The sequence below is a fragment of the Hypomesus nipponensis genome, chromosome 6 (assembly GCF_054491055.1).
Source record: "Hypomesus nipponensis isolate SF chromosome 6, ASM5449105v1, whole genome shotgun sequence".
Lineage (NCBI taxonomy): Eukaryota > Metazoa > Chordata > Actinopteri > Osmeriformes > Osmeridae > Hypomesus > Hypomesus nipponensis.
In genome coordinates this window covers 10,030,852-10,140,000 of record NC_140366.1, presented here as the reverse complement: position 1 = coordinate 10,140,000, position 109,149 = coordinate 10,030,852, and the positions used below count along the sequence as shown (strand labels likewise).

At 48.5% G+C, this 109,149-nt stretch overlaps 4 protein-coding genes across 4 annotated transcripts in view; all 4 read right to left on the bottom strand.

Annotated features, from left to right (window-relative positions):
* The window catches only part of stxbp5a (syntaxin binding protein 5a (tomosyn)), a 67,123-nt gene extending 47,149 nt beyond the window's left edge, over nucleotides 1-19,974 (bottom strand). The window contains exons 1-2 of the mRNA XM_084700625.1: nucleotides 19,581-19,974; nucleotides 17,122-17,219 (exon numbers count right to left, since the gene is read on the bottom strand). Of these exons, the coding sequence (XP_084556751.1) occupies nucleotides 17,122-17,219; nucleotides 19,581-19,718 (236 nt within the window). The 5' untranslated portion in view covers nucleotides 19,719-19,974. The remainder of the gene's footprint in view (nucleotides 1-17,121; nucleotides 17,220-19,580) is intronic.
* Nucleotides 19,975-30,934: 10,960 nt separating this feature from the next.
* On the bottom strand, nucleotides 30,935-69,874 carry adgb (androglobin). The gene is made up of 36 exons (XM_084700489.1): nucleotides 69,604-69,874; nucleotides 68,742-68,901; nucleotides 68,255-68,347; nucleotides 67,000-67,071; nucleotides 66,661-66,858; nucleotides 64,141-64,280; nucleotides 62,453-62,539; nucleotides 60,850-61,031; nucleotides 60,367-60,468; nucleotides 58,063-58,157; nucleotides 57,213-57,387; nucleotides 57,035-57,119; nucleotides 55,434-55,584; nucleotides 52,036-52,078; nucleotides 50,862-51,057; nucleotides 50,390-50,453; nucleotides 50,105-50,209; nucleotides 49,236-49,344; nucleotides 48,777-48,912; nucleotides 47,332-47,446; nucleotides 46,186-46,359; nucleotides 45,883-46,027; nucleotides 45,599-45,721; nucleotides 43,036-43,129; nucleotides 41,866-41,997; nucleotides 41,469-41,622; nucleotides 41,114-41,301; nucleotides 40,697-40,863; nucleotides 39,216-39,382; nucleotides 38,169-38,280; nucleotides 34,921-35,078; nucleotides 34,190-34,345; nucleotides 33,884-33,974; nucleotides 33,552-33,669; nucleotides 31,438-31,621; nucleotides 30,935-31,294 (listed from the first exon to the last, which is right to left on the bottom strand). Exons 1-36 carry the CDS (start codon nucleotides 69,681-69,683, stop codon nucleotides 31,094-31,096), a joined length of 4,752 nt encoding a protein of 1,583 aa, XP_084556615.1. The 5' UTR covers nucleotides 69,684-69,874; the 3' UTR covers nucleotides 30,935-31,093.
* Nucleotides 69,875-70,936: 1,062 nt separating this feature from the next.
* Nucleotides 70,937-83,440, bottom strand: rab32a (RAB32a, member RAS oncogene family). Its single transcript, XM_084699936.1, has 3 exons — nucleotides 83,091-83,440; nucleotides 75,884-76,161; nucleotides 70,937-72,292 (listed from the first exon to the last, which is right to left on the bottom strand). Exons 1-3 carry the CDS (start codon nucleotides 83,302-83,304, stop codon nucleotides 72,143-72,145), a joined length of 642 nt encoding a protein of 213 aa, XP_084556062.1. The 5' UTR covers nucleotides 83,305-83,440; the 3' UTR covers nucleotides 70,937-72,142.
* A 2,178-nt stretch (nucleotides 83,441-85,618) lies between these two features.
* On the bottom strand, nucleotides 85,619-108,712 carry LOC146286977 (metabotropic glutamate receptor 1-like). The gene is made up of 9 exons (XM_084699935.1): nucleotides 107,986-108,712; nucleotides 104,673-104,922; nucleotides 94,745-94,980; nucleotides 92,933-93,179; nucleotides 91,854-92,019; nucleotides 90,881-91,007; nucleotides 88,301-88,667; nucleotides 87,607-88,170; nucleotides 85,619-86,441 (listed from the first exon to the last, which is right to left on the bottom strand). Exons 1-9 carry the CDS (start codon nucleotides 108,710-108,712, stop codon nucleotides 85,619-85,621), a joined length of 3,507 nt encoding a protein of 1,168 aa, XP_084556061.1.
* Between the last annotated feature and the right edge of the window lie 437 nt (nucleotides 108,713-109,149).

Here is a 109,149-nt window from a genome sequence, read left to right as displayed (position 1 = left end):
CATAGAGCCCTCTGTGCTGTTGTGTGCCAGAGGAGAGGAGAGAGTGAGAGAGGAGCGGAGCTACAGAGAGAAGGGGACACAGTGAAGAGACAGCAGTTCAAAGAAAAACAGCATTTTGCCTTTACAGACGGGGTGAGGGTTAAGCACAAAAGAAAGGAAGAGAGGAAGAGAGGGAGGAAGACACAGGGCCACGTAGGACTAAATGATTCTGACTGTCTCTTGAATAATGAATGTGGCAAGCTGGGAGTCGGCACACACATTTAGTTGGCTTCATATTTTACACTTTGGAAGCAGAGAGAGGGAGAGAGAACACCCTTTATCATGGTTGTACGTTAACCTTGAGATACAACAGTGTCACTACTCAGCTCCTCCTCTGACGCACAGTTGGCTGACCGACGGGCACGAACAAACACATGCAAAACACACACACACGCATGCATGCATGCATGTCGGTCTTATTCCAAGAACATGTATCTGTTTTCATGAATATTCATCACCGATTGCTGTTTTTTCTGTCTTTGTCTCACACAAACGTACACACATACACACCCACACACACACACCCAACCAAATATCACACTGAGCCATAGAAAGACAGAGAACAGCGGGAGGAACAGAGGGAGCTGGTAACTGAATGGAGTCTCTTGTCCACAACAACAGACAGCAGGACTGTGCCCCCCCCCCTCCCATCTCTCTGGCGTGGACATCAAACGCCCCCCTCATAGGTAGTGCCGCAGGAGGGGAGTGTGGCCACTGACCCAGAAGCCCTTGCAGCATGCCAGCTCAGTGCCTCTCGCTCAGGACACAGCTCCTGACTCCTGAGGAGTCAGCGACATCACCCAAAGCTCCGTACAGTAGGTGGGTGCGCGTGTGTGCGCGTGTGTGTGCGTGCCCGCGTGCGTGTGTTCATGCCATTCCAAACCTACCCCCGTCGGAAAACCGGAGGGATCGCAAAGGCTCTCATTGACAGAGAGACGAGGGCAGGTATTGTCGGTCATAGCAGAGTGGACCCCCGATCGACCGTCTACAAAGACTGCGTGTGTGTCTTATCAAGCGGAACACATTGGAAACCTTTGTGTGTCCCTCCTCTGAACACAAGAGGGCTTGTTCCCCTGTGTCTGGCCTTCCATCCCCCAGATCAAATGTAACAAAGACACAAAGACACAAGAACCACTCACACACACACATAGGAGGGAGAGCCTTAGGGCTCTGGAGAGTGTGTGTGTACGTGCCTGTGCGTGTGTGTGAACTACATAGGGGGTGTGAGTGTGGGTTAACTCAGGTGACGCATTAGAATGGATTAAGTGATTCCAAACTCCAAAGACGAAGTCATTCCATCTGAACGGGGGATTAATAAAAAGCACACCCGCACAGCACACACAAACCCACCCTCCGGATACACAATCATGCACACACAACCCCATCCTCCAGATACACAATCACACACACACACTGTACCCCCCCACCCCACCCTCTCCCCCCTACCGCCCTTGACACACACGCACATATACTGTACATGCACACACAGCTTAACTACACACATACACACACACACAGCGGCAGATATACAGGTATTAGGCAAATTCCATGAAGCAGATGCTATGACACACACGTCTAAAGCATGATCCGCCGGCACACACAAACCGTATATATCCCATGGAATTACAGACAGGGCATTAGTTACTTCACATTCAATATAGTACTCCTTAGCACTGAGCAGAAAGAGAGAGAGAGAGAGCGTGAGAGAGAAGATAAATCGAGAGAAAGCGGGAGAGAGAGAGAGCACGAGAGAATCTTTGATCCTTCATACGTACAGTAATGAGTGGCTGTGTGGTGTCATGATGCACAAGGCCTGAAATGTAAAAGCACTAAGTAGTAAGAGGTACTGTCGTCATACTGACACACACACACATACATGCACACGCGCAGATACTGTGACCACACTGGTGTTTCTGTTTCGGCACACGTGGGGCATTGCTCACAGTGGTTATGTAAGCCAAGAGGATTGTTCCTGTCTATTGTGTGTCTGCGTGTGTGCCTGCTTGACGAGGGCCTCAATCATGGGTAAAGAACCCCCCCGCACACGCATACACACTTTCAACCGTCTGTCAATCCCTTTCACCCCTGGTCTCTGCATTTATCTTACTCTCGATCTGTCTCTCTCCATTTCCTTCTAATATCTATCTTTTAATCTTTGTCTTTTATCTTTCTCCTGCCCCTTCTGGATTTGATCTCTCTCTTTCTATTTCTCACTCTCTTTCTCTCTGTCTCTACCTTGGCCCTGCTGTGACTAAGACCTTCTCCTGTGAGACGTTACCCACCAAGACAAACATGAGGGATTCTGGCCTGAATATATAAACATGTGTGTGTGTTTACATGATGCCTTTGTGTGTGTGCAAGTGTGTGTACTTGTACGTGTTTGTGTGATGTGTGTGTCGGGCCGTGCCCAACACATCTGCCCTCCCAGAATCCCCTTCTTTCCCTCCACCCTTGTCTAAAATTCCACTCTGACAGTTTGATTGGCTCATCTCTCCAGGGGAGGCGGTGAAACAGAAAGACAAAACCCTCCACTTAGGCGTTGTCGTGGGAACACAGCGGCCAATGGCAGCGTCCCAGAGGTAAAGTTGCATTCTGCATGATTCTCATCGAGCGTTCCGCCGTCCGAGCCTTCACATCGCGTTACCGTCGACATCACCGTTACCGGCAGGCTGAAGGGCGCTTACGGTTAGCCAGGAGAGCGACACAGTGTCCCAGGGAGAGGCCCACAACAAACGGCTTGTTCCCTTCCACTTGATCTACCCGGCGACGGGAACGGAGACATCCAATAACCCAGCCTGAGTTGTGCTCTCCGTGTGACAGTGACTGGGTTAGAGGGACGGGAGCCAACAGTGGAGGGCTGACCCTTCTGTTCCAGTGCTGTTGCTGTCCTTGAGGGGTGGACCACAAGGTTGTGCGCTTCTTTTGCCTTTGTCTCGTCTTGAAGAGTGTGGAAAACAAATGTGCACGCCCGCACGCACGCATGCCGCACACAGCTGCACAGCCCCCCTACAATGGCCTCGGCCATTAAAAATGCATGGCACTGCAGCAACAGTTTCTAAAAATGAGCCCCTAATCGTTACACACAGAGAACCGCCCGCTGACAGTCACACTCACACACTTGCTATGCTTACTTAAGTTGCTTACACATCCCAAATGTCAGCCCTTAACAGACAGACAGATGCATAAATAAATAGACAGACAGGCAGACAGACAGAGACAGTACAGCATACGTGTCCAGTACCTACACTGGGACCTGGTCGCTTGAAACCCTCCTGTTTCAACTCATACTGCAGCCAGGCAGAGACAGTGATGGTTACCTATACAAGGGTTCTGGGCCTAATCTGGCAGCCCTGCAGCTGGAGTGATGCTGTAAGGTTGCTGGCAGAGCCCCGTAGGTTTAATGTGTTGGACGTTTCAGCCCAGTCTCTGTTATCAGCTATCATTGCCACCACTCTTAATGTGAATGCAAGAGGAATTGCCAAGCGGCGGACAGGAAGAAGAATCAGGCCGATAGACCCCGATGGAGCCTTTAATAGTGTGTCCAGTTTGCCTGACGTAGCGGAGCACGAAGAAAGCCCTTCCCCACCCATTCCCACACGTCCTGTTCATCGCTCACTCGCTCTCTAATCACGATGGCGGGTGGGGCCGAGCGGGGGGGCTGAGTGAGGGTGTGACCAGGCCATCGACAGCCCCATTACCTGCTCTCATTGAGAAGGATGGAGGAGCGGTTGATGTCGCAAAATGCTAAGGTCTTTTATTGTTCCAGTTCTCACTGAGTGGGAGGAACTTGGGGTCGGAGGGGGTGGGGGGGGGGTAAGGTAGTCAGAAGGGGGCAGAGGTCGTATAGAACAGTACTCACCACGGTGTTGGACCGCACCGGGAAAAAACCCTTCCTGGTTTCACGACATAACGTTGTCGTTTCAGAGACTCGTGTGCTGGTCGGCACCGAGCATGTATTAAAAACGTATTTATTTGAATTCTAGTCTGTGTTCTGAAGACACATGAAGAAGGAAGGTGGGGGTGGGGGGGGGGGGGTGAGCTGCTCAGCCAAGCACACTGAGCTGGATATGAAGATGTGTGCCTCTACACACACACACACACACACACCCAGACCGCCCCGGGAGCCTCACCCTTATCTCTGCGCACTAAGTGGGAGCCCTGGGGGACACAGTGCCAGCGTGTGCGTGGGTGAGGTCTCTGACCTGGTCCGGGTTGGGTGGCATTTTGGACGAAGATTAGACGGGCAGCCAATAGATAACTCGCCAAAAAGATGAAAGCTCCGCCCACGCAACACCGGCCGTCTGACTCACCCAGCGTCTGGAGACGTTCAGGCCTCATGCCACTCTCACACGCTCACGCTGCTGCGCTTATCCTCCACTTCATCCCTCCTTTATTCATCCTTCTGTTGGCACCACAGGGACTCCCCTGAAAAACTCCCCTGGCTGTTGGAAACCTTGGTGCTTGGTTGGTTGACTGGAATGTTCTAAAACCACATCTGACTGACTGGACTTTTCTAGAATTCTATGTCTGTGTCTGGACCATGAAAGAACTCTTTGTCCGGTTGGCTGAACTGATTGGAGCCCTGCATCTGACAAGCTTAATGATTCTAAAACTGTGCTGGTTGGCCAGACTGTTCTAAAACTAGCAGGCTAGGCTATCCTGGGTCTGTGTCTGTCTGTCTGGACTGTTCTAGAATGCGGCGTCTGGATAGCTAGACAGTTCTAGAACACACTGTGTTTCCCTCCTGCAGAGATGGATCCCTCCCACTCAGAAGATGATACTAAAGCTAACATACACAGTGTTCCATCACCCCCTGCTTGCAAACACACATACAAGTACATTTTCCTTTGAAGCCCTCCCTTGTCCCCTCTCTCACTCACTCTCTCTCTCTCTCTCTCTCTCTCTCTCTCTCTCTCTCTCGCGATCTCTCTCTCTCCCATTCCACTCCTCTCTTTCAATCTGTTTTTCCAGCCTGCCCTCTTCTATCTCCTTCCCTTGATCCTGCTCGGTCGACTCCCTTGATCCTTTGCTCTCTTCCCTTGTCTCTTTCAGCCCCTGAAGCACATCTCTCTCTCTCTCTCTCTCTCTCTCTCTCTCTCTCTCTCTCTCTCTCTCTCTCTCTCTCTCTCTCTCTCTCTCTGTCTGTCTCTCTCTCTCTCTCTCTCTCTCTCTCTCTCTCTCTCTCTGTCTGTCTCTACCTCTCCATCCTCCTTCTTTCCTTCCATCCCCTCCGGTCCCCAGTAGTCTCCCGCCCCCTTTGCACCTCCCCCACTCCCGCATTTGACATCACAACATAATCCGCATTCTGGCTCAATCAGACGGAAAAGCACAAACAGACCCACGGCCGTCCACATTCCCACTCAGGTCCACCCATGAGGGGGGGGGGAGGGAGGGGGAGGGAGGGGGAGGGCGCTTTGCATGACAGCCATGTGGCGAGGCATTAAAGACTGAGTCATCTCGCCGTGCTACACGTGTGTGTGTTCTTGCCATGGGCGCCACATGTGATGTCACCGTGGCCTATGAAAGATGAGCAACAGGAGCAAAGCACAGCTGGGAGTGAAGACCCCATCCTGTCTGACGAAACAGCCGTGATGGAAATGACCCAGCCCTGGATCCTGAAGACAGTAGGACACCGTGTTTCAGTTGTAGAACGGTAACGCCATGTTTCTTGACCTATGATTGTAATTGCAGAGGGACAAGAATGTGATGCGGAACTATGTTGTTTCTGTGGGTCAAACACAGGACCAACATATAGGCCTGAGGGGCTTGGTGTGGGGTGCAGAAGCAAACATCAGCCACTCATGAGTTGTGATGGCATCAGGGTTAGGGTTAGGTTCTGACAGCATCCGGGTTAGGGTTAGGTTCTGACAGCATCAGGGTTAGGGTTAGGTTCTGACAGCATCAGGGTTAGGGTTAGGTTCTGACAGCATCAGGGTTAGGGTTAGGTTCAGACAGCATCAGAGTGTGCTCTCTGGCACACGTGGGCTGAGAACACGGGTCCCTCTTGGCGCCAACGTTTTTCAAGTTGCCGGACGGAGCGACACAGATGAGACTGTTTCACATTGAGAGAATCTGAATCCTCTCTTTTGATACAGAGCGCCGGCCACCAGAGGGACAGGCATTATGGAAATGCATAAGCCCCCTCCCCTCTCATTTTCCTAAGAAGTAACAGCACAAATAGACCTGACTTTTATCTGTTCTGGCTGCCGCTAGAAACAGGGTAACAGATTTAACGGGTTTAAAACAATCCCGAAACATCAATTCTGTCAGTGTCGCAATAACTTTCCATTTTCCAGTCTACCTTGTGCATTGGGCTTTACTTAGCTGGATGGAGGAAGGTATGAATCTCATAGAGACTCAGGCAGGGAGGGGTGGACTGAGAGACATAAAGAAAAAAAGAAAATAAAGAGTTAGAGGGACAGAGGGAGGGATGAAAAAGAGGGAGAGGGGGGGAGAGAACGGGGGAGAGACAGCGTGGAATCAAGAGAAAGAGGGAGACGGAAAAGGTTTCAGTTCAGAGCGCACATTTGCTTTTCGACACACACCGTGACGCCTCCAATGCTTCAAACAGGAAATGTTGAGCAGGTTCAGCCGTACCATACATGAAAGATGTACCTGAGAAACCCAGTAAACCTCACACACGCATCTTTACCACACCACATCACCATGGTCACCAGGTCAACTTCTATTATTAAACAAATGGAGTAATGTGACCATTTTTATATTTGATGATTTTACAGCAATACAAAGTATTTAATACAAATAATAGTTCCTAAATCTTGCCCATGAGGATCAGGTTGTGGTTTACCTATGGTTTAGTCATGGAAATTACAAAGGATGAGCTTGGTAAACTTCCTGACTAGGCCTATAGGTGGGCCTATCACCAAATATATTTAGTTTAGTGTTAAGTATTTGTATGTAAAGCCTATACAATGAATATAGGAATATACTTGGATGAAAGTAGAGATTCCTGTCTTAAAATAGTTTAGGCCAGTTTTGGAATGTTTTGCTCTTGATTTACTCAACCTACTTTAAGCAAGAGTATAAAGAATGTTTCCTGATTAAAGTTTAGTATTTTAGTGAGATGAACCCAGATCTTTGATTAAAGTTTAGTATTTTAGTGAGATGAACCCAGATCTTTGATTAAAGTATAGTATTTTAGTGAGATGAACCCAGATCTTTGATTAAAGTATAGTATTTTAGTGAGATGAACCCAGATCTTTGATTAAAGTTTAGTATTTTAGTGAGATGAACCCAGATCTTTGATTAAAGTTTAGTATTTTAGTGAGATGAACCCAGATCTTTGATTAAAGTATAGTATTTTAGTGAGATGAACCCAGATCTTTGATTAAAGTTTAGTATTTTAGTGAGATGAACCCAGATCTTTGATTAAAGTATAGTATTTTAGTGAGATGAACCCAGATCTTTGATTAAAGTATAGTATTTTTAGTGAGACGAACCCAGATCTTTGTTCTCAATTGGAGAACTGTGAAGCTACATGCCAACAGAAAAGTCTAAATACTATTTAGCATGTGTCGTTAATTTGACAAGTGCCTTTAAAAGTGTTAAGGAATCAATTATGACACCACACAGTGTACAACTACATGCTGTTTACAGTGGCTAGCTATAGAGTTGCTACAGCAAACAACCAGAGAAGCTAAGAGTAGCCTGCTTTTAAAGGCTCTCACCTGTTTTATATTTAGCTAGCTATAGCAGCTAGCAAAGCTAAGATGGCATTCTATAAATAGTCTGTGTAGGCTGTGGAGCAGGTGGCAGCAGTACAGTTGGACTTCATACACTGAAGTACACGTTAGAAGCAATGGTACAGACACAAAGAGTAACAAACTCACTGCTAAACCAGTGGTAGCTGACATCCAATGACATTTTAAACCCTGACCACACACATACACACACACAGATATCGCTGACAGGTTATCCTTAAAACCTGTGATGCTTGCATGCATTTGTGTGTGTGTGTCTGTGTTTGTTTGTGTGTCAGTGTGTGTGTGTGTCTGCGAGAAAGAGAAAATGCCATGGAGCCAATTCCAAGGTTTCAGCAGACAGAGATAGAGGAGGGTTTTACCGAGGTCATTGCCACACGTAATGTGGCCTCCAGATGTCTGGTTCACAACACACAGCCTACTTCTGCTAGGGGGTCTTTCATCTTTACACAGGCCCTTGAGTGGCAGGCTAGTTAACCTGCACAAAGTAAATATAGTTTATACAACAGCTATAAAGAGAGCAATATCTAATGTTTGCCATTTATCCATCTTGACTTTTCTGTTCCGAAGGTCTAAATCAATTACAGTAAACATGATATTGTCGTATTCTGTGTGGATGCAAGGATATCTAACAACAGGACAAGGCATTCCATCAAAGGCATGGTCAATTTACAGCCTATACGGCTGTTGACAGTAATAGTGTTCCAGACAGCTAGCCTGTAGCTAGGCACAGAAGAGCAGGCACAGTGACTTTCAAAGAACACTGGCGTGGGCGAAGAGCTGACTTCATTTGTACGAACCCAAAAGGCACACACACACACATACAGCTCTTGGGATATTAGTCGATGAACATGCCTCCACCCATAGCCTATACCCTGACCAACCTCGATAGCTTAAAAGCCAAAGACAGATAACAGTGATGAGAAAATACATATTATTTCATATCAAAGGGAACTAAAAAATGATTAAGCAACAAACAATGTCCAGGAATGGCAAAGGGTCCGTGTTAAGAAGCAGAGGGAGAGAGCGATGGAGAGAGCTAAAAGGAGAACAAGAGTGCAAAAGAGTAATTGATAGCTTTAACCCATCACAAATGGAGAGGGTGAGAGAGACAAAATGAGTAATAAGTAAGACAGACTGAGAGAGGGAGACATCTAAAGAGGAAGAGAGAGAGATAAGCTTCATCTAGAAGGGCCCTCAGAGAGCCTATGGAGGTCATATGAAGGGCACTGCATTAAGTGAGCGGACATGTGTTGACATTTACAACCACTCTCTCGGCCAATCCCCTTCCAGCGGCCCCCCAGAGAGACCGTGCCGACATATGCTCCTATGAGGACGGCGGCTGATGGGAGTGACAGCTGTGGCTAACCTGCACCACAGTCTGCCGGTGCACAGCTTCCACGGCGACGGCTCACCCGACGTCATTATGGGACGGCAATTGCCCACCGTGACATGGATCCTACATGACAGTGAGACCGCCGTACGAGGGGATTGCTGAAGGGAAACGTTAGAGGGACGGGTTCAACCATTTAGTCACGCGTCCGTCGCTCTGGGAAACCAAACCGACTGAGGAGTTTCACTTTTTAATATCAGTTCCATTTGTACGGCGTGATTCCCCCCTTAAGGGATGACTGATGAGGCAGTCACCATGTGACATGCTGTATTGGTTTCTCCCGGTGCCCACGCCTGCCTTCCCCAGACAGGAGATGACAGGGCGCGGCGGCGGGCAGAAGCTCTGTCATCAGAACCACCACCCTTGGGGGCTATTGACTAGCGACTAATATGATACAGTGTGGGTTGTTGGGGGGAGAGAATCGATAGCCCCGTGGACAAAACCACAGCGCCCCTCCGCATGCTGAGTCAGCAGGCCTGGAGAGACCGACGTTTCGTCACGGTGGACCTCCTGTCTCAGTGTCCCAGACTGCTTCAGGGAGACTAGATGCTGTATAATAGATCAGACCATGTCATCGTCCCCAGCCAGCTGCAACCTTCTGGGGCAGAACCCTAATGACGCCAGCAGCAGCCTTCTGAGAACTATATTGACTCGGAAGGGTTACGGTATGGGTTATGGTTATGGTTAGGGATATGGATAGGGTGACATCATGTGACACAAAAACTGACGTCATGGGGTTAGGGTTATGGTTAGAATTAGAGTTTGGTTTTGTGTTGTACTGACGCCATGGGCTACCTTCTGCGTCAAACTTCTTTGTTCTTTCCAGGTTCAAACAAGCGGTAATATATGATGCCTTGAGACTGAGACCAGGCTCACAGTAATACAGTCTTGATCTTCATTCCTCATTTTTAGCATCATCATTAATATCAGCGTCAATATTTATATTATCTCTTTTTCAAACTATTTCTATCCTCACCACCACTGCAGCACTTTCTGTTATTCTACAACTATTCACCACAAACCCTAACACAATACCCATCTGCCCCTGCTCTACTCCCTGTCCTCTCTCTCTGACTCTCTCTCGCTCTCTCTCTCTCGCTCTGTCAGGAACTAGCCTCCCCCCTCCAGCCGGGTCCACATGCATGGAGTCTGGTGTTAATTGGAGGGAGAGACCCTGGGATGAGTGCCCGCTAAGCAGGCCTGTGTTGGGGGGCTTCCATCCCCGGCACTGGCCCTGCAGGACTGTGTTTGAAGCCCGGGGGTGATGAGCAGGATCAACGGGCCAGGGACAGCCTTTGATGGAGATTCCCGCTGGCTGAATGACAGCTGCTCTGACAGCCAGCCTCCAGTAACTAGCCCCAGCCTCCCACCGACTGGTCGCCTCCTGTGGGGGTGCCTGTGTGTGTGGTTTTGTGAGAGAAAGAGAGAGAGAGAGAGAGAGAGAGAGAGAGAGAGAGAGAGAGAGAGAGAGAGAGAGAGAGAGAGAGAGAGAGCATGGGGTTTGAAAAGTGAGCCTAATGTAAGTGTGTGTTTTCTAGGGTGTGCATGTGTATGAGTTTGTGTGTGTGCGCGCATGTGTTCCTGAGCAGTGTGCGGCTACCTGTGTCTCACCACACTGCCTCTGTCTACACAGGGCCTGTGTTTACTGTGAGTCAGCCAGGCGTGCTCGGCCGTCTGTTGAGTGTAATTAGTGCACAGGTAGGCGACCTTGCAGGCATCACATAGACAGCGCTGCCTTCCCTCAGCCAGGGCAGTGCACTACGACCAAGCAGAGGCCTCACTTGCACCACACACAGGGGAGAGAGGCGGAGGAGGTAAGGGTGAGGATCAAGTGTGATCATAGACGGCACTCGACTCCATTTTTGTTTTCAAATGGAGATCTGCTTTTGAAAAACGTGACTCGTAAGTCACAACTTAAGGAACTCTCGATACAAATGCTTGTTGTTCTAACAAAAAAAATTGGATACCGTTCCATGTATGTCAATCCTCATGACAACATTATGTTCCAGACTGCAGGCCGATCCACTCCAAGGTTTACACGGTGTCTGGCTCCACTTTTTCTGTTATATTCTTCAGTTGAGCGTCTGTCTGTTAGCCTTCCGTCAGGTCATCAAGATTTGTTATCATCCAATAACGCTATTTCTGAGTTAATCGAGAAGACCTCTCTGCCTCTACCCCGTGATGACTCACTAGCAAAGATGGAGAAAACCGCTGAGTGAGTGTGTGTGCGTGCGTAGGGGTGTGTGTGCGCGTGCGTAAGGGTGTGTGTGCGCGTGGCGAACACTGAGCTTTTTTCTAAACCAAGACAATATTGAATCTCTAGCTTAGACTTTTCCATTAGTGAACTAGTGAATCAAAAGTGCCCTTTCTGAGTAGAATATCACATGCACACACTCATGCACACACACTCTAACTCACACACAAACACACATGCACAGCCATCATTCCTAGCAGAACAAGGGCTCACCAGAGATAAGAGACCGGGAGCCTGGAGAGTAATAGTCAGAGGTAATTGTACAGTAAATTATTTAACAGGATCCAAAAGGACATCATCCACCACAGACTTCTACGACAGGCCACTCTCATCACCGGGCTCCCCAGCTCCCATGTGGCGCTTGTCACTGCTGAAAGACTTCACTGTTGGCAAGGATGGAGAGGAAGAAGGTGGCTGATGTGGTGTGCCTGTCCAACCACACTCCACTGTGCCCACCTGGGCTGATTACAGACTGAGATGAGAGTGCTGTTGCTTCAATGTGTGCTAGTTGGGCCTGGTTCATTGGTGGCATCCAGTGAAGTTGGTCAATTGGCCTGACATTTTGTGAACTCACACACACACACACACACACGTGCACACACAGGTGAAGTTACATTAGTTACATTACATGCACACACACACAAAATACATACAAAAACCATACATGAAGCAGCCTTTTCGGAAGGGATCGTGAGGTCAGGATAGTGAGACAGGGATGAGAATACATAGAATAAGAGTGGGTCTTGAGTCTAACCAACAGGCCGCTGCTAAAAGACCTCACGACCTACCCAACAACATCACACACACAAGCACAAATACAGGTGAATCACGGAGCTCGGAACATGGAACTTTTCAACTTTTCCACACTTTTCCCTCCGTTCCCAATCCATGTCATAGTGGTCTGACTGTAATGAGGTTGTTAGGGGATGCGCTCTCTCATCCCCAAGGGGACACTGCTGTGCTACTTCCTGCCTGCTCCCTGCCTGGTGCACCCTCCCACCAGGAAATCCTGCCCGCCCACCCGCCCGGGTGCTAACGCTATACTGAGCTAGATGCACAGGAAGGAAATGGTTGAGTTTTTTTTTCCCCAGATAGATAGATACACTGTTATGACCAGGCCCACTTACACATGTGCCCTACAGACATGCTTAAATGCACATTTTTTCTACATTTACATCTGCAGTATGTTTGTATGTGTGGGTAAACACACAGCACACACACACAGAGCAGCCTGGCTCCTTCAGTGACTGTTGTCTGATCCAGCCTTCGGTGAGCTGAGCTCTGCCGCATTATGTAACCACACACACAAACACGCACACAAACACATGCACACACACATACACACAACCCCAGGCAAGGTCTGTACTGCGTAGCGACATCTAAAATTATTAGCTCACAACGAAGTAAGGGAGAGGCTTGGATACAGATTTGAATAGAAACTCAACAGCAAACAGAAACATAAAGTGGACTGGGGTGTTCTGGCTGGAAGAGCAGCAGTGTTTCTGTTCTGCCCTGCAGTTCACTGCTCTCCTTTGCCCACCCTAAACTTACCCACCCTAACCTTACCCACCCTAACCTTACCCACCCTGGCCTTACCCACCCTAACCTTACCCACCCTGGCCTTACCCACCCTAACCTTACCCACCCTAACCTTACCCACCCTAACCTTACCCACCCTGGCCTTACCCACCCTGGCCTTACCCACCCTAACCTTACCCACCCTAACCTTACCCATCCTAACCTTACCCACCCTGGCCTTACCCACCCTGGCCTTACCCACCCTAACCTTACCCACCCTAACCTTACCCACCCTAACCTTACCCACCCTGGCCTTACCCACCCTAACCTTACCCACCCTAACCTTACCCACCCTAACCTCACCCACCCTGGCCTTACCCAACCTAACCTTACCCACCCAGGCCTTACCCACCCTAACCTTACCCAGCCTAACCTTACCCAGCCCAGCCCTACTCAACCCAACCCAGCTTGGCCCTGCTCTGCCCAGCTCTACTAAGGAAGATGAAGGAAGATGGGTAATGGAGCATCCCTCCAGCAGACATGACTGAGCCTCAGAGAGAGGCCAGGCCAGGCCAGGCCAGGCAGCACTGGACAGCAGGGCAGCCAGGGACAGCCTGCTCCTTCTAGCACATCTATATACACACTGTGCAGCATCGGGAATGTGAACACGCAAACGGTGCAGATTCTATGGCAGCAAATGTCCACAAATGTGGGCAATTTTAATGTTTGTAAGCCTGTGTGTCAGTCAGTCGTGAATAGGCGTGTGTCTTTATGTGTGTGTGTGGGTGTGTGTGTGAGTGTGTTTGTGTGTGTGTGTGGGTGTGTGAGTGTGTTTGTGTGTGACCGGCACTTCACGCCTGGTGATGAGATAATCTGGTGGAGCGCCAAGCGACAATTTGAACCATTGATCTGCGTCTGACTGGCTGACTGGGACGGAAGGGTGTGTGTGTGTGTGTGTGTGTGTGTGTGTGTGTGTGTGTGTGTGTGTGTGTGTGTGTGTGGAGGATGGGGGGTGCTGAGTTATGGGGCTACCATCACATCAGCCACTGCAGTACAGCATCCCCTACAGGGTACCTACACACCACGCAGGAAAGGAAGCATGGAAGCATGCATGGAAGCATGCAAGGAAAGAAGGAAGGAAGGAAGGAAGGAAGGAAGGAAGGAAGGAAGGAAGGAAGGAAGGAAGGAAGGAAGGAAGGAAGGAAGGAAGGAAGGAAGGAAGGAAGGAAGGAAGGAAGGAAGGAAGGAAGGAAGGAAGTGATTTCCATCCTTTCATTACAAAACACACAAATGCTGTCCTATTCACATAAGCTGAACCCATAGGAAGCAGACTAACATGGCTGAAGTGCTGGCACAGCAAGACCTCTTTCAGTGGCTCAGGACATTATTCAGATTAAGGCAGGGAAAACCTTTGCATTGCAGTAAAGATATGTCTATCATGCAAATTGGTACAAAACAATTGAGAGTGTGTGTGCAGTTGTGCATATCTGCCTGAGTGGATTACAACACACAGATCAATATGGCTTCTATTCCTGTGCTGAGGAGCAGGAGCCAGGCCTCTCCTGTGCTGAGCTTGGATGCTCCGGTCCCTTCTCTCTGTCTCTTTCTTTCCTTCCATCCCTTTCTTTCTTTCTTCATCCTCCGCCCGCTTCCCCTGTTCCGTCTTCCGCTCTCTCCTCTCCCTCCTCCTCCTGCTCTTTTCTCTCCTTCCTCTCATTTGCCCATTATATCCCTGCTTCTATCGCTGTCCACACTCTCCCCCCTCTCCTCCCTCCCATTCAATCTCTCTCTGCCACCTCCTGTTCCTCTCCTTTCCATCACCTTCACTCTACCCCACCTATTTCCCCAACCATCGCCCCTATCGCTCTCCCTCCATTTTTTTCCTGCCTCCTCCTCCTCCACCCTCCACCCTCCCTCTCTTTCCGTCTCGTCCACAGACAGCACCAGAGGGGCTGTGATCTGCTTGGCCCTGGCCAGCATCAGAGACTGGACAGTTTTAGTGGATCACAGGGGCGATTCGCTTAAGGCTGTCAGATCAGCTGTCCCCCGTCTCTACCCCCTCCTCTCGTCCTCCCCCCTTTTTCTCCTCCTCCTCTTTCCATCTGCCTCTCCTTTGTCACCTGTCCTACTTGTCTTTTCCCTCTCCTCTCCTTTCCTCCATTCCCTTCCCCTTTTTCCTCCTCCTGTCCTTGCCCCTCTCTCCTCCTTCTCTCCTCCTCGTCTCCTCCTCCTGTTTTCCTCTCCTCCTTCCCCTCTACCCTGGCATGATTCTCAGGACCGTTCCTCCACGCTGCCAGGCTCAGGCCCTTGATCTGCCACTTCCTGTAATCCTCCACGGGGGGAGAGAGAGCGCAGCCAAAAGCCCCGGCACACAAACACACACAGAAACACCAACACACATACTAATAAGAGCTTGCAACTGTAATTGTGCAGCCCTGGCATTCACATATGGGAGAACACAACCCAGGCCACACAGTTTAGCTCAACCTAGGACACTACATCACCCAGTCACAGCTGAGAGTCCTCGCTGCAGCAGTGCTCGCTGGAGAGCTGCATTTATAAAAGCACTACAGGCCTACCCAACCTACCTACGCACGACCCCACTGAGAGAAAATCGATGTATTGCAACGCTCATTAGAAATGGCTTCCACTCAAACTCCTGCCTGGCTCACACTGTCTTGGTCCAAGACCGACTGCCTTATGTCATGGTGTGTACCCTGACAACTCTGTCTGTGCAAGGTGATTGGTCAACTGGCTGTCATTCATCAGGGGATGATGACATCACCTGCAGTCAGACAAAGAGGGTGACTGATAAACATGGCCCTCTGTTGTGGGCTCAGTATCAGGCATCGACCTCATCCGATTAGACAGGAGGAATGGGACCCCATCTCCTTCTGGAGGGCTGATCCCAGACAGAGCCCTGAGCAGGGGCGGACCTCCACATCCACTTCCATCTTCCCCAGGAGAGATTAGAACCCTATCTGATCCAGATCAGTCCCACAGGGCTAGGCAGGTCTGGATCCTCACTCATCTCACGTTGACAAAGTCCCCCACTGCACCAAGGAGGAAGTGACAACACGGATGACTGCGGTCTGATTGGTGAAGGAGGGTGGCCAATGATGCCTTTGCTTGGCTGAGAAGCACGGGGCAACATATCAAGAACCGCGCTGGTCTAAATGTGATTGATAAGGTAGTTAACCAATGGGAGCTGACAAGGGTAACAGGGAACCACTTCAACAGAACAAGGCACACTAAGTAAATACCTAAGGATTTCAATTTGAACTAGACTAGACTAACTCAGAGAAGCTTAACCCTTGGCAAACCTCAACATTGGTGTTCTAAAACACAAAACAGTCATTTCAAAGATGTTTACCGTCCACCACTTTTGCGGGTTCACTTTGGTCTACAGGAGAAACTTGATGTGCACGGAGAGACATACAGCAGAGGAGAGGCCTAGCCGGAGCCGGAGCTGCAACAGTATGTTCTAATGAGCTCCACGGAATGTTCTAGTGACAGTACACACAGGGAGAGGATGTGACGGAGGCCAGCTAGCGGGTGCTCTCTGTAGCTATGGGTTCCCCGCCGTGACGTCCCACCAGCCTGTGTTTCTCACCGCAAGCTGTTGTACAGGCCCGTTAACAAAGCGTTAACGCTTGCGGCTGCTAGCTTGTTGATAGGGGAGAGAGGGACGAGAGGTAGGGTATAAGGTATGGTCTTGTAACAGACATACAGTCACCATGTGTACTAAGCATTAGTAGTGTATTCCAGGGTATACAGAGGTTTATACAGTATACCAATACAATTTACAACAAATGGATACATATAGTAGTACAGTAGAAGTCATCAGTGTAGCCAACCTGGCAGAGGTGTAAACAGATTCACCTGCTCTACTGCAAAACCTCTTTATCCCAGTTCTGATAGCAACACACAGGTCTGTATCCTCAGGAACATCTTCTCCTACACCAATCCTTCTGGCAGAACCAGAAAAAGACCATCCTTATCAGCAGTCTGCATATGAAGGTAAAGAAGGAATGCAACCACTTACCTGCAGGCTGGGGTGGAGAAGGTGGAGAAGCCCCCCCCCGCCCATCGCCACCCCTATCCCCACCCCCACAGATACATACACCCTATTGAGGTAGTACACCATTAAGCCAACCGATAGGATCCCAAACAATAGATAAGCAGGGAAAGGATACAGTCTGAGAGCTCCACTCTGGGTTCCAATAGCCAGGATCTTCTGGACCGGGTCAAAGGCCATGGACGATGGCTGATAGGGGAAGCCATGACGGACAGTCTAGGACAGCCAATGAGAGGGTGGCAGGGACATACATTAAGGAAACAGCAGGAATAATTTGTGTTAGAAGGAATGCAATACTTGAAAGTCAACTGTTGTGGTTAGGGTTGTGGTATACATGATAAGGCGGAACAGATATATTCGAGCCAAAAAGTCAAACAATAGAAATGCCTCCAACATATTGAGTAGGCTTACAATACAGTTTATTTTGGAGACTCAAATTACGTGTGGTAAAATTGGAAATAATCTCTCTCTTTCTCTCTCTCTCTCACACACACACACCTCTCTCTCTCTCTCTCTCTCTCTCTCTCTCTCTCTCTCTCTCTCGCTCTCTCTCTCTCTCAGTCACACCTCTCTCTTACACACACACACACATTCCACTTTCTTTTCTTTCTCTCTCTCTCTCTCTCTCTCTCTCTCTCTCTCTCTCTCTCTCTCTCTCTCCATCTCTGCCGATTTGTAGAGATTGCATTAGGACTCCGGAAATAAAATACACCAATAAAAACATCGCTTTGGGGCGTTACCCCGGGTTCACCACAAAATGCACCGCTGTAGGCTATTGCATCAGTCTGTTGGCGGCCGGCAAGTTGTAGCTATTTGTTTGCTCTTGGCGGCAGAGCAGAGGGGCTAAATCGTATTACGTAAGGGGCGCTCTCAATTGCAGTCACCTGCTCTGCACGCAGTACCACAGTCCGAGAGCATTGCGGGTTAATTACGGTGCAACAAGCGTGGATCTTTGGGTGAATTCTCCCGCCATATGCGCCTGGAACTTGCATTGAGTCATTTAGCAGACGCTCTTATCCAGAATTTAAACCCAATTACGCACAGTCGCACACAGAGAGCTTGCCGCTCCAATTGAACGGCATCCAATGTTATTTTCACAAAAATAACAGAATCGGACTATTCTCGAAAATAGAACCCATCCAATACTTCTCTTGGCCAAGGCTACATCACTCACTCAAGTGCTTTTGGCATGTTGTAGGGTAGAACATATCAGCGGGTTACCGTCACAATTATACGCATGCACGTTCTAAGTGGATCCTTTAGCCACGAATATTTTCCTTATGTAATGACACAAATGGGACTTCATACAGGCGCGCAAATGTGTGCCACGTATAAGGGACCAGCATCCTTCAATACCGGACAATCGTCACCTCGTGGGACTTCCACCTGTCTGCGGCTATACCCTCAAGTGCCACGTTCAATTACTGTAATAGGGAGGTGATGTGAGTTTTGTCGTATGCAATTCAATAATGGTCACACTTTGTAACGTTTATGTTATTAAAGGGCACCGCATCAGACCAATAGGCTACGTTAACAAGACTAAAATAAGATGTGGAATGTGGAGTAAAGAGAGTATCACTGGCGCTGACAATGTAATGCCCAACCATAAATCAAAAGCATTAGGGAGCCAGAGACCCCATGTGTCAAATTTAAATTTGCAGCGGTCTTCCCAGGGAATGCATGCGTAGTTTTAAACAGGCTCTGCATGTTTCTCGGCCATGCTGCTGTCATGTCTCGTGCACAAAGGAGGGGAGGAAAGGCCTAATAATTTCGAGCACAGCCTCCCGCGGTGTACAAATCGATGAGGGGATAGGATGCATGAACTCGAAGGGGCATGTGTGTGTTAACGTGTGTGTGCAAGAGAGAGAGAGAGATTAAATGATGCCGCGCGAGAGAGAATCCCGTTGTGTGTGTATTGCGTGTGTGTGTGTGCATGTGTAAGGGTCTGATGGTAACTGTATCAACCAGCTACGGCCCCAGCCATTGACATGTTAATCCAAACCCAGCAGATTATGCAAGAACGTTGTTTAGCCCACCCCCTCGTATGGCAGTTCATGTGAAGTGCACATGAGAGATTCATTATAGAATTCCAACATTAGTAAAATCATATAGGACAATCCGATATCTGTACGTTTGAATGAATCAACGTCAAATTGAGATTTTGACTATATATCTGCATTGATATCTCCATAACGCACTCGCCATATGCGCATTTTACAGGCATGGTGCTTGCCTTGAACACATAATTGGAAAAGAGAAACAGCGCGGCATGTTTTGCCATTTTGTTGAATTAATAAAAAATACAGTAAGGCTAATGCACAAGCGCGTCACCAGGTGCCAAGAAAACGCAGTTAACGTCCAAAACGCTCATCTCCGACCACAACGGACCACAACTGAGAGGCGCATGCACTTGCACCTGTATCGAGATTGGAGACCGGGACCAATGCAGTGATAAATAGTGGAAGCACATATGCTACATACGCGCGCGCGCAATCACATACATAGGCACACGGACTGTCTGCTAAGAGACAGTTATGTTGAGTCGAGCGGCATAATAAAGCACTCTGACTCGCCCACCTTGCAAAGCTGAAAATGCTCGGACTGAAGAGTCTCCTGGATCAGATTGTTCTCTTGCGTCCCCGGTTGGGGAGATTGAGCGGATGAAGACGCCGCCGACAGTCCATCCAGAACCTTTCTGATGTTGAACTTCTTCATTTTCCCCCAGAAAACACGGCAGTTACGACGAAGGACCACAGATTGAGATCACCCGCAACAGATAAGGGGGGAAAGCCACTCTCGCTCTCTTCTGGTTTCCTCGGTAAATCTCACATTTTATAGCGTGTTTATACCGCAGTCTCCATGGTGAAAACGCTATGCCGCGAACCGCTTGGGTCGGGCTCGTTGAAGCCCAAAATTCGTATCAATTCCCTATTTATTTGTTGTATTGGTGTGGTGCGTCGGTGTAATTTTATCAGACTCTGTCCCACTGCGCCTCGGCTATTCGCTCTCTCTCTCTCCGTTTCCCTCCCCTCCCCTCTGCTCTCCGCTCAACCAACGCGGAAACGTAGCTGCAGCGGTGCTCCTGCGCATTCGGACCCGGATGTTTGATTGAAGCGCCACAGCTCCCGTTACTTTCGTCTCTCCCCTTCTCTACCCCTGCAACAGAGTATCTCTCTGTATCTTCTTTTTCTACCTTCTCTCACTCTCTATCCCTCTCTCTCACATTCCGCTCTCTCTTGCTCTCTCTGTCACACACACACACTCACACAAACTAACACTCACTCAAGCACATGATCCACACACACACACACACACACACTGAGAGCAGATTGAACCCGAGGCTCCGCTCCACTGCACCTGGAATATTGGGATTCAGCAGCATCAGAGTAGCAGGCATGTAGTGCCAGACAGCTAGTCAGCTTACCAACCTACCAGCTACAATGTCAGCTAGTCAACATACCAACTAACCAGCTTCGAAGCCAGCTTGTCAACCATCTGGTCAGCCTACCAACAAACCATCTACTAAGCCTCCCAGCCCGCTGCATTTTTTGACTGATCAGTGCATTGGCTGCACTGGTTGTCTCCTTCCCTGAAATGATATTTTGTGTGAATTCAGTACAGAGGATCCTTTATTTATATTTTATAACTGACCTTTTCTGCATGTTGTGTGGAGATCCTGTTATTGTTCCGTCCAGAAACAGACTGCAACGAAAGAACTGTTTATGGTGTCCGTGTAGAACACACACGTCTAATTGTGTGTACACGTAAGAGACACAGTGTTTGTGTTAAAGTATGTGTGTGTGTGTGTGTGTGTGTGTAAGGACAACTTGAGGTTGTCTACACCTGACTGGCATTGACATGGGCACCTGTGGGCTGTCTGCTGGCCCGCACAGACAAGGCGCTGGGTCGATTTATGGTGGCACAGAGGTGGAAGTGATGCATGTGTTTGTCCTCTGCCCACCTGAGACCCAGCCAGGTGTCCATCAGACCGGCAGGACACAGAGACAGGGTGGGCAGCTGGAAAGAACTGTACCTGGATGTCAGTGAGACAGGATACAGATCGACGGCTATAGAGAACCCAGCCTGTGCATCTGGAACGCACTCTCCCTACTGGGAGGGACAGAGGTTAGACGGCTACAGAGAATGGGTTTTTATTTGTTTTTCCATGGAAGCCATTCCTGCCACTTTCCCATCCTCCTCCCCTCCATTCCTTGTTCAATCCATCACTCCACTTCACACTCTTCTTACACTCGTTTTTTCTCTCACTCTCCATCTTGTCCCCGGAAACCATTTCCAGCATTTTGTCCATGTCTTCAACCTGCACTGTCCCTTGGGAAATTTGAAATCTGTGACCTCCATTTGCTCGATAACATTGTCATGATGTCATGATGACCAAAATGTGATATCGTCATAGCGTTGCAACAGTGGAGGAACACACTGCACAATCATTGCAATATGAGGAAAACATTCTTAAGGAACACGTGTTTATGGAAGACAGTGTGAGGTTCTGTGTGTGGTGGACAGTGTGAGGTACTGTGTGTGGTGGACAGTGTGAGGTACTGTGTGTGGTGGACAGTGTGAGGTACTGTGTGTCATGGACAGTGAAGAACTGTGTGTGGTGGACAGTGTGAGGTACTGTGTGTGGTGGACAGTGTGAGGTACTGTGTGTGGTGGACAGTGTGAGGTACTGTGTGTCATGGACAGTGAAGAACTGTGTGTGTGGTCTTTAGAAGACATAATACAGGTAAGCAGATTCAAAGCAGAGCTTGCAGAGAAACCCTGAGACAGTACCACTGTACTAAAAAGACAACGTGAGATGATGCTAGTGATTAATTCAGCAATCATTCCAAGGTGACCATTGAGGCATTGTTGGGATGATTCTGATTTGCATAATAAACTGATATTGACCGAATGCCCTCCTCCCCAAACACAGTCTATGATATCTGCCTATTCTGTTTGTAGAGCCAACCAATTCTGTTGGTAGAACCAAACAAAAAAGCCCTTATTTGGTAATCTCGCTGTGTGTGTGTGTTTGCATGTGTGTCAAACGTGATCTCGCCCGCCCACACACACACACAGGGCCACGGTGTGGGAGGGGGGGCCCTTGGTGATACTGACATCAGTGATTTAATTTACCTCCATTGTGTAGTGGCCTGGCCATTCATCTGCCTGCAGGAGGTGTGTGTGTCCACGCGCGCGTGTGTGTCTGTGTGTCCGTGTGTTGTGTTTAGAATCAGTCTGCTGTATTTGTGCTCCTTGATAAGGCCTTTCATTGAGGGAGCGCTACATTGTTCATTTAGAAAGGGTCAAAGTGCAAACCCAGGGAGAGATGGAAAGGGAGAGAACAGAAAGGGGAAGAGAGAGAGAAAAAGAAAGAGAATAGAATGGATGCTGATGAAGGTCTAAATCCAATCCTTAGGCAAGGTCATTTTTTAAAGGGATGAGCACATATTTTTTAAATGTTACCAAATGAAATGAGTAATGTGACAATCCTCGTCATAAACAAAGCATCTCGTCTCTTGCCGTTTATTACAGTGGGCTGTTGTTTATGACACTATAGACCTTGTATGGACCACTGACATTACATGAGTACATCAACCCACACCCACATGCACCCCTCCAGCACTAAATTACAACACACCAGAGTAACCCTGGGAGATATGCAAATGTACTACGTTATGATTGGATGTAGGGTTTATATATGTTAATGTTATGTATGTGAAAAGCTAATCCACGACTAATCCAGGGACAGGGGTGACGATAAAGGGGGCCAAACTCCAAGGACTTGGATTGGATCTTCTCATCACGTATTATAATGTTCAATGGATTGGACTTGACAAATGACTTCATCCTCATTTGAGATGCTTGACTTTGCTGCATCTTAGCCATGTACATCTCTCTTACATACATTACAGTAGACACTATTGTGAATTGTCAACTTAAAATTCCAACATGCAAGAATCTATAGACAATTTTCTATAGCTACAAACATACTGTTACCCATTTATACACCATCATATAATTCAATATACATTTGTATCTGTTGGTTTAGAGCCACAACTAAATGTACACCTACACACACGCACACAGAGATTTGCATATATTACATGGATATACCGTATGTTCATCAACACAGGACATGCTATTCAAGTTAGGAGGTACACACACCCACACATGCACATTAAAGAACATTGTAGACTAAACATTCTCTGAACACATCTGCTCTTGTCATGTTCAATCAAACATACCCACACAAACCTGAACACTTACACCACAACACACAAGCAAGTCTTTGTCCTTGATTCAGTCTACTTGACGAACAAACAGATTTCACCGACACACAAGCATTTCACGCATGCACGCACATGCACATACACAGACAACCCCACACACACACACACACACACACACACACACACACACACACACACACACACACACACACACACACACACACACAGAGCCAGATCCTTTCCCCCGGGGACAATTCCCCATCCTGTTTGACCCCACCATGACCTTGGCCCTGGGATGTCTTAGGCAGGTTGTTGCCATGTCCCAGGCCTGCAGGGTGAGGGCCTGGAAGGGAGGGCAGCTCCAGAGAGAGGCTCTCTCTCCTCCTCCACTGACAGCTGCACTTAGTCTGGCCCATCTAAACACACCTGAGCACTAACCTGTGTGGGGCCTTAGTAGCCCATAATTGTGTAAGTGTGACATCATAGTGTCTCCTAGGTGTGTGTGTGTGTGTGTGTGTGTGTGTGTGTGCAAGCAACACCCCACAGTGCAATGCGACTGTCACTAATGAAGGAGAGGACGGATTGCTTAAACATTCTCCCCTGAATCCACACAGGCATGCATATACACACTCAAACACAGACACACATACACCTTAATAGTCTTCCACTCTATACAGCCACGCCCAATCCCACACCAGGCCCCAGAGGGACTGGAGGCTAATGAGTCATGTCCTTGAGGGAATGTTCATTGTCTCTGCTGTGTGCTTAAACAGAGAGATGATCTCAATGTCCTCCTGTGTGTGTGTGTGTGTGTTTGCATTCATTCCTTTGTGTATGTTTGTGTGCAAACATGCATGCGTGTTGAATGTGCAGTTGTCTTCATGTGTTTGTGTGTGTGTGTGTGTGTGTGTGTGTGTGCCAGTGTCCTAAAGGCTGGGGAGACTTCCCTGTAACTGACACCCCCTATGGTCACAGAGCAGCTCATTAATATTGATAAAGGATATAAGAGATTAACTGATGGGGGTTTGTGATATTAAAAGCATCATGAAGGCCTCATCGCAGCCACGGCACATCTAATGAGAAACTCCACTTATATAAGCACCAGTGTATGAGCTCTCTGACAGGAGGAGAGGAGAGGGTGCGAGCGTGTGTGTGTATGGGGGGGGGGGGGTGTATGTGTGTGTGTGGGTGTGCTTGTCTGTGAGTGTGTGTGTGTGTGAGTGAGTGTCTGTTTGTGTGTGAGTGTCTATGTGTCTATGTGTGTGTGTGTGTGTGTGTGAGGCTTACACCGGGGCTCGGGGGGAGACGTGGCACATCGTGTAGTCTGCTCTCTGGACGGCACAGCTGGTATCACAGCCAATAATCAGCCAAGGCGATAAGATTCCAATCAACACACACACACAGAGATGAGGAGGCGGTGGTCACCATATTAAAGTAAAGGGCATGGCCAATGTCAGTAACACAGTGAGACATGGCCTCCAGGGGAGCAGGCTCTTTCGGAGAAACTGCCACCTCACCGAGCCAAGATGGAGGTTGAACCAAGAGTAGGACTGAGCCCTGTGGAGCCAAGATGGAGGTAGGACCAGGAGTAGGACTGAGCCCTGTGGAGCCAAGATGGAGGTAGAACCCGGAGTAGGACTGAGCCCTATGGAGCCAAGATGGAGGTAGGACCAGGCTACCACCAGAATGGCTGTTCAATAGTTGCATGAGCATGGTGAGGTGTGCAACTCCTTGGCTTGTTGACTTCTGTCCCTCCCTCCCTCCCTCCCTCCCTCCCTCCCTCCCTCCCTCCCTCCCTCCCTCCCTCCCTCCCTCCCTCCCTCCCTCCCTCCCTCCCTCCCTCCCTCCCTCCCTCCCTCCCTCTCCCTCTCCCTCTCCCTCTCCCTCTCCCTCTCCCTCTCCCTCTCCCTCTCCCTCTCCCTCTCCCTCTCCCTCTCCCTCTCTCTCTCTCTCTCTCTCTCTCTCTCTCTCTCTCTCTCTCTCTCTCTCTCTCTCTCTCTCTCTCTCTCTCTCTCTCTCTCTCTCTCTCTCTCTCTCTCTCTCTCTCTCTCTCTCTCTCTCTCTCTCTCTCTCTCTCTCTCTCTCTCTCTCTCTCTCTCTCTCTCTCTCTCTCTCTCTCTCTCTCTGCCTGTCAATAGTAACGATCAATGTTGTCCACATGACAGTTTGGCTATCGACAGCTCCTCAGAGATACACAAACCCCCTCCACAGGGTCCAATAGCACCAAAGAAATAGTTTGCTCATCAGTGTGACCATGGCTGTGTGTGGATCTGTGTGTGTGTGTGTGTGTATGTGTGTGTGTATGTGTGTGTGACTTGTGCAGAGAGAAATAAAAGATGGATGTTTCTGCAATTAACTATGCCAGAGGACTGTCCTACAGTCGACACTTGATTACTAACATGCACCTCGCAAGTCCTGTCCTTGTATGAGCACTGTCACACCCCACTAACCATGTTGACAGGAATTTAATGTAGGAAGCCTGGAAGCAATCATCTTAAACAGATGAATCCTGCAGTACCTTTCCTGGTGAGACAGAGAGCTGCATCTGGAGAGATTCCTACCTGTCTATCTGCCAACCTGCCTGTCTGCTTGCTGCCTGTCTGCCTGTTACCTGCCCACTGCCTATCTGCCTGCCTGCTAGCTCGCTGCCTGTCTGCTAGCTCGCTGCCTGTCTGCTAGCTCGCTGGCTGTCTGCTAGCTTGCTGCTTGTCTGCTAGCTCGCTGCCTGTCTGCTAGCTCGCTGGCTGTATGCTAGCTCGCTGCCTGTCTGCTAGCTCGCTGGCTGTCTGCTAGCTCACTGGCTGTATGCTAGCTCGCTGCCTGTCCGCTCGCTCGCTGCCTGTCTGCTAGCTTGCTACCTGCATGTTTGCTTTCTGCCTGCTCACTTGCTGCCTGCCTGAGATGAGTGTCATTAGGAGACCCACCCCTCCAGGAGGAGAGGCAGCCCACCGCTGTATTGGTGAGGTGACGCCTCTCAGCTCGAGTGGAAAACAAGGAGTGTCGCCATCAAACGCAATCAGCGTGAATGAGAGGCAATTACGTTATGAATTGAAACTGTTATGTGGAGAAAACCTGTCCATCCATCTGTCTGGTGTCCTCCATCTGGTTCCTCGTCCCTTCATCCATCTATCAAGGCAGTGGTAGGGGCGTCTTCCTTTGAAGTGGTCACATCAAATACAGCTTGATTAGTGCTCACACACGCGCGCACGCTCGCGCGCACACACACGCCGCACCACTCTTCTCAGGAACACACACTCGGAAAGATGTGGGAAAAAAAAGTCCCATTGGTATTGACAAGACGAGAGTCTGACCCTCCAGACTATGTCTCTAACACTGTCAGTCAGTCTGACGTGGGGAAAGGGGAGGGGGCAGACAGGTGGGGGCCAGACAGAGAAGAGAGGGCTTCATCAATGGTGTACGCTATCAAGACTACTTAGCATAACTGTCAGGGAGGCGGGAGGGTCTAGAGGGAGCCTCGGACACTGACATGACCTGGAGTGCTCTGAACACACACAAGCTTCAGGTCCCTGATCTACGATAGCTGTTTGTCCTTGCTCGGGACTTCCTGTCTGTGCTGTCACTTCCTTTTTGACCTCAGCAAGCAGCAGGACGGTGGACAGCACAGCGGGATCCGGCATATCCCTCCATTACACTGACTGCCCACATTACATCCACCAAACCTTCAAAAAGCCAAAACCAAATCATTCAAAAGTCAAAATGTTGAGGTTATTTCTGCCTTTGTTATAGTGACAGTGTAGAGAAACAGGGAATGTAAGGAGTCAGGGGATGGCTTGCAGCAAGGGCCTGGGGCCGTAATTTGAACCCAGGCCGCTGCAGTACGGCCTCAACTGATGTGGGACATGCACATATCCGGAAAGCCACCGGGGCACCCCCAGCAAATCATTCTACTGAACACACGCACAGGAGGGAGAAGAGATAAAGTCTAAGCTTAAAACATGGAAGTTGGACCAGATGCTTCATTTCCAGTCCTACAGTCAGCTGCTACTTTGTGAGGGTAGTTGTGGTGGGATGTACTGTGGGTTAGCTGGTCCTGACCTCATCACTGGCTTTTTGTTTGTTTAGTTTTTCTCTGATGGCGCCTCGATGTGGCTGACTCCCTCTGCTCTCGCCCTGCACCTCCTCTCCCCTCACCCACCGCCCTCATGACTGTTCTGGAACAAACGAGTGAGAAGAAAAGGGGGGGGGGAAGGATGAGGGGGGCGCTTTTTTCTATTTGTTGGAACACGAAAGAGCCAAAAGGTGTGTACCTGTGTGTGTGTACCTGTGTGTAAAAGAGAGAGAGAGAGATAGTGTGTGTAAAAAAAGGAAGATTGAGAGAGAGGGGAGGGCGACCCAGAGAGAAAGAGCGAGAGAGAGAGATAGAGAGGGTGAGTGAGGAGGTGTCAGATTACTGCAGTAAAATCCTCAGCCTGGATCGTGGCCCCTACCTGATCCTCTCTGGGGTGACTGTTCTGTCAACATCAAGGCTCTGGCACTCTGCCCCTCTTCATCAAAGCTGCCTGCAGTCACTGAGCTGGGTTTGCTCTCTGTAGTTTTCCCTGTGTTAGCGTAACCGGTGTGCCCTCCAAGACTGGCTCCCAAGAGGACTGCAAGTCTCAGAGGGCCCAGCTACAAGAACGACAAGTGCAGCTGAATGTTGGGCCAAAAGGCCAAATTGACCCTGTCTCACCTGACTGAACAAACAGGACAGGCATGTGTGTGTTAGAGAGGGACAGTGAATGGCACCGTGGTCATAATCATGCAGTTGGGTGGTTCTGCAGATAGTGAAACATGATGCACACGCACATGCATGCGATGACTACCAGCCATGTTATAGTGACGCAAGTCTATTTGAGTCAGCACACATAAGTTGGGCTGTGTGTATCTGTGTGTGTGTCTTCGCTTTCATCGGATTTCATCATCCCTCTACAAGTCTTCATTTAAGTCCAGTGGAGCTCTGGTTATTATGGAGTAATAAAAAAAAAAAAAACTTAAGCAAAACACAAAGCACTTCCTTCCTTCCTTCCTTCCGTTTAAGGTTAGTGCATGGCCATATTTCCCTCAAAATGTATTTGAATCGAACCACACAGCCAAGAACTGTGGATGATCAGACGCCTCTGATGAATGCGCACGCCGGAGCCTGTTAGCTGGTTGGACGGGGTCTCTCCACAGACGCAGCACCTGCCGCTGGGCTCCTTCATCACACTGCTGAGGGAAACTTAGCGCTCCACATTCAGCTGCTGTGCTAAACAAAGAGAGCACCTTGAGAGAGGCTCTGGACTCAGAGAGAGAGAGAGAGAGAGAGAGAGAGAGAGAGAGAGAGAGAGAGAGAGAGAGAGGGAGAGGGAGGAGTAAGAGAGGGAGGGAGGGAGAGGGAGGGGGAGGAGTGAGAGAGAGGGAGGGGGATGGAAAGAGGGAAAGGAAAATAGAAGGCGAGGGAGTAAGAAAGGAGAGAGAAAGAGAGATGGAGAGAGAAAGAAAAGAGAGACAGATGGAAATGAAATGCCAATGATGGAAAAAGGAAGTAGTCCAAGAGGAGCAAGGAGGGTGGAGAGGGAGGAGGGAGGGAGTTGAAAGATGGAGAGACAAGGGAGAGTTTGAGAGAGATGGAGAAATAGACATAAGGAGAGATGGAGAAAAAGAGAGCAAAGAAGTAAGTAAGAAAGGAAGGAAGAAAAGGAGAGAGTGAGGGAGAGCAGGGAATGCTGTGTTCTTGGAACAGGGCTTAGTGGATTAGCTCTGTCATGCGGCTACAGGGGAAATAAGGGCTGTGTTGGCTGGATGAGGCCTGACAGCCTCAACACACACACACACACACACACACACACACACACACCCTCATATATTTCACAAACAACAAATACTCCATACCTCTAATCACGATTACATAGGACATACACAAGCGAACATGAAAACACACACAAACACTGCGCAGAGACATAAGACACACAAACCTCAGTGGCAGCACATACATGTAAACACACTTGGTAACACGGTACTCACACACACACGAGTTACAAGGTCACAATGGGCTCGCTAGCCCAATGACTCTCACACGTGCACAGTGTGTGTAGCTAGCCCCAGAACATTGTGTTCCGTGTTGCTGTGGGCGGTGGATGAGATCTTCCAGTGTGGTGGGAGAGCTTTCAGATGAACACTGACACCTTACCGAATGATGACCTTGCTCTGCTGCTGCATGCTCCAAACCCATCCTTTCCTTTCACCATAAAACACTCACACACACATTTTCTCTATGACCCCCCCCCCCCCCCCCCATGCGCTTACACAGTAATGATCATTTCCCCAGTGCAGCCACACAAAATTGAACAATTCATTATCGTCAACCTTGAAAATAGCAGAGCATCCACGGGCCTGCAGATGAAGATAATAATGAGGATTTATTTCCTCCCTAACGCCACTAGATGGCACCATCCACCCTTTCATTTTTGATTTGCTTTCTCGTTTCTCAGCCGGTCAGCTGACTCACACACACTGTCCTCAAAATAGAGAGTCAACAGCCCCGCACACACACATGAACACACACATGCACACACAGGGGTGCGTATACACAGGCAAGGACACACACAGGCATGTACACAAAGACACACATACACACCCGTATTGTACACACACACACACACACACACACACCAGAGCCTGTGGAAACACCAGCTTCAGCTTGCGCCCAGTTTTGTTCATGCTTAACAAACAATGTCCTTCCACATTTCTCAGTGTCTGGTTACCTTAATACATGCTAATGAACATGACAAAAAAGACCAGAGCACTGCTTAACCATTGCCTGAGCGGCAGGGGGGTGGGGGCATTCCAGTCTCTAACGATCAGTCAGAAACATCAATCAGCCATCAGCTGGTCTTCAGAGGGTTTGGCCACACCCATTACTTATGGGGCCCTTTATTTATTGGTTGATAGAATCAGTCCAGTGACCTTCTGTCAAGCTTCATATACTGATTATCACTAGACCTCTACTTAAAGGGGAGGTAATAATGTGTAGACCTCATTGTTCTTGCCGTTCTCCAGAGAGGATGGCACATTAGTTATCTAGTACCTGTCACCCTTGATATATGCATGGCGCTTATTAACATTATTTATTCATATGTTTTTACCAGCTTTATTCACGAGGGGGCATATAAGACCAGTTGTTTCTCACCGATTGCAGGATCACAACATGACTGAAGGGACAGACTGTACTGTACAGCCGTGAATAAGAACATGTCCTTTCTACGTGTGAGAAGGTCTCTGCTCGGTGGACTGGGCCTCTACTGGGAGAACCCACTGGTGAGGAACCTGGGTTTGTACTGGGAGAACCCACTGGTGAGGAACCTGGGTCTGTACTGGGAGAACCCACTGGTGAGGAACCAGGGTCTGTACTGGGAGAACCCACTGGTGAGGAACCTGGGTTTGTACTGGGAGAACCCACTGGTGAGGAACCTGGGTCTGTACTGGGAGAACCCACTGGTGAGGAACCAGGGTCTGTACTGGGAGAACCCACTGGTGAGGAACCAGGGCCTCTACTGGGAGGACTGGGGTCAACGAGCTAACCTGCTAACTGTCAAGAGCTCCCAGGAGGCTTAGCGATACATCGATTTGAATGACAAGGCAGAACAAGGAAATGCTTAGCTCGTTTCTGCCGCAGCAAAATGCCTCATGGATGTGACAAAGAACTGTAGGAGAAATCTGTTCCTAGAAATAATTTATTTTGTGAAAGCATTATGGGAGCCATAAACAGGAGGTTGTTGCTTCCAGGTTGATCTATTTCAGAGAACTGAAAAGAACTGCAGTGGGAGCCGGAAAAGGGGGTGGGTGGGGGGGATTTCATGCCAGGAGCAGCGAATGGGATCACTTCTTCTTTCCGGCGCTCTTGACTTGCTTGGCGGCGGGGGGGGGCTGGGCGGCGGTCCTCTCCAGCTCCGCCTGCCTGGCCACCTCCAGGGCAGCCTCCTCCTCCTGCCGGCTGCTGAGGCGCTTGGCCTCCAGCAAGCGGCAGCGCAGAACCTCCCGGGTCTGCAGCACCTGCTGACGCTGCCGTGCCAACTCCACCTGGGGGGGGGATTCACACATCCTCTCTGAGTGTCACTCCTGCCCCAAAAGCTACAGTGAAGGATATTTTGTGCGAGTGATGATCGTTGAGTCTCTGGTCGTGTGTGACCCGGCCCCCCGACCCCCCCCCCCTCTTGTCTGACCTGCAGGCCGTCGTACGTCTCCAACTGGCGTCTCTTCAGCTCCCTCCTCTCCGCCGCTTCCTGTCTGCGGTGCTCCAGCACCGTCTCCCGGAGCAGGCGGAAGCCCTGGATGACCTCTGACCTCTCCCTGCGCTGGGCCTCCTCCAGAGAGGAGTCCTTCAGAACAGGCTGCTCCCTCTGTCTCCTGGAGGAGGGGTGAGGAGAGGAGGGGTGAGGAAAGGAGGGGTGAGGAGAGGAGGGGTGAGGTGAGGAAAGGAGAGGAGGGGTGAGGTGAGGAGAAGAGGGGTGAGGAGAGGAGGGGTGAGGTGAGGAGGGGTGAGGAGAGGAGGGGTGAGGTGAGGAGGGGTGAGGTGAGGAAAGGAGAGGAGGGGTGAGGAGGGGTGAGGAGAGGAGGGGTGAGGTGAGGAGGGGTGAGGTGAGGAAAGGAGAGGAGGGGTGAGGTGGGGTGAGGAGGGGTGAGGTGAGGAGAGGAAGGGTGAGGTGAGGAGAAGAAAGGTGAGGTGAGGAGAAGAAAGGTGTTTAGTTAGGAGGAGTGAGGAGAGGTAACCACTAGAGTGTACTCTTGACCAGCACAGTATCAGGTTGTTCAGCTAACATGCTGTACCTCTCTCAGAGACGAAAGTGTGTGTGTGTGTGTGTGCTTAGTATGACTTAGTGTCCCCTAGGGGGGCAAAGGGCGGGGGGAGTATTTAAAGAGAGATTAGATGGGGCTAAATGTGTTGGTCTATTTCCCATGGTGTGACCTTGACAAAGGGGGCCAGACAGGGCTGATAGAGTTGGCTGCTTAATGAACATAACACTATATGACCTTTCTGTGACACTGGAACTGTTTGACAGGCCAGTAAGTGTATGTGTGTGTGTGTGTGTGTGTGTGCATGTACGCGTCTGCATGTTTGTCAGAGGGACGGCATGTTATTATTAAGTGTGTGCAGGTCTTTAATTGTAGGTCTGGGATTGTAATAGTGTGTGTGTGTGTGTAATTGCAGACTAATCTTCTAAAAGACTGTCTGTACAGGCTCAAGTTGCAGGACAAAGTACCAACCCTCATTTCCCATGCACACACACGCACACACACATATGCGTGCAGGGTGAAAGGGGCAAGTCTCATCAGAGCACTGGGCTCATTGGAACCCAGAAATAGCTCTCTAATTAATAGACCCAAATATCATCTCATTTGTCATGTTGGAGAGAGGGATAGAGTAGTCGAGAGAGAGAGAGTGTGAGAGAGAGATAGAGAGAGAGAGAGAGAGAGAGAGAGAGAGAGAGAGAGAGAGAAAGAAAAGGAGAAGGATGCAGAAGAGAAAGCACAGAAGAGGGTGAGAGTGTGGTCGATGGAGGTGAAAAAGCTCTGTTGTTGATGGACATAAAGCCAGATTCCTCACTCTGAGGACTCTGCGGTGTCGGTGTGTGTGTGTACCTCCCCACCAAGTCCTGTATACAGTACCCTGACAAGACATCGAGGCAGTATTTAGACAGGAAGTCATTTCAGACCAAAGTCTGTTCTGCAAATGAGCCAATAATACAACACCACACACACATTCCTCCGCCCTCCCGGTCTGCCTGGCCAGCACTTCTGTACACGTCCTGAGAGTGAAACTGAAGTGCTGCACTTCCCTCAGACGGCTCCCCTTCATCATCTCCAGCCGGCTCCAGCAGCGGAGCAGGATGTGACAGTGTACTACAGCCCAGGACCCAGCTACAGATTGCTCTGGTTCACACCCAGACCCTCCACAACCCAGAGTCCAATACAGTTAAGATTCAGAAGCCCAATGCGCTAGCTGGGATTTGCAGGAGAAAGGGTGTAATAGGTTTTCTGTCCAAACTCACAGTGACCTAGAGTACAGTCTGCCAGAATGAGACAGAGAGTGTGTGTGTGAGTAAATTGACTGCAGCCTAGGCTGCTGACAGATGAAAATTGTGTGGTTGGACGGCAGGAAATGAGGGTGAGGCTGGGGTCTAGCATAAGGCATTACTGAGAGAGAGAGAGAGAGAGAGAGAGAGAGAGAGAGAGAGAGAGAGAGAGAGAGAGAGAGAGAGAGAGAGAGAGAGAGGAGGGAGAGAAAGCGAGAGGAAGAAAGAAAGAGAGAGATAGTAGAGATGGAGGAGGCCAGTACCTGATAAAAGGGGTGCAATCCATGGGAACATGGAGCTGTAAGGGATCAGGGTTGGCATGGAGGGACAGCTCCTGATTGGATGGACTGAGGAGTCCGTCAGGTGATTGGGAAGGGACAGCTGTGGAAGCCAATCAGAGAAGGACACTAACCCATGCAGTGTGTATGCCAGAGGTGAAACACGCTGGATCCAAATTCAACTGTAGTACTGCTCTACACAGTACACGAGTGGCTATGGTATGGCAAGTACATAGAAGAACTCGGCAAGTGTGGTTATGTGAATGTGTGTGTGCGTGTATGTATGCAAGTGTGTGTCTGTGTGTGTGTGTGTGTACCAGGCTCTCCGCTGTCGATGTCGTCCGTCGTGGTGTCCCCACGGCTTGTGTGCGGGTGCTTGTTGATGAACTTCTGACGAGACTGGAGTGCCTGACAACAGCACCAGAACATGAGGGAGGGAGCAGGGAAGAGCAGGAGAGAGAACGTGTGTGTGTGTGTGTGTGTGTGTGGGAGGGAGAGCCAGCGATAATACGCACGTATGTATGTGTGGGCGTGTTATCGAGAGAGAGGCTATGGACGCCTGTGTGCGAGATGAATGGTGTGTCTGTGCGTGAGTACAGGTGTGTAGTGTGTGTGTGTGTGACCTTGAGGGCGCGGCCCGGGTCAGCTGTCTCCCAGGCCTGCTTCATGGCTCGGATCTCCTCCAGTCTGTCTGTGTCCTTCCTCACCTCCACACACTCGGCGTCGCTCTGCTCACACACCACGCGCAGCGTCCAGTTGGGCTTGCTGTGGTCCAGGCTCTGTGCACGGGAACACACACACACACAGACATAATCCATTGTAATGTATTTCCGTCCAAGGTTGCCGGTGTCACAGTGAACAGTGACAGAGTGCGTGTCTGTCCTGTCTCCTGAGAGGGGCGGGACGGCAGTGGGGATCTCAGGCAGCATCCTCACACAGAGTGGAGGCTTGGACAGCTCTGCTCATTCAGAGGTCAAGGTTCATTCTCTCTCTCTCTCTCTCTCTCTCTCTCTCTCTCTCTCTCTCTCTCTCTCTCTCTCTCTCTCTCTCTCTCTTTATCTCTCTGTGTCTGACTGTCTCTGCGCAAAAACGGATTAAATGCAAATGTATTCAATGGGACCTTTAACTGAAAATCTGCCTTTCAAATGTCATTGTATTCTACTGATTCTAACAGATGGGGAGACTGAGAAGCTATGATGAGGGGTTATTGACAGAGCATGTCAACAGAATGCCAGAGTGTGGTTGTGTGTATGTGCATGTGATATGTGTGATACAAGTGTGTACACTTTGATTGTGTGTGTGTCGGCCTTGTGTAAGGGTGTGTGTGTGTGCATGTGACATGCATGTGTGCTACCGTCTCCATTCGGGAGCCAGGTTTGACAGCGCCCCCTGACTTGTCCTTTTCCCCCTTCCCCTTGCGGCTGGACTTGGGCGTGGCTGACTTCTGGCCCTCGCTGCTCTGGCCGTCGGCCCCGACGGGAGTGGCTGGTTCCTCCGCCTTCTCCCCTCCCACTGCAGGAAGTCACACAGGTAATCTGTATGTCAGTCAAACTCTAGACCAATCGATGAGACGGATCTATTTTGGCAGCGCTTCTTGATAATACATTATGCAGTATCCAAACTAACGGCAATGACAATGCAATAATAATCCTTTTGGTTCTTTCAACGCGATGAGCATTTCTAACTATTCATTACAGCAGAATTCATGTAAAAAAAAAAAAAATCAGTCTTGACGCCCAGTGATGTGAGTATATTCCCTGGTTGATGTTCCAGTCATGATATATGCCTTATTCACTGTTCACATATTAAATTCCCTTTCAGGAGAGATTACAAACCCATTCAACAGACACACAGCCTGAGGAGTAACAGTTGTGCACCATCATCATTCTAAACACATTTATGTGTTAAGAATACGACATGTATTTTTCCTGATTGCTTGAAATCCCCAAGTAAACGACGCGCAATTGTAATGCGGTTAAAAACCCTAGTGGAAATTGCATTTGAATGTAAACATATTCAGTCATTTGAATTACCCGTTCACACTTCACCGGGTGCAAACAAAGCACATCGTGGTGGGTGCTTGTGTGCGTGAGGGGAGCGCGAGCGAGAGGTGTGTTCGAGGGAGCGAATGTGCGTGCTAGATGGCACTGTTGCACTTCATACCGAGTCACTCCCCCCCCCCCCCCTAAAAAAAAAAAAAAAAAAAAAACTTCCCAGCCATGCCCAAACCCCGGCCTCGTCTCCAAATTCCCCAGCACAGGTAGAGACACAGTGAGGCAGCTTAATCCATCACTCAGCCTGACAGCCGGCCGGGCTGACCCACAGCCTGGGCTAAGCAGTCAGCGTACCTCGCATCACAACCCACACCTGCCCTCCGTCAGAAGGAAAACAATGAAGGCAGGCACACTTGTCTTGTCGACAAGCAGGGGGCAATCGTGTTGGGGTTGGAACAGGGTGCACTGAGGAAACCATGACGATGGCTGCCGATGCAAGACCCTGGCCCTTTAAACCGGGAAGAATACACCACAGAACACGTGCTGGCAGGTCTCTCTGTGTGTGCGTGAAAGTGTGTGTGTGTGTGTGTGAAAGTGTCGGTGTGTGTGCGTGTAGGTGTTAGTGTGTTTTCAAGCATGCCCATGCCTGGATAACAGCAAGGTGTTTGGTGTAGAGGCTTCACATGCCAGTGCTGCACTAAGAACATGCTCGTGATCAGGGCTGTGGTGCTAGCTAGCGCTGCACTGAGAACATGCTTGTGATCGGGGCTGTGGTGCTAGCTAGCGCTGCACTGAGAACATGCTCGTGATCAGGGCTGTGGTGCTAGCTAGTGCTGCACTGAGAACATGCTTGTGATCAGGGCTTTGGTGCTAGCTAGTGCTGCACTGAAAACATGCTTGTGATCAGGGCTTTGGTGCTAGCTAGTGCTGCACTGAGAACATGCTTGTGATCAGGGCTGTGGTGCTAGCTAGCGCTGCACTGAGAACATGCTCGTGATCAGGGCTGTGGTGCTAGCTAGCGCTGCACTGAGAACATGCTTGTGATCAGGGCTGTGGTGCTAGCTAGCGCTGCACTGAGAACATGCTTGTGATCAAGGCTGTGGTGCTAACTAGCGTTAGCCTACCGGGGCTATATGAGCTCGCTCTCCTGCACAGCTTGCTCCCAAGGAACGGGGGCATGCGCCAACTCCATTTGACTCTTCACTGGCTCCATTTGACCAGATTATTGTAAAACTGGATAGCGTGTGAGTTGACTGCACTCTTGAATGCACACACACATAATCAGATACACACACACACACAGTAAAATCTCATTAGTATTATATTCACACTACTGACCAGCCATAAGACATCCTGCGGATAAAATACTGCGGATATTACTCTCCCTTTCGAGTAAACACATGGATCTGTTTTTATGGATATTTTATTAGAGAACTGATTATATAAACACACACACGCGCTCCCTCAGATTCCATGCCATGCGAGCAGAACAAGCGGAGTCCGTGTTGTCATGAGCGACATATTGATAGAAGACAAAGGGATCCATAATGACTGCAGACCCAGTTCACGTCCCTGCGTTCAGCCACCTCATCGTCCATAACAAAAACCTCCTTTCATTCAGCCCTTCACTACTGCTTAGGGGGCTTCTGTTCAGTGTGTGCGGGGAGGTAAGGAGGGAGCGGGAGAAGGGAGGGATGGAGGGGAGGAGGGCTGGAGAGGTGAGGGCACTGGGCTATTGTCTCTTCTAATGGCAGGCGGGCGTCCAAACTCCCAGAGTTTGATCTGCTGGAGCAGCTGTATTCATTTGCCTATCATTACCTCAATCATTACCTCCATCATTAGGCATGTGGTTGCTGACCTCGAAATGGCAACAAACCTACGTGTCTGCCTGTCTGTCTGACGCCTGTCTCTGTGGCTGTCTGTCTTCCTTTCTCTTGATCTGTCTGTCTGAAGCCTGTCTCTGTGGCTGTCTGTCTTCCTTTCTCTTGATCTGTCTGTTCGACAGCCTGTCTCTGTGGCTGTCTGTCTTCCTTTCTCTCGATCTGTCTGCCTGTCTGTAAGACAGCCTGTCTCTGTGGCTGTCTGTGTTCCTTTCTCTCGATCTGTCTGCCTGTCTGTAAGACAGCCTGTCTCTGTGGCTGTCTGTCTTCCTTTTTCTAGATATGTCTGTCAGCCAGGCCGAGTTGAAGAGCTGGCTCATTCAGACAAGGGAGGGATTCAAATATAGAGAAGGAACAGGCTTGCCTCTGAATAACAAATACTGAAACTTATCAGAGATGCGATGGCTAATCTGGGTTCCGAGATAAGTGTCGGGGACATTTGAATGGTAATATGAAAACGACAATCCCCATTTAAATCCCATTCTCATCTCGCAACTTCAACGCCTCCCACGCTCATCTCTAATAACCGAGATCCCAGTTCCGTTCTGGGCCGTATCGACATCCACATCGACACACAGCACTCATCCTCCACTGAGGCCCCAGCCCATGACACAACATGGCTCGCCTGACACCTCCTCAAGCTGCTCATTGGACCCTGCTGTTTCCGGGGGGCAGGGGGGAGGGGTGTTGGGAGCAGCCGATTGGCTGGCGTGTGCGTGCGTGCGTACCTTTCATCTCGTTCCTCTCCAGGTCCCTGAGTGTGTGGACGAAGGCCATCTGAGCGTCGTCCAGGACCCAGCTCCTGTGGAGCACCTCAGCCTGCACCCTGTACTGATGCACCTGATGACACACAGGGAGAGGAGTGGGCAACACAGCACACACACAGCACTTTGTAGGCATACACACGCGCACACACACACACACACACACACACACCAAAGCAAAGCTGACTTTGGACGACAACACAACAGGCTGTTGTAACCACCAGCAACGGCAGCAGGTGAGAAGTCCTCTTTGTATGAACACAAAGATTGCCGGGACAGAATGTTCTTCCCAAACAGGTTCAATCACGTCACATGAAGTCAACCTTGTCTTTTCCTCCAGCAGAGTGGAAGTGTGTGCGTGCTGTGTGTGCGAGCATGCTGTGTGTGTGTGCGTGCATGCTGTGTGTGTGTGTGTGTGTGTGCGCTGTGTGGGTTCCTAACAGGGCCCTTGATCATTAACTGGAGCTGTAAACTATGTTAATCCTGATCGATAACCTGACCGGGCGCTACACTGAGGTGGCTGTCCTCACTGGGCGATCTCACCCTGCACCTTCACACACTCCTGTTGTATGTCGGTTGTGTGTCTGTGTTGTTTCGGCTGTGTGTGTGTGTGTGTGTGGGGGGGGGGGGGTGTGGGGGGACCATGCTATTCTTGCAATGCTACCTGGGGGAGGGAGTGACGTCGGTTGGCAAACAAACAACTCACTCGCACACACACACAGTCCTCATAAATCATGTGGAAATTGCAGTCCCACTGACAAGCCCAGATAGCAGCAGCCCCGATGACAACACAACAACTCCACCTGCCGCTGTCTCCTTTTCTCTATCTCCCTCTCTTTTTTCATTTGTCTGTCTTAGTGTGTGTATGTGTGTGACAGTCAACAAGAGAGTAAGAGATACAGAGAGCGAGTCCCAGGCAGAGATGTAAAAAAAGAAGGAGATAGCCCAATGTGTGTATGACAGCAGTAGCTGGATGGGGATGCCCGTCAGACGGCTGTCAGATGTTGATACCGTGGTGTCTGGAGGGGCCTGGTTCTGGGGCCGGCTGGACAGGGGTCCGGTCTCCCCGGCCAAGCCCTCCTGCCCCCCTTCTCCTCCTGCCACTCTGGCCCCCCGGCCGGGGCCCTCCGGGGTCTGTCTCCCGTCTGGGAGAGGGGGTCCGCAGCAGGGGGCTGTCGCTGTCAAAACACACAGGAGGAATGATGGAAGACTTTACCGGGCTGACAGAGTGATATCTGGTAGACTGTCAGCCCGGCGCTACTCCACTTGCTGACAGATGTGGACGTGGGTGGACAGACAGATCCAGATCTGAGAGAGACAGAGGGACATGGAGACGGATGGACAGACAGACAGAGAGAGAGAGAGAGTGAGAGAGAGAGAGAGAGAGAGAGAGAGAGAGATAGAGAGATAGAGAGATAGAGAGAGAGAGAGAGAGAGAGAGAGAGAGAGAGAGAGAGAGAGAGAGAGAGAGAGAGAGAGAGAGAGAGAGAGAGAGAGAGAGAGAGAGAGAGAGAGAGAGAGAGAGAGAGAGAGAGAGAGAGAAAGGCTGGCTGGCTGGCAGGCAGGCAGAGTGAGAGGCAGGCAGACAGACAAGGTTGGGTATGACTGACAGTTTGACTGCGGGCCTGCCTGATGCATTCAGGGCATGACTCCGGGCTGTCAGCTGACTCACTCTGGAGGACCAAGCTGCCCCTTGACTGGTGGTAGGAGGTGGAGGAAGAGAAGTGTGTGTGTGTGTGTTAACCCATCTGCTGGGAGCTGCTGGTGCCCCCCCCCCCCCCTCTCTCTCTCTCTTTATCTCTGTGAGAGGGACAGAGAGGCTGGCGAGGCCTCAGTGTGTGTGTTGTTTATCCAGTTCCAAACCAGACGTGACCCCCAGAGAGAGTGCCCTGCTAGACAGAGAGAGAGAGAGGCTGGCGTTGCCGGTCAGAGAGGGGCACTGCTGTGCCATGGCACGCTGAGGGTTGGACTAACAAAGCAGGGCCGCTCCATTCGTCACACAGTGTGACGCGGCGCTCAGCCTGCCGTCCTCAAACCGCCGCCTCAGTGTGTTCTTCGCACTGAGTCAGAGAGGGTTTCCTTAACCATTACATGCTTGAGTTCTAAATGTTTCCGACGCTTCCACCAGAGTGAGTTATTTTTTGAAAAACGGGAGCTAGCTAGCTTTAGTTAGCTTCTGTTACCTAGCAACCTAGCATAACACTCGTAGCAATGCTACTACCTGCAAGTGTTGCTTGTTAGCCTCCTAATTGTAAATTTTGAAGTCATACTATAGCGTTTGTCATATAGTTTTTGTCTATCGGAAAATAGTCGGTTGGAATGTTCAGAATCACACGCTACGCTGTGGGGCCCTGCTTTCGAACGATCACATATGTGCGACGTTATTCCTCAAGGAGTTAAAGGGCCTGGGCTCCTGTTTCTCCTTCCCCGTCCCTGGGAAGATGTGAAAGGAGACTCCCCCCCCCCCCCCCCTCCTCCTCCATGTGACTTACCCTGGTTGGACAGGAAGCAGAACACTGGGATGATGACATGACCCTTGCCGGTGTTGCTGGCCACCACCACCTCCTGGTCCAGGATGGACAGACGGATGTGGACGTGGGCCGTGGAGGTCTGGAACTGGACCGTGCCCACCAGGTCCGATGACACCTTCACAAAGTACCTGTGGAGATCACTGTTTATTAGAGTAGTCGTAAGACATTTTCCTTTTATTTGAAGATTACCATAGCACTTTACTGCAGTAATTATAAATGTCATGCAGCCTTACGGGTGTGCTTATTACATAAACTAGTACGTGTTAAAGCTGATCTACAGAGAAATCAAGAATAATATGCAATAATCAAACAATAATATTTAATCTAGACCGCAGAAAGTTGCAGGTATGGTGTGCCTCACTCATACAGTTAGAGTACCTGCATATCATGTTTTTGTCGTTGGGAATATAGTAGTCTCTGAATTCCTTCACGATAAAGTTGTTGATCGGAGCCTCGCGTGCCAGTTGTGGAAGTGGATCCCGGGAGCCAATCAGACGCATCCTCCACTTCCCCCCAACAGGGGGCGTGTCAGGGGTGTAGCCCTCTGCTAGGAAGGTGTAACCATGCTGCCGCAAAGACAACACAACCATACACACACACACACAACACTCACACACTTACCTGGTGAAAGCCTATTTACGGATCGTATTCATGTTATGTACACATAACATAAGTACTACATTTATGATGTTGTTTGGGTCCTGGTCACAGAGCGCTGGGGTGGAGGCCAGACCTGGTTGTGTTTGTAGACGTGGGGCTGGACTCTGTTGAAGACTCTGGGCAGCTCCTCTCCACGGTCGTTGTCGATGACGTGGAGCAGACAGGGGGAGATAGGGGAGTAGAACTTGGCCACCAGCAACATGTCTTTTGGCACCAGGAACACCTCCCTAGAACACACACACACACACAGCCATTACGGATCAGGACTAGGGGAATGGCTGGGGACCCTTGTAAGTGTGTGTGCCTTAAACCGGAACATGAAACAATGTCGAACGAACTTGCATCAGCCAGGACTAGTGACCTGCTTTGCTCAAATCTTCAGGGGATACTTACTTTAAACCTTGCAGTTATGGTTCGCAGAATAGGAGTATAGAGGTAAGTGTAGGGTTTGAGCTAGGCAGGGTCCCTACCTGAAGAGCAGTACCCAGGAGCCAGCCCCCTCAGGCAGGGCCACAGAGTAGTCTGTGAAGGTGATCCTGGACCACTCATCCTCATAACAGGGGTACACCTTGGCTGTCCTCTCAGAGTGACTGAATATGTACCTGGGATCATGAACACAGGATCATTACTGAACATAGACCAGGGATCATGAACACAGGATCATTACTGAGCATAGACCAGGGATCATGAACACAGGGTCATTACTGAGCATAGACCAGGGATCATGAACACAGGGTCATTACTGAGCATAGACCAGGGAACATGAACACAGGGTCATTACTGAGCATAGACCAGGGATCATGAACACAGGGTCATTACTGAGCATAGACCAGGGATCATGAACACAGGGTCATTACTGAGCATAGACCAGGGATCATGAACACAGGGTCATTACTGAACATGGACCAGGGATCAATAACGCAGAACTGCTGAACACACAAACAACGTATGTTGTGCCGACTAGACAGACACTCAAACCGTCGACACTAAGTATCGATCGATAAACAAACTTCATCGCATTGTTTCATGTGGTCGTTATATATCCCAGACGAACACGCTCGGTATCAAACTTGTCGAACTGCTTCTGAAGGCGTTGTTGGGGTTGAAAGGCCCCAGCCCTTCTCATCTGCAGCTTGAGTCAGACTGGGGGGAGTGGACACACTTCACAGCTCCCTGGCTCCACTGAGCTGCCAGGAGGATTGCATTGATCAGACATCTAAGTCATACACACACACCGTGCACACACACACACACACACATCCTCCACCCAACACACACACAGCCCACTTCCCCAGGCACCGGGTCATTCAGCAGACGCCGTGAGCCGTTTGGAGCAGAGAGGATAAACAGCAGATGGTACCACAGGGAGAGGATGGCACACAATGTGGAGGAGCCCTCCCAGACACACGGCCAGGACACACACATGAGACAGGGACAGGGTTTGGCCATGCAGGAAACCAGGCCAAATGCATGGCCATGCAATGGACATGGGTTGGCACAAGAAGGGGTAAATTGTGCCAAGTAAATTGTGAACGTATTAGGTGTCACAGCCTTTTTGCGGGTGGTATTGTGGTAGATAAACTCATTGTGCTACATTCAAAAGAGATCTGGATGTGTGTGTGTGTGTATAACTGACCTACCTTAGTAAGGACACAGCATGTTTCTCTGCATCTGATTCCACAGTGGCCCACATCTCAAGCAGTGTCTTGGAGGCACTGAGATTCTCCTTTGTGCCTAGATAACACGCACACACACACGCACACATGCTGAGTAACAGGCATTCATAAAAGATGAAAGACGTTCACCTTGAAGCCAAATACATGAAAACGTCATTATTACACTTGACCAACTTCGGGATGAAAAGGTGCACACACACACAGGCACTTTGATTCATGTGGTGACGGAACTGGAAAAGAATCACGTCCACACCTCCATCCCCTGGCAGCTCACCCCTCTCCAGGACTCTCTCAGTATTACACTATGCCGGCAATAAAACGATTCATGAAACATGTAATGAAGCTCCTTCTCAAGACTCACAGGTCTGTGTGTGTGTGTGTGTGTGTGGAGTCTGGGGACATCTCAATTACAGGTGTTTCTCATCAGCATCTGCCAATATCTCCAACCTCTCCGGATCGATAGAGCCATTATGGCCCACGGTGAGAAGACATGCTCACATCCTCTTTCAGAGAGATGACTATGGATGACTATGGATGACTATGGATGACTATGGATGACTATGGATGGCATGAAGTGATTTATGCATATTTCTGTGTGTGTGTGTTTGAAAAGAGTGTGCAATCGGAGAAATTGTCAGGCAGGATGGTGATGTCAGTCTGGAATTACTGGAGCCAATTCATTCATTTTGAATGGGTTTAGAAAAGTGAATGTGAAAGGCATTTGGGATAGTAACTGTAAGAACGGATTCCTATCTCAGAGACGGTAATATCAAAAATGCAATCAAAACGGTAACATCCTGCAGATGTGTTGATTGATGATGATGTTATAAATCTCTGTGTCTAGCTACGGTGTCTTTTGTTGTGTCTGATTCTGACTGTAATATTTCCTCTGCTGTATCAACTGTTCCTTATGTTGTGTCTGTTGTTCCTAATCTCGTGTCTGATGTCCCTGATGTTGTGTCTGATGTTCCTGATGTCGTGTCTGATGTTCCTGATGTTGTGTCTGATGTTCCTGATGTTGTGTCTGATGTTCCTAATCTCGTGTCTGATGTCCCTGATGTTGTGTCTGATGTTCCTGATGTCGTGTCTGATGTTCCTAATCTCGTGTCTGATGTTCCTGATGTCGTGTCTGATGTTCCTGATGTTGTGTCTGATGTTCCTGATGTCGTGTCTGATGTTCCTGATGTTGTGTCTGATGTTCCTGATGTTGTGTCTGATGTTCCTAATCTCGTGTCTGATGTCCCTGATGTTGTGTCTGATGTTCCTGATGTCGTGTCTGATGTTCCTAATCTCGTGTCTGATGTTCCTGATGTCGTGTCTGATGTTCCTGATGTTGTGTCTGATGTTCCTGATGTCGTGTCTGATGTTCCTGATGTTGTGTCTGATGTTCCTGATGTCGTGTCTGATGTTCCTGATGTTGTGTCTGATGTTCCTGATGTCGTGTCTGATGTTCCTGATGTCGTGTCTGATGTTCCTAATCTCGTGTCTGATGTTCCTGATGTCGTGTCTGATGTTCCTGAAGGTGTGTTGGATGTTGTTGCTGATCATTCTGTCCTAGCAATACACCGTAGCCGTCGAGCAACGCCTCCACATCGGCCACTTCTCGCCACGAGACCTCTCTCTTTCTCTATCTCTCATTCTGCCCTCCATTCTTTCTCTTCAGTGTTCACTAGCTGTGAAACTGTCACAACGTAGGATGGAGTGTGTGTGTGTGTGCATGTGTCTGTGTGTGGTGGTGTTTGAGTGTGTTGTCGTGTGTCCTCGCCCACTCCCCTGTCAGGCTGGATTAGTGAGAGTGGCAACATCATCGATAAGGCTCCCAGTCTCTCTGCCCAGGGGCCCTGAGACATGCCACAGCGAGTGTCTGTGTGTGTCTGTGTCCAGGGGAAAGGGGAATCTATTTCACCCCAGTGTGGGGGCCAATTTGCTATCTAGGCTTTCTGGGTAGGAGGCTATACTGACTGGCAGGCCAGATCAACAGGGCTCTCTCCCTAATGGGAGCCAATCGGTTACAATCACACACCAACAACTCACAGCCTCGTACACAACCACAGGCCGCCAACTAAAGGTCTGCTGTTAAAGGTGGGCTTTCACTCGATGCACAAGTGCAGAAAGAGGTTTTGTGTCTGAGTTGAAGCTTTTGTCATGCATTAGGGGGTCAGATGGCTGAGCGGTTAGGGAGTCAGGCTATTAATCAGAAGGTGGCCGGTTCAATTCCCGGCCATGCAAAATGACGTTGTGTCCTTGGGCAATGCACTTCATCCTACTTGCCTCGTGGGAATGTCCCTGTACTTACTGTAAGTCGCTCTGGATAAGAGTGTCTGCTAAATGACTAAATGTAAATGTAATGTAAATTACAGCGTGAACAAATGGTGGCGCAAATAACAGGTCTGGCAGGTCGCCGGTGATTGTCCTGCATCAGCAGTGTGGAGGAGCCCAGGCTTCCTGTTTCTATGACAGTAGTGGGGTACTGTAGAGCACTATGGGAATCTTTGAAATCAGGCTTCAAACATGGATTCCCCTGTACCTGGCTTGGCGGCTCGGAGGACCTCACGGACCAAGAGGCCCTTGAAGCCGGCCTGGAGGACTGTGGCTGCGCGGACCTCCTGCTCTGTGGCCTGCTGGGACTCTGAGCTCCCTGAGGGCTGGGCTGCACGGCACACACATACACACCCATAACCCCAAAGGCACACGCAGAAGGAGACACTTAATAGGGTAGACTTAATCCACCTAGACACAGTCTATGAGGTACAATCACAAGCACACACACACATACAAATACACAGGCCGAAACACGGATAGAGCACACACAAAGGTGGGGGAGGGTGGGGCCCCTGGCCCTGGTGCTGCTGAGGGAGTGGTCTCCGGTGAGGGCCTGGACAGCAAACAGCTCTGTGGCCGTCAGCCTCCTGTCAGCAGCCTGGCACATCATGACACACACCGCCTCATTAAACACCTGCACACACACCAGAGCAGACAGAAGGTCACAGGGGGCAGGAAAGGGTGTGCATCTGTGTGTGCGTCAGATAGTGTGTTTTGGTATGTGTGTGTGTGTGTACGTGTGTACAGGTGTATACTTGTAGGTGTGTGTGGGTGTGTGTGTGCGTGCCCTACCCTCTGGAGGTCCCGGAGCCCCCCAGGTGTCCTGGGGCTCAGGTCAGAGGGGCAGATGGCACATGCCAGGGCCCTGGAGGCTGCTGGGAACTCCTGCTCATCAGAGAAGGAGGAGACCAGCCTGGCCAGGGCCTGGTACATACTAGTGGCCTGCTCACAGAAACGCAAGCTCTCCTGGAGAGAGGGAGGGAGGCAGGGAGGGAGAGAGGGAGGCAGGGAGGGAGAGAGGGAGGCAGGGAGAGAGGGAAGCAGGGAGGGAGGGTGGGAGGCAGGCAGGCAGGGAGGGAGGCAGGGAGGCAGGGAGGGAGGGAGGGAGGGAGGGAGGGAGGGAGGGAGGGAGGGAGGGAGGGAGGGAGGGAGGGAGGGAGGGAGGGAGGGAGGGAGGGAGGGAGGGAGGGAGGGAGGGAGGCGTGCACAGAAGCCAGGATTACTAACCCAGATCTAGACATGTGGACAGACTATTATGTTGTAGATAGCTAGAGCTGACTAGATACTGCTGTCTGACTATTATGGCCTATCTCATTCTAACACAATGTGCCTGTGTATTTATTGTCTACCTAGGGTGACACAGCATTAAAGGCAGTTGATTTAGCTAATAATTATATATTTATTGTTCTTAGAGATTCCCTGTTGCCTGTGTATAAATATAATGATGGGCTCTCTCTCCCTCTCCTATCTCCCTCTCCTATCCCTCTCTCTACCTCTCCCTCTCTCTACCTCTCCATTTCTCTACCTCTACCTCTCTCCCTCTCTCTACCTATCCCTCTCTCTACCTCTCTCCCTCTCTCTACCTCTCCCTCTCTCTACCTCTCCCTCTCTCTACCTCTCCCTCTCTCTACCTCTCTCTCTCTACCTTTCCTCAGGCATGTGTATTGTGACCAACATTCTCCTTCTGTGACGGAGCGAGTGAGAGACAGAGAGGTGACAAGAGAAAGTGAATGCGAGCGGTAGAATGGATATCATTGGCCACAACAGGCGTGTGCTCGGCACTTCCTCCTCCTCCTGCCCCTCCTTCCCCTCCCATCTCTTTACAGCTCTCACTCCACTGAAGAGGAAGAGGACGAAGGAGAAGGAAGAGAAGGTGTGCACACACGGCGCTCAAGCGAATCCCCAAAGCGTGGCCCGGGCGGGCGACGCCTCACCCACCTCCTGCAGGTGGGGCATGACGGTGTCCTCGTCCCCGAACACGAAGGGTGCCATGCTGAAGAGGTGGACCTGGTAGCCCAGCGCCGCCCTCGTGTGGAGGCACAGGACATGACGGCTGGGGAAGGGAGGGGGGGGATACAGGTCTCATTAACTCTCTAATTACCATTCTGAGAACAGTATCGACATCTTCCTCATTTGGGGTGAAAGATTGGTATCTCTTCCGCCCAGGGCTGGGTCCGGGCCTTGGTTCAGAAAGAAAGGAGGTTGGGGTGTAGGGGTTGGGTTGGTTCAAGGCTCCGTACAGGCCTAACTGTCTGGAACTGGAGCTAGACACTAAGCCATTAGCTTTACATAATTTAGCAATCACAGCCAAACTAGATGGATAGCAACAGCCTGGGGCCTGGGCATGCAAGGGGAAAATAAGAGAGAGAGAGACAGACAGAGAGAGAGAGGGAGAGAGTGAGAGAGCGTGAACGACAAAGAGAAGAAGAGACAGAGACACACAGAGACAGTCAACAGAGTTTACAGGAAGTAAGACAACAAGTCAAGGGGGGAGGGAAAGAAAGAATGGAGGAAGAGAAAGCGAGGACGTCAACCCAAAAAAAAAAACAAAGACGACAGAGGCTGAGAGGAAGACAGCCAGAGGGAGGAGCTGAAGAGAGGGAGAGGAGGGAGAGAACGACCAACATGCCCCGGTGACGGCCCGGTGACGGCCCCGGTGACGGCCCGGTGACGGCCCCGGTGACGGCCCCGGTGACGGCCCCGGTGACAGCCCGTGTACTTTGCCGGTCTGCTCCGCGGGGCGCTGGGGGCGTAATAATAGGAGGCGTAAGCCGGTGTGTGGGATGAAGTCTCAGTGGTAATTGCGATGGCGTGTCCCTCCGCCTGACCCCGCTATCTAGGGCCCCGTGCTTCTAGGCCAGGCAGGAGCCATTAATAGACAGTAGGACAGCAGGGCTTTTTACAGCTGCCCTGCAGCTCCCAGCATCTCAGCCTGCTGGAGAAGATCCCTCCTCCTCCTCCTCCTCCTCTCTACAGCACCCTTCTCCTGGTGGACAGGATCAGGGCTTGGGCGTCAAGGTCAGGAGCTAACGGAGGAGCCAGAGTGGACAGATCGTTGACCTTCGGGAAGTGAAAGACAGGAGAGGGATGGCTGTTGGATTGAAAGTGAGCGAGTGTTTTGAGTGTTTTAGGAGTGCGCTGTTCGCCAAAGGTCAAGGATCATTGGGAAATGGTGTGTTTATCCATTACGTGACAAAATCGGAAATCAGGAAATTCGACCGTCTCTCTCTCTCTCTTACCCTGCCATACGGCCATCCAGGGCTGCCTTGACAAGCAGGGCAGCCTTGCAGGCAGCTTACCCTGGGGGCAGCAGCAGGGGGGCAGCCTTGCAGGCAGCTTACCCTGGGGGCAGCAGCAGGGGGGCAGCCTTGCAGGCAGCTTACCCTGGGGGCAGCAGCAGGGGGGCAGCCTTGCAGGCAGTGGTCTGGATGTGGAGGACAGGCAGCTGAAACTGTAGAGTCTTCCAGGAGTAGGGCTCTGCTAGCAGCACCCCTGCTCTGCACGCAGGGCTCTCCCTCCCTACGGGTCACACAAACACATACACACACACAAACAATTTGAGCCGGCTGTAAAAACAATCAGACACATACATGGGGGTGGACATATTGTGAGATGGATGAAACACATCTTCTCCCTTCACAACAAGCCCCAAGGGAGGGTGATGGAGGCGGGATGCATTCTAACATGATGCAACTGTGTATCTAAGACAGTGTGTGTGCGTGTGCATGTGCATGCATGTAGGTGTGTGCGTCCGTGAGCATGTGGCGTCCTTGTTTGTGTGTGTGTGCATGTGTGTGTGTGCGTGTGCGCCTGTGTGTGTGTGTGTGTGTGAGAGCTCTTACTCTCCTCTGCGGTGTCTCCCCAGTGCAGCAGAGCAGAGAAACTGATGAGGATCTGGGAGGGCTGCAGGCTGTCCACAAACAGGTAGTGAGAACCCTTCTCCTCGGGAACCTGGAGAACACACGGCACTACTGTTAGAGAGAGGGGGCAGACCGAGGGAGTGGGAGCGGAGGAGAGACCTAGAGAGAGAGAGAGACCTAGAGAGAGAGAGAGAGACATGTGAAAGGGAGCTGGAGAACGACTGAGAAAGAGAGATAGAGAGAGAGAGACATGATGCGATCCCTCAAGGCAGGAGAGGCAGATAGGAGAGAAGGAGCCATGCGTGAATGGAGGGGTAGTAGGATGACAAACCACAGATCCACAAACAGCACAAGCCAAAAAGACGGGTGAAGTGCTCACACGCGCTCGAGAGAGAGAGAACACAGACGTGCCCAGGATGAAAGGCACAGTCAAACACTGCTACAGAATACAGAATGCCACACACACACACACACACACAGGCAGGCAGGCTCTGAGCGGGTCTCAGGGGAGGGCTGCCTGCGCTCCAAACACTCTGATAGCACTTGCAGGTGCAGGAGGTGTGCTCTGAGAACCAACCAGAGTGCGCTCCCCTGGGTGGAGTCAACGCCTCACCCAGGCCCCACAGTACCTTGGAGCTGGGCCATGCCCCCGCCACGGGTCACAGGCAGGTCATCTCCGGCTCACGTGAAATGGGGCAGAGGGGGTATGCGGGAGCCCGCTTGCGACCGCGTGCGTCTGTGTGGGAGTGTTGGAGTGTGCGTGCCGGGGTGTGTTGGTGGGAGCCGCTGTGTGTGCACTTGTGTGTGTGTGTGCTAATGTGTGTGTGACTTTTAGGTGTGTGTGTGTGTACCTGAGCGAGGGCAGCAGTAGAGGAGCCCAGGTGGCGTCCAGTAGAGTTGGTGGAGGCTGCGGTGCTCGTGATCACCGAGGCCGACGCCCTGGACGAGACGGTGCTCTGGTGACAACAACACACGTCGGATGAAATCCTCGCGTGCGTCACTTCCGGCATTCCCATCGGCGGCTGCTACGTAACGCGCGTTCACGTGTCGGCATTCAGTGGCAAGCCGTCTGCACTATTTGAAGGCGTTTCGGAACGACATTGAGGTATTTCAGACATCAGATTTCAGTTGTTTACCTTGAAGTGTGACGCCTGGGAGTGGTTTGGATATGTGTTTGTCTTGTGGAACACGAGGAGAGTCCTGGACAGAGAGAAGCACAGACATCCACATGTTTACCTCAAAACCTCAGCGTACCAAAAGCCATGTCCAAACTGGAGGACAGCACAAGTCCCGTGTGTGGGGATGTTTGTAGCAGAAAATGTGTTACTCAAGGTGGTAGGGTGAGATTTGTTGGTGGTTCTCCTCCAAAAACGAAGTTCTCTAGAGAAAGGAGACTGCCGTTGGAATGAAAGGGAGAAAACTGGCGGAGAAAACTGGCGGAAACATGGCGAATATCGCTAAGTAAAAAAAAGTTTTTTTGACAACGTAGTCAAGGCAGCAGGCGTGTGTTGTTAAGGCGGCCGCGTTAACTGCAAAGTGCTGCGGGAAACCCTGCTGTGTGTGCGTGCATGTGTGTATATTTGTGTGTGTGTTTTAAGGAGTTGTTACTGGAAGCACTTGGCGAAGTCATTCAGGTCCACCCAGGTCTCCTGCAGCATGGCTCTGTCACACTGCAGCCCCTCCTGGGACTGGAGCAGCACTGGGCTGGCTACCTTGGCCCCTGCTTTGGGCTTCTCTGGGGCCGGGGTCGAGGCAGAGGCCAGGGCAGGAGCCAGGGCCGGGGCGGCCTCCACAACCTCCTGGTCTGAAAAAAGGACAGGTCACACACATAACTCCCTGTTTTGGACTTGGGTTTGGAGCAAATTCCCAAACCCTTCCACAACATTCTTATTGTACAGACCTGTTGGCCCAGTAACAAGCATGGAGACAGATAGCTTCCAACTAAACCAACTCCCCCGTTCTATATAGAAGAGAAACACACCCGACTGTCTATTTCATCTCATACAGGGCTGGCTCAAAGAGACCAGAAGAGACCAGTTCAAAGTCTTGAGAGAAACTATAGCCATGCTGAGCCATGGTGGTCTCCTTAGTCAAACGGCAGGTGTTACTAAGCAACTAAACGAGGATGGAAGAAGGCAGGGTAACTAGCTGCCTGTCAGGAGACAACGTTCCATCTTCAAAGACTCAGCCCAAGAACAAAGGGAGGGAGGGAGGGAGGGAGGGAGGGAGGGAGGGAGGGAGGGAGGGAGGGAGGGAGGGAGGGAGGGAGGGAGGGAGGGAGGGAGGGAGGGAGGGAGGGAGGGAGGGAGGGAGGGAGGGAGGAGACGCAAGAGATGGAAGAGAGGGAGGGAAGGAGCACAGGAGGGAAGGAGGTATGGAGGGAGGAAGGAAAAGTGGAAGAGAGGAATGGATGAGGGGTGAAAGGAAGAATGGGACGAAGGAGAAACAAAGGAACAGAAGGAGGGAGGGAGGGGAAGACGTACAGTGGAAGAAAACGCCCTCCTAATCACATGGCTCCATCAAACTATTCATACTGTATTATTTACTGTATTCGCTCCATACATTCTCCTCTGTGGGTCTGACAGCCCTACGTGACAGGGTGTGTGTGTTCCACAGTGTGTGTGTGTGTTCCACAGTGTGTGTGTGTGTTCCACAGTGTGTGTGTGTGTTCCACAGTCTGTGTGTTCCACAGTGTGTGTTCCACAGTGTGGCCAGCACGGTGTGGAGTGCAGCTCCAGTGAGTCAGGCTGGTGACAGGAGGTGGACTGGAGAGTGGCTTTACCATTGGTGGTGTTGTCGTCCTTCCTCTTGTCCTCCACAGTAACCTAAAGGGACAGAAGCACAGGGGGGCGAGGGGAGAGGCACCAGTGAGTGGGCGGCTGGTAAGAGCCAGAGGAGGCAGGCTCAGTGTGGTACGCCCCAGTAGCAACCTCCCCCCCCCCTTCCCTCGCTCCGCTCATCTCGGTATGCTTCGTTGCCATGAATATTGAAGAAATACTGTTTGGTCTCTCCCTCTCCCCCACTCTGCCCTCCCTTTTTTCCACTCCTCCCCTCCCCCCTCTCGGGCAGAAGCCCCCCCCCCCCTCCCCCTCACGGCCCACACCCTCCGTCCCAACTCATTTAGCTTCAGACAAATGAGAACATAGAGTGCATGCTGTGTACCAAATAGCATGTTGCTCCATTACAAGGGATTACAAGGGAAAAACACAAACAGTCACATTCACATGGCGACAGTGCCCCTTACAGGCAATTAAGTCCAAGTCATTATCCCAACCTTAAAATATCTCCTTTTTCACTTTCCGCATAACGAGTGGGGGAAGATGTGTTGGCCGCCTCGAGAAACCCTGGTACCATGGCAACAAATGGCTACAACAGTTCGTAGCCCAGCTAACAACTCCATGACATTTTCTTTAGGGCCGCCTTCATGCATAATCATACCGTTTAGAACATGTTCCTAGCAAAGATGTGCTCTGCTTGTCCAACTGTGCTCATTTAGCTAGGGATGACAATCATGGGCTAATTTGGTGAGTATTCAAACAGAGGCCCTTGGATGAGTCAGAGACGAGTGTGTGTTTTGTGTGTGTATGTGTGTGAGAGAGAGTGAGTGAGTCATGGCTTGTATGAATTGGCACCCAGGAACCAGCGAGGGAACTGGGTATTGTGATGGAGAGACACACTTGAACCTGTCCACCTCGGATACAGACAAACCCACACAGAGAAATCAAAAAAGAGAGAAAGGAAAGACAGAGAGAAATAACTGGAAGGCACATTTTTCAAATCTGACCTGTCGAAGTCATGAAGGCCAACCAGTCAGACAATCAAACAGGCGTCCAGAGAGATATGAACCCCCTCTCACCCCAGCTCTGGCACCTTCCCCTGGCCCTCGTCACAGAGATATGAACCCCCTCTCACCCCAGCTCTGGCACCTTCCCCTGGCCCTCGTCACAGAGATATGTACCCCCTCTCACCCCAGCTCTGGCACCTTTCCCTGGCCCTCGTCACAGAGATATGTACCCCCTCTCACCCCAGCTCTGGCACCTTTCCCTGGCCCTCGTCACAGAGATATGAACCCCCTCTCACCCCAGCTCTGGCACCTTTCCCTGGCCCTCGTCACAGAGATATGTACCCCCTCTCACCCCAGCTCTGGCACCTTTCCCTGGCCCTCGTCACAGAGATATGAACCCCCTCTCACCCCAGCTCTGGCACCTTCCCCTGGCCCTCGTCACAGAGATATGAACCCCCTCTCACCCCAGCTCTGGCACCTTTCCCTGGCCCTCGTCACAGAGATATGTACCCCCTCTCACCCCAGCTCTGGCACCTTTCCCTGGCCCTCGTCACAGAGATATGTACCCCCTCTCACCCCAGCTCTGGCACCTTCCCCTGGCCCTCATCACAGAGGCGTCCCTACGCTGTGTCTTTTTCCTAATCAAGTTGGCACGGGATCTTGCTGTTTTTTCCTCCGATCCACAACTTTGGTCGGTGCTCACTCTGAACGAGCGTGACGTGACTTGGCATGAACTCCCCCGCAGCGAGAGGCAGCCAAAGTTGGTCTGTCCTCTTAAAAGTCCTTCCTTCCAAAGCCAACATCCAGCTCCCCCCTGGGGTGTCCTCAAACGCATCAGAGGGACTGCAGTGAAAACACGAGCAAACGCAGTCTTTTCTGTGTCTGCGTGTTTCGGGGTTGAAAACTGCGGTCCGTCAGTTATGAACAGAGATTTGCCAGGGTAGGGGTCAGCTTTCTGGATTCATGTGACCAATATCAAGAACTGTAGTGGGGAAAAAACACACTCAGCCTTCAGAAACCTTTCAAAAACATTCACACTGTGGCCCAAGAGTCACTGAAACAGGTTTCGTTCTCCTGTATCTTATCAAGAGGGTCAGGTGGCATTTTGGGAGTTGTAGTCCTGTGGTGTCAATCCTGTGTCACAGTGTGCTTAGAGGTTAGCAACCATTGAATGCTTTCCTGTGTATCTTGACAAAGCAGCCTAACTGTGTGTTCTTTCAACGTCCAGGGAGGAGTGGGGTGAGCCAGGCATTAGGGGAACGATAAGATTGAGACTTAACCGCATGAAATACTTTCTCTCACACACACACACACACGCAACAAATGAACTTGCATCCATACTGTACATGTTAAATGTGGCTGTAGTTACACAAGAGGGTGATTATTAGCTCTTTTTGCACCGCTAGCAGGGCTGTGTGATGAGTCCCTGGGAGACATACACACTGATGGCTTCCCTTCTAATTGAGCTTCTTTTTTTATCGCCAGGGCACATGACCTCTCCCTTTATGTAACAACGTGACGCTTTTTTCCACCTCTCTCTCTCTCTCTCTCTCTCTCTCTCTCTCTCTCTCTCTCTCTCTCTCTCTCTCTCTCTCTCTCTCTCTCTCTCTCTCTCTCTCTCTCTCTCTCTCTCTCTCTCTCTCTCTCTCTCTCTCTCTCTCTCTCTCTCTCTCTCTCTCTCTCTCTCTCTCTCTCTCTCTCTCTCTCTCTCTCTCTCTCTCTCTCTCTCTCTCTCTCTATCCACCCTGCCTTCCACGTCTTCCCCCCCCCCCCCATTCCTGTCTTTCTCTCCTTCACATTTTCTCTGTCTCTCTTTCGCTGTCTCTCCCCCTCCCTCTCTCTACTTCCCTGTGGTCAGTGGTTTCCCGGGAGACAGGCACCAGCAGTGACATTGGGACTGGGGGGACAGGGGTCTCATGTCACCAGAGATACCCGTGAATACTGCCCTGATGAGCCCTCAATGCACTCCCACACAAGGATAGAGATCAGGAGAGGGAGGAGGAGCAGAGCGGGAGAGGGAGGGAGATAAAGACGAGAGAGGTGAGTGAGGGATGGACAGAGAGACTGACACCAACAGAAGGACAGAGAGAGAGAGAGAGAGAGAGAGAGAGAGAGAGAGAGAGAGAGAGAGAGAGAGAGAGAGAGAGAGAGAGAGAGAGAGAGAGAGAGAGAGAGAGCGGAGCCTGAGAAGGACCCGCGTCCAGATAGAGAGAGAGAGAGAGAGAGAGAGAGAGAGAGAGAGAGAGAGAGAGAGAGAGAGAGAGAGAGAGAGAGAGAGAGAGAGAGAGCGGAGCCTGAGAAAGACCCTCGTCCAGATGTGTCCTGCCTGAGCACGTGGTCCGATATCACGGCATGGTGCCCGGCGAGGCCGGGTGACGGAGCGTATGCTGCGGTACCTCTGGGGTGTGGCAGGGGTCCAGAGGGTTGGAGCTGTGTTCCGCTGAAGCCGCCTCGGGTCCCGCTCTGCTGTCCCTCTCCTCCATCTCGTCAAAGGACTCCAGGGTGGAGCTGCACACGCCCCTCCTTTGAGCGCTCTTCTGGGCCTCCCTGACGACACACACACACACGTATGGAAGCATTACATAAGCCTTTCTTATGCGCCACGCTCAGACGTGAATCCGACACGCACCGTCCTGCTCTCCGTCACATGCTCTCGCACACACGTGGTATCACAGCGCATCACACACACCCCACATCACAGCCTACATGAGACACACACCAATCCCACATCACAGCCTACATGAGACACACACAAATCCCACATCGCGCAAACAAGCCTCGGTCCAGCGACGAGACGCCTTCTCATCGCACACCACAACAAGCTACCGGACACTAACGCCAACAAACACCTTCTCTGACATTTTCGAGTCAAAGTAAAAAAAAACATAGACTTATACCGTCTAATCAAAGGAGGCGTATTCAATTTGTTTGTGTGCGTTTGATATCCATGGATATCATGCTGCAGGGATAAAATCCAGTCAGAGCGTCCTATACAGGAAGGAGACAGAGTCTCTGTCAGCCCAGACGAGGCTGCTGCTGCTGCTGTTACTGCTGCTGCTGCTGTTACTGCTGCTGTTACTGCTGCTGCTGCTGTTACTGCTGCTGTTACTGCTGCTGCTGCTGCTGTTACTGCTGCTGTTACTGCTGCTGGTCCTGCTGCTGCTGCTGTTACTGCTGCTGCTGTTACTGCTGCTGCTGCTGTTACTGCTGCTGTTACTGCTGCTGTTACTACAGCTGCTGCTGTTACTGCTGCTGTTACTGCTGCTGCTGCTGTTACTGCTGCTGCTGCTGTTACTACTGCTGCAGCTGTTACTACTGCTGCTGCTGCTACTGCTGTCTCAGAGGCTGAGTAAACAACGCCTCCACCAGCGCCCACCCAGCACCCGGCAGCTACAGGGCATGTAGAGTACTCAGGCAGCTCACTGCTGTGTGTGGGTGGTCAGCTTGCCCCAGACGCTGACTGCCTGTCTGATTGTTTTCCATTCAGAAGAAGCACGGGCCGAGCGGCCGGGATGCTAAGACCGTGTGCGTGTCTAGACTGCGTGCGTCTAGGTTTGCGTGGGTTCCTGTCCGTGCACTCGCGTGTTTTTACTGTGCGCCTCTGTGTGTGCGTGTTGCTACAGTGTGCGTGTGTGCGTCTTGCAGTGTATGCCTGTGTACACTTTGTGTTTCAGTGTGTTTCAGTGAGTGTTTCAGTGTCTGCTTCAGTGAATGTTTCAGTGTGTGTTTCATTGTGTGTTTCGGTAAGCGTTTCAGGGAGCGTTTCAGTGTCTGTTTCAGTGAGTGTTTCAGTGTCTGTTTCAGTGAGTGTTTCAGTGTGTGTTTCAGTGTGTGTTTCAGTAAGCGTTTCAGGGAGTGTTTCAGTGTCTGTTTCAGTGAGTGTTTTAGTGTGTGTTTCAGGGAGTGTTTCAGTGAATGTTTCAGGGAGTGTTTCAGTGTCTGTTTCAGTGAGTGTTTTGGTGAGTGTTTCAGTGTGTGTTTCAGTGTGTGTACGTACTTGTCAGGAGCAGCGGGCAGGACTCTGTAGTGGAGGAAGGGGCTGCAGACCTCGATGTGCTGCTCTGGTTTTACCACGGCGGGCTCTGAGGAGAGAAGACGAAACCCTCGAACCTCTACCGTGCTCCCTGCCAGCACCCCCTCCCACCCCCCCACAGAAACACTCTGGCCCCTCTCACCCCGGGGCTCGTCTGTCACCAGGCTCTCCTTGCGCGGGCGGATGAGCTTCCAGCGGGGCACGGGTGGAGATTTGGGCGGGGCCACCAGGGGGCAGGAGCGAGTCCGGCTCACCAGCACCGGGTGGCTGTAGAGATGCAGCAGGCCGTACTGGCGGAGAGTCTCTGAGGAGTCTGCCTGGGACACACACACACACACTCTGGTCAGACTGCACCCTGGTGTGCTCCACTCCTTCTGTGCCTGTCTGGCAGGACCCAGGGGGCTGACCCAGGGGGCTGACCCAGGGGGCTGACCCAGGGGGCTGACCCAGGGCCAGCTGCTATGGTGCTCAGTGTAAGAGTGTAAGAGTGGAGGTCAGGGATGGGGGAAGGGTAAACTGATCCCAGATCTGTGGCTGGGGGCGTCTTCAGCAGAGACAGAAAGGGGAATCCATTCCAGGAATGATACTGGGTCAGTGTGTGTTTAAATAATAGAGGGAGCCTGGCGAGGCTGAGGGGCTAGCGGTCCAAATAGGCCAGAACATGCCCCCGAACAGACGAGCTTGGCAGATATCTGCCACACTGTGCTCTGTGTCTGGAGGCCCCGCTAGCTGCAGTACTGTAGCGGCAGCCTGGGTGACGTGCTGGGTTAGCTGGTCAGGGCTGGCTTGACGCAAGACAACCATCACACACGCCTCGAACGCAGTTGTTTTTGCTGTCTGCAGCAGGCAATCGCTTTTAGGTTGGTTTATGGAGTTGTATTCAGCTGTTCCTGAGGCACACTCGTGTGTGTATCCTCTGTATCGTGAAGAGAGGGTCTGGGGTGGGTTGCTATGCTGGTGTGCCAGTGTGAAGGGCAGAAGGGCAGCCATACCATCTGTGCCAGGGCTGAGGTCTCCTTCTCTAGCAGGTGTAGAGGCTTGTAGCTGGCACACACCACTATCTCTGGAGCAGGAGGGGGAGCACAACCTGGAGACACACACACACACAAACGTACAGACCAAGATTAGCTCAGTAATTCCTGTGGGTCATCTGAGGATGGGCCAGACTAGATAGATAAGGAGGAAGGGATTGGACACACCAGGCAGTGGGAAGAAAAGAAGAATAGTGAAAGTGAGAAGAGAGAGTGGGAAGACAGAGAAAGCGAGAAGACAGAGTGAGAAAAAGAGAAGGAGTGAGAGGGAGAGAGAAAGAGAAGGACAATTTGAGTAAAGAGAGAGAGAAAGACAAGCAGAGTATAAGAAACATCTAGAATGATAAAACAGATCATTCTATCATCTTTACCCTGAGAATTCAAGACCATATCTGGTTTCATCTTAGGGCAAGGCAGCAGCCTGACACAGCTAAAGATAAGCTCTGCCTGGCAATCTCTGGGAGAATCTGCCCTCTATGGCAAATCTCCACACAGCGTGTATCACATGATGTGTGCATTTAAGTCAGAAGACATGGAAAATCAATTTAGGAGACTGAGGTACACAGCATGGAGAGAGCTGCTACTGGGGATGGAAATAGAAGCTCACGTTAAGCAATGAATGAGAAGGAATGATCTATTCTGACTGGAGAGCCACAGTCTTGGACGGGTTCAAATATAATCTGATTCAAATGCAACAAATGGAGTCTGAGGTGTAAATAGATTTGTGCGCATGTGTGTGTGTGTGTGTTTGTGTGTGTGTGTGTGTGTGTGTGTGAGAGAGAGCGCTAATATGTGTGTAATCTCCATAAAGCACAAAGATTTAGGATTGGTAGCTGTAAAGCAGATTTTCTGTGTACATGTGCAGCCTGAGTCTCTGTAAGGTCAAGAGGTCCTGCAGCGAGGCCCCCTCTGAACAGAATACAGCACACAGCCCAGACAGTTAGGGGACTGTAAGGCAAAACATGTACAAACTGTGACTATGGTAATTAACGACCACTTCACCTGCCGAACGTTCTAGTGTATCAGTGTACTGACCACTGAATACCCGTTAAGGAAGCGATTCTGTGCATTCTATGTTTGAACATGTCCAGCAACTGTATTTAAGCTCTCTGAAGCGAGACGTTTCTCACTCATGGTAGCCACTGTTGTGGATTGGTGACATGATCCGACGTCGAGCTAATACATTTTAGTCAACCTTTTTCTAAAAATTGTCATGACTCTTTCCGGCCTGCCTGCTAAGAGATCCATCCTTACAGTAGCACATTGTGAACGTCGCTGCATCTAAAACGTCCTCACATTAAATATCGTGAAGCTGAGAGTGGGGGAAGGAGATTGTGAAAGAGGGAGAAAGACAGAGAGAACCAGAGTGTTTGATAGAGAGTACAGGAGACAGTGAGGAGGAGGATGGCCCATGTTGGAAACACCCAGCACTGTTCACCCACACAGCTCTTTCTCCTTACACTACCTGTCCACCTGCCTGTCTTCACACTGCCCTATCTTAACCTCCACTACAACACAGCCATGACCCCTGCTGTTAACGTCCACCACAACACCACCGGCATGCTTGATCGCTGTTAATGTTTCATTAACAGCAGCTCCCCAAGGCTCAATAAAGAATCCCCCCCCCCCCCTTCACAACAGAAGTCTGCCTGTGTGACACATGCATCTAGCTATGAACCACTCAATATCGGATAAGGAGGGAGGGAGACAGGAAGTGATGCGTGAAACAAAAGGACTAGGCCAAGTACTCATTGGCTGAGGTGGGTTAGGTGGGTGATGCAGTGGCTGGTGGCAGTTTGAGGGCGAGTATGATGAAGGTACTTCCTGGTTATAAGTCCAAGTCCTTATTATGAATGATGCAGGGGTGTAAGGGTGATAACCACAAGATCAGGGTGAAATTATTAATGGCTGTTTTCAGAGAAGTATACTGTGTTTCTGTATGACAATGAAATATTCATCTTCATGCTCCTTACTGGCTGAATAATGGATGTGAGGGAAAGATGGAGCTTTGTGTACAGTTCACACACGTATACACAGACATACGTACATATATAGACTGTATATATTTTGTGAGTATGTGTGTATGCAGTACAGAATATACAGTATATAGCCTTTACAGTATATGTGTATTTATAATGTGTATATAAAGTACACACACAGACTCTCACACACACACGTCTATACATCAATCAATGACACTCGATGCACACAGTGCACTGAAGAACCACTAGAGGACAAGTGTGCGTGTGCATGCATGTGTCCTACCCTCTGCTGTGGGCTGATTGGAGGGCTGGGCCTGGGCGGTGGGGCCGCTGATGTTGGCTGACTTCCTGTCTTTGTCCTCCTTCCCTTTCTTCTTGGCTGAGTCTGGAACAACAACACTGGTTTAACACCTCTTCAGCCTGAAGATGCAGAAGGTCTTCAGGAACCTTGTTTAACGCCGATTGGAAAGTATGAATCTGATTTAACACCAATAGCTCTCAACACAGTTTATATCCCACTTATTCTTGACTCCCACATATCTAATGACTCAATTAGCCTAAACACTTTGCGACCGATTAGATAAAAACCATCGCCACACACACACACAGGGATTCTAATCTAATCTAATCAATGACTCAAATTACTTGCTCAATTAGCCTTGTGTAATCAAAGTGATCCAATCAGTGCATGTGTAATTGAGGTCCGTAGATCGCCCGAGATGTAGGAAGGTGTGTGTGTGTGTGGTTGGGTGGGTAATCTATCGACCTTTGTTTTTCTCCGGGGTCCTGGCTGTCGGGGGAGACTCGCTCTTGCTGTCGTTGAGGTGGGCCTCCCTCTCTGCCGTGGACTCCACTGGCAGAGGCTTCTCCTCAGGACTGTCGTCGGCGTACTGGAACGTGGGAATGGTCTTCTTCAGGAACTCCCACACTTGCCCCAAAAGCCTGCACCTGCCGACCACAACACACGTCCCCCGTCAGGTGATTAGTGATGGGGGAGCGACCAGCCGGAATCGCATCCAACCGTGTTAGCGGCTCCTTAGATCAAGGTGCTTAGCTGCCCTCCGCAACTCCTGCTGACCAGCAGGGCAGGGGCGAGGGTCAGAGGTCAGGCTGTTTGATGTTGGTGGACCCCAGGGTCCTCCTGCTCTGTCGAGGGGTGTGAAGAGGTGGAAAAACCTCTCGAGTGAGGCACTGGTGGATGTCTATCATTAAACTGGACCTGTTCCATATTCATTACCGGCGGGCTCTTTATGGAGAAATGTTCTGCCGGGGGCCCCTACACAAATGCTGTAATTTGACTTGAATAATGGCACTGTCACACGCTTATGATGAGTCATGGACCGCTACATTTCCTGGATGTTTTAAAAGGCTTATCTTCCTGCTGTGGGAGCCAGGAGCGAAGGCAAAACACTGGCTAGCCGGCACCTCAACCCACACACTCAGCCAGCGTTTACCAAGTAGCAAATTGTCACAGTTAAATTGTTCTGTATATGTTGTACCCCATGCACAGCCTTGCATACTTTGATTTTCTATATTTTGGTATTTTTTATGTATTTATTTTGTATATCTCTTCAGTTATATAGTATATACTACGTATTTCTGTATTTCTGTATTGGTAACCTGTCCTTGCCTGCTGCAACGCCCACCCCTCACCTCCCAAGCACAAACACACACACACACCCGCCCACTACTACTACCCTACATCCCACCAACCATCTCCTGCAGAGGCGCTGCAGAGAGAGTGCTTCCAACTGCGTGTGCATGTGTTTGTGTGTGCGTTGGTGTGTGTGTGTCAAGGGAAAAAGGAAACTGTGTCCCCCAGGGGCCACAATGACAACTGAGTACCTGCTGTGGAAGAAATAACACGTCGCATGTTTCCCCCAAACCACACGTACTCCTGTCTTCAGCTACACTCTCTCCAGCAGCTCAGCTCTACACTCAGTAAAGCAATGATTCCATTTTGTGGTTTGGATATTTGACTTGATAATTAAAAGGGGTCAGTCTGTTAAAGACGGTGTAGGCAATGTTGCGGAGAAGCAACAGCAATATGTAATGTGAAATCAATCCGACATCACAGCAGCTTTAAGGTATATTTGGTTGTGTTTATGACAGGGTCTTAGTACCACATGGAACTGTGGAACTTGTTTTAGATACAGTTTAATCTATTTCCGAGGTTACAGAAGACGAGAGAAAGATAGCAAATGAGTGCAAAAGAGGTGACAGAGACAGAAATAGAGAGTGAGAGAGAGTGATAGAGAGAGACAGGGATAAGGACATGGAGAGAGAGAGAGAGAGAGAGAGAGAGATGGAGAGGAGGCTGCGAGAGGAGGCTGCGAGAGGAGGCTGCGAGAGGAGGATGAAGAGCTTACTGTAGAGGGATGACTTCAGGGATCCAGCCAGTCAGTGCATGGATGACCGTGAACTCTCCCAGCTCCTTCCTCTGCTCTGACACCACACTGACACACACACACACACACACACGACACACACGACACACACGACACACACGACACACACGACACACACGACAGACAGAATATCAGATGAGAGAACAAGTCTTTGGTTGTAAGGGGCCTATTGGATCTCCCCATGTAGTCTGGTTTCCTTGACAGCAGGCAGATTTGACCTGACAGCAATTAGAAGGATATGCAATAGAAAACACAACACAGCTATGCTATCATATCTGGTCCAGACTGCCAACACACTCCACTGTTAGACAGCAAATGACAAGAGGTGACTCTGGGACTGCTACTGAAAAAAACAATACAAAGAACTACGCAGTTAGAGCAAAGGGATTATAAGGAAATGGATTCCTTTGTATTTTGTTTTGTTAGGGTATGTGTGTGTGCAGGCGGACAGTGTACGAGTGTGTGTGTATATGTGTGTGAGTGTGAGTGCTATCCTGGTGGTGTTTTTCTGCTGAAGCAGATGGTTGTTGCTCTAATTGGACCTCCAGGGATCCTGTTCCCAACCTGTCCAGACACAATAATGAAGCACCATAAAACCAAATCAATAAAAGTTGATCACCAGCCTCAACTGTGACCACATCCACTATCTATTATCGAAACCCTATTAACAGGTATTAAAATGGCACTGAAGCCTTCATGCTGGGATTCAAGGGGACATTGCACATACATACATATATATACAGAATATATATATATTTTTTAATCAGATCTAAACTGCAGGGTTCTGCTGTCAAGTGTCTACTGTGAACAGAGTTTGCTGCAGACACTTGGGGAAAGTCTCTCTCTTGAACTTTCCCTCCGGGCATGAAAGATTCACAAGTCAAGAGGCTCCAGGTATCCTGTCTGGGATGAAACATTCATGTGTGGACCTTTGACAAGAATACAAGCGCACAAAGGAAAGCATACATCCTCCAATCAGAGACACGCACACGGGTGTCACCAAACTCTGGATCGACAAATAGGTTGAGAAGGTGGTGGGGGGGGGGGGGCTTGTTTAGCTGAGTCAGCAAAAAGAAGTGTGTGTGTGTGTGCGTGTGTGTGAGCTCGTCTCCCTCCCTACATCACAGGGGGTAGTACATTCCTGTGTAAACAGATGGATAGTCTGAAGGGTACAGTATGGGTTGACACATCAGTGCTCTTCCAGCAGGGGAGGTCTAGAATAAGACAATATATGAGGGAAATGGTGCCTGTGTGCATAAAATTGATTTGTTTATTTGGACCCTCAGTTGGAAAGTACGGGCTTTGACAGGGAGGTTTAGCTGAGTAGTATGGCAGATTAGCAGGCTAGTATGGAGGTTTAGTAAGGCAGTATAGTTGGTTTGACAGGCTAGTATGGAAGTATGACAGGCTAGTATGGGGGTTTGACAGGGTAGTATGGGGGTTTAGTAGGGCAGTAGGGAGGTTTAGTAGGGCAGTATGGAGGTTTGACAGGCTAGTGTGGAGGTTTTACAGGCTTGTATGGATGTTTAACAGGGTAGTATTATTGTTCAGCAAGTTCTTACGATGTTTATCATGGTCCTACAAGGTCGGCATGACAATACAGCATCATAGCAGTATAGTGGGATGACAGTGTGATGTGTCTGGCTCACTCTGTGTTGGCCAGTTTAATAAGGGCCTTGGTCAGCAGCATGGGCCAGAGCTCTGATTGTTTGGTGGTGGCAGGAAGCAGCAGGTTGTTGTCCTGGTCAAACGGTAAGACATCGTCCACGATGACCTTCCTCCAGCTCCCCTGAAGAGGTGGACACCAGTCAGAGAGGAGGGAGGGAGGGAGGGAGGGAGGGAGGGAGGGAGGGAGGGAGGGAGGGAGGGAGGGAGGGAGGGAGGGAGGGAGGGAGGGAGGGAGGGAGGGAGGGAGGGAGGGAGGGAGGGAGGGAGGGAGGGAGGGAGGGAGGGAGGGAGGGAGGGAGGGAGGGAGGGAGGGAGGGAGGGAGGGAGGGAGGGAGGGAGGGAGGGAGGGAGGGAGGGAGGGAAAAGAAGAGATTGCACAAATAAGGAGAGAGGAGGGACAGAAAGAGAGTGGGTGAGAAAGAACAGAGCAAGATAAATGAAAAAGAAGCAGGAGGGAGGAGAAAAGCAAATAAGCAATATAAGACAGATATAACTGACAAAGCAAGAACATATGGTACATTTAATTCCAGGCTATTGTGTGAAAGTTAGACTCACAGCTTTTTATTCTTCTTATGTCTTTAATAGCATGCTACATAATCTGATTTGCCCCTGCCGGGCTGTCAATGTTCAGGATATGAGTCTAGTTTGCCTCCTTCAATTAATTTGCTGGTTGAGACATCAAGGAGTAATCCAATGGTGACTGCATTGCTGCTACACTTAGTCACCACATGGTAGTTTGAAACCGAACACAACACAAGTGGCCCTTCATACGTCTACATTTTCATTTTTCAGTAATATTTTATTGCAGCACTCTTGAAACTGATTTTTCTTCCAAGCACACACTCTGTACAAACCCACCCATATATCCCCCTCCACAGCCCCACCCCCCACCCCCACCCCCCTCCGCCGCACACACACAACTCTTGCACACAGTTTAAAAACCACAGAAAGAAACAACCAGCTGGATTCCAGCCTCCCTGACTGTCAGAAGGCTAGCTTTCAGCTGGGCATATTGGTGGAGCCGTCTTAATCAGCATCAGCTTGCCAGTACCTAGCAGCTTGTCTCATGTCGGTATAAATTCATCCCCGGTAGCAAACTGACTGACCGACTGGTTCAGTTGATTGGCTGACCGGCTGGCTGGCTGACTGACTGACAAGCTGTCTGGTTTGTTGGCTGGCTGACAGACTGACTGAATGACTGACTAGCTTTGGAGTCAGGGTTGCTGCCTGGCTGGCTGGTTGACTGACAGCTATCTGCGGGAGTTTCACAGTGTCACTAAGTCTCTTAGTCTGTAGACGCAGGCTATAATCTGACTGACTGTTCACAGCTGTGTCTCTCTCTCTCTCTTTTTCTCTCTCTCCTCCTGCAGCCCCCATCTTAATCATCACCCTCAGGACAAGCTCCCCCTTTCCACTGATAAGACTGGACATAGTGTGAAGGAGCTTTATTAGGAGGGAGGGGGTAGAGATGGAGAGAGAGACTGGGAGAGGGAGAGCGATAGAGAGAGAGAGGAAAGGAGAGAGGGAGGGAGAGAGTGTGAGAGAAAGGTGGGGTTGAGGGAAACAAAAAGAAACAAGGAAAGTTAAGGAGAGAGCTACGGAGGAGAGAGACAGTCAAAATGGGGGCAGGGGGGGGAGAGAGATCCCAAACTAAGAGGAGACCGCAAAAGAGAGAAAGAGAAAGAGAGGAGGGGGGACAGGGAGATAGGGCCGGAAAGAGAAAGACGGGAGAGAGGAAGCATTGTGTCTCTCTTCATCCATCTGTTGGTGTTCTGCTGGAGCTGGCACGCGAGCTGCTGCCTGCGATCATGTCACGCCCCCCCGTCATGAGAGCCAGGACTCCAGCAGCTCCCTCCCCTACGCAGCCTCTTCTCCTGCCGTCTCTCACCAGCCCTCTGCTGTTCATTCACATTTTCAACGGCTCGTATCGTTCTATGCTTCAATGACTCCAGAACGGGTTGGACACATCCAATATATAAGTGGCCTACATCCCTTTACAAAAAAATAAACACGTCCCATCAGCACCCACCGCAATATAGGATGGATCCAATCAAGACTGCAATGTACACGTTCCCACCGTCACACCTCATTTTCCTGCAACAGTTCTGACTGCAGCAGGACTGATTGATCTGGGGCTAAAATGGATAAGGTTGCGTCTATCTTGCATCCCTCACCACTCCATCCTGCTTGGCCGCGGCACAGAACTCTAGTCAGGGAGGGATTTCTCCCCCCTCCACCCCCCCCCCCCAGGTGTGTGTAGCTGAAAACAAGCTGACTCTGGGATTCTGGGCACAGCCTGGCGTTCGTCTTGTGAAAGCTCTCGGTGCAGCCTGCTGCAGTGTTTCTTAAACTGTGCAGTTATCAGCTGTATCTGCTCTTGGTTAAACGATGCACGGGTAAATTGCAGGGATGGAACCAAGGAAGTCAGTGCTCAGTTGACTGAGGAGGCCCAGGGGACAGCAAGGGGATGATTCCTGACAAGGCGCCAAGCTGATACTTACCATCCAGTAGAGTTTGACCACGTACTTCCCGTAGATGTTGTAAAGAGGCACGTGTCCCTTCAGCACCTTGCACAGCGAGTAGATGTGCTCCCAGGGCTTCCAGCCGCCCCCTGGCCCATCCACACATCCCTGCTCCCCTGGAGATCCCTTACAGATCCTCCACACGATGTAGATCTCACTGATGACACACCGCATCATCTAAGTGGTTGAAAACAATGTTTTGGTTGAACGAGACATGAACTCATCAACATCTTCACACTAGGGACCACACGTCATTCAGTCGATCGATACCCGAGCATTTTTTATTGTCTCTCACATGTCAGACAGATCACAGCTTACCTCGCTGCAGATCAGATGCTCATTGGCTGATGTCAGATCAAAGGCGGCTTCGTTCTCCACCACCACAGGAGTCTATAACAGAAAGGGTGAAGTTACATCACTGTGCAGAGAAACCAACTTCCTACATTTGCTGCTACTCCCATATAATTGGTGAACAACCAGGGCCTGACTGTGAACTTAAGGTTTAATGGGAACAACTGAACCGTATAAGTTGAGGAAGCTGCATCTCCACAGACCAACTCAGTCAAACAGCCACGGGAAGTTCATTAGATTGCTATACCCCATCTATTTCAATTGGAAATATTAATGAAGCTCAATCTACTTCTGAGATATGCTTCTCTAGATGTACCAGAGACCGTGCAGATCTCCAGCAAGCCCCTTTCTCAGGAGGCCATGTTTGCAATGAATATTTGATTATGGAGTTAATTGACTTCAACAGGCCTCTAATCAAATAGGAATTAAAGACTCCAGCCTTCGACAGCGGAGAGAAAGTCTGTCGCTTTGGGTCAGCGGAGACGATTTGGTCTCCTTTGTTAATTGTTTTTCTCCCCCACTTCTCATGGAGCGCTTCCATTGTCATGGCAACCGTACATAAAAAAAACGGCACCTCGATCTATTTCTTAACCAGAGGAGTTCTGTGGGGTGCAGTCTGGGTGGTGGAGGGGCGGAAGGGGAGGAACGCGCTGTGGCGTCTGCCGCCTCTGCTCGCTTGATTACGTGTGTGATTATTCCGGCGTTCCTTTCATACAAAATGAATGTAACACTTTTGACATGGTGGAGTGGAAGGAGCCCTGTGACCTGTGCTGGTAAGCACTAATTCAAAGAGCAGGAAGCTTAATTGCTTAGCGTTGCACCCAGAGATGGGAGATGGGAGGAAAGTGGAGCGATGCAATTAGCGCGTGGCACTACGTTGGAGACACGCAGAGAGCACATTTGATTAATTAGGCCGTGTGCGGTACAGTGGAGAGTACTTCTTTGTTGGCAGCCGTACATACCTGCACACCACCTAATAAGGCTGCAGGGGTTGGGTTCTTGCTGACATGCAGTTGAACTGTGCGATAAGGAGCGCTGAGGCAATAGGTCAGAGTTACACTGCTATTGTGGCCTCTACTGATAACAAGCACAATGTTTTGTGTCACACAGCATGTGCCGTGATCATGTTCAGGCTATGTACAGTAAGTGTCCCAGATTGTGTTAAGTGTGTTGGTCATGTGTTTAAAGAGTACTGTACAATCATTTTGAGCTAATAGAATACCTTGGTGAGAATGTACTCAGATGGCCGTTTCCAGGAGTGGACTTTTAGGGACGAAGGCATTTCAATCTTTCCTTCAGGGTCTTCGAAGAAAGGCTGTAAAAAAGACAATAAAGTCAAGGAATATGCTGCGTAGAACACATGCACACGGCAAGATACTTGAATTGTGATGATCTAAGGTATTCCTGTTAACAGCTGCTTTGGAGGCTTTAGCGGCTTATCAAATCAAACTTTATTGACATAGTGCATGTCATACCAGAACACAATGTGCTTCACAGAGGGGGGAGGGAAGAAAAGGGGGTGGTGGGGAGGAGAGGGTGAGAGACATAGATATATATATATATATCTATGGTGAGAGACACCACAGTTAATATAGGTTGTGGTTGGTATAAAAGTGCAATGAGCACTGGCACTAATCTAATATACAACCGTCGACTCAAATCAAATATATCCATCGCATGACTCTTGTGTTGTCCACGCCCAAACTCACGCCACAAGGGCTCTTCCCTGTCTTTGCGTCCTTGCCACCCTTGGCTGCATCCCACTTCTCCGCGTTGACCTCCGCCTCGTTCCACTCAGGCCACACCGGGAAGCGGAACCTCTTCTGCTCAACTGGACCCTCCGACAAACTGACCCCCATGGACAAGACTCTGGAAAACAACAAACCAACAATATACATGAAAAACAATCCGATATCCAACATGGGATCTGAGTAACTGAGGTCACCAACATTTCAAGAGATTGAGTGTTACCTTAATGGGTGCTGTGAAACTTTGTTGAAGGCATTTCTAAGCTCTAAGGACAGCAATCTCCAGTCTATGTATTCGTCAGCACAAAAATAGCACAACACACTGTGTGGGCTTTACACTGCTTCATCTACTGGACGTTTTCTTCTGTGTGAAATAGGCAGATAAATGTGCTTGGGTGTTATCTATGCTATCATGTTCTGACCCCACACTAGCATGGTAAGAAGAGCCTGGAGGCTGGGATTTGAAAAGTAGAACTCTGGCAAGATGCCTTAAGTACAGCTTGTTCATGAAACTCTTAAATTGGGTGGTTTTGGAATGGAGGGGCAAAGCTGAGGCCCTAAAGCCAGATAGCTAGTCAAATTATGCCAGCTTGCTTTCAAGCTCTGAATATAGCCTAGCACTGTTTAGTAACAGTTCTGAACACAAGGAACAGAACAACGTTCGTTGATTTCAGCATGAAATCATTGAGTTTTGCGACATATTGATTAGCTGATATTAAAGTGCGTGGTCACCGTAGAGCGACTTGTTAGACAGTTTTTCTATTTCCAGCTTGCTATAGTATCTTGCTAGCTAGCAAGCTGCACCGCAAACCAGTAATCTTACTCTTTATTTGGTGTCTGTCCTTGGGATGAAGTAACCCGGCTGGAAGACAACTCCTTTTTCTTCGGTGGCGCCTTTGACATTGTGCAAAACGTTGTGTTTAATACGCCAACAAGCCAACTAGTCTTATATGTAGTTGTCTGTCATCCAGCACTACCTACTTAGCTAAACAGACTGAAAGGGAATAGCTTTGTTAGTTTGTTTAGCCTGTGCTTGCATTGTCTGTTTGCTAGCTAGACAGAAAGTTTGAGATGTTGCTAGGCGACTACGCTCGGGGAGGGGTGACGGTGTACCAGGCTTTACCTCCCACTGCTCGAGCCTCAATTGGCTTTAAAGTCAAACGATGCTGCGTTCATAATATGAAAACCCAATGTGTCTTTTACTCATCTATCTTCGTTAATACAACTAATTGAGGAAATAATATCAAATCACTTCGAAGTAAATCTTTTTTTTCTTCTCATGGTTTACTGCGTTCTACATTACATCTAATTGTAGGCTACTTGCGAGATGCTTTCAATTTATATTTGGTCAGATAATATTTTGAGTAATTAGATGTATTTTCCCCTTGCTGTCCCCTGAATGTTAATGCCTATTGGCAACTTTGAAATACAAAGATGACCTTGACGTCCAAACACATCACAGACATCCATTCCAATTAGCCCCAGCAACGAGGACTGCTGCCAAATGTTTATTTATTAAGGGTAGCCTACGATGCTGTAAATTAGTTTATGTATTTACATTTTTATAGATAAGGTTGAGTTAGAACGTTGGTTGCCTACATAGTTTATTTGGACACGATGTTTGTATTAGCTTAAAAGAACCATGTAAAAAACACTTTCATATTAATTGCACAGCCCACTAACAGACACTGTATGTTACATGTAGCCTAATCGCAATCTGTCACGCAGCCTCTTACGAATGTATTATTAATTACCATGTGAGTCTTATAAATTCACTGTAAAGACAATAGGTTGGTATTACTGAGGACAGCCCTACTCCAGCATGTTGCATAATGCTTTAAATTAAGGATGTGAGTATGTCTGTTGACTGTCATATAGTACACACACACACAAGTGAAGAGGCACACATACACTCTCTACCTCTCACTGTCTTGCTCCTTTTTGTTTAATGCACACTGAAACACACATGCACACAAACACACAATGTTGTGATATATATGAATATTTATTACATGAGTGTAATGTTGTGATCCCGTGAGTTGCCTCTTGCTCAGCCTGTGGGATCCCCATCCTACTGGTGACACACAGCAGCGTCTCCAGTCCTCGGAGACAATCATTCGTCTCACTCATAAAGATATAAAAAGCACCACACGACATATCAATTAAAACATTTATTTTTGTTGTTCTCCGAGTAGTTTCACATGTACACTTGTAGACCCAGCCCTATTAAAAAATAATAATTTTACACAAGCCGTTTCTCAAGCTTGTGTGGAATTCCTATCCTACATTGACACTTTTGTACCTCATCACCTTCCATACACTTTTTATAAGTACACATTCAAGATGTACTTTTCAGTACCATTACTGAGGACACGCACAGACACAGATACACATTTCTATGGTAACCTCTTTTTCTTTTTTTCTCCTTTTGTGTTTTCACATGATAAACTTTGTTTCGGAGATCATTGGAAATCTTACATAAATCTGCATGTTACAAAAAGAAAAATGGTTATGGAGCATTATTTTCTTCACACTATTTCAGATATATTACAAAAAAACAGAACTTGGCACCATTGCAGGACAGTTTCTTCAAGCTGAACTATGCATAACAACCTCTCAATGATTATTGATTTGATAAATAAAGAACAGAGTAAAATATTGTGGAATTAGCTTGTATTTTGAGTGGCATCTGGAGTGGTGAGAATGGTTGACTGAACGAGTGGAAAGGGATAACTTTCAGACCTGTCATTTGAACCTATTTTCCTTCCTAAATTTGTGTCTCTTGACTGGTCCTTAACGTAACGGTGGTAGAGGGACGGCAGAATGAGGATGAAGAAAAAGAGAGAGGCACATAGAAAATGAGATGGAGGAAGTGGTCATGTGGGATGTTTATGTCAAACCAAGTATCCTCTGTCTGACCCTTTACCTCAGCCTGATCTGGAGGTTGTACTGCATCACACTTTAGCTTAGGGAGGGGGGCATCTGAAGGTCAGGCTGTTTGTTTTAGAATCCAGCAGTAGTATGTTGGATGGGTGTGTGAAAGACCTTCTGTCTAAACAGATGCTGGGTTAATGGACATGTGGTGAAGACCATTAGTTTAAGGGCCATGTTATCGGGGGTTGGGAGGTATAATGTACCGTATCAATAACTAGCCTTTCTCTTGGCACGGTGATAAGGGTGGCCATTAGAATGCTATGATACAGCTTCCTGAAAGGCATGAGTAAGTAAACTTCAGTGTGGGAGTGTGGAAGGTAGAGTAGGGAGGCACTGAGGATCCATCCAAGCACACAAGCTGGCACCCTCTTTCTCTGGAGAGAGACACAGGGGGGGATGGGTGGTGTGGTACCAGGGAAGGCTCAGTGCTAGCAGCATCCAGACTTGCTCTCAGCAGCTATGGTCTCCTGGTCCAGTTTGATGCGTTCTCCGTTGCTTTCCTCATAGGGTAGCCCTTTATCGTTCAGCAGGATGTTCTCCACCAGGAAGCGTGCTGCCTCGTCCACGTTGATGTTGTCCTGGGGAAAAGGTCAGAAAAGGTCCAAGGTCAAATATGCAAAAATGGATGACATTAACCATGGCTCTATCTGCAAGCAGAATAGTGTGCTTTGCCTCAAGTCTCAGACAGTTCTCGAGTGAAGCTTCCCTGTTACCCGTCTGGAACAAAGACCATGATATTTTCCTGGCCTTTTCACCCCAACGCTAAGTAGAAGTAGTTGTTTCCTCCTCAACCGTCATTAGCAAGAGACTGGGAGGCCTCAGAAGACCTTCACACTCACACACTAACAGGACTTACACTCCTACCATCTCCACATGATTCTTTCATGACTCCAGTGTAGCTCTTTATATTTCAGAGTGGGACAATCCAAGAGAGTAGGAGTGAGAGAGAGAGAGAGAGAGAGAGAGAGAGAGAGAGAGAGAGAGAGAGAGAGAGAGAGAGAGAGAGAGAGAGAGAGAGAGAGAGAGAGAGAGAGAGAGAGAGAGAGAGAGAGATAAAGAGAGCAAGTTAACAGCTGGGTTAAATCAAAGCCATCCCTCCTTTTGTCTTTCACTGGGAGTGCAGCACAAAGCTGTCATCCCTTTCTTTGGAGGAGTTATGAAGTTATGAATATTAACGTGTCTCTGTGGGCACTAAGACACTGACTGAGGGCCACTCCAGAGAGATAGGCCTATCCAGGGCATCTTAGGAATACTGAAACCCAGGGAAAGCATGTGACTGGACAACAAAGGCACGGAACTGAAATGATGGGTTGTGGGGTGGGGAGGGGGGGGGGGGCTCAAACATTTGACCCTGGTAAAGATTCTGCTGGGCTTTGTTATGTTATATAGTACTAGTCTAGGGAAATGTGTTGTCTTCTTCTGGGTTGGGTCAGGAATTATTGAAGTATATGAGCATAAAATATCTAAAGTCCTTTGTGATATTGCATGTGAAAATAGAGCTGTACACAAACACAATCTGATCAGATATTTGATGATGTGTGATCAGTTTGTGGGGCCTGATTGGACAACCTTACACGGTCAAAGGAGTTTAGAAGAGTACACTACAATTAAATAATGATGGGATGCAACCAGCCCACTCCCCGTCTTAGGCACAAGTGTCACAGGAAGTCACGTGACCTGTATGTCTTCCCCGCTCCCTGACTCCCTGGAGGATATAGCTTTAGGCAGCATTCTGCCCGCATGGCTGCCCGCACACACTGACACACATACATACAGCCTCTCACGTAAGATATTATGTTTAGCATGCCAATACACCCCTGCTACCATCCTAACAGTACACAGAGACAGAGATATCTCAACAGTTTGACTACATTAACGCAGTATACCGGTAGCCTGAATCTGTCATTCGCCAAGATTGTTCAAATGAGATGTGTGTGAACTTACACATGTGTGTATAGAGTATACATCCTTTATGCACACACACACAGTTGTAGGTGGCACAAAAGGGAATACAGAAGCAGCAAGATTTCACATTTAACAAAGCCTGAGAGTAAGTCTCCCCGCAGTAGAGTATTTGTCGTTCTGATACAACTGATACTACTACTGTTAGGGCATGAGTTCAAACACCACCACCCTCCACCACCACCCTCCCCCCCAACACACACACACACACACACACACACACAAAGATAAGTATATTTCTCAAGGTTCTAACAAGAGACAGAGATAAAGCACAGGTCCAGAGGTTATTCCCTGAGAAATGACCCAGGGCGACTTCTCTCCTCACACCTGAAAGAGAACAGGATGTATTCCAGCAGCTCATGTTGCCTCGGCATCTGTGTCCACGGAAACACCTCCTCAACTGCATCCAACTGTATCACGAGAACGGAAGATGGAAATGCAAAGGACTGGACTACACTATTCAGCACAGAGGCATTTTTGCCTATAGAAAAGAAAGATAGCAAGGAGCCTCCTTTGCTTTCACAGGGTGAGCTTAAGCTATCTTAAATCAACAGGCCTGTCTAAGCGCTTTATGGTTCCAACATCTCAAGGGTTTTAGACAAAGAAAGGCTGAGGCTATCCCAAAATCCACCCAAATTGAAGAGCCACACTGTTAGGTGGCAAGGGGTCTCTGAACGAGTTCCCCAGGAGTCACTGGATCTCTGCTGTGTGTCACTGTCACCTTTAACCCAAAGTAAAGACCCTGGACACAAACACACTTACAACACAAGAAAACACACACATAATACAAAAATGCGTGTGTGTGTGCGTTTTATCATTTGAGATGATACATTTTAAAAGGCTGATGGGGTGCTTGACTTAGACAGGTTCCCAGACCTGGTGCAGAGGCTGTCAGGTGTGGGAGATCCTTCCAGGGAAGGACAGGAGCCATGCAGGGGAGCATAGGACACTGATTTCCCCTGGGCTTCGGGCTAGTGGTGCCAGTGGAATCACAGTGACAGGGACAAGCAGAAACCTACAGACTTCCAGGTGAACTGCCACACAAAGGCGGTCAGTCGCAAGCAAACGTGGATACACACACAAACCCACACACATGCAGTGTGCACACGTACACGTGCATTGCAGGCATGTAGAAGCAAGCGCACATAGGCACAAATGAACCCACAACCAGCCTCTTGCTGGTAGCCTCCGTTTGCCTGATATTCATTTTAACAAAGCAGGAACGACTGCTAAACCTTCCTCTCCGCATGTGCCTGCGTGAACGTGTCATGTTCTGATTCGAGAGGATACATATTCTTGGAAAGTACAACTCTATGAAACTAGAGAGAGAACCTAAATATGATTTGGCTGCTCAGTGATCTGAAACAGAACAAATGACATTTTCAATGTTTCCCGAGAGACCCAACCCAATAACAGCAAATAAAATCCTATTACTGCCAGGCAGAGGGACCCGTAAACATGGCAAATCTTCTGAATGTTTTTAAGATGAGGAAACATTAAACAGGACAGCGTTTTATCACTGAGACGAAAACAAGAACCACTATCATCGCATGCTGGCAACACCAGGCCATTATGCTGTCTCAGAGTAGCATTCAAAGTGGCATATTGGGAAACTCACTTTCCATGTAAATGTAGTACTATGACCCGCAGTACTACTAATTCGATTCGGCAGTACAAGGATTACGCTAGCAGATTTACCTATTTAAAGTCTGGGTTTACAGTTACAGTTTATCACGTACCACTTTTAGGATTAATGACTAGCTTTCTGCATAGTATATCATTCATGTGTGAAGCATGATTTCAACCTGTAAACTGCTGTTGATTATAACTAGGCCTTTTTGAGTACCGGTTTATTGTGAACATTGTGAGGAGGGTCAGCCATCTTAGATTTGCACTGAAAGTGCCAGAAAACTCTTCTGAGCAGAGAGAAGAGCAAAGCATTTGTGTTTGCAACTGAAGTTTGGTTGTTCAAATATGAAACAAAAGCCTTTTTTTCCACTCAAACCTTAGGCCCACACATAATCCACAACATGTGTGTTTTTGAGTGTTTGTGTGTGTACGCAAGCCTGTGTACAAGCCAGTGTACATCTGTAAGTTATTATGCATGTGAGATGTGACTGTGTGGAAGTAAAGTATGTTATTGTGTGTGTGTGTGTGTGTATGTGAGTGAGAGTGTAATTGTGAGTGCATACTTGAGTCTGACTCACCTTGGCAGAAGTCTCAAACCAGCCCAGGAAGCCAGTCTCTTTGCAGAAGTTGTCCATGAGAGAGGTGCTGTTGGAGTTCTCCTTCTTCTGATCACACTTATTGGCCAGCAGCACCGAGGGTATAGGGCTGCCATTGGCCAGTTTCACCTTGCTGTCTAGGTCATGCTTCCACTTGGACACAGCCTCAAACGTGGAGCCCCTCGTGACATCGAACACCACAAAGGCTCCCACTGCCTCCTTGTAGTACACCCTTGTCATGTTCCCAAAGCGCTCCTGACCTGAAGGGGAGGCAGGCACACCGCTGTTCATCACACACACGAACAAGATCCAGTTCCAGTAGATCATGGACTAAAGAGGAATGCAAAAAGGGCAGAAAGAGTTCAAACAATTGGAGGATTATGTATGAAGCAAGATCACGCAGATAGAGGTAGAGTTTTAGAGGGAGTTATCCTCGCCGGCATGATCCCAGAAGTTGTCTGCTTCATCTCAAACACGGTTCACACACATCAGATGTCAGATATCAATCTATTTGCCCTGGTTCCTCAGCATTCCACAACAAGGCCATTATGTGTATGTGATTGATTACTTTGCCTGGGGACATATCTGTCCACCAACCATGTGTTAATATCTCACGGGATCCGCATTCGAGTTTCTTGGAAAAGCCCGTGCAGTTACAATTTCTCTTTTTCGTGAATTGAAGTATTGGGCTTGGAACGAGAAATGAGGGAGGATGGTATCACACAGGGTTTTTTTAGGAGGAAAGCTAAAAATCGCCTAGTTTGGGGCTTACTGTAGACTTGACCGGACATTTATTCCATCTCTGTCCCAAAACGGCATGCTAACAGGGTTTTTTTTCGAGGACTTGAACAAAGATGACGAGAACGCGCTTCTTGACCCATTTTCTCTAATTTGTCATCACTCTAATCCGAAGAGACAAGTCAAAAGAAATCTGCCATGATAATGAACCCATTCTCTGTATTCACGCCCTGAAATCTGTGTCGATGTTTCACAAAGTCAAAGCAAGGGGAATTACCAGTGGGATCCTGGGTGTCACTATCAATCTGAGACAAACTCTACTCATACAGCCACATCACTTCAGAGATCAGATTTTTTTGTCGTTATTGCTTCCGACTGTCTCCTGGTGAATGCCCTCGTGGTTTTGTGATTTGGATATTGATATTGTTGATGTGACTGGTGTCGTGGATATGTGTCTGTGGAGAATGTGGAACATAAAGAATAACTGACAACAGCTAATAAGACCTCCGCTATGTATGAGACAAATCAGACAAATAAACCACACCCAGATGAATTTACACAAAAGGGAACTGGACAAAAACTGTAAGAGGAAACAGGTTTTCGAGTTGATGTGGAAGACTTCTTCTGTTCACTCATCCGTGGAGTGATTGTGCTCTGAGGCGGTGAATCTTTGGTCGGGGAGTTCAATGTGACGACGTTACCTCCGTTTTACCTGTCTGGGGTCACACCTCCACCCCCCCCAACCCCCACCCTACCTCTCTGATCAGCACCTCTTGACTTCGCCCCTTGGATCCCAACACTTCCTGGAAACACGTCGACCCGTGTGTACCCCTCGCGTCCTCAGCCATGTCAGGCTGCGTGTGTGAAAGACTGACTGACTGTTCCGCAGGATGAAAAGGCCCTACGCTCCATTGAACACTACCTGCCCCACTGCCTCACAGGGGAGACAGAAACACAGGTCCAAAGCTGAAGCTGACAGGAACAGACAGAGCTGTGATCATCTCCCCACCCCCACCCCTTGTCAGACTGCTCTATGACGGATACACACATCCTTCTCTCCCTGGAATGGTTATCTGAAGAACATTGAGGAAGCCTCATTATTTAGATTGACCTCTGATTGGGTATCTGAAAATGCTTTCATAGGTTCCATCAATTCCATGTCCAATGTCAAGATCCAATTTTTCAACAACATCCAACTCCTTTACACGGCACACAGTGAAAGAATAACTTTTTAAACACATTGCCCCATGAATAGCCTATTGAAGTATCAACAATGGTATAGAGAACTGATCGTGTAAACTGACTGTCTAATTGCCAGAGGGTACAGACATTTCAAGCACAGCTGAGATCCAATGACTCATGGCTACTTCTCAATGTAAACTCGAAGAAAGAACCTGACTATTATGTCTGAATTTGGCCGATAAATTGCCAGCATGCGGCAGCATTTATAAATGGCTGCCCTCAAAACTGTCTATTCACAAGTGTGACATTCTTTCTGCACCACACTTAATTCAATCAGAGATAACCAACTCAGGTTTCAGTGCTCTACCCACATCCCTGTTCAGTGCAGCAGAGTGAAAGAGACGGAATTAAGAAAGGGGTTTGAGGAACCGTGATGGCTGCTCCCCCTCCCGCAGTTTCACTTCATTATATAGTTACCCAGGCGCTTGGTGACACTGCGACTCAGAGCGGGTGTGAGGGAGGGACTGAATACACTGCGGAGCCTACAGGCCTGCCAGTAATTGCTCATAATTGAGTGTCTAAATTTAGTCGCTTTAACCCCAGGTGAATCGTCCAGGGGCACAACACAGTAGGACACTGGGACAGAGAGCCAATGGATTGAAAAAAGGCTTTAATTTCCAGGCCTCATGGTGCTCAGCAGAGAGAAATAGAGAGAAAGAGAGAGAGAGAGAGAGAGAGAGAGAGAGAGAGAGAGAGAGAGAGAGAGAGAGAGAGAGAGAGAGAGAGAGAGAGAGAGGGAGGGGGAAGGAAGGAAGGGCTTTAAAAGAGCACAGAGATGAAAACAGAAAAGAGGAAGCTTATTTCAGGGGGTTTTCATGTAAAAATGTTCAAGGCTTTTAATTGGCAGCCTCCTCTAAGTGCAGGCTAGACACCACACAACCTCTTGAATGGCTATCGGGCATGGATTGAGTGAAGAGGTGAATTCAGTGGTCAACGGGAGTCAAATATCGACTGAACAAACTCTAATATTTTACAAATGTCAGCTATTGAAAAGGAGAAGCAGGAGAGCAATGTTGGAGATTTTGTGAAAAGCTTCGGAGGAGGAAAAACTAAGTAAAGTGTTTTTTTTCCATCTCTTGATGAAGCTTTTTATTGCTTGACACTATGGTGAAAAGAAATAGACCAGAAAGGGCAGGTGCGTGATTGTGAGCTTCAGAACCTCCTAATTGACATCTGCTCTGCAGTGAACAGTGGAGGAAACGTCAGAACTTGTCTGTGCCTCAGTTCTCTTACCTACAAACAGGGTTTATTACATACTAGCACGGTACAAACAAAGGTGTGTTCTGAGCACGACTATCATTCTCAACACTGAGCTGGAGGATCCAGTTATGCAACATACTCTACACATATGACCAGGACGACTGTATGTCAGATTTGCTTAGTTACTTTAATTGTGATGTCAACATAAAACCTGTACCTGGCCTTGGAAATGCTATGAAGCATGTGTGTACGAGTGTGTGTGTGTGTGTCACTATCAAACTCCAATGGGTGCCACTCTGTGCTATTCTGAAGATAAAGTCTTCAGTCTGTAGACATGTTCCCCCCCAAGGGAAACTAGTGAGCATGGCTCTCCGTGCTCGATTAAACTGATCAATAACACACACACGCTTGGTGCAGGCTAACACATAAATGATTCTTGACTTAAAGGGTGACCTCTATTTCACAGCAGAACCTTGTGGCTGGGGACAATAGCTAGTTTATGAGGACAAATAAGAATCATGAGTGCTGTATTGGAGAAGACAAAGACTGTTTCTAACTGAATCTACATGAGACACAGCACAGGAGGTCTGTTTGCCCTGCCTAATACTGCTAGGAAATGGTCAAAACTACATAATTACAGTTGGTTCTATCTGAGGACATCAGCTATTCATATTGGTACTTCAGGGAGTACATTTCGCAGGAATAACAAGGAAGCAGCAGAATTTACGATGACTCAATCAGCCTTTAAGATGATAAGATCATCAAGGGTCAACAGTGAAACAACAGTGCTGGTAAGCCCGAGGAAGCTCCTTCACTGCCTTTCACTTTCAGTCTTCCAGGAGCAGGTATTTATGTTGGTCACTGAAAACTTTCCAGGGAATTTTTGCACATTCACTTTTTCCTACATAGGAAGAGGAAGGTGTTTACTTCACAAACAGACCAAGGTGAGGGCGTCCATTTCTTTTCACCTTAATCCTTGTGGGAGTCTGTTGTTATAGACTGAAAGAGAGAGAGAGAGGGACTGCTCTTCATCCAGAGCCCTAGCAACCAGAGTTTCGTCTGGTCGTGGTCGTAATGATATCTGCAGGCGGGTTACCATGGAAACTGTCCAAGCCAGACGCGGCAGAGGCAACAGCGGCAGTCTCTCTCTGTTATTCTGAGGCGTCTGGGCTGCGAAACCACGCAACGCCTCTACAACCCTTGAAAGACGTCGGCACTGGAGGAACCCATGACCATTTATGGTTTTAGTGCCTTTCGTTAGTACAGTCCTGGCCCTGAAACAAAGCCCCTGAACTCATGATTCCCCCACATGCCTACATTCCACTGGGCAGCTCGTGAGGAAGTGTTTGCTACTTACTACAGTCCCAAAGAACCTTTCAAAAACAATCCCTCATTTCAACTAAGTAAAAACCAAGCTAGCTTTAGGCTTTTCTCCCTCAGTGTATTTTTTCTCACCATTCCCTCCTTCCCCCACTCAGACACCCCCCATAGTGCATGAGTGAAGTAGCCATTCTCTCACAATTTATAAATCCTTGGCACAAGGCTCAGGCTTACTTACTCCACAGCAACATGGTGGTAATCATCCTGTCCTTGCTTCAGAAAACCCAGAGGAGGCCAGCTATTCTGGGCCAGAGGGGGCGGGCAAGTCCCAGGCTTCATGCTGACTTCCAACGGGCATCCATCTTCCACTAGGCCCTGATTACTATCATTCCGTCCCCCCGATGGTAATCATTATTGGAAAGTAAAGACGACTGTAACGTTGAGCCTCAGTGTAGCCATAAGGACATGTCCTCTGACTTTTTCTGCTCGATTAAAGGACTTAATGATGGGACATAATGACCTGAGGCGAAACACACCTCAAGGTTCCACTCTCTTTCCCTCCTTCACTCCTTTTCTAAGTCCTCTTTATCCTCAGAGTACCTCCAGGCTAGGCCTCACTGTAGGTGCGAATGATGCGTCTGAGTGTGTGTGCATGTGCGTGTGTGTTTTACCCCAGAGCTCATTCGATAGGGATATCTGAAAGTGCGTTTTCTCTCACAGCTTGTCTCTATGAATGATATCAGTGAAAGCAAGGGAGTGTGTGTGTGTGTGAGTGTGTTATTTACCCTCACAGCTCCCTCTGATAGAGTGCTCTCCGTCTGTGTCAGGCTGCCTCCGCTGGCAGGCCTCCTGGATGTCGCGGCGTACGGTAGTGTCTGGACCTACACAGGCACAACCGCCGCCACGCCAGGAATTGACACGCCGTACCATTGCCGATCTGAATAAGTGACAGACACGCCGGTTGTTCTGACGGCCTCACTCTCTGGTAGCACCGCAAGGAGGTATCGGTCGGAAAACAGCAGCGTCTTCCCTCCCTGTGTCTGTCTATCTGTCTGCGTGGACACCTGCCTGTCTGCCTTTATCTCAAATTCTCACACATTAATTCGAGGGCATTATTCTGAGGATGTAAACCCTGTAAAGATGGGGTGTGATCTCAACTGAGATATAAATCACACACATGTACACACACACATACATCAAGTCACCCCCCCCCCCCAGCCCCTGACTGGTGCTAATGTTGAACTTGTATGGTAATCGGCAGCCTGACAAAGTCACGCTTTCCTGCTACAGAAAGCACACAAACACATCCTGATGGCAATTTAACCATTACTCATTACCATTCATTGGGGGAGCCCAGTTGGCAGACTGCATTACTGTCACCAGTGCATATAGTCTTTGTGCTGAACAGCAGGGAGACTGAGAGGTATTTCCTGAGGAGAAGCAGGTGATGTTCGAGCCAGGGCTCTGTATTGGTTCTGACACAGTGTGATGTGTGAGTGAGGAATGATGAGGCCTGCTTCATCACCAATACCAAACAACCACTCCAGAGCATCGAACAGTACACAGACAAATACAATCACAGCCAAACACCGAAAACACATTTGACGCATTCTAAATATCTCTTGGGCAGACACAGACCCACGCACACACTTTACTTTTTGTTCCTGTTAAATCTCACGCAAGAAGAAATACAACTAAAAGCACTGGAATATCAACGTTGAGAAGGCGCTTTTAGGACAGAGTAGCTCACCATCATACACACTATTGAGGCGCATGAGACTGATGTTACTGTAAAAACATTGAACTCTACCTGCGGTAATGCATCATACTTCTACAGTACACTCTGTACTGTAGAATATTTAGCTGACTCATACTGGCCAGGTATGAGCCAAACCTATTAAAGTATGTGTGTTTGACCTAACGTGGGCCTATGTTTAGTTTTGACAGGTCTTTGATGTGAGGTTTTAAAAAAGCATTCATACATTAGGCCTACTTCTCCAAACCCTACTATATGGAGTGAAAACTTATCTTGGTTTATCAAGTGGTTTAGCCTACATAATGTAGTATTTCAGAAAATTCAGCCCACTTTCGACAAGGGATTCACACCTACATGTCATCCAATTAACAGGCAGGAGAAAGACTCTTTAAGTCAACGTTTGGTATATTGAAGTTTCTGCTGCCATTAATCTTCTCGGAATGCATTGCCAACTGCAGGATTGAAGCAGGCTTTCAGTGACTGTGACTATCTCGTCATGAGTTTCTGCGCACGGGACGGGCGCCCGAGTTACCAGCCCATAACATGACCTACATTCCGTTGGCAATTATGTTCACTAATGTAATCATAACTGGAAAACAACAAAACAAAAACGGAATAACTAAAGTTCAATATTCCCCGTCTGTCTGGAATAGGCTACCTGCACTTACAGTGAAAGGGTTATTTTGTAGGCTTTTCAGAAATGTTGTTATGGAATACATACAGTCACTATTTACAGCCTCAAGGGAGATCGCTCATGGTTTCACGAGCGCCTGTGAATTTCAAAGCGTTCCTTTGGGTTACAGCGCTGTCACCGCACGTAAGCAAATGTAAAAATACGAATGATCTATTTCACAGAACAAGTGTCAACATTCTACAACATTCAAACAGTTTTCATTATTTTAAATTATACAACAAGGAAGAACAACATCTTACCTGCAATATCCCATAGCTGTAACCTCACCAATGTTTTGCTGTCCCAGTTGATAACTTTGAGCGCAAAGTCAACCCCGATAGTGGCTCTGTAGTGCTGGGAGAAAAGCTGATGGACGTAACGTTTAATGATGCTGGTCTTTCCCACGCCTAATTCCCCAATCACCAGCACTTTGAATAAGTATTCCTTACACTCCGATACCGACCCTCCCGCCATGGTGTGAATTTGCCGCAGTTGCAATTGTCAACTTTCTAAAGTCCTGTACTTCCTTTTTTCTTCACAGATGTTGGAAACAGTCTGACGGGTTTGAAAATGGGGCAAAAGAGCTGTAATGGAAAGTGCTCCAGCTTTCCTTCCTCCTCCTACTTACCAAACCACCTGATAAGTCATAGGACCCGGAAATATGTTGGTTTATATGCCTACAGTAGTTTTCAGCCAATCCTTTCACATTTACAAAACATTGTACCCACGGTCATTCTTTTCCCTCGAGTAGAACTGGCACACTCTGGATGACTGTATTGTCTTTGTAAGTCAAACACATTGAATCATTAAATCGTTCAATATCGACACAATCGAAATACTAATGTTTCTATTGACGCAGTACAGACGGAGTCCAATGCATTATTTTAATCGTTACAGCATGGACTCGTGGAATCAAATGTAATCTTACTATAAAATGTTGTTTTTATTTTACAGCATTGTTCAGCTTGCCAAAACATTTAGCCTACAGTAGACCTATCTCATTCTAGCGTTGACAGTGTAAAACTGGTGACTTGTTCAATTACTTTACATAAAGATTATAGTCTTGAAACAATTTACACTAATATACTAAATAACATTTTTGTAATGACAATTACAATATAATACTATATGGACTGTATATTCATGTTTTGTACTTTGGAAAGTTGCATTCTTAATTATTAAAGTACTAAGAAACTTAAGATCCAGAAAACTGATACAACTGCGATTTATAATACAAGATCTAAGCAGATTGAAGCCCATAATTGCGTCACAAGAAGCAACTACCCATTGGTTTATCTTTACAACTGAATATTTAAAAGAGAATACGGATGACTTTATGATTGTATCTGTAAAGTTACCCAAATCAATGTCAACACACAGCTCTGTCACAAGCATATCTGTAAGACCGTTTCAAAACGTATAAATATTTGTTTCACATTCTAAATATAAACATTTACTGATATTACAAACATACCATCCATGTGAAAAAAACAAGAGATGGTTCAACAATATTACAAACTTGGAGAACTTTTACAATTATAGTCCCAGTACAATGACACAGCAACATCCCCCCCAAAAAAATCTTCACATACTGTATGCAAAACAGAGACTCATCCTCTCAGCAACCCATGCTAACCCAGCATGCCCCATGGGGCATAGTATTTGTATGTGAATGTGGTAAACAATATTACCGTTGCCTACAATCAAGCCCACGTCATTCCAAGCTCAAGAGGAGGTGTGATCAGTCTATGTAGAGAGCAGCTACATAATGTAAACATGAATGCAGAAAATCTGGAAACAACTTTGATTGGAACACCAGGATCCATACAGCGCAAATATCCAATGGTGCCAACTGAACACAAAGTGGGTTTACGGTAAACTCAGACACACATTCTGTAATACTGCATTGACAATTGATTAATAAATAACCTCAATGTACTGCACTCTTTATCTTAAAACAACTTAATTTATCTTTCTGGCAGATCATACTGTATGTATAAATAGCAAAGAGGCCAGTAGTAAAAATGGGAAAGAGGTGAAAGCAAAGATGAGCGTGTCTTATTGATGTCTAAGTCTCAGCAAAAGGGGAAAAAATAACATGGGGGGGGTGTGCCTGCTACACACGTCACCTGAACTGTAATACAGGTACGGTATTTAGAGCTTGTGCAAAGCTGATTGGTCCAAGCACTTAATGCATTGTGGGCTGTGGTCCTCAATCAGCTTGGGCCCTTCATCTTTTCCAAATCATTAAACAAGCCCCAGTACTTTATATGGACAGCAGTTTGGCTTTTCTCCATTTACACTGTAGCATACTGGCTATTCAAATGCACAATAAGAGGAAAACGATAGCTACAGCTGTGTTTCCCAGCTTTACTCAATCCATTTGGCACAGCAAGACTTCTCCCAGTCTGAAAGTTCACAGGAGGACTGGGGTGAATTACCACCGTTGAGATACGTAATTGTTCCTGAACAATACAACAGCTTTTTTTCTGTCTTTTTCTTTCACTCTGATTGCTCTCTGACCGCAAAGTCTAACAAAGCAAGCAAATGACAGAGAAAATACAAACAACATAACTACTAAAGACATATAATGAGATGCTTTTAAAGATATGTTGTATGTGCATGTATTTATGCATTGTGTGTATATGTGTATATATACATATACATATATGCATACAAGTGTGTGTATATGTATGTGTGTGTAAGTATGCATGTAGGTGTGAGTCAAATCTGCCGGGTGTACAAGCTATATATGTTTATCTTGTTAATGCCAGTGTCCAGGAGGCTCTCACAGTGTGGAGGAGCTCTGTCTGAAATCCCGGAGGACGACCGAGGCATAGGCAGAGCTGGGGGAGCTGCAGAGGACAGACTCAGAGATGGGGGATCCGGACCCTGACCCACCCAAGCACACAGAGTCTCGGAAGGGGGAAGGGGGGGTCAGAGCCAGGGAGTCCTCCAGAGTCAGCTTACTCTGAGTCCGATTCTCCACGTCCTCCTCTTCCTCCTCCGCCTCCTTGGCGTCATACATGTAGCTGTGCAGGAGGTCCAACTCATCGCTCTCCAGGCCCTCATGGGGCAACAACAGCCCCTCTCCTCCGAAGGCCCCCTCTTGCAGCTGGGAGGGGGAGAGGCTCAGTGGTTGGTGGGTGGCGGTGAGGTTAGCTGCCTCCATGGCGTCATTCATTAGGGGGACATTTGAGGCGTGCGTGTCCACCACAGCCCCCCGCGGGCGCACGGTGGCACAGCCCGATGCGTGGGCGGGGGGAGAATAAGAGGGCGACCTGTTAGAGTCCGGCCCGTGGAGCTGTCCAGAGCAGGGGGGAGGAGTCCAGAGAGGGCGGTGGGCCGCGTCTCCCTCCTCCTCCTCCGCCAGGTTGTACAGAGCCTTGGTGCTGGGTTGGTGTGGGGGGTGGGGGTCTGTGCCAGGGCCGGGGGTGACGGGGTTGCAGCTGTGGGGGTCGGGTGCGTTAGTTAGGGGCCGGATGACCGCCATCTGATTCGAGCCGGCTTCCTGTTTCCTCACATGCACAGACAGTCTGTGCCACACATTCCCCCCCCTCGGAGGGTGTCTTGCACCTGATTCAGACCATGACACAGACTTGCCATTAGAACTATGAACGAGATAAAAACTGCCGTTACTATCCCAGGAAACCGGAGGGGGAGCACATTGCAATAACAATAACAACAGCAGCAGCACACATTATGAACTATTACAAAAGCAGCATTTCAACATTTCTAATGGATGTTAAAATACCTTGTTTTTTAGACGCTAACAGTAACAGACAAGGTGCTTAAGATCATAAGTTATAAAAGGTAATCCATTTTCCAACTGGAGCAGTTTGTTAATACATAGTGATTCATAATGTGCTGCCAACAGGGCATTATGAACATTAGATGGTTAGCGTCAAAGTACTTAAAAGCCATCCTGTTAAATTCCACTTGTTTATCTAAGTGCTTGTCAAGCTGAAATGGGCGACATGCAATTGTTAAAATGTATCGAGTGCCTGTATTGGTCTGCAGATTACACAGGGTTTAGTGCCGTGAAGAGCAGGCTTGGATTGGCTTTCTCAGGGTGATTAGTGAGGGAAACGGAGAGGTTTTCATGCTAGGATCTGGGTTTACATTAAGGAAAGGCTGGATCAGGTGTGAACGACTCCTGTGCTGGAGAGCTGGAGAGTCTACAGTACTGATCACCTTCTATCTGTACACCAAGACACAGCAACGAGGCAGAACGACTATCTAAATATGTAGTACTCTCAGAAGACAGCCCTGGAGAACAGGAGCAGAGCATCTCTGAATCTAAACCCGGGCCTGCTTGAGTACAAGGCAGAGGGCCCTCAGTCCAGTAGGGATGGGTCAGAAACACGTAGCAGGGGAAGGGTGAGAGACAACATTCAGATCAAACACTCCCCCATCCTTTTTGGTTTCCTTCCTTACTTTAGACACTTCCAATGTGTCTTTGCTGTGGACAGTAAGGCATCTTGAGCATGTATTAGGGCAGCTTGAGCACAAATTTAGATCAATTAAGTCAGTACTTATATCACAACACAGGTAAGGTATGCTCCCAGTCACTTCAAAGCCTATCAGTTTGGGGATTGTCTTGATACCAGTTTTATTTTTAGTTTTTTTTATTCAAACCAACTCAGCTCGGTTGTAGCTGTTGTTACCTCAGAAGGGGGGGATCTGTGCTAGAATACTTCACCCTCGCTGTATAGTTGACCTTGATAATGAACTCTTAACACAATACATTTGGAAGAAAAATGTTTTGGGACTCACTTGGCACTGCCGGAGCTGGTCTTTTTCCGGCGGAACATGTTGAGCAGGCTGTTGCTCCCACACGCTGCCTTCCCGTCACCCACGTGCATGCGCACCACGTCAGACGTGGTGAAGGCGCTCCGCACGTTCCTCTCCGGCTTGGCGATGATGATGTACATCTTGGGCGTGAACATGCAGCCCAGCGCCACCGTGACGCTCAGACTGACGGAGAAGGAGGTGGTGATGATCTTGTAGTTGGAGCCAAAGTAGATGGGCACGAAGGCCAGCCAGATGATGCAGGTGGTGTACATGGTGAAGGCGATGTACTTGGCCTCGTTGAAGTTGGCCGGGACGTTGCGGGTCTTGAAGGCGTAGTAGGTGCAGCTCATGATCAGCAGGCCGTTGTAGCCCAGCGGAGCCACCATGCCCACGGTGCTGGTGTTGCAGATGAGGTAGACCTCGCTGATGCTGGGGTACGACTTGACGGGCATGGGGGGCTCCAGGATGATCAGGGTGATCTCCAGGGAGAGCTGGAAACTGATCAGCACGAAGGCAATCACTACCTGGGCCCAGGCACTCATGAACCTGAAGGTAGATTTCGACGTATTAGAAGTGTCAACAAATTTGTATAGATTTGTAGCTATTTATAGATTGATCTTTTATCTGTTTTGCATTATGTGAATGTGATCGTTCAATAAACAATAGACAGACAGACTTGGGCTTTTTGGTGCAGATCTTCTTCTTGCTGCCGGCCAGGATGCGGGCGATGCGGTTGGTCTTGGTGACCAGGGCGGAGTAGCACATGGAGGAGGACAGGCCCACCAGGAGGCGCTGCAGGTAGCAGGAGAACACGGTGGGCCGAGCGATCAGCGTGAAGGGGCAGATGTAGCCCATGAAGATGCCCGCCAGGATGATGTAGCACAGCTCCCGGCTGGAGGACTTGACCACGGGCGTGTCTCGATACAGGATGAAGATGAAGGTGACGAAGGAGGTGATGAGAATGCCGACGCAGGAGAAGGCCACCGCCACCATGGATTCCACGTCGGACCAGTCCAGGTATTTCAGAGGCAGTGGCTGGCAGACTGTATCGGGGAAGATGGCGACTTTAGTTTCTCAAGAGTTGTGTTTTGGACTTGTGTATTCAAAACGGTAGGTTGACTTTTGTACATTGTGTGACTAATGTCTGCCCTTGACAAAAACATTTTTTTAAAGATAAAGGTCAACCTTTGTGCAGAAAACAATACAAAATTATTATTTTTTTCACGGGAGGACCAGGATAGAATGAATGGGAGGAGTTGGGTGAGGGGAAGGATTATCTGCAACGGAGACATGGAAAGCACAGACATGGTGACTAGATTTGGAAACATCGAGGAAGTGGAGAGATACAATATACAGGCCTGATCAAGCTACTTCAAAGATGGCCTGCTCAGGAACTCATTACACATTCACACACACTCATACGCATCTCAAAGCTCTAAATCTGTCAGCTTTTCCTCACATGCTCATACTACAGCAAGAGTGTCTGTGTGTGTTTGTGTGAATGTGCGAACGTTGGTGCACAGGAGTGTGTCTCTCCCTGTCCATCACATGGCGTTGGTGATTTCTCATCCTACACAGCCAGACTTGTAGAAGCTTAATGGAAGAAAAGTGACGTCCCCAGACTCAGCTTAGGAACCCATGAATTACTCGCTGCCTCTGATAGCATTACAGTCACTGCCACCACAGACTAGACCATCCCTGCCGTCATCACGAGACTCACACTTCTGGATACATCAGTCCTCCTAAGCCAAATCACAAGAACTTCAGAATCTCTGGAATTGCCAGTGAACTCAATTTTAAGTCTGGATATGAAACTGCATCTTTCTTCATTCCAAATGAATCCCAAGGTATATTCCTGCTCAGTACCCAAATAAATATTTTACTGTGAAAAACTAAGATTCTTCATGTCATTCATTGAGCTGTCATGCTGAGGGCCATTATCATTGCTCCTTTGTCAGGGTGAGAATGGTCAAGGGTGGCAAGATGAAATGCACTTATCTTGATCCACTCTCACACAAAGCTTCAAATCCCTTCTTCCTCTAAACCTACTGTATACTTTCCTGTCTAAGCATTAAGTAGACCTTTGAATAATTCAAAAAATCACTTCAGGACTCCCCCCCCCCCCCCACACACACACCTTCCCACACATAGCAGCCCCTCAGAGTGAAAGTTAGCTTTCTCCATGTACATGAGGTGACAAAACAAAGAAACCCAAATGACAGTATACAGTACAAAACAAGCATCAGTATTCTTCAGGTAAATGTAAATCAGAACGAGAAACTGGTGAAATCTACCTCAGGCCTCTCAAAGCACTAATAGGATCTTTCACCTAGCCACTGAGATAGCTTCCCCAGCTCAGCAAATCACTGTCAAAACAACGGCTAGGTCACGATGGATCAGACTGAGAGGAAGACAGAAGAGAAAGCCGGGGAGAGAGAGAGAGAGAGAAAGAGAGAGAGAGAGAGAGAGAGAGAGAGAGAGAGAGAGAGAGAGAGAGAGAGAGAGAGAGAGAGAAAGAGAAAGACAGAGAGAGATACAGAGAGAGAGAGAGAGGAAAGTAGACAAGGAGGTGAGGAGCTGAGACAGAAGGACAGAGAGCAGGTGAGAGAACAAAATTGAAAAATAGGAGCGCAGTGAGAAGGCTCCGTAGATGAGATGTGACAGAGGGGAACAAAATAGGATGTGAGGAAACAAGGGGATAGACTATGAGACAGGAAGTAGAGGAGGGAGATAGGAAGTAGAGGAGGGAGACAGGGGCTGGAGGAGGGAGACGGGGGTTGACATGGAGGAGGGCAGAAGGGAGACACGAGAGGCGTTGAAAGGCTGGTTTTGAAATGCCAGTTGTCAGGATAAAGGTGTGAAATGAGATGAGGCTTGTAATGGGATGGTACTGTTGGGCTTCGAGACAGGAAGACAGATTTAGGTTGAGCCGAAAGGTTCACGGTGTCCCTATGGGAGCAGACAGGTTAAGTTAGGGGCAGAGCAGATAGTGTGTTCTAAGTCTAGCAGACAATAGCTAGCCTGAGCCAGGGGCTTGGTGATGTGCGGGTCTGGAGGAGTGAGAACAGGGGACAGACATGTACAGAGAGGATGATCTGCTCTGTCAGGCTAAGCCCTGGGAGACCTGCTTGAGGTTAGAAGCTGGGAAGACAGGAGGAGGGGACTGGAAGCCAGGGGAGTTTGATGATGGGTAAGAAGAGGAAGGTGAGACGGGGAGAGTGTATATCTGGGAGAAGGGAGGATCTGTCTGCCATACCTTCCAGCTGATCATCGGGCCACCAGCCTAGCTCACAGGCCTTGCAGGTGAACTCATCCTGCACATACTCGTTATCCTTGCAGGTGGTGCAGATCCAGCAGCAGCTCACCTCTCCTTTCCTGATCACCTACACACACACACATTCAATCACACGCACAAAGATGGTGTCTTGTGTCAACATACTACAATCCCAACCTCCTCAACAAAAGAATAACAACATCCAAAGCCCAAACAAACTTGAAAAAGACACCCTCAGATGTAACACTGTCAGACATCATAGGAGCTATTAAGTCCAAATGCTTCTGATTGTGCTTTCAAAGAACCGGTGGAGTTGAACAGTTTTCTTCTAAGCTCCAACAATGTTTGATAAGAAATGAGGGCAGCCGCGATGTTGTTCCCAGAGAGGGGGGCTGTGAGGGGGGCTGTGGTATGGTAAGCAGGGTAAAGAGCTGGGGAACAAAGGAGGCTAACAGGAAGAGCCTCTGCAGGCTGGAGAGTGTGCATGCTCCCTCGGGGGGGGCTTCCCACCAGGGCTGGATCCAGACAGACCTGGCTGCACATACTCAAGGTGCTGCCTCCAGCTACACTTGATGTGGAAGGCTGTACCAAGCAGTTTCCCCTTGCTAACCTGGTACTGTAGGTATCTATAGAGAGGGAGAGAGTCGAACTACACACATTGTTGCTTAAACACCATATTTAACATATAGGTAGGGTCATAGCTGTTTGATAGTTCTATGATACAGAATTATGATGTTTCATTTATAGTATCAAGCCAATTCTGGCCTATCTTGACAATGAGGGAACATGCAAAAACAAGTTAAACTGCCCTTGACCATATCCTTATACACTATATGCATTTCTTCCATGGATATCACTCACAACCTATTACTGGTCTGTTTTCTGGGTCAAAAGAAGGGCAGTTTCTACTCTAGGCCCATCCCAGGCCCGACGCCCCAGACTGGGGCTCCCTCACCTTGATCTGTCCCCTGGTGCAGGGCTCGCTGCAGACGGAGCGCACCATGTCGCTGCTGTTCATCCACAGCTTGTAGTCCTCGATGCTCAGCATTCCTTCATGCCAGGAACCCACGTGTAGGTAGTCGTAGCCGTCCCCCACGCTCTGCAGGTTCATGATGTCATACCTGTCCAAGGGGGTGGGGCGGGGGAAGGAGGAATGGTGAGGGAGAAAAAAAGAGTTTAGAGACATGGAGATAAACAGAGGGAATGGGGGAGGGAAGATTATGGGTTGGAGAGAGCGATTGAGAGGGAGAGAGAGGGAGAGGGAGAGAGAGAGAGAGAGAGAGAGAGAGAGAGAGAGAGAGAGAGAGAGAGAGAGAGAGAGAGAGAGAGAGAGAGAGAGAGAGAGAGAGAGAGGAAAACCGAGGGGATAAGGAGATAAAGACTGGAGACAAGGGAAAGCAGGAGTGAATCAGTGACAGGTAATTTAATGATAACGGTTCCTTGGCTTAGGAGACCACCTTTATCCAAAATCGTATTAACGGCGGCTTACAACCGTGTAGTAGAACACCCTTTGATGCAATTTCAGCTAGGACCACTTAGTAGGACATTTTACTGACTCTACACAAGGCCCCATGTGGGCATTGAACCAGGATCTGCTGTGATTATCAGCCATGTCTCTGAGCATTCTGCCTGACCTCTACCTGTGTGGTGATGTGTTTGGCCTCGTCAGCCCCTGTCTGAGGGACTCAGGGACTGCAGATAAGTGGAAATGACTGCTGCCGCAAGCCCGATACACTCAATTTGTTCCAGTCTCAGCCCGATTGTCGTCCCACTGAAATCCCTCTCACTAACAATTCTCCATAGCAACCTCATGTCTCACAGCCCCTCCCTCCCTCCCTCCCTCCCTCCCTCCCTCCCTCCCTCCCTCCCTCCCTCCCTCCCTCCCTCCCTCCCTCCCTCCCTCCCTCCCTCCCTCCCTCCCTCCCTCCCTCCCTCCCTCCCTCCCTCCCTCCCTCCCTCCTTCCCTCCCTCCCTCCCTCCCTCCCTCCCTCCCTCCCTCCCTCCCTCCCTCCCTCCCTCCCTCGTTTCCCTCACCTGCCAGGGGTATCCCCATTCTCATCAAAGTACACCTCCTCCCCTGACACTCCTCTGAAGGAGGTTTTCAGCAGGTAGCCTAGCAGCTTGCTGCCGTCGATAGGATCCATGGCCTCACACAGTCCAGGCTGGTCGGGGCAGAGCTCGCTGTGCATGTCGTGGAGGCCGTGGGCCATGGCGTAGATGGCGTTGATGACGAAGCCCATCTTACTGTCCTGGACGTAGTTCTCATGCAGACTCTCGTTACCTGAGGACGCAAGGAAAATGAGGGGAAGTTAGACAATGAGTGGTGGCGTGTTGATGGCGTTGTAGGAGGGATGTAACCATTTTGTAAAAAAAAAAAAAGTTTTCTTTTTTTGCACTGGAGTTGCACTGCATTGCCCAGGTAAAGTCTACATAATCTTGTACAGCAGGACAATTGTCACTCTATTTCCATTACTCGTTTTGGCTAGATAGTGATGTTAGAAAAAAGAAGCCAGTGTCTTCTTTTTATGGCATCACAGTATAATTACTATACAAACAATATGGTGTCCAAAGGATTCATTTTGAAAATGTGATCTATGGACTGTTACTGGGGGACACCATGTTGTTCAACAAGCAATTTGTTGTCAGCCAGCAATAAGCTCTTTAAGGCAACATAACAGTGCATAACTATCATAGCGCTTCTGCACCAGGGGAAAAGGTGCTAGCAGTTGGAAGGTGAATCTTTTTAACACAGCATACATGTGAAGCATATAGCTTACCTGGCCCACTGCCCTGTGTACAGCTCCAGTTCGTAGCATACACACTGTCCCCATCTTTTACTCTGTCACCCACATTCCATGGCTCTTTTTGTGCCTGACTATCATCGCATGCACAAAGGAAGGAGGGGGATTGGTCTAAACACATCACTCACACAGGGTGCCATAGTAGGTGGGGGTGGTGAACACAGATTTGTGTTTGTGATTTATTCCTTCTTTGGTGCTTTCTGAGGTCAAGACATCCCAAGTGCTCTACAGTAGAGTTTGACTGATGCAGGTGCCCCACCCCTGACCTGCCTTCTTATTTGGGGTTGTAGGGTGACATGAATGACATTTGTGATCATCTGAGCTTCAGTCAAACCCAACAAGTCTCGCCAGAGTGAGGTGTTTACTCAGTGGAAGTGCAGGTCGATCAAATAATTGTGTTTGGAAATATGGACTTACCACCTTGGAGATCTTGAGAAACAGAGAATAACAACAGAGATTGTAGAACAGCGAGCTACAACTTTGCTACTGTGCAATTGTGGATACATAAATTCTGCGATATTCTAACCTGGTATGTTTGTCATACCACTCAATATGACAGACAATATTCTAAATTACTTAAAATTATATTCAATGATAGAACATTTTAGACGATGCCTATGTTAGATTACCAAATTAATAGTTTGAGATTAAAAAGACATTAGTAAGTAGAGCAACAGGTCGGGACAATATATCAATTTACCTAGGTCACCTTTCAGTGGCAAGCAGAGAGAATATACAGAAAAGAGAAAAGGAAGATGGATATCATTATCATTATTCATTAAGTATTATCAGGTCCCGTCTAAAACAAATCTGCTAATACAACATTCATTAACAAGGATACAAAGACATAGGGGCAACTAACTACTTACATGAACACAAGGCTTACATTAAGCCAAGCATTTAAAGATGATCTAATTTACCTGTTTACCACTTTGCTTTGGCTAAAATAATTTCATTTTCACATCATTCCTCATACCAATCATAACCCGTGATTGTTATTTGTAGAAGGAAACCAGTCTTGGTAGTATTTTGATGTTGTTCTCACCAGAACAGACTTTCTTGTAGTTTTTGTTCTCCTGAGGGTGTCCTGGCAGGCGGCACTGGAAGCGGTACTGCCAGAACTCAGGGAACCAAGGGTTCCTGGTGTTGGTGTCCAGACGAAGCTTCAGGAAGTAATTGTCGAAGGACGTGACTTCCGCTGACTGCAGCTTCATGGTGATGCCACCCTCAGCCTCCTGCTCATAGCCCTCCACCACTTCATCCCGATCGGCCCATCCATCACTAGTGGGGGTGGGGGGGGATAAAGATAAGGAAAGAGAACACAAACAGAGAGAAACAACGCAAGATGTCAAATATTTTCCCAAACAGACTTTCTCCATTCATCTCTTGGACCACAGTATTTGGAGAATGTGTCAACACAGACACCCCCAACACAGCCAAGAATCCTGTCCAGAATCTGGTGTGTGATGTGTGTGTGAGCTAGCTTCTCATTCAGGACATTCATTTAGTGACACTGAAGTGCTCTGCTCTCCTTTATTGGGTTCTATTAGAAGAGTTCTCATATTTTCTCCATTGTGCTTTGTAATCTGATTGTATGTGTGACTGACACACATTTATGTGTCAGTTATGTTATGTGTTCTTTCCCTTGAGGGAATATATACTGTCACTTCACTTAAAAATGATATGGCTAAGAAAGATGGGGTGGAAGAAGTCTGCACAGAGTCTAGTCCTGTAATCAGAAACTGCAACAAAGATCTTTCCCCCGAAGCTCTCTAAGCTAATAGCTAGCTAGGCCATTGTCCATTTTTAAGCGCCAACTGATACCAAAGGTTGCAGGAGAAAGAATCAATCCCATTTACCAGATGGTTTTAAAATCTGTCAGCCATCTTGTTGTTTGTCTGTGGCGAGCTTGGCTCATTTGGTCAAGAAGCCCCTGGACTCCTCATGGGAGGAACAAATGAATAATGGTGTGCAGGCAACCTCAATAAATACATCTTGTTTCCCTAAGCCATGCTCTTTTCTGCTCTGATTTGTGGTTGTCTGGTTTGGTGCGGCAAGGATATTCTTGCTCTCTTTCTCTGTCTCACTCACTCTCTTGCTCTCCCTCTTTCTCACCATCCCTAATGTGCTGGTGCCTTAAATACCTGTGCTATTGACAGATATCCACCAATTAGGGAGTGAGTCAGCCAGTATCCAATTACCTGAGACATCGTGTGTAAGGGGGCAGTCTAAACCTTATCTCTTGGCCATGTTCAACCATTTTAAATGAGGTTTGAAAGACACAGGAATGTTCTGAAATTGGAAAAGGAATCACAGAGGGTAACTAGCAGCAGCAGTGAGCCCTCAAGCGATTTTATTTGGTTTTCTTGGTTTTACGTTTACATGTATCTTTCCTCACTCTCAATCTCATTGGTAATACAGACACTATAGCATGCCTTAAAAGAATGCAAGGCTCTGTTAATGTATTTTTAGAAAGATTAACGGCACCATCTCCCCCTCTCCAAATTGAGTTTAGGTTAAAGACACGTGGGTCTGATTGGTCATAGTCCCATTTATTTCTCTGAGGAACACTGTGTGCATGTCACCAATGGTGTCTATGTGTGACTTTTGAACGTGTTCGTGTGTATTTGCAGCCGTGTCGGTGTGTTCACATGTTTGCATGCACGCGTTCGAGACTGTGTGTGTGGGGCTGTCAGCATGCGCATGTCTACTGTGCAAGTTATTTCCCAAACACCTGCCACCCTAATATTCCCACCTAGAACATAATTACTGTTCCTCTGCACCTTCCACACCTCTCCCATCAGTTGCCTGGCCTCTGCTTTGACCTACTGTAACTTCATTTGAAGAGCTCAATTCAATACAGTACAACAGCAAAACTCCAATCCTCTGTGGCCGAGGCAAGGAGAACAGCTTGCAATGCCACAGGAGAGATTGGATTTGGGAGAGAGACTGCGTGGAGCATTTATTTACCTCCAGCATACATAATGCATGAGGAGCTCCAGAGGTAGACACACATGGCTGCCTCAGCATCACAGTTTGTAATAAAGAGAAACGGCATTCTGCCTTCCCGTGCTATCAGGCTCCCCCCGTCTGTGCCGCACGCCACAGATGCCGTATCAAAACAGGCGCACCGATGGAGGGGAGCATAATAAGGAAAGTACACTGTATAATCAGCGGGCTCTATGAGTTGCATAATCGTGATTGTCGTTAACGGTAACCTTCATTCGATATTTATGACTACACGTTGCAAGAGTGAGAGTAGGAGCATGGAAACAGCCGCCACACGCTTCCACATCACACCCTCCACAGCTGAAATGAAGGCTCGTCCAGCCCAGTGAGCTGCCATTTGATTGGTTGGTTTTCCCTGTCAGCATGCACTGTGTGTCGGAGGGGCAAATCACATGCGTCACGTGGTCAATTAGAGCTGTACGCAGCAGAGGCAGACGATTAACACATGCACAACAACGCAAAACAACATTTGGTGAAGCCAAAAGTTAGATAATGTGTAGTGCCTGGAGTGGTCGTTAAGAGCTGGAGCGGAGAGGCCTCCCAAGACACTGGGTGCTCCAGTTCCACATTGAAAGAACCCATTTGTATATTTATGAATCTGTCGTGAAGTAATTGGCAGGGCGGAAACTTAATCACATGCACGGCGTCCACATGGGAATGGATTGTCAAAGCTTCCTAAAAAGTACGAAAGGAAGAGATCATTTTTGGGCCCAGTTGACGTGAGCTGCAGCACTGCTGTTTGAACCAGCTTAACTCGCTGTCAAGAAAGCTATCACCTCAGATATTGAGAATGGATGGCATCTCAAACGAACACATTACAATAAAATGATTGTGACATATGAAAGGCGAAGCAGACAGGTCAATCATACTTCTCTCTTTTCCTCAGTTTCCACATGCTGTTCTTTCCCTCCCTTCTTTGCGTATTTCTCCCTGATCTCTACACTAGTCTCTTAGTCCTCTCTTGCCTCGCTCGCTACCTCAATCTATCTATGTGTGTCTCTCTCACTATATACATACATATATTATGTATATGTCTTGCAAGCTCATTCTTTTCTTGTTCTCTCTCCTCTCCCATCTCCCCTGCTGTCTCTCTATCGCTCTCCTCCCTCCCCTCCCCCTCCCATTCATCTTTCCCCCCCATCCTTCCCCCTCATCTCCCTCTCTTCTCGTCGCTCTATCTCTCCATCGCTCCCCCTTTCTCTTTCTCCCAGATCCAGTTCATTTTGCATGAGGGAAGTGGTGGTTTGTTAGCTACATGGTGCCGGGCCTCTCCCGAGGCAGCAGAAAAGGTCCTGGCCAAGCTGTGATCCATTAAAAGCCCATCCAGCAGCCTTTACTTATTCATCACGCCCCAGTTCGGAGATCCATCTCTCCTCCATCGACAGGGACCACTGCTGCCAAAACAGATTTCTCTTCTAGCTACCTGCTGCCACTTCTCTTGTTTCTCACGTCAGATGACGCCTTTTTGTAATCGCGTCCGTCTACTTTAGGGTGAGTGCGCGTGTGGGGCACGCGCGTGTATGTTTGTGCGTCCGTGCGCAAGTGTGTGTCTTCTGTGTGTGTGTGTGTGTGTCAGCAGAGTAAGCGGGGCAGTGAGGTGTGTCTGAAGCCGGGAGCTGTTTCCCGCCTCAGCTTGGTCTGATCTAACCAGTCCATCCAGATGCCTACCCAGCACGCTGTTTCTGATCACTTCAATGTCATCCACCAGTCCTTCCTGATCAGAGGAATACACCGCCATGGATAACGATGACAACAACAAAACAATCGTTTGAGTGAGAGAGATGTCCTTGGTGATGTGTTATCGCTTCCAATTAAAATCGGTGGTACACATGAAAGAATGAATGAATATTCACATTCCTTGTGAACATTGTGTTTACTGCAACAGAAACAGATGCACCCATGACTCCAGAATGAACACCCCAAAAAATCCCAATAAAACTAAAAACCTATCATGTCGTTTAGACATCTTAAGGATTTGATGTAATGGCTCATACTGTATCTTGTATTGCGAGTCTAATGTTTGTAACTTTTGCAAGACTTGTTTTCCTTAAAGATGCTGCGTGGTTTGAAAAAGTAGACATTTTCTTGGGGGGAGGCATTGTTCAGAGCTACTCTGACTGACTAGCTGTCTGAGGGAGCTCCAGTGAGAGCCTGGCACTGGAGTCTCTCATTAAACAAAACAAAATCTCCATGGTGACAGTAACGTTAGCAACACGCTAACTTGTGAGAACGAACCTGACTTTTTACCCTACAGCTAATGCCACTAGCTGAACGTCAAAAAGATACATTTCTGGGAACCCTCACATTACAACCAAGAGCTTTCCCCGTGACATATCCTTCTAAACTCTACTTAAACTTAAACTGACACAGTGGGTCATATGGGGAGCAAAATGGAGGAGGAAGAGGGGGCGGGGGGGACTAGAGATAGTGGTCCCAATATGATAGAGATCTTATCTCCCAAAGTCCTCATTCCTCATGATTAATGTATTAGCAGCTAATGTGTTGAATATGGAAGTCTAATGACAGAAAGAGGTTTTCTTGAAATGGAAACCCAGTTTGTAGGAGCAAGTGATGTAAGATGACACACACACACATACACACCGGGGGATCATTCAAGCAAGGGAAAATGAGAGATTTGTAATTGTATGTGAGGATACCAGAGACCATACCATGGAGCATCTTCCTGTGACTTAAAGCCATGCTTACTCACAAGCCAAAATGTCACCAGTCATTATGTAGTTAGGTAGCGTACAGTGGAATTAATTTAGAAAAATAAGTAATTCTTGTTTTATACTGGAAAACAATGACTGTAACTGATCAGCTTGCATTTTAAAGGCCTCTTCTGACCCTGACCCTGACAGTAACACTACGGGCCTACTACAGGATCATGGCCACCAACAAAACTCAGCAAAACTTGTTCTTGCTCCGGCTTTAGATGTTGGATATTTGGCCGTGTTGCCACAACGGACCGAATGGCTTTGCTCGCATCTTTCTCCGCCACCATTACGGAACTACAACACAAACTAGCTCACGACATCAACGTCATTGTTCTCAGCCACCCCCTCTGTTCGCTGATTGGCCGGTTACAAATCAACCTGCAAAATCTGACTTAGGTACTGAATGTCCAGACCGAGTACAGAAGCAAAATCCAAATTGAGCTGAAGTACGTAGGAGGGCAGAGCCAGGCTATTACAAAAGTGCATAAGTCAATGATCATAAACAACGCGGGTAACTTCCTGGTTAAGACCTGCTTTTAGGAGGCAGAGAATTGCCCCCGCAGAATAGAGGCGCACTCTTACTGGCAGTCTTTGTAAATACCGCAGAATATATAATTAGGCGCACTTAAAGCGTATCCTCCCACCTTTTTGGGTGGAACTCCCACTTACCCTATGACCCTCCCACTTTCCCCATGACCTCTGATTTATTTGTATTTTAGCCATTTTCTTTCTCTCCCTCACAGGTTTTTTTCTCTCTCCTTCAAGCATACAAACAGTAGGCCGACTGTAAAAGACAAACAATCCAGACAGTCACCCAATGAGCCAGACAACCTCTGCAGTCCACCATCTCAATCTGACCACTTCTGGAAAGCAGAGGTACGTGAAGGGAATAAGCACTCCAAAAAAGGAAAAAAAGAACGCTGAAATCTTGGCAATAGGACAGCACAGAAATGAGTGTTACAAGTGGAAAAGCAGCTTATGCAAATGTGCTCAGTAATAACAGCATTGAGGTAGCATTAGAGGAAGAGAGAAGCCCAGTGATGGTGTTAATTGCAAGCTGGTGGGTGGGTTTGCTTCCACACTGGCATTTTAATGGTGGGGGGGCCGGGGGTAGCATGGTAATGATAATGGAACAGACACCCAGAATGAGGTGTAGATATGCACCTATCAGTCAATGCTGGGGGGTATTTAGCTTCAGTGTTTGTGTCACGTAATACAAAAATGTATAAATAATGTGTGAAGTGAAAAATCACTCTTCACTGGTTGTCTCATGGGTATGCTGTCTAAATGACTCTAAATGCACGAACGTTGTTAACACACAGTGTTTGATTTTGGTCATTTGTCATTATTTCGCTAATATTTCTTTTTTAGGATGTTACAGTACGAGAGCATGTGTATTTATATTGCTTGTTTGGGATGACAGGCCACGGAACTATAAACTTGACATTCACTGTGAGTGAAGAGAAGGAAAAAGAAGAGAAGAGTTTAGGAATCTTGGTGTTCCCTTACGTCAGTGCTGTATCCGGGCACGTCTGTGTGTGTGCGCGTGTTTGTGTGTGTCTAGGCTAGAGCACAGTCGACTTTCCGTCCTTCACACCTTCTCTCTAAGCCCCCAGTCTCTTCTGAGGGCCTCTATCTGGAGCCCCCCTCCCAGAGAGGAAACATCTGTGCAGGACACCTATCCAAACGTGCTTCATCAAAGTATGACAGTAAGACTGGGACCAGGACTACAATACCCCTGATGCTCAACACAAACCCACTCCCATGTCAGGTGTTGTCTGAAACCAGGTAATAGAGTTCTATTGAGAGAGTCTATAAAGCTCACTTCATTAGAACTCATCAGTTTTCTCTGGTTATTTTTCAAGCAAGAGCCCAAGCTCAGAATGTAAGTGAATAAGTAACCCTGCAAGTGTATTTATATTTATTCAGCACGAGAATTGCATTTGTCATAAAAATGTTTTGCCGCTTACTGAATAGCTCAGAGCTTTTACAATGTTTGCGAAAAAGCCTCAGTGTTCCTCATTTCAACACGTTGGTATATCTTGGAGATTTTGAGAGGCACAGTGTTTTACATTTGTTTTGGTTCCCAAAGAGAAGCCACCAGAGAAATATGTCAGGCTATACTTTTCATTCCTCTACTTGGTACAATGACAAGCAAATATTTTAAGTAGATTCAGAAATCAATTAATTTTTTGATTTAAAATGCCGCAAAGCTTGACATTCGAGAAGTACACTAAGAATATGTTTTGGCATAAACTATGCTTTAGAAAGAAAACTATTTATTTTCAGTACCTCAGATGAACCTGTTTCATTTTCCAATGGTAAGGAAAAACGACGCCACATTTTCAGTACTGCAGGATCCAGACCTGCCAGACAACCTCTCAAATGCTTGTCATTGCAGGTGCTCCAGGGGCCAACAAGATAAAAGATGGACTGAATGGAGAGAGTGAGAGAGAGGCAAGCAGGGTAGGAATAATAGAAGACAAAAAGAAAGAGAGAGAGAGGGTAATGTTGCGCAACTCAGGAGACTATCTCCGGACTTGCGGCGGAGACAGTTTCTATCTGCGACTGTCTGATTCCTTTTGCCGGGTTAAACTGAAGCGGCTGAACATCACAGGGAGATGGGGACAAAAGCTCATCTGGTGTGGACTAGGAGATGAGCAGGATGACTGGGCTGTTGCCATCTGTCAGAAAAGCCCTCTTCAGCCAGCATGGAATGAAGCACTTCTACCAGGAAACTGCATCTGGCTCTCAACTGAAGGGCAGGTGAGGGGAGTGTTCAACAGCCTCGCTTTAAAAACAAGAGCCCTCTCCCAATCTGCTGTCCTCGATGTGGTTCTCTCTCTCTCTCTCTCTCTCTCTCTCTCTCTCTCTCTCTCTCTCTCTCTCTCTCGTCTTCTGTTTCTCCTCTCTGTCCTTTCTCTCTGTCTACCTGTCTGCCTCCTCTCTGCCTATCTACCTGTCTGCCTCTCTGGATGTCTGCCTGTCGGCCTCTGTATGTTGTCTGTCTGACTGTCTGCCATCTCCTCTCTGCCTGTCTGTCTCCCCGTTTCATCTGCCTCACCTCTTATGCCACCATCAGTCACTTACAGTACATTCTCTCTCTCTCTCCCTCCCTCTCTCTGTCTCTCTCCCTCTCTCTCTCTCTCTCACTCCCTTGTTCAATTGTGTGGTCTCATAAGGTCTTTCAGTCCCTCTCTGGCTCTCTTCCAGGGTCACACTGAACATTCAGCTCTCTCTGTTTCTTTTATTCTCACTGTCTTCTCCCTCTATGTATCACACACACACTCACACATTCACACACAAACACACATCAACGGTTTCTCACTCTGCGGAGAGGCGAAGGCACAAATTAGCATAAAATAGCAGGCCATGTTTGGATGAGCTAATTTCTGTCAGCCAACCACCAAGCATCTCTGACCACACAAACACACACAGACGCACACCCTGTTTGGTGATAGTGTTGCCCCAGAATAATAATCTCTCAGTATTCATCTCTTTCACTGTCATGTCACACTTTCTCTTGTCTATTAGTCTCTCTGTCTTTTCCTCTTGGTTCTCTCTCTCTCTCTCTCTCTCTCACTCTCTCTCTCTCTCTCTCTCTCTCTCTCTCTCTCTCTCTCTCTCTCTCTCTCTCTCTCTCTCTCTCTCTCTCTCTCTCTCTCTCTCTCTCTCTTTCTCTGACCCAGAAGCATGTGGAGCTAAGAGGACCTAGTCCTCTTCGTTTGCCCATGGAGACCTCCATATCAGCTAAAAAAAGACCCACTCTCCAATGGAAGAGAGAGAGATAGCGAGGGAGAGAGGGAGAAAAAAGAGAGAGAGGAGAGGAGTAAAGATAGATACTGTAAAATGGGAGAGAGAGAAAGTTGTGCGAGAGAGAGCGAGAGGGAGAGAGAGCGAGGGAGAGGGAAAGAGAGAGCATCAATATGATGGATAATTCATATGGCATGAACCTGCTATAGGTGCCTAGGCTTCAACGACCTTCAAACTCAACACGACTTGCACAACAAGCCAACCAAAGGACTCTTCCACATCCATAGGGAGGTGACAGGAGAGAACAAGTCTCAAAGATTAGAAAAACAACAAGAAAATACATGAACCAGATGAAGAAGACAGGCTTGTTTCTTGAGCTATGGAGCAACGTTCAGCAAATCTCCCAGGATCACAGACCACCCCTGCCTCCTCTCCCGGTCACTCTAACTGTCTTAATAATGTCCTCTGACTGAGACACAAGGCTGACAGATAAAAGTATTGTCCTTCAGTGAACCCACCCCACAATGTGCTGTCTGCTGGACCCAAGATGACAAAACACGGGACAAGGTGACGGTCATGTCTCACGGTGCATTCTTATGACAGCACAAGGCTTTCCCTTAGACTATTCTGAGGGCCTAATGTGGGGCTGTCATGGCCTGAATGCTGTGTTCGGCCACTTTTCTGCTCTTTTGGTGAAACTGATGGACGCTGTAGGCAATCAGTGTCTCCGACACAGTGTCGGTTGAGTTGCTCGGTTCGGGAAAATCGCTGAAACCAAGGAAGGCAGTGTGCAATGTCTTCTGGGGTTGCTGATTCTGGACATGGAATTGGGTGAAGTGATGTTAAACAAAACCCCAGTCATCCCTATTCCCATGTCTTCCTGTCTATCCTTAGGAGCTCGCTAACACCTCTCTCTGGGGAGAGAGGGTGTTAAAAGGACAAGAGAGGTCATGGAGGTGGAATGAAGGCTTGGAAGGGAAAGAGACCAAGAGAGGTAGAGAGCAAGAGAGGTCGAAAGCAAGAGAGCAAGAGAGGTTGAAAGTGCCCGTGTGCAGCTTTAAATGATGAGAGCAATCGGACTAATTCTTTAGAAAGAAAAAAAAAGATATCTCATTATGTCAAATCCTGTACCCACTGTAGTGGACTGTGGTCAACTTTGCATGCCTCTAGTGCCTCCAGCCTGACTCTGTGGCTCATGGTGCAAGGTGAAAAGGTGGCCGCTCTGCTGGGTGTCATTGCCAAGGGCTCCTGAAGCTGAATCCAGCAGCTAACAGCTCAATGTTGAATCGAGGAGGGACACAGTCGCTGTGTCTCCGACAGAGTTACGAATTATTCATCACCAATGTTCCCTAGCATCTTTTAGGCATGACTTAGACGCATCCAGTATATTATCCTAGGCGGGCAACACGGCAGCAAAACATCCAATCAGAATGCATGGATTCTGTACCAAATGACCCAGAAATCAGTGTGGGGTGGTCCACGGCCACATCTTACCTGCCGATGAGGAGGAACTCCCCGGCTACGCCGAGACGTCGCATGGCCATGAGGAGGCCGCGTACGGTCATGCCCTCACAGAAACACACGACCACGCGGGCCTTCGGCAGGCGCTCGCGCAACTTCCGGAGCAGCCGGTCAAAGTGCTTCTCCCCGGCGTTGCTGTAGATCTTGTCAGAGTGGGCGATGCACAGGCCCTCCTGAGACGCCAGCTCCTTGAAGGCCTCCATACCGCTCTCCCCGTAGTTTCCTGAGGAGAAGGAGGACGCACTGTCACGTCACTCACTTATCACAGAAGACAAACAAAATGGCGGATGGAGAGGAGGTGCTCGTTCGACTGCGAAATGTGGTTAAATGATTTGTCGTTGTTTTGAGTGACCCAGAAATTGGGTCCAGCAAGATGAAGATTCATTGGCCTAGCTTCCCTGTCTCGCGGAAGTAGTGGAGGGAAATGAGCTTCCATTGAGGAGGTCCCAGATTGTGGAGAAAGTCTGCTGTATCGACTGATATCACCTCCTGGGACAGCTGTCTAACAACTCCTCATATTTGAAGCACATCTTTCAACCTCCAGCACTGAATTCTACATCTCTGTTATTACCCCCAATATTTCGGGCCTTTTAATAAAAAGCACCTACACATACACCGCCCACACACACACACACACACACACATACACACACTGGCCAGACTTGCTAGGTAGTATGATGATTCTGACAGGTCAAGTTGTGTCTAAGGATCCTCCAGTCCCACTCCTGTGACAGTGAACTAAGGAGTCTAGGAGATTTCAAACTGATTGCAATCAGACATGATGGGGTTTATAGAACTACCCTAGATCTACAGACAGGATGTCCAAATCAGCTTTTAACAGTCTGGAGGGCTACTCTGTCTAATGTTTTCATGCAGAGCATGTAATTTGTTGCAGATGAGGGACAGTTAGGAGGCTTTCAAACTAATTTTAATATATATGCAACTATACTGTTCAAGGCATCCAGGGGACAGCGAAGGGGTATTCAGTCTGAAGATTGGAGGTGTCTTGTCAGCTGCCAGAGAAGTCCTTCTTTTTCTTTGTACAGTCAACAGGTTTTATTTGACCACAGAAGAAAGGGCTGAACTGGCAACAGTCTAATGCATTTACTTTGGCACAATAATATAGACAGGGCCATGTGCTGGTTTTTCAATAGTCCTTTGATGATATTTTTCAATTGCCTCATTTTTTTCTCCTCCTGGAAAATGAATCATGATATCCAATTATTTTTCTCTTTCCATTGGGGCTGGGCTGTGTGTGGGCGATGGTTGGATGTGTGGACAGAGGGCGGGGGAATGGGGGCTTATATTGACGTCCATTTGATTCTGGCCACTGAAACCCGTTTTGTACATTCCACAAGATTGATGCTAATCTTGCCAGGTAATTTATGCAATCGCAAACCCCTGGCTGTTGCTATGGGCAACAGGTTGCATTTCAACAGTCTGAAGTAGTGTAGAAGAGAGAGGAACGTGTGGTGGCGGTGGGCAGACCATGGTGACCCCCCCCCCTTTTCTCTCTCTCATTCCACCTATCTGAGCTCTCTGGAGGCAGTATGGAGGCTGACTTCACCTGGATATAATAGACAGGCACATCCCATCCATCATCCTAAGACACAATGGTCAATTCATAACAAGTAACCATAGATAGTGTGTATACATACCTGTAATTAGATCAGATCCAACGGCAGCCCCTTGTACTCTTTTGCATGCAATAGCCCCTGATTCCATCAATCCATATCCTACTGTCCGTTCAAAAGCAAGATGTTCAGGGCAATTGTGATGTTGTAGCCTGGTTTGTTTTGTCAGATGCAATTATTTCATGCTGGTGCCACGGCATTGCATGCTTATATAGTTATACATCATTATATTGACCTACAATTACTCTTGCTGTGAGGCACTAGTTAAATAAGCCATATTTGGCCAGACACATGCAAAGCCCCTGTTAGTTTTCTCTCTCCCCCTCCATGGCTTAATATGTGATCTAAAATGATTCAACGGGTGCAATTATTACGGTAGTAATCTGCACATTCACTCTGAGTCGTCCCATGAAAGGTAGCAAAGAAGGAAGTTAGTTCAGTTCCCAGGGTCTCCCCTGGGTCTGGACCAGGTCAGATCCCTGGTGCCCCCTAGCTTTGCCTCAGAGCACTGCAAGTGATGCAGACACCCCCTCTGCCTATTAAACTAACAGTGACCTGGGAACTAATGTGACACCTGCCTGTCACATTACGACAACTATTGATATCTGATCCCCATATCTATTACATTTCCCATAGTTCCTCTGGAGAAGATCTTAGGACAGCTAGATGCTATGTAATTGTCAATTGAAAATCTTTGTGATGTCAGGTTCATACTGACACACCTTGGGCTGTTTTAGGCAGGTTCCTCTCATCAAAAAATAGTTACTACAGTAGTTTACAAGATGTCACACAAAACTGGGTTTGTGTAGATTTGGAAAGAAGCAGCACATTAGTTGGCCTGTTTAATATGGATTGTCTGATTGATTCATTAAGGCATGCTTAGATATGCAAATGACGGAGATGACACAGTCCCCTTGTTATTTTCTAATGGAATAGCATTAGCATCTCATAAAAAATAGGAAAGAGTGAACGATAGAAAGAGAGAGAGGCGTGCTGACTAATTACCTTTCCCATCTAGCCCCCAATCAAAGTTCCCATTATTTGAATAAATGCAAATAAAACCCACAACAGCACATGTGACAGTGCAATCTGAGAACACTGACAACAATTACGATTTGGGGTGGAATAGATTATGATACAGTGTGTATCTATTGTCCGTATGTGTAAAACTGAGAGAAAGAGAGAGAGAGAGAGAGAGAGAGAGAGAGAGAGAGAGAGAGAGAGAGAACGCTAGAGACAGAGTAAGGAGGGTATAGACATACACAGAAAAAAATTAAGAAATGACTACACGTTTAGTGTACAGTGTTGTTGACGTTGACACTGCCTCTCTCCTAGCAGTAAAAGCTAGCTCAGTGTACTGAGATTCCCTGAACAGTAGTTACACTTTCTTTACAATCTAAAATGGGACTGTCTACAGTACGCTATCACTCTCATATGCTTTTTACTGAGTGTGCAATACTTCCATGACAAGTTCTGTAACTGTCTAATGGGAGCACATGTTTCTCTTTCTCGGGCCTACTTATGTATTTCTCTAGTTAACCCTAAAACAAAATCAACTTGACAACTGGACAAAAAACTCTCAATATCAGTGTCTGCGCCATTATGGCCAAATCTCTCTCAAACCTCGTTTTTGTGTGTTGTGAGTGACTCACCTTCTGTGTGCACCGCTGACACGTATGTCCAGTTGTACCGTTTTACTATATCGAGCATGGCCCGGGCCTGCAGTGTGTCAGAGGGCACGACTCGCAGGAAGTATTGAAACAACGTCTTGTCGCTTAGGTCGATGCTGGTGGCAGAGTATGCAATTTGCGGGATGTTGAAGAGCTGGAGAAGATTCTGCACCTGGATGGCAACGGAGCTGGAGCCTGGCCCAATTACCCCGGCAATGGGCTTCTTCGTGGGTGGAGGCTGGGTGGATGGTGTCCCGTCAATGCACCACTTAGACCCGTCCTTATCATCCCGGATGGAGATGAGAGAATCCCGGATGAACTCAATGCTTTGCTCCAAGGCCACGGAGGAGTGCCAGCAGGAGTCTCGGATTTCACAACCCAGGCTGATGTTGGGGAGCAAATAGGGGTCGGCGTTGATCCGGTCTAAAGTGTGGAACATGGCTTCCACTCTCTGTATGCCGTATTGCTCGCGGACTTCCCCGCACTTTCGTTCGGCCACTTTCTCAGCAGACGGTTGGTGGTGAACGGAGAAGAGCGCACCGATAATCACGTCGCCATCCATCCGGGCCACGGAGCGGGAAACGGCCCGCGGGACTGCCGCCCTCTCGTAGATGTTGCCACTGTGGGACAGCACAAATACGTCGAAGAATAAAGTCGGGAGACAGAGGACTGCGAGGAAACCCATCTTTAAGCGTGCCATATTCCACATCGCGTGAACGGTGCCAGCTGTGCGGGCATACTATCCGCTCGTGGCAGTTGAGCAGGAGCGCTGGCAGTCTGTCAGTGTATATCCACGTTTAACCCAGTGACCATGATGTGAAAGCACAATGCCTGGACCATATCCACACACACCTGCAGAGAGATTAAAACAGACTACTGTGAAATGCAAACGAACATTAGCAAGACAGCCACGTGAACGTCTCAGTTTTCTTAGTTATCAACGTCAGCAGACTCCCTCGTTCAGGAAATACTATGGGCCTGCATATCAACAAAATCAGTTGTTATAATATAATAGGCCAATTGACATGGTAATAGTTTTCCCCAAATGTTACGGATGGCATAATTTCCCCCCATGTCCTTCAAAGAAAAGTACAGTTCAGCACCAAGGACAGCGCACACACACACTCAAGTTCAGTGAGGAAACGC

What these genes read in the sequence shown, in the direction of transcription:
- rab32a (XM_084699936.1), bottom strand. Translation starts at nt 83,304, where the DNA reads ATGGCGGGAGGGTCGGTATCGGAGTGTAAGGAATACTTATTCAAAGTG. An exon ending in ACAGCTATGGGATATTGCAG is followed by an intron (nt 76,162 to 83,090) that starts GTAAGATGTTGT and finishes CCTCCCCTTCAG; the next exon opens with GTCAGGAGCGCTTTGGGAAC. An exon ending in GGTTTGAGACTTCTGCCAAG is followed by an intron (nt 72,293 to 75,883) that starts GTGAGTCAGACT and finishes CCTTTTCCCCAG; the next exon opens with GACAACATCAACGTGGACGA.
- LOC146286977 (XM_084699935.1), bottom strand. Translation starts at nt 108,712, where the DNA reads ATGTGGAATATGGCACGCTTAAAGATGGGTTTCCTCGCAGTCCTCTGT. An exon ending in GAGTTCCTCCTCATCGGCAG is followed by an intron (nt 94,981 to 104,672) that starts GTAAGATGTGGC and finishes CACCCCCACTAG; the next exon opens with TGATGGATGGGCCGATCGGG. An exon ending in ACCAGCTCCGGCAGTGCCAA is followed by an intron (nt 86,442 to 87,606) that starts GTGAGTCCCAAA and finishes TCTCGTTCATAG; the next exon opens with TTCTAATGGCAAGTCTGTGT.
- adgb (XM_084700489.1), bottom strand. Translation starts at nt 69,683, where the DNA reads ATGTCAAAGGCGCCACCGAAGAAAAAGGAGTTGTCTTCCAGCCGGGTT. An exon ending in TCATGCCCCACCTGCAGGAG is followed by an intron (nt 46,360 to 47,331) that starts GTGGGTGAGGCG and finishes CCCTCTCTCCAG; the next exon opens with GAGAGCTTGCGTTTCTGTGA. An exon ending in CATGCTGTGTCCTTACTAAG is followed by an intron (nt 41,998 to 43,035) that starts GTAGGTCAGTTA and finishes TCATGATCCCAG; the next exon opens with GTACATATTCAGTCACTCTG.